The sequence below is a fragment of the Eubalaena glacialis genome, chromosome 4, assembly GCF_028564815.1.
Source record: "Eubalaena glacialis isolate mEubGla1 chromosome 4, mEubGla1.1.hap2.+ XY, whole genome shotgun sequence".
NCBI classification, from domain to species: domain Eukaryota; kingdom Metazoa; phylum Chordata; class Mammalia; order Artiodactyla; family Balaenidae; genus Eubalaena; species Eubalaena glacialis.
In genome coordinates this window covers 36,849,506-36,993,684 of record NC_083719.1, presented here as the reverse complement: position 1 = coordinate 36,993,684, position 144,179 = coordinate 36,849,506, and the positions used below count along the sequence as shown (strand labels likewise).

The following is a 144,179-nucleotide window of genomic DNA, read 5'->3' as shown; positions in this document are numbered from 1 at the left end:
TTATCTGAAATTCAAATGTAACCGACCAACCTGTGTTATATCTGGCAACTCTACATTTAGAAAAGAAAAAAGAAAAAACACTAATGGCAAGAGTATGTGAAATCAATATTTACCTATGATAAAGGAAGAAATAAACTTTTTCCAAGACTATGTTACTAGATATAAAGAAACCACAATATATATGTTTAAAAAATAAAATAAAACTTTAATCAAAAAGGGATAAAGGCAAAGCCTCTTTAAAAGCACAGTCTGGGAGGAGCTTCAAGATGGCGGAAGACGAAGACCCGGAGATTACCTTCCTCCCCACAAATACCTCAGAAATACATCTACATGTGGAACAACTCCTACAGAACACCTACTGAACGCTGGCAGAAGGCCTCAGACCTCCCAAAAGGCAAGAAACTCCCCATTACCTGGGTAGGGCAAAAGAAAAAAGAAAAAACAGACACAAAAGAATAGGGACGGGACCTGCACCAGTGGGAGGGAGCCGTGAAGGAGGAAAGGTTTCCACACACTAGGAAGCCCCTTCGCGGGCGGAGACGGGGGTGGCGGAGGGGGGAAGCTTCCGAGCCACGGAGGAGAGCGCAGGCACAGGGGTGTGGAGGGCAAAGCGGAGAGATTCCCGCACAGAGGCTCGGCGCCGACCGGCACTCACCAGCCCGAGAGGTTTGTCTGCTCACCCGCCGGGGCGGGCGGGGGAGGGGAGCTGAGGCTCGGGCTTCGGAGGTCGGATCGCAGGGAGAGGACTGGGGTTGGCGGTGTGAACACAGCCTGAAGGGGGCTAGTGCGCCACAGCTAGCCGGGAGGGAGTCCGGGAAAAAGTCTGGAGCTGCGGAAGAGGCAAGAGACTTTTTCTTGACTCTTTGTTTCCTGTTGCGGGAGGAGAGGGGATTAAGAGCACCGCTTAAAGGAGCTCCAGAGACGGGCGCGAGCCGCGGCTATCAGCGTGGACCCCAGAGACGGGCATGAGACGCAAAGGTTGCTGCTGCCGCCACCAAGAAGCCTGTGTGCGAGCACAGGTCACTCTCCACACCTCCCCTCCCAGGAGCCTGTGCAGCCCGCCACTGCCAGGGTCCCATGACCCAGGGACAACTTACTCGGGAGAATACACGGTGCGCCTCAGGCTGTTGCAACGTCACGCTGGCCTCTGCCGCCACAGGCTCGCCCCGCATCCGTACCCCTCCCTCCCCCCGGCCTGAGTGAGCCAGAGCCCCCGAATCAGCTGCTCCTTTAACCCCGTCCTGTCTGGGCGGGAACAGACGCCCTCAGGCGACCTACACGCAGAGGCGGGGCCAATCCAAAGCTGAACCCCGGGAGCTGTGCAAACAAAGAAGAGAAAGGGAAATTTCTCCCAGCAGCCTCAGGAGCAGCGGGTTAAATCTCCACAATCAACTTGATGTACCCTGCATCTGTTGAATACCTGAATAGACAACGAATCATCCCAAATTGAGGAGGTGGACTTTGGGAGCAAAGATATATATATTTTTCCCCCTTTTTCTCTTTTTGTGAGTATATATGTGTATGCTTCTGTGTGTGATTTTGTCTGTATAGCCTTGCTTTTACCATTTGTCCTAGGGTACTGTCTGTCCATTTTTTTTTTTGTTTTTTTTTTATTAAAAATTTTTTTTTCTTAGTTTTTTTTTTATTTTAATAACTTTATTTTATTTTATCTTCTTCTTTCTTTCTTTCTTTTTTTTCTCCCTTTTATTCTGAGCCGTGTGGAGGACAGGCTGTTGGTGCTCCAGCCAGGCGTCAGGGCTGTGCCACTGACGTGGGAGAGCCAAGTTCAGGACACTGGTCCCCAAGAGACCTCCCAGCTCCACGTAATATCAAATGGCAAAAATCTCCCAGAGCTCTCCATCGCAACACCAAGACCCAGCTCCACTCAATGACCAGCAAGCTACAGTGCAGGATACCCTATGCCAAACAACTAGCAAGACAGGAACACAACCCCATCCATTAGCAGAGAGGCTGCCTAAAATCATAGTAAGGCCACAGACACCCCAAAACACACCACTAGACGTGGACCTGCCCACCAGAAAGACAAGATCCAGCCTCATCCACCAGAACACAGGCACTAGTCCCCTCCACCAGGAAGCCTACACAACCCACTGAACCAACCTTAGCCACTGGGGACAGACACCAAAAACAATGGAAACTACGAACCTGCAGCCTGGGAAAAGGAGACCCCAAACACAGTAAGATAAGCAAAATGAAAAGACAGAGAAACACACAGCAGATGAAGGAGCAAGGCAAAAACCCACCAGACCTAACAAATGAAGAGGAAATAGGCAGTCTACCTGAAAAAGAATTCAGAATAATGATAGTAAAGATGATCCAAAATATTGGAAATGGAATGGAGAAAATACAAGAAACGTTTCACAAGAACCTAGAAGAACTAAAAAAGCAAACAAATAGAGATGAACAACACAAATGAAATTAAAAATACTCTAGAAGGGATCAATAGCAGAATAACTGAGGCAGAAGAACGGATAAGTGACCTGGAAGATAAAATAGTGGAAATAACTACTGCAGAGCAGAATAAAGAAAAAAGAATGAAAAGAATTGAGGACAGTCTCAGAGACCTCTGGGACAACATTAAACGCACCAACATTCGAATTATAGGGGTCCCAGAAGAAGAAGAGAAAAAGAAAGGGACTGAGAAAATATTTGAAGAGATTAGAGTTGAAAACTTCCCTAATATGGGAAAGGAAATAGTCAATCAAGTCCAGGAAGCACAGAGAGTCCCATACAGGATAAATCCAAGGAGAAACACGCCAAGACACATATTAATCAAACTATCAAAAATTAAATACAAAGAACAAATATTAAAAGCAGCAAAGGAAAAACAACAAGTAACACATAAGGGAATCCCCATAAGGTTAACAGCTGATCTTTCAGCAGAAACTCTGCAAGCCAGAAGGGAGTGGCAGGACATATTTAAAGTGATGAAAGAGAAAAACCTACAACCAAGATTACTCTGTCTAGCAAGGATCTCATGCAGATTTGATGGAGAAATTAAAAGCTTTACAGACAAGCAAAAGCTAAGAGAATTCAGCACCACCAAACCAGCTTTACAACAAATGCTAAAGGAACTTCTCTAGGCAGGAAACACAAGAGAAGGAAAAGACCTACAATAATAAACCCAAAACAATTAAGAAAATGGTAATAGGAACATACATATTGATAATTACCTTAAATGAAAATGGATTAAATGCTCCCACCAAAAGACATAGACTGGATGAATGCATACAAAAACAAGACCCATATATATGCTGTCTACAAGAGACCCACTTCAGACCTAGGGACACATAAAGACTGAAAGTGAGGGGATGGAAAAAGATATTCCATGCAAATGGAAATCAAAAGAAAGCTGGAGTAGCAATTCTCATATCAGACAAAATAGACTTTAAAACAAAGAATATTACAAGAGACAAAGAAGGACACTACATAATGACCAAGGGATCAATCCAAGAAGAAGATATAACAATTGTAAATATTTATGCACCCAACATAGGAGCACCTCAATACATAAGGCAAATACTAACAGCCATAAAACGGGAAATGGACAGTAACACAATCATAGTAGGGGACTTTAACACCCCACTTTCACCAATGGACAGATCATCCAAAATGAAAATAAATAAGGAAACACAAGCTTTAAATGATACATTAAACAAGATGGACTTAACTGATATTTACAGGACATTCCATCCAAAAACAACAGAATACACTTTCTTTTCAAGTGCTCATGGAACATTCTCCAGGATAGATCATATCTTGGGTCACAAATCAAGCCTTGGTAAATTTAAGAAAATTGAAATCGTATCAAGTATGTTTTCTGACCACAACGCTATGAGACTAGATATCAATTACAGGAAAAAATCTGTAAGAAATACAAACACATGGAGGCTAAACAACACACTACTTAATAACCAAGAGATCAGTAAAGAAATGAAAGAGGAAATCAAAAAATACCTAGAAAAAAATGACAATGAAAACACGACGACCCAAGACTTATGGGATGCAGCAAAAGCAGTTCTAAGAGAGAAGTTTATAGCTATACAAGCCTACCTTAAGAAACAAGAAACATCTCAAATAAACAACCTAACCTTAAACCTAAAGCAATTAGAGAAAGAAGAACAAAAATACCCCAATTTTAGCAGAAGGAAAGAAATCATAAAGATCAGATCAGAAATAAATGAAAAAGAAATGAAGGAAACAGTAGCAAAGATCAATAAAACTAAAAGCTGGTTCTTTGAGAAGATAAAGAAAATTGATAAACCATTAGCCAGACTTATCAAGAAAAAAAGGGAGAAGACTCAAATCAATAGAGTTAGAAATGAAAATGGAGAAGTAACAACTGACACTGAAGAAATACAACGGATCATGAGAGATTACTACAAGCAACTCTATGCCAATAAAATGGACAACCTGGAAGAAATGGACAAATTCTTAGAAATGCAAAACCTTCCAAGACTGAACCAGGAAGAAATGGAAAATATGAACAGACCAACCACAAGCACTGAAATTGAAACTGTGATTAAAAATCTTCCAACAAACAGAAGTCCAGGACCAGATGGCTTCACAGGCGAATTCTATCAAACATTTAGAGAAGAGCTAACACCTATCCTTCTAAAACTCTTCCAAAATATAGCAGAGGGAGGAACACTCCCAAACTCATTCTACGAGGCCACCATCACCCTGATACCAAAACCAGACAAAGATGTCACAAAGAAAGAAAACTGCAGGCCAATATCACTGATGAACATAGATGCAAAAATCCTCAACAAAATACTAGCAAACAGAATCCAACAGCACATTAAAAGGATCATACATTATGATCAAGTGGGGTTTATCCCAGGAATGCAAGGATTCTTCAATACGCACAAATCAATTAATGTGATACACCATATTAACAAACTGAAGGAGAAAAACCATATGATCATCTCAATAGATGCAGAGGAAGTTTTTGACAAAATTCAACACCCATTTATGATAAAAGTCCTCCAGAAATTAGGCATAGAGGGAACTTTCCTCAACATAATAAAGGCCATATATGACAAACACACAGCCAACATCATCCTCAATGGTGAAAAACTGAAACCATTTCCACTAAGATCAGGAACAAGACAAGGTTGCCCACTCTCACCACTATTATTCAACATAGTTTTGGAAGTTTTTGTCACAGCAATCAGAGAAGGAAAAGAAATAAAAGGAATCCACATTGGAAAAGAAGAAGTAAAGCTGTCACTGTTTGCAGATGACATAATACTATACATAGAGAATCCTAAAGATGCTACCAGAAAGCTACTAGAGCTAATCAATGAATTTGGTAAAGTAGCAGGATACAAAATTAATGCACAGAAATCTCTTGCATTCCTATATACTAATGATGAAAAATCTGAAAGTGAAATTAAGAAAACACTCCCATTTACCATTGCAACAATAAGAATAAACTATCTAGGAATAAAACTACCTAAGGAGACAAAAGACCTGTATGCAGAAAATTATAAGACACTGATGAAAGAAATTAAAGATGATACAAATAGATGGAGAGATATACCATGATCTTGGATTGGAAGAATCAACATTGTGAAAATGACTCTACTACCCAAAGCAATCTACAGATTCAATGCAATCCCCATCAAAGTACCACTGGCATTTTTCACAGAACTAGAACAAAAAATTTCACAATTTGTATGGAAACACAAAAGACCCCGAATAGCCAAAGCAATCTTGAGAAAGAAAAACGGAGCTGGAGGAATCAAGGTCCCTGACTTCAGACTATACTACAAAGCTACAGTAGTCAAGACAGTATGGTACTGGCACAAAAGCAGAAATATAGATCAATGGAACAGGATAGAAAGCCCAGAGATAAACCCACGCACATATGGTCACCTTATCTTTGATAAAGGAGGCAAGCATATACAGTGGAGAAAAGACAGCCTCTTCAATAAGTGGTGCTGGGAAAACTGGACAGTGACATGTAAAAGAATGAAATTAGAACACTCCCTAACACCATACACAAAAATAAACTCAAAATGTATTAAAGACATAAATGTAAGGCCAGACACCCTCAACCTCTTAGAGGAAAACACAGGCAGAACACTCTATGACATAAATCACAGCAAGATCCTTTTCGAACCACTTCCTAGAGAAATGGAAATAAAAACAAAAATAAACAAATGGAACCTAATGAAACTTAAAAGCTTTTGCACAGCAAAGGAAACCATAAGCAAGACGAAAAGACAACCCTCAGAATGGGAGAAAATATTTGCAAATGAAACAACTGACAAAGGATTAATTTCCAAAACATACAAGCAACTCATGCAGCTCAATATCAAAAAAACAAACAACCCAATCCAAAAATGGGCAGAAGACCTAAATAGACATTTCTCCAAAGAAGATATACAGATTGCCAACAAACACATGAAATAATGCTCAACATCATTAATCATTAGAGAAATGCAAATCAAAACTACAATGAGGTATCACCTCACACCAGTCAGAATGGTCATCATCAAAAAATCTACAAACAATAAATGGTGGAGAGGGTGTGGAGAAAAGGAAACCCTCTTGCACTGTTGGTGGGAATGTAAATTGATACAGCCACTATGGAGAACAGTATGGAGGTTCCTTAAAAAACTAAAAATAGAACTACCATATGACCCAGCAATCCCACTACTAAGCATATACCCTGAGAAAACCATAATTCAAAAAGAGTCATGTACCAAAATGTTCATTGCAGCTCTATTTACAATAGCCAGGACATGGAAGCAACCTAAGTGTCCATCAACAGATGAATGGATAAAGAAGATGGGGCACATATATACAATGGAATATTACTCAGCCATAAAAAGGAATGAAACTGAGTTATTTGTAGTGAGGTGGATGGACCTAGAGACTGTCCTACAGAGTGAAGTAAGTCAGAAAGAGAAAAACAAATACCGTATGTTAACACGTATATATGGAGTCTAAAAAAAAAAAAGAAAAGAAAATGGTCAGAAGAACCTAGGGGCAAGATGGGAATAAAGATGCAGACCTACTAGAGAATGGATTTGTGGATACGAGGAGGGGCAAGGGTAAGCTGGGACAAAGTGAGAGAGTGGCATGGACATATATACACTACCAAATGTAAAATAGATAGCTAGTGGGAAGCAGCCACATAGCACAGGGAGATTAGCTCGGTGCTTTGTGACCACTTAGAGGGGTGGGATAGGGAGTGTGGGAGGGAGGGAGATGCAAGAGGGAAGAGATGTGGGGACATATGTATATGTATAACTGATTCACTTTGTTATAAAGCAGAAAATGACACACTACTCTAATGCAATTATACTCTAAAGATGTTAAAAAAAAAAAAAGCACAGTTTGTTTTTTTAAAATCTTGCTAGACTCAAAGATGTTATGACTGATCCTATCATGTGTATATGTGGGTGTGTTTTGGGATAAACCCTAAAACAGATTTTAAGTGTTTTCTATACTTTGTCCTTCTCTACTTGGAGGCCATTAGGGATGAGTTGTTGCTATTGGTTGCAAGCATGGCCTTACACTTGGGTTTCATATGGAGTCTTAACAAATTATTACATTAAAAATAAATATCGGGCTTCCCTGGTGGCGCAGTGGTTGGGAATCAGCCTGCCAATGCAGGTGACACGGGTTTGAGCCCTGGTCCAGGAGGATCCCACATGCTGTGGAGCAACAAGGTCTGTGCGCCACAACTACTGAGCCTGCTCTCTAGAGTCCGCGAGCTACAACTACTGAGCCCACGCACCACAACTGCTGAAGCCCACGTGCCTGGAGCCCATGCTCCACAACAGGAGAAGCCACCGCAGTGAGAGGCCCGCGCACCGCAATGAGGAGTGACCCCCGCTCGCCGCAACTAGAGAAAGCCCGCGCACAGCAACAAAGACCCAATGCAACCAAATATAAATAATAAATAAAATTTTTTTGAAAAAAATTAAAAATAAATACATATCAATTCACAGTGTCAAAACATCAAACAGAATTCTTTAATTCACTGACACTGAGAACTATACACCTGACAATTTTCTAAATATTAAGCAAACTCCTGATCTCCTAGGCTGGCGACTCTTCCTGATCTTTTGAGGCTCAATTTAGCAATGAAAAAAGTGAACAAATATTAATTATTTGTGAAATTACATGTCTTCCTAAAAATATCATAAATTCCAGGAATTTTAGGAACCATATCTGAATCGTGTACCTCTTGCATGATTGGATTCTGGTATACATTAAGTACTCAATTATTCATTGAATGAATCAAATTTTAGGACAAAATGAAATGTAAATAGTAGTGTCACCATCTTTTCTATCTTTTTTAGTTAACTTCTCATCAGAATGTTTTTCTGTTCCCTCATACATTCTTAATATTCATTTAATGAATAAAATAATGAAATAATGCCTCCGTTTTTTTTTTCTGTAAAATGGGGATAATAATGTGCCTAATGCCATAGTGCTGTTATGAAGGTTGAATGAGTTAATATAGGTAAAGAGCTTGGAATAGTGCCTAGCACAAAGTAAATGCTATCCTCCATCATCATCATTATCATCATCATCATCATCATAATCATCATCATCATCATCATCATTAGCAGCAGCATTATTCATAGCTGGGTCTTTTTCCAGGGAGCTTTTTGTCCTTCTGGTTACTCCTCTTGTTAGAAGCCTGGTCTTGTGCTGGATAGACTACTCTGGTTTTAAAAGAAACATCATCCCTTCTGGAAGAGCCTAGCCTAAGAAGTTTCCTTGAAAAGCAATATCTCCTCTCTATGTTTGATTGTTTATTCCCCCGCCCAACCTGCTTCTTCAGAATCCTCTCCAGAATGTTGATTATAATAGTTTAACTCTGTTAACTGTACTGCCTAATCCCTCCAATTTTTCCCTTTTATTCTAAAAGACTATTGTGATATCACTGTCTCAGCTGCTTTTAATCAGACTATATCAATTGAAAATGGAGAGTGATCCATTCATTCTGGATCTATTAAACAGTCCAGATCTGTTTAACACAGAATAGCATGTTTTATACAACATTGGCTGTTTAACAGTTATATTAGAACTCCCTATCATCAACTGCTTGAATAGACCCAGAGTAACAGACCCAGATTAAATGTTTAGTATATGTTATGGCTTAAAATATCTAGTATACTAAGCTAGTAAATGTTCTTTCTATATATGCAATATTTCTCAAGTTCTCTTAGAACAGAGTTATGTTAATAAATGTAATTAGCATAAAACTCTGCTTAGCAGCATTAATCTGAGGTTGTTGTATACAGTTCTAAAATCTCTCTCCCAACATACTGCCAAAATTACCCTCCTGAATCGTCTTGTGTAATGGTTAAAGATATGACTATTTTTGTTGGGCTTTCTTGCCATAGAAACACACATTTCACATTTCTAATGAGATCATGTTCCAAATCTGCCAGAAACCAATGTTCAGTTTCCTCCTTGCTGCTTCCTGGAATCCAGGAGTGGTGAGCAACCCTCAACTGGCCACCTTGGCTTACTTCACTTACCCTTTAATTTGTTTCTCATAGTATTATCTCTTGAATATGTAAACATATGTAATCAACTTTTAAAAGTATTTTTCAGCTAATAAAATTTTCATTTTTTATGTAACTGTATCTCTTCCCTCTTTTTCATTATCCATACTCTAGATAATCTAATCCAATGGCTCTCAACCTTGGCTGTGAAAGATTTTAAAAATAGAGATGTTCTGTCGGATTCCCAGAAAAGTGAATGAAAATTCTTATGAGTTGAATACAGACAATATATTTTTTATATAAACTTTGTAAGACATTACGATCATCAGCCATGAGATTCTTCCCATTTCATCCTAATTGAGAAATAATTAAACAAATTAGTATTATTATTATAATTTACAGATGGAAATAATAGATGATAACAATAAGATAATAAAAAGTAAAGCCAAAACCTTGAAATGAGAAAGAGTCATTACCAGCTTTATTCCTTTATATCTTAGCATATCATCTTATAATTGGGAACACCTTGTTCTTGGAAACTCTTGGTTTCTGGCAAAGGATGGTGACATTGGAAAATTGCTTGTCATACCTTTTAAATATCCTCTACATGAATGATATTAGAGTTCTTTGCTCTTCAAATGCCTTTTTGTTTTTGGCATAAGTATTCTGCTTGATGAAAAAGGGCAACCAATGCACAGTCACATTATGTAAATAAAGTTCTTTGAGCTAATTATTAGTAATAATTTGCAATGTGATGAAAAGATGTATTCATTTGAATTTTAATGATCAGTTTTTATTTATATACTTTTAAAATAATTTGCAATTTAAAGGAAAATAGAATATATAACTGTACTTTAGAATCTTTTTCTTAATCCCAAACATATTGCATACATTTTAAATAATGCTAGACAGAAGATACCATATCATGATGCTTCAATTATCCATTTGAATCTTAATAAAAATTCAGAGAATTTGTTCATCAATATGCATCATGATTAAACAGATAAATTCCCAATTAGTTTTAAAGCCAAACTCAGAAGAATCTTAGTAGGGGGGAAATATCCTTTCTTGGAAAGGTTATACTTCTAAGTTTAAATAACTGTGTCTTGGTCTCTGAGTCATACTGTGTACATTAATATCTATGTACCATACTGAGACTTTAAAACAGAATGTGGTCTGTTGATTCCTAATACCTATTCAAATATGTTATGAACTCAATTATCCAGGGGCCTATTTTCCAGTTTATGAATTATTTATTTCCTTTGTTTTGAAAAGATTATTATAGCTGTCAGGGCCAAGACAATATTAAAGCTCCAGAACTTGATGATAATGCTCACGAGATATTTAAGCATGGAAGGGAGGCACTGATTACCAAAGCAAATAGCTATTAATTGAATGAACAGACTAAGCAAAATGCTTCAGAATTTCAAAGACTCATTCTATATGGATAAATGAGCAACTGCATAAAATGAATTGTCCAAGAATCCCCCACATGCTTTTAGTTTGAAATGAAATGCAACAGATAATTTTGCCAACATTAGATCTAGGAAAAGGACTGATATCACGAACTATAGCCTCGACTTTTATTTGATACCATTAGAAAATTAAACCAAAGCTCTGGCCATTGACTGGGGTCAGCTACACTGAGCCCACCAAAGTCTTAAGTTTTTCTAAACAAAGAGCATTTTATTTGGCCCTTCCCCATTAATTAAAATGCAGTATAAGTAACAGGATTTAACTCATTATACAATAGATAATTTTGAAGTTGGTGTCAAAATAGGTTTCTAAAATTTGAGAAACTCTTCTCATATCATCAAAACTAATGACCAAACCACTAACTACATCCCCTACTAACTATCATTATAATATAATTTGTTGCTTTATAGATATAAAGCAGTGCTATGGGTAAATGCTGTTAATGACAGGTACCAACCTGATTTAGGGAAATGCTATATAACTAAAACTTCTGTGAACAATGTTCAGCTAAAAGCTATCTTTTTTTCTTTCTTTCTTTCTTTTTTTTTTTTTTTTTTTGTCTGCACCGCGCAGCATGTGGGATCTTAGTTCCCTGACCTGTGATCAACCCAACACCCCCTGCACTGGAAGGCGGAGTCTTAACCGCTGGACCGCCTGGGAAGTCCAGCTAAAAGCTATCATTAATTCAGTTTTGAATTTTGTAAGGTTTTTGGATAGATTTTATTGCCAAAATGGCAAAGAATGGTCAAAAGACAAAGCTGTGAGATTTGTAACTACCCCAGATTTTACATCTTTTTTGTTAAGCCATCTTACCAATGTCACCTCTGAGTCTCTTTAAACACTAAGAAAGATTTTTAACCACACATTCCTAACAAAAATGTATTTTTTATTAGACCATAGAATTGACACATTATTACAACTCCATCAGATTTAACTTATATAATAAACAGGGAGTAAACTAATAGCCAACACAATCCTGTTTCAGAACATTCATCCCCTCCTCCTGCATCATCATCAGAAAACCAAGATCTTTATGGTATTAATGTAAGCATGCTAAACAATTACTTTAAATTATCTTGCAATCCTTTATATTTTAGTAAATTTCAACTGAGACATTTATTTGTGAATGATATAATTTTTGGTCTTGAGTTCGAGGATCGTGAACTCAAAAGCCATCAGAGACATGGAAGGTAATGTTAATTTGTAAACCGGCAGGTGTAAGGTACAGAGAGGAGCAGGACCTATGGTGAACTGCAAAATAGATACATACTGCAAAGCATTCAAATTATTATTTTTTAAAAATGCAGAGCTAGCTCAGCAAGACAGGTTAACAGGCTTGGTTAAGCCTAATGACTACCATGTCACAACTTTTAGTCTAAATCCGTGGTTCTAAAGACTGGCTGCACAGTAGAGTCACTGCATGAGTGAAAGCAAAACAGAACTACATGTGCCTAGGCCCCTCCTCCAGAAATCTGGATCAATTCGTCTGGGGTAGGGATCAGAGAAAGGTGTCTTCTAACAAGTTCCCTAGATGATGCTAATGTCTGCCAAAGTTGAGAACACTCTGGTCTCAGTGATAGATTTGAGATCTAATAAATAAATTTTATTGTATCACATGGAGAATATTTATGTTTTTCTGCTGAGATGTTAATTCTTACAGGAATGGGCTGGTAATTTACGTATTTAGGATACAGCCAATTCACTGAGCTGTTTTTCAAATGCCAGTGGGAGTTTTCCCTACACCATCTTCAGTCGTACATTAATTTGTTAGATAGTTAGCTGAGGTTAGAGATACAGACAGCCACCTCACCTGTAGCTATGTATAGTAGTAAAGTTTCTCAAGGGGAACAGAATCAATAGAGTGTGTGTGTGTGTGTATGTGTATTGCATCTATCTTTCCTCTTGAGTTAAATGCATGAACAAACTTAAATGGAGTTAATAGATACAGTCTATCATAAGGCTAAACCTTCTCTGTAAAGACAGCACAGGTGTGATGATAACATCATTGTGTTCTGCTGGGAGACACTTCAGAAAATACATGTCAAAGACAACTTGATTTTCTGTCCTACACCTGATCCATCCCCAATCATCTATCCACCCAGCTACAATGCAGGAAATTCAGAGGAATCCTAGACTTCCCCCTTTCCTTTAACCAGCATGGTAAATCCTACTGAGTCTACCTCTAACACATTCCTCAAGTTCATCCACTTCTCTGCATCTCTACTACTACCACTTCAGGTCACCATCATTTCTTGTTTTATTTTTGGCAATAGACTCCTAACTGCTTACTTTACTCTCAGATCATTTCACTGCTCTGCTAAAAACTTTCATTTTCTTTAGAATAAAACTCAATATCCTCACCATGACTTACGGTCTTTACTGATCTGGTCCCAGCAACATTTGCGATTTTATATTGACCAGCATTTATATACCATGTTCCACCCACACCAGCATTTTCCAAGTTCCTTGGACATTCCAAACTTTTTCCGGTCATAGTGGTTTTGTGCTTGCTCTTGTCTAGAACATTCTTCTCATGTCTGATACCTTCTTATTTTCACATTTCCTGATATTCTCTATTAAAGAGTCATTTTTATTTCCCTCATAATACCAATGTCAACATTTATCATCTCACTTAATAATTTTTATGCTGTCTATTTTCCCTACTAGCAAATAAGCTCCCCCCAGGCAGAGACAGAGATCTTGACTGTGCCAATCCTCCCTGTATCACCAGTGCCTAGCACCATGTCATACACAGAACAAATGTTCAATGAATATTTTTAAACACCTGAGTGAATGAATGAGTAGTTAGGTTCTGACATGTTACTACGTCTATAAATAATAGAATGATCTGAATGCCTAGGTTTTGCTAAGAGCATAGATTCTATTGCAGAGTACAGGTCTATGTAACTAGAAAACTCTCAATATATGTCTTCAGTTGTCATCAACACAGTACTCATTCATCTTTTGATTCAAGCACTTGTTGAATGCCTGCTTTGTGCCTGATTATAGGACAGCATGATACCAATCTACGACAGATCTTAGGTCACATTAATATTAGTGCTTGGATATTGCTATTTCCAACATCCCATCTGCTCATTCAGGAACTCAAATGCTTTGACCCTCCCCACTGCTATGGCAATAAGAAGGGTCTTCTATACGCTCCAACATCAGTTTGAACTGTAACTCCCCACTATTCTCTGCTACTCCAAGCTCTACATTCACCTTCACTGCTGCTTATCTCACATAAACCTCTAATCTCAGAAAGGTGCATATCCTTACCTTTTCATTTCCAACATTAATGCTCTCAACCCTAACAGTACTGCAATATGTCAACAGCCTTTGCAATGTTCCATCCCACTATATTAAGGTCAATTGGAAGAGATGGGGTTCCACAGCAGGATGGGTTGGGCATTTGTACTAGTAAGAGTAGACTCACAATTATACCAAGTAGATTCAACATTGTAAAAGGCTCAAAACAATAGAAGTGTGTTTTCTGATCATGTGACAGTACTAGGTGGGACAACAGGTTGGCAGGGCAGCCATCTCCCATATAGTCATTCAGGGACCCAGACTGATGAAGGCTCTGCCATCTTCAGCACGTGGCTTCCAAAGTTTCCTGGGAAGTCCATTATAGGTGGCAGGAAAGAAAAAAGAGCACAGAGGAGCACCATAGGGAGTTTTATGATCCAGGCCTGGACTATCACTTCCTATCATATGCAGTGGGATAGAACTCGGTCACATGCTAATACCTAAAGACACGGAGAGCTGGGAAATGTTATGCTAGACGTCACTTTCCAGTAACAACTCATGAAATTTTGAAGGATAATTGACTATGCCTGCCACAGCTCACAGTGTTTCAGAAGGTGGTGGAATAGCTCTTCCAATCCACACAAGCAGCCCTTCATGTCCTCAGGCTCTACACATGCTTCTAGGGTAGTTAGATCGGGACTGGTTTTAGGACTGAGCACCACACCAAACTGAGAACTGCCATTCCATTCTGCTCTTCAGTCCATGCTGCTGAATCTAAAAACTTTTGCAAGGGTTCAAGCTTCTCCATGTACCTGGGCTTTTGGAGCTTTCTATTGAACCATTAATTACCCCTGTGTGTTTAACATTTTGGATAAAGTACAGTTTTCCACCCCCCAAGGAAACTTCTCAACCCTCAAAAAAAAAAAAAAAAAAAATCACTTGGAGCAAATACATGTGTTCTGGTAATCGTGTTGCTAAAAAATACCTGCCAGTCCTACCTTATACCTCAACTCCAACTTTTCTGGAATCTTTGCTAGAAATTTGAGATGAACCTGAATATTAATTGGAACTTATGTAGGCATAGGGGCTGAAGAAAGAATTCTAGGTGAGAGGTAAAATTTGAACAAAGACTGAGAAGAAATCATTTATTCATCAAATATTTATAGCTCTGAGGCTCAGAAAAAGAAAATGACTTGTCACTTTATAAACCAGATATAATATTCTTTATATAGACTGCAAACTACCTTATGGTAGGTGCTAACTATTGTCTTCTCAGTAATCTTCAGAGAATTGATTACAAAGCCTTTTTCACTAAAAATTTAAAAGTACATCTTAGAACTCAAAAATAACACTTGGGGGCTTTATAGATCTTAGATATTAGATTTTCTCTTAAAATCAAGATCAGAAGTAAGATTAGAACAAATATAAATAGGTTATAGGTGTTTTCAAGATTCAGGAAACAAACAACTAAAAATAAGGCTGAAAATAAGGATAATATATCTTAGAATTATAACCATAGGCAACAGTCCAAGGTTCATGAAACTCAGTCTTCAGAACACTGGCTAAGCAATGACATTTGGGAAAGTCAATAAGCAGCAACTCTCCAATCCTCCTCTTGAAGGACAGCGTAGACAGGCCTGGCCCAGCTGACTGGAGTTTGAGGGGCCGCCTCAGAAGGTAGAAGTGCCTTTGCTTGCATCTGTGGTGCATGGCACCAGAGTCCAAATACCACTTGTGTTCCAAGAAGAGATGCCAAGGGTCAGTTTGCAGAAATGTGTCCAAATGTGCTGTCAAACCAAAAAAGCCTGATAGTCAAAGCTAAGACAGCCAAGAATCCAGGCAAGGCTACACCAAGAAACAACAGGACAGAATTAGGAACTAGGAGGTAATGACCAGGATTAATGCCTTTGGCTATCCTTGTTCTAGGTGGGGTGTAAGGTGGACAAACCAGTATATTTAAAGGACCTAGGACATAGCAGACAGCAAGCAAATTGGCTTTAAAAATTATCTAGTATAGAAATTAATTCTACCAGAGAAGATTTCTAGGAATGTGAAATAAGTGGTAACAAATGTAACTTCATTTGAAAAAAGCTGATAGACTTGGCTCTTCCTAAACATATGCTTTATTGCCTCAATTTTCAAATAGAGCTTTGAATTTTCAACACTGAAGTCACTGCTGGACAACAAGCAATTATTAAAAGCAAATTTATATAAAATCTGAGAAACTTAAAAGAACCCGAAGTCATCAAGCCCCTTTTGGAACAGTTTAATTAGTTAATTAGCTATCAAGACAGAAGACTAAAGAGTGAAGATTTGATTATGACAGGGTGAGAATTTAAAAGCATATTTTTTGAGTATATCTTTCTTAGATCAAATTTCCTTGAAATAGATACAGCTACAAGAATACATGGGCAAGTGATTTATGAAGAAAGTACTCCCAGGAAAACCAGTAAGGGAGTGGGAGAAGCAGGACAGGGAGAAGGAAAGCCAAGCAAGAACGCAGTTTCAGCAAAGACCCTGCCCCTATAGGCTATACCTCAGAGTTATCCTGTTCCAGGGCGAGAAAGCTGCCTTTCATACCCTTGCATCCCACCAGACCAAGAGAAAATATTCAGTAACATGGATAACCCAGAACGTATTAAATTATTTTTCTATGAATGATTAACATTAAAGACGTTTCTATAAATAATACTACACTAAAATATTTTGTACATGTGTCGTTATATGCCAGTGTTTTATTTCTGTAAATAGATACCTAAAAGTGGGATTTCTGGATCAAAGAGTATGTTGATTTCTTCTCTTTTTTTTTTTTTTTTTAAACAGTGTGGAGGTTTTGAGTTCTCTTAGTGTCACTGGTGGGGTTTTTTAATTATAAATTTATTTATTTTTGGCTGCGTTGGGTCTTTGTTGCTGCGTGAAGGCTTCCTCTAGTTGGGGTGAGCTGGGGCTACTCTTCGTTGCAGTGCACGGTCTTATTGCGGTGGCTTCTCTTGTTGCGGAGCATGGGCTCTAGGCACGCGGGCTTCAGTAGTTGTGGCTCGTGGGCTGTACAGCACAGGCTCAGTAGTTGTGGTGCACGGGCTTAGTTGCTCCGCGGCATGTGGGATCTTCCCGGACCAGGGCTCGAACCTGTGTCCCCTGCATTGGCAGGCAGATTCTTAACCACTGCACCACCAGCGAAGCCCATATGCTGATTTCTAATATTAAAAGTTAAAAAGAAATTCAGTTGATGACCTTTCCTCCCATTTTACTGAGAAAATAGAAGCAATCAGAGGTGAACCTTCACAAACTGTTTCAAAGAGATTTAAGATTTACAACTGGCCAGGATCTGTATCATATACCATGTCCTCCCTCCCATCATAAATGATGTATTCATTCTCCTCTCTAAATCTGATCTGTTCATGCACTGAATCTCATGTCCTACTCAAGGACATTTTTACTCTAGCATTGCTCCCCTCTTTCTCCCTCTCCTCAACTTTTCCATTTGCTCAAGACAAAAAACTTAGCGCCATCCTTGACTATTCTCTTTCTTTCATGCTACACATACAATAAATCAGCAAATCAGGTTGATTATAGTTTAATATGTATCCAGGATATAACCACTTCTCACTCACTACCTTTAATATTACAACCTTTGGTCCAAGCTATTATTTATTTTTCCAGATCATGGCCCTATCTGCCAAAATGGTCTATTTTACCTTTGTTACCTTACAGTCTGTTCTCAACACATAGCAAGAGTAATTCTTTTTAACTTAAGACAGATCAAGTGTTCAGAATGAACTCTATAACAACCCTATTTAAAATTGTTAATCACCTTTCACATCCCAATCCCTAGATTCTTTCCTGCTTTATTCTTTTATAGCATTTATCACATTTAAATAAAATGTATAATTTACATATTCCAGATCACTTTGGATATCTTATAATTGAATGAAAATCATTTTTTATGTTCAATTCTTATCATTGCATCTTTTGTCCTTACATTTTCCAAGGTTTCATTATGAAAAATTTTAACATACAACAAAGTGGCAAGAATTTTGCAGTAAACATTCAGTACTCATCACCTACGTTTGACCATTAATATTTTACTTTACTTGCTTTATCACGTGTCTCCATCTCTTTCCTCATTCCATCCAGCCAATCAGCTATCCTATTTTTGATACATTTCACAGTAAATTTGAGAAATCAGGTTTAATTTTTACCTTACTGATGCCTGACGATGTTGAACACCTTTTCATGTGCTTACTGCCCTTTTGTATATCTTGTTTGGTAAAATGTCTATTAGAATATTTTGCTGATTTTTAATTGTGTTGTTTCCTTTTTTGCTTATTGAGTTACAGATTTTCTTTGTATATCCTAGACACCACTTCTTTGTCAGACATATGTTTGTGTATATTTTCTCCCCATCTGTGGTTTGACTATTCATTTCCTTAACTGTGTATTTCGATAAGCATAATTTTTAACTTTTGATAAAGTATAACGTATCAATTTTATAGTTACTGCTTTCTTTAACTTTAGAAACTTTTTTGCCTTTTGCTTATACACACATCATGAGAAAATTCTTATATATTGTTTCTAAAAGTTTGATGATTTAAGCTTTTGCATTTAGGTCAATAACCCATCTTCAATTAATTATTGTGTGTAGGGTGAGGTAGAGATTAAGCTGCTTTTTTAAAGTAATACATTTTATTTTTTAGAGCAGTTTTAGGTTCACAGCAAAATTGAGCAGAAAGTACAGAGAGTTCCTGTTGGTCAGAGTACTCTGTACCACCAATTACCAATCACAGGGCAAGACTGCAAACACTTCTGCCCATTGCATCTTTGTATCAGAGTCACCAAGGGAAACACAATACAGCCAAGCACTGGATAGAATGATACTTTATTTAAATAGAGAAGAGACAGAGCAAGATCAGTTTCAATATTTGGTGTGGGTATCCCATAGCCAACAGGTCTCTCCTGGCAGCCAATGTAGAACAATTTGCTTACTCACATCCTTCTCTAGCCTTGGTGGAAGAAACCCTGACCCCTTCCCTGTGGAATATGAAATACTGAAAGTTGGGGGAATACCTGAGGGCAACTGACTCCTACGCTTAGGCAGAATAAAGGAACGCTCATTGCTCCTGAAAGGGAAAGATAGTTCCACACAAAGCTATAAGCCCTGCAGGGGCTGTGTGGGCCCTTTACCAGTTGGTAAGGAAGAATTCCAGGACCAAGGCCCATTTTTGGTGACTGAGTGAGGGGTCAAAAGACTGAATGCATGAGTCTGCATTTCTCAATAATTCCATTTTACAACCTATCCCCACATATGCATAACCTCCTACTATCAATATCTTGCACCAGAGTACTTTTATTACAATCCATGAATCTACATTGACACATTATTATCACCCAAACTTCATAGCTAACATTAGGGTTCCCTCTTGGTGTTGTACATTCTATGGCATCTGACAAATGTATGACATATGCCCACCATTACGGTATTGTACAGTACTACCATAAATATCCTCTGTGCTCTGCCTATTCATCTCTCCCTCCCCCTAAAGCCTGGTTACCACTAATTTTTTTACTGTCTCCATAGTTTTGCCTGTTCCAAGGTGTCATATAGTTGGAATCATACAGTATGTAGCCATTTTGGATTGGCTTCTTTCACTTAGTAATGTGCATTTAAGGTTCTTCCATGTTTTTTCATGGCTTGATTTAGATCATTTCTTTTTAGTGATGAATAATATTCCATTGTCTAGATGTACCACAGTATATTTGTCCACTTACTACTGAAGTATATCTTGGTTGCTCCAAAGTTTTGGTAGTTATGAACAAAGCTGCCATAAACATCCATGAGCAGGTTTTTGTGTGGACATGAGTTTTCAATTGATTTGAGTAAATACCAAGGAGCATGACTGCTGGATTATATGTTAAGAATATGGTCAGTTTTGTTAGAAACTGCCAAACTGTCTTCCAAAGTGGCTGCCTACCAGCAATGAATGAGAGTTCCTGTTGCTTCACATCCTCATCAGCATTTGGTGTTGTTAGCTTTCTGGATTTTGTTAGCATTCTGGATTTTAATTTGCAATTTACTAGTAACATATGATATTGAACAACTCTTTATATTTTACTTGCTCTGTGTTATATCTTCTTTGGTGAGGTGTCTGTTAAAGTCTTTTGCCCATTTTTAAAACAGATTGTTAATGTTCTTATTGTTGAGTTTTAAGAGTTCTTTGTATATTTTGTATAACAGTACTTAATCATATGTCTTTTGCAAATATTTTTGCAAAGTCTGTACTTACCTACTCATTCTCTTGGCATTGTCTTTTGCAGAGCAGAAGTTTATAATTTTCATGAAGTCCAGCTTATCTATAGTTTATTTTCATGGATCATGCCTTTGGAGTTGTTTCTAAAAAGTCATTGCGATACCCAAGGTCATCTAAGTTTTCTCCTATGTTATCGTCTAGGAGTTTTATAGTTTTGTATTTCACATTTAGGTCTATGATTCATTTTGAGTTAATTTTGGGGAAGTTGTGAGGTCTATATCTAGATTAACTTTTTTGCATGTGGCTGTCCAGCTGTTCCAGCACCATTTGTTAAAAAGACTATCTTTACTCCATTTTACTGTCTTTGCTTATTTGTCAAAGATTAGTTGACTATATTTATTTTATGTGGGTCTATTTCTGGGCTGTTCCATTGATACATTACCTGTTCTTTCACCAATACTACACTGTCTGATTACTGGTAGCTTTATAAAAAGTCTTGAAGTCAGGTAGTGTCAGTCCTCCTACTTTGTTTTATCCTTCAATATTGTGTTGGCTCTTCTGGGTCTTTTGCCTCTTTATATAAATATAAACTTTACAACTACTTGTTAGTATCCACAAAATAGCTTGCTCAGATTTTGATTGAAATTGCATGGAATCTATAGATCAAGCGGGGGAAACTGCCATCTTGACAATGTTGAGTCTTTCTATCCATGAACATGGAATATTTCTCCATTTATTAAGTTTTTCTTTGATTTCATTCACCATCATTTTGTAGATTTCCTCATATAGATGTTGTACATATTTTGTTAGACTTATAGCTAAGTATTTTATTTGGGGGATGCTTATATAAATGTGCTTTTAATTTCAAATTTCACTTGTTCATTACTGGTATATAGGAAAGCAATTGACTTTTGTATATTAATCTTTTATCCTGCAACCTTGCTATAAATGTTTATAATCTCCATGAGGTGTTTTTTTGTTGTCGTTGATTTTTTTTTCTTCAGATTTTCTACATAGACAATTGTCATCTGCAAACAAAGACAGTTTTATTTCTTCCTTCCTAATCTGTATGTATTTTATTTTATTTTATTTGTTTTATTATACTAGCTAGGACTGATAGTACAATGTTGAAAAGCAGGAGGTAATAGGGGACATTCTTCCCCTGTTCCTGATCTTAATGGGAAAACTTCAAGTTTCTCATCATTAAGAATGATGTTAGCTATAGGTTTTTGGTAATTATTCTTTATCAAAATTTGGAAGTACCCTCTGTGTGTGGAGGGGAGAAGAAGCATTCTATAGTTCTATGATTATGTCTCAGTCTTTTGGTGAACCTATCTGCTGTACTGTGAACTTCATCATTACTTCGAAATTCTACATCCCCCTGCCCTTAGGTGGGACAGAATGGTTAGAGGAAAATTGATTTGGGTATTTCCCTTCTCCTACCTGGAAGGCTAGAGCTGGCCAGAGTTGGATATTTCCTTTCTCCTGGGTAGATTAGGTTCTGAAAAAACCCAGAAGGTTAGGCTCTGATAAAATAGTTTTTCCTGAGAGAAGTCCTCATTAAGAAGACCAGAATGCTCTGGCATATTTCAAAATGGTTCCTTTTTCCTCCCCTTGCAGAAGCATAAGATTTTTCTCCAAAATTTACTCTGAGGATCTGGTAGAGCTCCTGGAAGTAAAGCTCCTTCCAGAAGTGTGGGAGCACTCCTATGACTGGGTCCCCATGGAGTTTTTAACTCTCAAAATCATACACATTGATCATCCAGCAATTTGTCAATTACAGTTTACATTTTTCTACCTTGGCACTTGTTCCTGTGGAGATTTCTGCTGATGGATTTCTGCTTCCATAAATTGTGACTCTCTATCTACCTGTCTGTCTCTTCAATATTTGGGGTAGTGGTTTGGACTGTGACCTCGGAATCTCTAACAGATCTAAGAAGAATTGTTGATTTCTCAGTTTGTTCAGCTTTTTACTTGTTGTTAGGATGGAGTGGTAACTTCTAAACAGCTTACACGCTGGTTTCCAAACCCTCAATCTCAACTAAGTTTCTTTTTATTTTTAATCTGGATACCCAGTTATTACATCATTTGTTGAAAATATTTTCCTTTACCGCTGGATTGCTTAAGTCACTTTGCTGAAAATCAAATCACCATATAAATATGGGTCTATTTCTGAGATTTCTATTCTGTTCCATTATCAGTCTTTTTGTCTGTCCCATGCTGTCTTGATATGCAGAATTATAGTAAGGCTTTAAATCATCCAATTTTGTTCTTCTTGAAGAGTGCCTTAAGTATTTTAAATTGTTTTGCATTGCTATATATATTTCAGAATCATTTGTAGATTTTACAAATAAATCTGCTAAGATTATGGTTGGGATTGCATTGAATCTATACATCAATTTTGGGAGAATTAACATCTTAAAAATACTGAGTCTTCCAATTCATGAACATGGGGTATCTCTTTATATAGGTCTTCTTAATTTCTCTCAAGAATGTTTTGTTGTTTTCACTGCAGAGATCTCATACATTTACTGTTTAATTCATCGTTAAGTATTATGTGTATTGTGACATGATTGCAATTTTTTAATATTTTATTTTCCAACTGTTTACTGCTAGTATGTAAAAGGACAATAGATCGGTTTTTTTGTTGTTGTTTGTCTTTTTTTCCCTATCAGGCTTGTATCCTGCATCACTCTCAAATTTAACTATTATATCTGGTATTTTTTGTAGATTCCTTAGGATATTCTATACAAATAATCATATCACCTGTGAATTAAAGGCAATTTTATTTCTTCCTATCTGATCTTTACATCTTAAAATTTTTATTTCTTGTCTTATTCCAATGACTAGGACTTCCAACCAATGTTGAATACAAAGCGTGACTGTGGGTATTTTTGTCTTGTTTCCAATATTTGGGAGAAAATGTTCAATATTTTGCCAATGTGTATGATATTAGCTGTATATTTTTACATGTGTCCTCTATCAGATTAAGGAAATCCCCTTTTATTCCTAGTTTGCTGGGAATGTTTATCATAAATTGGTGATGAATTTTCTCTAATGTTTTCTCTGCATTTATTGAAATAATTTTTCTTTATTTTGTTAATATAGTAATTTGTTAATATAGTTAATAAAATAGATTTTAAATGTTAAAATGGGCATTCCTAAGATAAACTGCTTAGTCAAGATTTAATGTGCTTTTTATGTTAATGTTGTGTTATGCTAATACTTCATTATTTTTGTGTCTATATTCACAAGGGATATTGTTCTTTAGTTTCTTTCTTTTTTTTCCCTTGCAGTGCCTTAATCAGACTTTCTATTAGTCTCATCATAATTTGGGAGAAATTTTTCCTCTTTTTCATGAAATGTTTAGTGTAATATTGGGTTATTTCTTCATTAATGTTTCTTAGAATTGAGCAGTGAAACCCTCTGGGCCTGCAGTTTATTCCATGATAATATTTTCTATAATAATTCAATCTACTTAAGAGATCTAGGGATATTGTTCATGTAAGTCACTGAGCTGCTGTGAATCTATAAATTTGTGTCTTTCACAATTTCAGCCACTATTTCTCCCTCCTCCTCTTCTGCCTCCTCCTTCTTCCTGCCATATTTTCTCCTTTCTCTCCTTAGGGATACCAATTACACATATATTAGAACTAATAATATTATTCTATAAGCCCCAGAGTCTCTTTTATGTTTTTAAAATCTTTTTCTCTATATTCTTTAGATAATTGCCTTCACCCAGTTGAGTCTCACTGATTATTTTCCTTGAAATATCCATTATATTATTAAGTGACATTTTTATTGAGGATGTTGTATTTTTCAGCTCCAGAATTTCTATTTGTTTTTTCTTTTGAATGTTTTTACCTCTATGATTTGATTTCTTACCTTTTTAGTCATTGTGAGCATATTTTTCTTTACCTTAATTTGCCTCATTGAGTAACTCCTTAAAGTCCTTCTATGCTAATTTCAACATTTGGGTTATCTTGGTATTGGTATCTGCTAATTGTCCTTTCTCTTGAGAAAGGGTCATATTTTCCTGATTTTTCATATGTTGAGTGATTTGGGGTTATATACTGGACATTGGAAATGATATGCTGTGGATTCTATTATATTTCTCTGGCTAATTAATTTGATTGGATTCAAAGTACAAATTCTTCAGTAGCTCAGATCTCAGCTCAGTTATTTTATCTTTAGCTAGGGTCTGGTCCACACATGCATGTTTCAGTGGTTAGCCAGATAATTATGCAGAGCTTGTAAAGAAAACTTGGGACTACCATTCTCTGACTTCACTTTCCAGAACTGCCCTTCACTTTCCAATGGTTAAGGTCATCACTCTGTATTTTGGCGTTTCAGACTAGAAAGCCTGTGGTTTTCCATCAGAGTTTCAGTCACCGCAGATGGCTGCTTACTGTAGTCTACACCTCCCTTCATAGACACAAATTGCCATTGTTCCAGAGACCTCATCTACATAAGACAATGGCTGGCATATGAAAAAAGGCATCTCTTTATTTATCAGTAAGGTTGCCAGAAGTCTTCCCTTATTCCAGAACTATGTCACATGCCCATCCTAAAACCAATCACCAACAAAAACAATAGTATATTATGTTTGATTCAGTGAGTTATATGGCCCTGAAGAGGAGGGTGGATTTACCAAATAAATTAGCAACTATGTCACAAAGAGAAAGGCTGGCAATTGTTCTTGGATCAGCAGCCAGTAGTGTCTGCTACATAAATCTCAGCATTGCGAATGCATTGCAAAATACCAGGAGACATTTTTCACATAGAATAACACAGGAATGATGGACCCCAGAATTGTGCAATGTGGTGCTGTTAAAATTAATTACTAGATAATTTTATGAAAATGGGATTGGGAAATTCATAAAGCGAAAATCAGTTTTATTTCCAGCTAACGGAAGAGCCACTTAAATGGAAGTGAGATTAGTGTTGATTAAGAATTCAATGTATGAACCCCCTAAGCATGGATATATAAGAAATAAGGAGAGCATTCTAAGGGGAAAGTATACAGAGTAGTATAGAATCATACTGAGAAAATATGTGGATAAAGAGAAATCATTAGACTAAGATTTTATAAAAAGTCTAAGTTTTCTCAAAATAAATAAAGCAAAACAAAAGCATATTAAAAACAAAAACCACAAAGTGATGATAAAAGCAAACTTCTGTGTTTAAAGAAGTATCCTAGAGGAGACAGGACCAAAATATGCAAGGTTGAAGTCCAGTTAGTGCAAGAGTGAGATAGGTACTAAAACTTAAGTCATCTTTCCACAGATGACAGGGAAGGCCAAGGATTATTTTCTTGAGGTAAATTCCTAGAAATCACCTGATGAAAGAGTTTATCATTTTTCTGCTCATTCATGTAGTTTTTGATAATTTCTTTTCAATTAATTGCTATTGGCTGAGAACGTTCAACTGCAGATTATTTCAGCATCATTGAGGACTCTAAAATATAATTACAAATAAGTAATCAAATAGAATTGTCTTATCCCATCAGGGTCACCTATGGTTACTCTTGATTTCTTATCTTTAATCAAGTACTATGGACTTGACTTCCAACCCCTTCCCATCCTAAGTAGCTAGATTTATGCCAAAGTCTTTTTTATAGTAACTTGCATAAGAATTTTAAAAAAATTTTACATTCCATTTGCTTCAAAAGATGGGTATAGAGAAAAGACTATTGGAAAGTTGGGGCACACAGCTTCTACAGGTTCTGTCACTAATTAGCTGGATAATCTCGGGCAAGTAATTTTTCCTTTCTGGACCATAGTTGCCTCCCGTGCAACTGTAGGAAAAAAAATGAAAATAGAGTATGATAGTAAATGGGCATTCAGTTCTATCATTCCATGATTCCACAAATAATTCAAGTGACAAGATCAGACTTTCAATGTTAAATGCTATTTGTTCCTACTAGTGCCATATGCAGTACTGGTAAAATACATCCTTCATTATTCTGGGTCTCACATGTTAGAGAATTTTAGAGCCAAAGGGTATCTACTCTTTTACCTAAATATTAGTCCTAGGCCTCAAAATTATTAGTGTTAGAACTAGAAATATAATCTAGATTTCCTAACTTCCAGGGCTAGTGCCCTTCCCTCTTTTCCTATTCACCTGCAAATGTAATAATTATAATGATTACACTTATAAAGATAATAATACACAAAAGCCTGACAAATATTCTGAGTTATTCTTTCCCCCCACATGAACAACTGTAGAAGATACTATTAGAAGAGATAATTAAAACACAGATTAACAAGCATTTGCCATTCTACATCTAACTTGCATCTGGACAGACTTGGGCAGTCTCCAGCAATGTGAAAGTATAGAAAGTGAAGGCTGAGAAACTGCATATTTTCCTATAAGAGACAGTTCCAGGAAATACACCTCTGTCAGAAAATAAACCCAAAATAATGTTCAACAGCACACAGCATACACAACATCTGCTGAGGCAAAGACTGATTTGAGTTTCCATATATTGCCCAGTTTCAAACACATTACTTTCTCATTCTATAAAAGATTCTCTCCCTTTTAAACAAAAGCATGTTACTATTACTAACTTTGATAATATCCATACAATAGTGCTGAAAGTAAAACATTACAAGAAAAGAGTGATGACTTATGTTAGGGTTCTTAAAGTGGTTTTGCTTTTAAAACATGTGCACCAAAGGAGCAACCACTCCCTCCCGTCATGCTCCTACCTAACCTTCCAGCCTCCTCCACTGAACCTCACACACCTTTAGAATTGAGAACAGTGCCTCGTCTACATCTCTCCACCAAAAGAGGAAAGTGCCAAGGCTCAGGCTCTTGGTCTTACAGCTGCTTTGATGAAAGGCAGGGATCTGCATCAGAACCCCCTCCATGTGCATGCCAGCAGAGTGGCTGGGCTCTCTCCATCCCCCATCACTGGGCCCTAGTAGGGAACAGCCTGTGTGACAGAATATTTCACCTTCCCTTCATCCCTTCTTAATAGTAATTTACTTCCAGATTCTGCTCTTTCCTGATGGAAGTTAGAGGGTACAGAGCTTTTTCTTTCTCCATCTACCAACGTAGTGTCAGGCACAGATTTCCAATTTTCCCTAATAGTCACTCAGCAGAATAGCTTTGGAAAATCTACTTGGTAATAAAGACAATTCAAACAGGAAAAAAAGGGTTCCTTCCAAATGACAGAAGCAAATATCTTTAAGACAAAAAATGATGTAAATGAAACTGGCTCCCAAAACTTTATACAGCAATTAATTTCTTCCTAAAACATCTATCTGCTGTCATGTGGCTATAGCCTTGTGTATTTTCAGTAGGCCTAAAAGGGTAGTGTTTATCAATAAAATGTTCTTACCTACCAAAACTAATTATACTTTATATTGCTAAATCTGAAAATTGCTTTATTTAAAAAAATATCTGAGGTTTCTCTCTTTACCAAATATGTGGCTTCCTTGCTGTCTATATTTCTTTTCCCTTGCTTATTTACCAAAAGATAAACTAGTCACTTTCTCCCACTGGCTTTGCTTAGTTATAATTTTTTTTAACATCACAGTCAATTTTACTTTGGATTTTGATAAGGGGAGATCCTGTCCTTAGGTTTTCCATGTTTGTTCTAATTTAAAGTTTTACTTAATTTAAAAGTATATTAACAAAAATTCAACCGACAAACTCAAAATACAAAAGCAAAGTTGAAAATGGCAGCAGTTTGTTACCTAAATTCTAACTCTTAAGCAATGAGTAAATAGGGATTTTTTACCCCCATGGCCCCCTTTGTTGTCTGAAAAAATGATTTGGCATCATGCCTCAGGTTTTAATGGTCACATCGGGGTCTTGTGTTAAGAATCCTCACCAAAGGAAGTTCCAGTTGCTCACTAGGAATGTCCTCAAATAGTTTGAAAATTTTTTTCTCCACTAATTATGTAGAATCTATGTGCAGCCATCAGCCTTCAATTCCTAAGCAAAATAACCAAATTATTTTTTATCTTGGCACAAAATGAGCTCAGGAGTCAGGTCTCTGCCCCCAAGGGATAAAAGGAGAAGGGCAACTTAACACATAAAGCACAGCCCCCAAGTTACGGGAAAAGGCTCTCTTTACTGTTACTGCTGCAATATCAATAATGAAGCAGAAGAAGCAGTTGTGCAGAACAAATGTCTGCATTTAGAAAAGGAATAAAGAAGCAGAGGACATGCTTTCATTTGAGCCTACATTCAGCACCCTGAACTTTCTGGAAGAAATAATAAAATGAGGTATCTAAAAAAGAAATATACAAAAAGACATCATTACAAAGTACCACTGTTGTTACCCCTTAGATCCTCCCAACAGATACCCCCAAACTTTGCTAACTGGCATTTCTGAGGTTCAAAGTACTCAATCTGCGTACCCAGTGCTTTTCTATTCACAGGATTGTGTGGGAATCCTGCCATTTGGGCAGGTTACTCCACCTCCCTGGACTTCAACGTGTACTTCTAAGGTCAATACTCCTTTCTACTTCCTCCGCTATCTTATTCATTGATGACAAAGAACTCACAGTTTGTCTACAGTTTCTATTACTGTAACATTTAACTTTGATAAACCAAATGTTCATAGTTGCCTTCCAATTACAATAGACTACTTTCTCCGTTCCACTAAGCAATTCTTTTGCTAGTTTTATTTCTGTCAATCTAGAAGTTGACCTCTAAAACAGAGAGCATCCAGTATTAATTTGTATAAATAACAAAAATCTGTTACAGGTAAATATTGAACTAGTGCAAAAGTTGTTTATGTATTTGGAGGAAGGTGGTCAAAAGGTTTACAAAATAAATAAGTAGTAGGGATGTAATGCACAACATGATGACTATAGCTAACACTGTATAATATACAGGGAAGTTGATAAGAGAGTAGATCCTAAGAGTTCTCATCCCAAGGAGAAATTTTTTTTCTTTTTCTTTTCTTTTTGTTTTATCTATATGATATGATGGATGTTAACTAAACCTGTTGTGGTAATCATTTCACAATATATGTAGACCAAATCATCATGCTGTATATCTTAAATTTATACAGAGATGCGTGTCAATTATTTCTCAATAAAACTGGAATAAAAGAGAAAATAATGAAAATGAGCCACTGTAATTTTTGGCCATCTTCCTAATTCAAGCTTTGGCGTTAAAAAAATTATTTTTCAATCAATTCTAAATGACCTGACAGGCTTTATTTTTCAATAATTCAAAACAAAACTAGATAGCTAACAAGAAGTGCTTAAAGGTGTGTGTGTGTGTGTGTGTGTGTGTGTGTGTGTGTAATGATAGGAATGAGGGAATGGGTAAGGTGATTTCCCACAATTAAGTTTCTAATTGCAGAAAATATGAGATTAAAATATTTCTCATATATATTTTCCTATTTTTTAACCATGGCAAATATAGGTAAAACAGTAAAAACAATACCAGATAAATACATAAATCCAGAAAATGTAATGCTATAAAGTAGGAAGAGCATACCCTAATCCATGCACAAATTAGTATAATTTTGGTTAAAGACAAAATAATATTTCTTTCTCACAAGTTAGCCAAAGAAATATTTCTAAGTCCTTTTTCTCTCTGCCCATAAAATTTAAATATATCAAACCAAAATATCCAAACCTCCACTGATAACTGAAATAGGAACATAAAAGCCAGAATAGCAGAGACAAGAAGAAGCCCTTATAGATTCTTGATTAATTTTAAAATGACATATTTTGAACTATTATTCCAAGAGCAATCTCTTTACCCCTTAGCTAGGATTTATGTAGATGATCTCCTAATTCAGGGGTAGCTTCATATGTTAACCACAGGGACTTGCTCTTCTAAAGGCACGCGTTGGAATAAACCCTGAGAATTCTCCAAACAGCATGCTAAATGCCCTGGAGATTCTGAAATGTTCCTTTTCTCCCTCCCTGTCCCACAGCCTCAGCAGGGGCCACTGTTGTTCTTGCAAGGAGATTACATCCATTAAGTATGTGAAAGCTGAAATTCTTGCAATTTGCTGTTTTAGTGCATACATACTGGCCCATCACTGTCATCCTGAACAGTTTGCTTCATCTTCCCAGGCCTTTTCTCTTCTTCTTCTTCTTTTTTCACCTATAAAGAACTAAGGAAGTTAAAAGTCTTTTCCAGCTATAAAGCTTTATCTTTGTTCAGGGTGATAAAGTGAGAGGATAAAAGTGAAATCCTTGATCTGAGAGCCATATATTCTAGGCTATACTGATTTCTATAAGAAATTATACTTCTGTCAAATTTGTGGAATTGTCTGAAAGGTGGTCAGCCCACAAAATTATCTGTATATGTATTTAATTTGGGGAGTTTTGGTACCATAACCAGCTTTTATGCCCAACTGTATATTTCAAGGCTGCCTACATCTCTGTTCTTAAAGATTTGTCTTTATATAAAAACAAAAATAGAAAATAATACTATTAATTCCCCTCCTTCCTTTCTTTACTAAACTATAAGCAAAGGTCAGTTAGTACAACAAATTTACTCACAAAAAATTAATGATTTTTAAAGATTAGTAAAGATTTAAATTAGGAAACAGTTAAATTTTCATACCAAACTAAAAAGAAAAAGCTAATTTTAATATAGAGCTTTTTACAGCTTTCCACAAATACATATCCTTTTTATGAACACAATTTCTACTTTACTGAATTCCTTTTCTAAATTTATTTATGTAAAAGTGTTCTATTGCACATTTGGTAGCCAAAATGTTCTACTCTTTAAATTTGTACTTCAAAATCATTCACCAAATCAAAAAACTTCCACGATAATCAATCGAAACTTAATACTAGATTCTACACTTCTTGAGGGCAAATGACATGTGTTGTTATCTTTCGTACAGCTCAAGGAATATAGCACGTCAAGCAAGCACTAGATGCTCCCCAAGGTACTTTGTATTAAATTACACTCCCCTGTGGAGTTTTGCATATATACAAAATGTATATTATTATACGCTGGTTATCAGAATATATATACCGTAGTTGGTGTCCTGACTAGGACACAAAATTTACCCTCATTGCTTCATGTGAAGAGACTTGAACAAAATTACTAGTTATAGAGGTGTATGTATGTGAAAGGAAAGAGCAAAGGATGATGCAGAGCAGCAATAGAGAGGAACTGTTACCACTCCTTGCACTTAAGGGGTGAGGGGAGGAAATATAATTGTAGGAACTCCAGTGGTAGCTGGAGCCCTGGAGGAGAGGATCTGGAGGGACACAGCCACTACTAGAAAAGTGACACTGAAACAAAGAGGAGGAGAGGAAGAAATACCCAGAAGTTCTCTAATCTTCTGAAGATCCCATGCTCCCACTGCCAAAACCAACTGCAAGTCATCCGTCCGAGGGACACTGGTGATGCACAGATGTCAGAACAGAGCTGAGCAGAAAAGGGCAGAAAATCGGTCTGGGGACGAACCCAAGAAAAACCAGCACCGTGCATATTGCATTCCTCCAAAATAATAATATTTCTGTTAATACTAATTTGTAGTATTCTATGAATACTAATTCATTGATAATAAATCTTTGTCAAAGTCTGTTTATCAGAGAAAAATTTGTCAAATAGGGAGAACGGATGTTAGGTCAAATTATATTTGATGATATGTATGTTTTAATGGGAAGCACACGGCAGCAGATAGATTAGGGAACTCTTAGCGGGAAATAATTAAAATAATGAGCTAGAAAACACAAAGTGTGCATCCAGGAGTCTGAGAACAGAAGGAAAAGAAACCGAGTTAGGTTTAGTTAGCAGAAAGGACATAGCCAAAGTCCCCAGCGTACAAGAGAAACTGTGAGGGATTGTGCCAGGGCCATAAAGCCGCCAGAGATCGAGGCTTGCTCCTTCATGAAGCTGAGAATAGAGTTCAGGGTTTCCTTCAGCTCTTCCTGTAAGGAGTAGAACAACCAGAAAGAAATTTCAGGGGCTCTTCTTTCTCTTCTCAATCTCTCCATTTGCTATCTGAGTCCTAAGATAACCCTGTTTTGTCCATCAATAATAAAGTGCCTAAAATCATTCATTTGTTCATTCATTCATGCTCTTTGCAAGGTAAATTGCTCTAATTTATTGGTAAAATCCTGCAAAATGTACAATGCCCAGTTGGCACACAATAGGTATCAATAAATATTAGTCGAATAAAAACCAATTAGTGAATGGATGGAGAAATGAAGATACCATAAATGTCTGTTGTTATAAAACATTGCAACTTTAAAGAAAACACTACGACCTGCCAATCAATTCACAAACATAAATGACTGAGGATACAGGACTAAGAAACCTAGAGAGCTTGAAGTGAAAGGAGGCACAGTTCGACAAAGGGACAGCTGAGAACACAGAAAACAAACAGAACTCTTCAGAGACTTCACAGCTTTGTCAAGGGAAGGTTCTGTTTACCATCAGCTGGAAGGAGACAAACAGCAGCTTTGTGGAAATATGTTTGTTGTGTTTGGTGCCAAGATGCAGAGTTCAGTTTCCAGGAATTTTTGGTGATTTATTATATGATTTAAACATCCTTATATAGAATATTTTTTCCTTCAAAAGGTCCTTTTCACCATCTTGGCCATTTTTCCTTCTCAATAAGAGATCATTAAGTCTGTTTGAAAGCTAGGGAATAGGAAATTTACATTAGTTTCAAACTTTGAAAAAAATTGTTTAAGACAATACCTGTGCTCTGAAGTATCATACCACTTTATGGAAACTTAATAGTAGAATACAGAAAGCAGAATCAAATTATGTCTACTTTTCTAGAAGTTGCCATAAATTTTCTGGAGGATAACTTATAAATTCAGATTATATATTTTAAAAAATCCTTGAATATTCTGGAAATACGTATATACATTGCTTTCCAATTGTGTTCATTTCACAGGCTTTGATAAAATAGCCCCCTTTGCCAAATAAATATCAATATTTATTTGGCTAGTCAACTGGTACTTAATAATTCAACACTAAACTATTTTATTACTTTTCTCTGGCTAATCTACTGTAACAAAGAAATATTGGTTTTCCGTAAGTAAAGCCTCCGAACCCTTTTTATCATTTCCCCGCTGGCATCTCAGACATTAGAGTGATGAGTGGTCAATGATAAGGAGAAGAGGAGCAGAGAGGGGAAAAGAGAAAATAGACAAGACAGGTGTTACCAAAAAATTAGGACAATAGTGCTTCCCTGGTGGTGCAGTGGTTGAGAATCTGCCTGCCAATGCAGGGGACACGGGTTCGAGCCCTGGTCTGGGAGGATCCCACATGCCGCGGAGCAACGGGGCCCGTAAGCCACAACTACTGAGCCTGCGCGTCTGGAGCCTGTGCTCCGCAACAAGAGAGGCCGCGACAGTGAGAGGCCCGCGCACCGCGATGAAGAGTGGTCCCCGCTTGCCGCAACTAGAGAAAGCCCTCGCACAGAAACGAAGACCCAACACAGCCAAAAATAAATAAATAAATTTATTTAAAAAAAAAAAAAAATTAGGACAATAGCCCATAACCTAGTACCTGAGTTCCAAACTCTGTTCTACCACTGAGTGACTTGGGCATCAGTTGTTCATTCACCTATGAAATGAATGAGTTAGATTCAATTATTGCTAAGAGTCCCACTGGCTCTGCAGTATTACACTACTCTCCATGAGGTAAGACCTCTTTTCCTTTCATTTGAAACCCCTAGTTAAAAACAAATAAGATACCACTATTTTATTTTCCCCCAGATATTATGACTATTAGCATCATCTCTAGCTGCATCCTGGTAAGATCACAAGCCCCAACAAAGCCTTAAAACTGGCATCTTCTGTATCCAAAAGAAAAAATGAGCTGGCGTACATACTCATAAAGGCTGCACTGCAAACTTCAAAAATGAGGCCTGCACATGTCTACTTTGTAGAACAGCCTGGCTGACTTTTGACCTGACTTAGTATTATTTAAAGCAGCTTACTGACACTGCCAATAACATCTCACATAATAGAACACACATCTTGTAAGTGAACCACAGATAGTGCCAGGCAACATAAAGAATCCAGGAAATACACACTTAAAACGTAAACTGCTTCAACAGAATAGCTACTGAAGGATCTGGAAGCAAATACACAAACTGCTTCTCTAAGGTCAAATAACCACATTTTAGGATTCTTCAATGGCTGCTGCCATAGTCTTGCTTTTAAAAGCCTCAATAATTTCTCAAGACATCGTGTTTAACAAAAGGCCACGTCTATTTCCCCCAGTAAAGATTTAGCCTAACACTACTGGATATGTTTCGGGCATAGAAATAAAGCATGCCTTCCAGAGGTTGGAAAAAAGAGAAAAACTGCCTTTTAGAATTAGTAGGTACCATTCTAATCTGAAGCTTGTACTGTCCTTTTCAATCGTTGCAGAGAAACAATTAATAAAGGAATCCATTAAGACCTGATTATTGCTGCTAAAAAAGGAAGGTAGAATTTCAGTCCTTTGAAGTAACTGAGAATGATTCAGGCCTCATTACAGAGATATAATCTACATTCATACATTTATGTTAGTGATTCAAATCTATTGGGAGAGATTGAATTCCGTTAAATAGTGCATCTTTCCTGTGGAACTTTTCTCAGGCTTTCTCGGGCTAACCTAAGAGGTGACCTAACAATGCAAAGCAGTGGAGTATTTAGGGATTCAACTGTGCTATAAAAGAAAGGCTGTACAGAAAAGAGAAAGAAGAATGAGATATAATCTAAAAAGCTATGTCAGCTTTTCCTTTGGGCTGTTTTGTAAATGCCCTTCCTGTCATCACGCTGTACAGAAGAGAGGCGAAAGGGCTCTAGAACTTTTAAACACTGCACCTGCTGCAACCAGATTTTAATATGGCAGTTTTAAAGATGTATTTTTCCCATTTAGGACAGAATAAAAACACAAAACCTCTAACTTAAATGTCTGAACAGCTTCTTCTACTGGAGAAGAAAGTTGGTAGATGTGTGTGTGTGTGAAAGAGAGACAGAGAGAGAGTGTGAATGTGTGAGAGACAGAGACAGAGACAGAGAGAGACAGAGAGACTACTTTCGAGGTTTGGGGTAGGGGGTTGTCTATTGTGAGTTAAAAGAATTGAAAGGATCTCAAGCTGGCACCAATACTGTTGAAGCCCAGTGCAGAGAAACCTCAAAATAATAACTTCCTGTGTTTTGTAACTTTTCATGGCAGGATTTTTATTGTACGGTTTCATCAAACATATTTTTTTTTCAAAAAAACATGTAGGTTTAATTACTTGTCAATTCAAACATTTGGATTCTGCTGAACAACTGGGCTGAAACTCTATTTCCTTAGATACACTACACTCTTTTTTAGGCATTTTTCAGCTCAGGTGTAAAACTGTGAACTAGAAAATTGAAATTAGCACTGTGAGTTTATTTTTAAATATCCATGCTTTAATGAAAGAACCAGACTTGTTTGACATATGCTCTTTATTTGCTTAACTCTCCAATTAATAGCTACAGAAATCAGAGCTAATTACGTTAAATATAAAAATCTACTGTGTTCACCACATTGTCAAAGTCTTCTGAATAAGCATTGCAATGGTTTATAAATAATGCAGTTAAAATCCTGATTCTAGTATTAAGATGTTCTGTTTCAAAGGCTCTGAATGCACAGGAAACTATAAGAGCACGTGTGTAAAGTCATTTTTCAAGTCACCAAACAACATAATTAGGCAATATTCCTAAAGCCCATTTCCAAAGCTAGATTTTTTAATTTCTTTGTCTTTTCTCCTGTTCAATGAAGATTGAGACCAAATGCACATTGCAGGGACTCTGGCTTGTAGTATATACACAAGCTCGCCTGATTAGTTCCCTCCGAATTATAGTTGCAGAGGTCAAACTCCCAAGTTCACCTTGAAGTGATTCACCCTCTTAGGATAGCTGCCTAAAAATTAGGTTGAACCATATGAAACTGCCACTTTTGAAGGTCAAAAACCATAAAATATTGGCAATTTCACATGCTTCAACATAACACAAAGGTCCAACTGCCTTACAGAACATAAATACTTTATATCAATACATCTTCAGTCACTTCTTCCAGTCAGACTGTCCCTAGTTTAGAGTAATTCTTAAAGAGATTCTCTAGGAATTCTTACTCAGGTTGGAACGGATTATCACAGTATCTCCTTCTTTGTGCCTCTTAATCCTTGACAAAGGCTGCCTAGCCAGGGACTTGATTCTGTCCGTACCTGAGACATGAGCAAGTTTATTAGCAATGAAGGAGTTTCAGGCTGGTGAATGTGAAAAAGAGAGGGAGATTGGTGGTACAGTTATATTGTAAAATAGAGCCCTTTAATCATTAAAATTTGAAGACAGAAGAAAGGGCCATCTCCCTTGATGGCAAAGTGCAAAGGAAATTGCCTAGAAAACAGCAGAATATTCGGCAAAATTGTATGGTTACATCTTCGCAATCTCAATAAAGTGAGTTCGCTTTGAAGTGCACGCGTTATTCTGTAAACGACCCTTGTTAGCAATCAGAAATCGGTCATTTCGGTCCCTGATTTCATTTGCGCCGAGAGAGGCGACTTTTAAGGGTGGTGATAAATCTCCCTGAGCTTAAAAGTCAGAGAGGGCCAAAGTGTGAACTTTTTAGTTCAGCAAAGGAAGCGAGAAATCAGTGATTCATTAAAGCAGAGACCTCCTTGGAAGCTGGCAGAAGAGGAGGAAAGGAAGCTAATTATGTCTTCCTTTTCTTTGCTCGCTCCCACCAGTTTATAATCTACTGCCTTGGAGGGTTTATCCTCAGCATCTTCTGTTTTCTCCCTCAGCCCTCCCCTGCTTCTGCGAGCGAGGGGGGAAAAAAAAAGTCAGCCAAGCCCCAGGCTCCAGGTGGCTCTCAAGTACTTCACTGCCAAAAGGAAAAATAAAAAATAAAAAAAATAAAAAATCCTATACTGGAAAACAAGTGAGAAAGGGGCTCCCCAGAGGGGATTGGTTCAGACTGGAAGACAGCAAAATTCGGAAAGCGTGAGGATACTGCTCGCTCCGGTGACCAGCGCTGCGAGAACAAGGACGCTTTCGCAGCAATTAGCCCAAGCTGGAGGCGCTGGCGGAGGCTGCAGGCTGCGGCGGCCCGGGTGGCGAGGAAGGGACCCGCAGCCCCCGAGCTCCAGGCAGAGGCATCGCGCTCCCTTCTCCTCGCTCCCCTGCTCTCCCCCCTCCCTGCCCCCTCCCCCCTCCCTCTCCTCGGCGTTCCCAGCAGCCGAGGGTTTCAGATGTCCCACCGCCGTTTGACCCCCTTTCCCCCCGCCCGCCCCCCGCTTCTCCACCCCTGCAAATGAGGTTTGGCCAGCAGAGGCAGAGCCCACCTCTGGCTTAGAATCACTGACATTTAGACTCCAGGCTTCAACCTGTTTACAAGCGGGCTTTCCAAAGGAAGGGGTGGGGGGGGGCGGGGGGAGGGAAATAGGGCCAAACAAAACACCAACCGCCATCCCCTCCAAACAAGAAGTGACTTTCTGGAGGCTTCAAATCAACAGGCACCACCAAAAAGAGAAAGCAAGAGGGGGAAGAGAACAACGGCGACCGGGCCCCTGACTCCAGTTCTGACAACCCAAAGGGACTCACTTTTAGAACTGGCCAGCAAGCTGGGGCTGTGCGGAGAGGGACCACAAGGTGCCAACCGCAGAAGGGCGCAGATACCTCCCCCAGCTTCCCACCCCAGCCCCTTTGGGTTTTGTTCACCGTGCTGTCATCTGTTTTTCAGACCTTTTTCTGCATCTAACATGGTGAAGAAAGGAGTGAAGAGGAGAACAAAGTAACTCCCGGGGGAGCGAAGATCGAGGGTTACCCACACCACGACGGCCACCACCAGCTCCTGCCACTGCGGCCACCCACGTCCACATTCACCGGGAGACCGAGGGGCGCGCGGCAGCGGATCCGAGAAAGGAGCGAGAAGAGGCAGCCGGCCCTTCCGAGGAGTTATGGATGTTGGTGCTTTCACTTCTGGCCAGATCCGAGCCCAGAGGGAGCTAACCAGCGGCCGCCACCTCCAGCTGTCTCCTTGCCTCGCACCGGGTCTTACCGTTCCAGTATGTTCCTTCTGATGAGACAATTTCCAGTGCCGAGAGTTTCAGTACAATGTGGAAATGGATACTGACACATTGTGCCTCAGCCTTTCCCCACCTGCCCGGCTGCTGCTGCTGCTTCTTGTTGCTGTTCTTAGTGTCTTCCGTCCCTGTCACCTGCCAAGCCCTTGGTCAGGGCATGGTGTCACCAGAGGCCACCAACTCCTCTTCTTCCTCGTCCTCCTCGTCTTTCTCCTCTCCTTCCAGTGCGGGGAGGCATGTGCGGAGCTACAATCACCTCCAAGGAGATGTCCGCTGGAGAAAGCTCTTCTCTTTCACCAAGTACTTTCTCAAGATTGAGAACGGGAAGGTCAGCGGTACCAAGAAGGAGAACTGCCCGTACAGTAAGTAACAAATGCGCGCTCCCCTCCTTCCAATTATCCACCCCACCCCACCCCGGTGGGGGGGGGGAATCTGTTCCAGATGTGGCCAGCTAAATATTTACGTCCCCAACTCCTGTAAAATGATTAAGTGGAATACTTTCACACTAAATCACCCCCCCTCCGCCCCGGGTGTATACATTGCGCCGCCTCACCCCCTCCCCGCAGCGCGCTCCCTCCCCACCCCCAGGCTCTTTGCCACCCTACCCGCCCCGTCTCTCTGGCTTGTCACTCGCGGGACCACGCAGGGCGCCCAAGAGTTGTTGCAGTACATAGATGCCCCTCTCTGTCTCCATCGCCCTTCCCCACCTCATCCCAAGGTCTCCTTTCCCTCCCTTCTGCAAATGGCTCAAGTAAACACGTTTTGTTCTTTTGGCTGGCAATCTTATTAAGAGTTTCAGGACAGTTTCCTCAAGCTGAAAATAATTATCCGCTGTCAATTATAGGGACTTTATGGGAACTTTATTTAAGAAAGAAAAGTCCATTTCACTCTCCCCCACCCCCATCTCTTTACCCTACCACCCCTCTAGATAGGAGCAAAAGCATTTTTCTGGTTTTGATTTTTTTTTTTTTTTTTTTTTGGTCCCTCATGTTGGTTTGAGTGATTGCAGTCCATGAAGTTAGCTTTTCAGGCACCACCGCTGCTATTTGTCTTCTGCCTGCCTTCTCTCTTGGTAACATGATGCTCATGTCTGCATTGTCAATAGCATATGCGCTGCTTTGTGGTGTCCTGTTGTACTCGTTTCTTCTGAAACCTCTCATATTGCAGAGCCATAGTACTACAGCACTGTAAACATCTGGGACTGGAGTCACACAGACCTCACACAAATTTCATTGTCATTCTTTTATTTTCAAAGTAAAAGTCATAAGTCTGTTTCCATGGTGTTGGTTTATCCCATAGGATGAGGTTTTCACCTCAGTACAAATTATGCCCCATCCTTGGATTTCTTGCCTTTTTCCTTTCTCCCTCCCTCTTTCTTTCCTTCTTTAGCTCTTTCTCTTCTTTCTTTCTTGCAGGGATGTGGGTTGGGTAGGGGGAGGGAGAACTAGAAGAGGAGGAGTGAACATTGTGTCTCTTCCTGAATCAGTCCAGCAAAGCCAGATTACTCTGTTGGCTTCCTTTCCTGCTTACTTTCAAGTGGTGAGACTTATTCATCCTCTATTGATTGCAATTTGAAAGGCTCCTGAGGCTATGTAATGGCACACTGAAGACAGTAGACAATAACATTTAAACATCTTTAATGACCATTTAGCATTATCTCAATGGTAGTTCCAAGTCACCTTTTCAAAGGATTTTTTTGTGTCAGTTGTTTGGGAATTCCAAGCATATATTTGCTAGCTAACTTAAATACATGAGTCATATACTTCATGATTCCTTAGCCCAGAAAGTATCTGGTATTAATGGGAAAGACAGTTAACCAGAACTTAGCATTATCTTTTTAAAATAAAGATTTACAAGAAATAAGACATTTTTCTTATGGGGACTCACATACCTTCAACATTAACTTCTGTTCCTCCTCAGCTGCTATTTCCATTTACTAAAATTAACAATATGTTTACAAGTAATAAAAAAGATTTGTGTAAGTGTTTTAAAGTATTCCATTTGATGTTTACTACCAGAGATGTACCTATAGTCCATTACCTATATTTTTTCCATTCTTGTTCATAAGAAGTGGCTGAAATAATGTCATTTGTTTTTTTTTTTTTTTTGCTCCAAAGTAATTTGTTACCTGAATTTATTAGATATGATGTATAGATGTTATGGTTATTAATTTAAAATGTTAATACTTTTATTCACTTCTAAAACAAAATAGTTGTGATATCATCCAGGTAGGACGATGGGGAAGAAGTGGCCCAAACACTTACTGAAGAGTGAGCTGGGAGTTAAAAAAAAAAAAATTCACAGGGACTGAAATTCTTTGTATTTTTAGTTCATGGAAATAACTCAAAGAAATATAATAAAATTTCAGAGTGTTAACCTTAAGCAAATTTTTTTTTACACTAACTTGTCTTTGCTATTGCTGTATTTTAAGTGTCTTTAAGATGTGATGTAAGGAGCAATCTATAGTAGTTTATTTATGCAACTTAAATTACTATTTTCTAAAATAATGATCACTGTGTGATTAACCATTTAGTAAATGGTTTCCAGTGTACACATTCAAATATCTTTTACAGTAAGAATTATCTGCAAAGAGAAAAGTATATGATTTTTATTGTGTAAAAACAAGTGTAGAAAATTTTCATCCTAACTGTCTAAAATATACTAATACGTCTCCCATGTGATAAATGATAACTAATAGTCCCTGTTAAAATTATAATATCTTATATAGGAATGCAATCCTAATCAATGGTTGAAAATGAAAGGGGGTGGAGCTTGCTATGTTAAATAATGTCAAACCATAAATAATTTAGGTTTTCCAAGAACATCTGTATCAAGACATAGCAAGTGAATAGTAGAGGTTGAAACAGCTTTAATTTCACATGTGGCTGGGTAATCAGAATGCTCCTACAATTTCCAGCTGGACTGATTCAGCTGAACTACATGGTATCATTAAGATATTGTCTAAATGTTGCATAATTACATGAGAACAAACTTTCGCTATGCCTACAGGGTAACCAGCCAGCCAGCCCACCAAATGGTAGCCTGTTAAATATTAGGGTATCTAACCTCTGAAGAGTGTCAGTTCCTTGTCCAAAAACCACATTTCACTAACATTTTCCTAAAAAAGTTATTAATTATTCTCAATACACAAAGCTGTTCTTTTAAGGTTTGCTTATTTGAAGCTTAATTTTCTTTGTTACTTTTGACCCTAGTATTACTGCTGCTAAAATACAGTAACAGCTTATCTAAGAGGTTACATGTTTGTGATGTCCTGGGTAATTAAACAACTGCTTTACTGGCTTTTTGCCAGCAAAATGCTAACAAAAGAGAAGTAAGGAAATCACCCATGAGCACTGAAAAACCATTTTTAACTTCTACCTCCAAAGTTGGTTCCCAGAAATTGGATGGTTCTAAAAATATTACATGTGCTAGAGAAACTCTTCTCCATTTTGAGTGATTATTATAAATTTTTAGGGGTGGGGTATTTTTTGTTTGCTCCTTTGCCATTATATGAGAGTCGAATAAAGGGAGCAGTGATGAATTATGTTTCTCCTGCTAGAAGTCTGAGAAAGCTTGAATAATTTAGAATAGCTGTGGCATATCTGTCACTAGATATGCTCGGGCTCATTTAGGTTTGTTATATCATTCTTTACATCTAGAGCTTTGCCCTTGAAACATTACCACTCGGCTCCAGTTCTGGCCTACTAGAAAGGCTGGATACAGCTGTTAGGTACCCTTGCAACTGGGACCGGTGGACTTATTTCTGTCCATGTGAGTAAAACAGCTGTGGGCTACTCCCCTGATTGTCACTTATAGAAAAGGGGAGTCTAGTGAAAAGAAAATGTATCCCTAAACTTGAGAGAGCCAAGGATAGATATTCTCAAAATGGAAAGCCACAGTGCTTATGAGTCTTTTCAGGAAAGGAGTATGTGAGACATTAGAGAAATCAGTGTGCACTGAGTATGTAGTATGTGCCCTATTTCTTTAAATATGTACCTCATTTAACACTCATAATAGTTCTGTGATTTAGATAGGACTATCCACATTTTTCAAATATGAAAACTAACCCTGAAAAAAAGTAAATTACCCAAGGTCATTCAACTAGAAATTGACAGAGCCAGATTCAAGCCCAAGTCGATTTGGTTTTATCATTACTTATTTCTTCTACCTCGCTACTACTGACAACATTGATGTCAATATATCAGAAGTAGACACCACAAAACTCTAAAAAACAAATTATCCAGATCCTTAATTGCTTTTTGCTATGCACACCAACTGTTCATCAGAAGGAAATTGGAAGAGCAGTAAAATGACAGTGGAACAGAGTGAGTATGTTAAAGTTATCATTGCAGGTGTCTACATGGTATCAGACAATGTTAGTGCATTCTCTAGGTGAAATCTCTCTTTTGATATTATATTTGAGAATGTAACTGCTCATGGACACACAATGTACACATACATCCATCTCGCAGAAGGCAGTAGGAATACATGACTAAGAAAAATCCATGAATATCGTTGTATATAGTAATTGTTTACAGCTGAGGGCCAAATGTTTAATTGTTCCCACATGTAATAAAACAATTTGATTGTAAGTACAAGTGTGAAATTGGGCTGTTGAAGAAACTTCTGATGTATGACTCTAAAAGGAGCAAATCTTAGAGACCTAAAGCTTTAAAATGACTCCGCAAATCAAAAAGGTATTTCACCACATAGAAATGACTGATTATTGTCTTGTAAATAAGGTTTACATTATTACTTTTTAATCAGGACTAGAGCTTATTTTAGGAAGTTAAATAAGAAAATAATTTTTGAGGAAAATAAGGACTTGAATATTATCTCCTAATAAATATACAACAGTTTTCTGGGAAGAAAACCCATATACAACTTATGGCTTCCACTGGTGTCTTATGTAAGTTGTGGTTGTTTCTAGAGTTTGGTTGCATAATTTATAACTGGCAGCATTTAATCATGAGGATCGAGGATTTATGAAGGTGGAAGGCACTATTTAATGTTTACATGACACTGTCCTGTTACCTTTACTGCATTCCTACCATATGGACCCTCCACTTTGATGGATTTATCATAAATCCATTAAAAATGCACAATTACAGAGAGTTTCCTCTTTATAAACCTGATTTATAACCATCTACTAGAAGAAACTCAAGAAAACAGTTGGCAGAAATCACATGCCAATACTGGAGTATGAGAATTCAGAGACACCAATCTCTAGGTCTTGAGTATTTTAGTAATCTATTACCGAAAGGCATGCACCATTCTTTAAAAGCAGGTGTTTTCAAAATGACGTTTAAGCACAGAACTTAAAAGAAGAAGAATTGTGCCTTATACAATGAAGGAAACTCCATTGCATGCATTTTTCCTCTACATTTTTACTACCCAGTTTAGAGCGAAAAGCCTTACTCCAGTTCATTTCTTCATTTTTTAATGAACTTATGGTAGAACCTGAATGAGCACTTTAAATCCCTACACAATTACCTTAATGTTCAGAGGCAAACCCCATTTATTATCCAAACGTCTGACTTTCCACAAGCCAAAATGCTGGAAAAAAGTTGACGGTTCATTTGAAATGGAGCTAATGTTCCTCACATTTATGAGCTGCCTATGAATATCTCCATCTTTCCTAAGCCTTAAATGTCTGTACACTTATCCAAAATTGCAGTACAAATGATATTTCTTTATTATGCTTCAGAAGGAAGAATAATACATGCGTATTAGTTCAAAGTGATTTTAATCTATCTTAACATTAATTCTGTGAACTTTGCAATGAAGAGTAATTCAGATGACATTTTTAGTATTACTGTTCCAACATTTGTCAGCATTAATAGTTGTTGTTTGCTTAGTGTAAGTAAAACATTAGCATTTCCCTCCCAGAAATTAAAGTTCTCCTTTAATTTTCCAGTAAAATTGGGCATAAGATTTATGTTAATTTTAATACAGTTTTATTACAATCTAGCAGAGTAATGAAACTCATTTTGTCTCAAGCTTTTTATGCAGAAGTATCTTAATTTTTCATGTATTGATATATTGCAATGTTTTAAGATCATTTACCTTTGCCATTTGACAAATGGTGTTTGTTACTTGGTTTTGCAGATTAAAAATATTTACTTTTCACAATTGGGACTTGTTTTTTCAGTGCCTATTACCTCTACCTGTGCTGGTCAGTCGGTATAACAAGCGATAACCTAGAAACGTGCCTTTAAAATTAGCGTAAGAAAATATACCTGCATCTTGGGAAGCCACCAGCGACACTCTGGTACCGAATTAATGAATAAAATGTGTCAACGTTTTACAGAATTAGTTTAAAACCAAGTATTTATTTAGTACAGATTTTGCACAAATAGAAAATTTCAAGATATCTAAAAGGGAGCTGGGTCACCCACAAAATAATGGCCTTAAAGATTTCCTTGCTTTTAAATCAGGTCAGTTGTATTCTTTCTTTGAACGCTATGTCCTAATTGGAACAATAAATCAAAGATGACACTCAGAGTAGATTCCCATGTAAGGTGGACAACTGGACAGTGACGTTTTACTGCTGCTAACACGTGCATCCAATTACCATTTGATAGATTCATGGTGCTGGCAGTAAAGTATTGCCTCATTTTATACTTCACCTAATAATTCTTCAGCCTAAACCTGTCTACCTTTACCTATATCTAATCTGTCAGTATGTGTGTTATCATTAATGAGGAAGTTTCAAATGTTTGGCATGCTTCCTACAATGAGCAATGACATTAAGATATTAATGAATCATTTAATTAACCATAATAGATGAGGTAAAATATTAAGTCAATATGTCCCCAACTTCACGTAACTGTCAACTAAATATAACCTAATAATTTCACCACAATGATAACTTAATTATGAATAGTGGGGGTTAACTGGAACTTAATTCTAAAGAGCAAAATTAAGAACTTTAAAAATATTATTAACTTCAATAATTCTAATTAATTAATCCTAACTGCAAAATTAAGAATTCTTTTAAACAGGCATTTCCCCATAATAATTATTATTTTCTACCATCATTATTATTTTCTTTCAAGGACCTTAGGTTAACATGTTTTACTGATAAACATATGTGTTAGTTCATCCTTAACCTTTTTTGAGGCACTGCCCCTGTTTGAGGATAACTTGACATATTCATAGAATCTACAATTCAAGACCCATCAACTGCTTTCTAATAGTTCTATCTTGAGGCAGTTATACATCTGAAATATCAGCCATCTGAGGCATTGTGAATCCCTGATATTTTATCACCCCTTCACCACTTCATTATTTTCTCCTCCTTTTCGTTTCTTTTTTTTTTTTTTTTTCCTTTTCCCTCATGTCTAAACCCCTTACATACCACTGAAGCAAGGGAAAGTCATCCATTATCATTCCTTAGCATCCCACGTTACGTTTAGAACCAGTAGCCTAGCTGTTTTTGGATTTATCACTTTGGCACATCAGCAACCAAAATATGTAGTTTATTTTCTATGCAAAAAAGTCTTCAGCAATGCAAATTCAACATACTCCATCAGGTGCCTCTTCTCATTTTGAATCTCCAATGAAGTCCCATTATCCCAGCACTCAGGCCAATTTCTTAAAGCTTTGCCTTTAGTGAAGTGGGCAAACCACGAATAAGCATCTTCTGAGAATGGATGCTGATTGTCTAAATCATCAATCTGCATTTTCCCATCAGGTTAAATATTCTGTTCCCAGTAACTCTCCCTACACATTCATTTCACCTTTCTTCTAAAAGTTGTTTCAGTATATGCAACACTTACTAATTACTTTGTCAATTTTCTGACCTTTTTGCATTTGTCTGGACTCCTATAAGAGAAAGAAAGTGAAGATGATTTAGGAAATCAAATAATTATTTTGCTTCTTTTTGAAGTCATCATTTACTTCAAAAAGATGAACACTAATTTGGAGGTCTTTAATATTTCCAACTTCCAGAACCTCACTTAGATTACAAAGCTTCTCTGTACACCCCTGCCAACTGTAACTCTTTAAAATGAAACAAATGTTCTCATTTTAATAATAGTTATCAAAGGGGAAAAATGTAAACCGTACATGCATGTGTATTTCAGGCTGACCAAATATAGAAATGCACATAGCTTTATTAGAAAATATTGAGACACTGACAGGAGTTAAAATTGAAATTCATAGCATATGTGTATTCACATACTTCTCTCAAGAAAGAACCTTTTGGCACTGATTGCTGAATTAGATTTACTTTTATTATATGCAGAATCTGACTATTTACGTATGTTAGATTGGTTTGTTACTGTAATAATAATTAAAAGCCAACTTCTTTTTACAGTTTGTTTCAAATTATATAGATAGATCGATACAGATATAGACAGATGGATTTCCATCTATCTATAGGGATAGCTTTGATTTATTGATAGAATTATTAAAAGAAAAATTAATATTCTGCAACATGAGGAAACATGACACTAATTTTTATACTATTTATGATCTGAAGTGAGATATATTTACAATGTTATTAATAACAGTAATTAGCAATGTAGTAAGCCAGATTTCTAGGGCATTTTTCGGAATGTCTCTGTAGAAGGATGTGATTCCACAAAGATGAAGAGAAAAAAGTGCTAGGGATATTAATCAGATTATGGTATAAAAAGTTGGCGAATGAAACTACATAAATGCTTTAAAGCTGAAGCAAGAGAGATGGTAAAGAACATATAATTAGAATGTTAGAAGCCAGAGGAAAAGCAGAAGAGGCCATAGAGCATTTAGACATAGACTGTGAAAGGAGGAGGAGATGCTTTGCTGGAGTGATGAAGACAAGGGTTTTGAACTCTCAGGAAGGAGATCAAGCTAATGAGTAGCGCTGCAAAAGGGCTGACATGACAAGAAAGGTGTGAGGGAAATATAACCCAATCCCTGGCATTCAACTGGATGTTAAATTAACTGAAATGAGAACCTGTGATCTAAAAGGAATCCCACAGAAGTAATCGCAGCCACGGTATCAGAGTAAGGAAGGCTAAATCTGAGTTCCTGCTAAAGAGGCAGAAGGGTAGAGGGGTTAAAAGTGTGGGCTTTGATTAAAAGTGATTACAATTATGGGCCTGGATCAAAAGTAAGCTTTGTAGACACAGAAGTGGGTGCATTTGAGGCTCCAAACTGCCAGACAATAGTGTATCACTTGGGCAAGTTGTCATCAGTAAAACAAGGATATTAACAATACCTATCTCTTTCCTACATGGTAGAGATTAAATGAGATCATTTATTCATTCAACAGAAATATATTAAGTGCCTGCTTTGTGTCAGATACTGTCTGACACTTAAATACATGCTGAACAAAGATGCTGGTTTTGCTCTCTCAGAGCTTCACTCTACAGACAATATCAAAAAGAACAAACAAATAAAGAGATGAAAAATTGGGGTAACTGTATGGAAAACAAGCAGGGTACTCTAACAGAAAACAATTGGGAACTATTCTAGGCTAGAGAAGCCTTCTGAAGATGGGAGGTAGGAGGAAGGGAACATCATGGGGAGAGTTTGGTGCCTCCTCCAAGAAGTACAGAAAAGGCACACTGAGCCTGGGGTTTGGTGAGAAGTTTGGAGAAGTTGAAGTTAGTGTTTGTAGTAGCTTAATGGTGCCCTCATCAAATGGGTATTATATAAAGGAAAAGTAAATGTGATGCTTCTCTTATTTCAAGGGCAAGTATCAGGAAAGCAACCAGCAGATTACTTGATGAAATGGAAACTAAAAATATTAGAAAAAAGAAGGAATGAGGAATGCACTTGGCATTTTTTAAAAACAGAAATATTAGAATATCTGAAATAATTTAAGATTTGGAATTGTAGTATCCATAATGTTCTGAAGTTTGGGGGAAGCATAGAGGTCTGGTTCATTAAGAGACTAGTAGCAGACATTTGAAAATTGAAGATGAGGAGACAGTGAAGAACTAAAAATAAAGAATAGAAGGTAACAAATGTGTTCAAGGACACAACAATAAAAAAGAACAAAAGAAAGAAAAACAACAACAACAACAACCACAAAATAAGGACAAAACAGGTAACCATGAAGATTAGAAGAAGACAGATTACTGCATTAAAGGAAAAAATAAAAGTGACTCAATTTTTAAATATTTCAAAATAAATCTTATATTTCAAGTTATAATATGGTTTTGAACCAGGATTATCACAGGTGCTCAGCTTTCAGGATATTCTGTAGTTAAACTTCTTGTTTCTCATCCCATGACTGTGAACTTTTTGGCCCATACCCTCAAAGGGTTTGCAGTCTAGAGGTAGAGACAGATCTTCCCAGGCAGCTGGAAGGTAATATAAGGCAGTTTATACTAAATTCCAAAGAAGCAGGATGGAATTTAAGTAAACAGCAACGTGTAACTGGGGAGGGATGAATGACACGGGGAGTATCACACTGAGGATAAGGGACTCCAGATAGAATTAGATAAGAAGAAAGGAGTAAGAATATTCTAAAAGAAGGCACAGAACCTTACATGAAGTTTTCAGGAAACAACAGGCAGGCTACTGGGGTGGAGCAGAATTTACAAATTGGTGGGTATCTTACGAAATACAAAGCAAAATACACTAGAATGTGCCATCATGTGAGAGGGAAGTATGTAAATATACTTAGATTTGAGGACTTAAGTTCTCTGCTAAAATATTACACTTATATAGTTTGCATTTAAAATCGGCCTTTTCTATTATATATTTGTTTTACTTTTTGAAGTAAAGAAAAGAGAGAAGGCAGAGAGATATTTGAAAAGGGTATAAATTATAGTATAATTGATATAACCTAAAAATATTAAAACCGTAGCTTGATCTGACCAAAAAACCCAGAACTACTTTCATACTAGGGACATGAAAAAGTAGTTCCTGTGATCTATACCAAATGGCATCATCTTTAGCATTCCTGATTTGCTAAATGATCACTACTTAAAATTTTAAAATAGCTCCTCCTGCAGAAGTTCTTAACTTACACATATCACTGGGAAGGGGTTTTACAATTTCACAGCAGATTCCCAAAGGGAACTACTGAGGCATCAATATTACTTGCTCCACCTGTATATTTTTTCTTGTCATTGCCATTCTAAATTGTCTCAGATTTACTTGGTTTAGGTGATTAGGGGAAAAAAAAAATCGACTACAGCTCTTTTTCTTGCGAAAGAGTATACTTAAGTCTTTCAAGGGAGCAGGCTGCTGACAGCATATATGCAACTGCACCCACTATTAAGACCATGAGCTTTGCAGACAAACTTCTTGATGTAGAATCTGGGTTCTAAAACTGCATAGTTGTGTGGCCTTGGACAAACGACTCCCAGGGACTTGATCTGTGCAACTGTTAAGTGAGGATAATAATATCACCTACCTCATCACTGTTAGAAGGATGAGTTTGTAAATTTACAAATGTAAATTTCTCAATATAGGGCCTGTCACATTTTAAGAGCTCAAAAATGTTAGCTCTTATTACTGTTTTATGCTGTGACTACTGTGTTGTTTTTAATTATCCCATTTTCTGAAAAGACCCCTAAGTCATAAGATAATAAAAAATTAAACAGAAAAGCGATATCATATACCACCTAACTTTATTTTATAGTTTATAAAGAATTCTAATGTTTTCATCAGTTGGATCTCAGAAAAATTCTGTGAAATGGGTAAAAGAGTCACTGTTACCCCCATACTATCTTTAGATGAGAATATTGAGTCTAAAAGTTATGGTGCCAGACTGAAGTTATATAGTTACCGTAAGTGAGGCAGGATTCAAATCTAGGACAGCCTTGGCTAGGGTGACCTTCTGTCCTGGTTTGCCTGGAGCAGTCTCAGATGTGTCTCTTGTTCTGGCATGTTATCAGTAGCACCCTATTCGCTCTCAAAGTACCGCATTACAAAATCACCCTAGTCTTAGCCATTCTGATTTGTGTAAGGCACAAATCTACACAAGCCCGTTCTCTATGAAGTACTTCAGTTTCTTCCCAGTACCCTCAGAATAATAACTTCATCTCTTTGCATGTCATGTAAAGCCCTCAAGATTTGCTCCTTCTAAACCCTCACCCCCACCTCCTTTCTTACTATACTCCCCATCATAGACATACTGAGTTGATTTTAGCTCCCGAACATACCTTGTTCCTTCACATGCAACCTCTGCACACACTCCTAGGTCTGGCTGGAGTGATGTTCCTGCCCCTTGTCCCCTTTCTTTCAGGTCCCAGTTAGATGTCATCTCTAGGAAACCTTCCTGACCACTCTACTGTCTCCACAGAACCCAACACTCAGTATCTAGTATTTTAACACAATCTCACACTTGATGAATTTACCCACCTAGTTTCCTCATACACAGAAAGCTTGTTGGGGGTGAGCACTGTATGCATCACACTGACCTTTGCCTGCCAGCCCTTAATATACTGTCTGGAATATAATGGGTCCTCTCTATATGTTTATTAGATAAATTTCTCTTTTTAACCGCGTGTAATGGGTCCTCTCTATATGTTTATTAGATAAATTTCTCTTTTTAACCGCGTGTCCTTGAGCCAAGACACTTAAGACTTTCTTTGGTCTCGTCACCTGGTCTGGAAAGTGTGATTAACATATTACCCACCTGAAAAATGCGGTTGAAGTAAATTATCTTTTAAAATTCCATTGAGTTCTAAGTTCTACAATTCTGAGAACTTAGAAAAATAAACCAGGCCTCATTACTTAACTAAATGCTAAATACTTGCATTCATACAAACTTCCGAATGAAAGTTTGTGTAATCCTTGAAATGGGTTGTTTCCCATATTTCTCCGATTTGCCTCAGGTTACTACTGACTGTTCAATAGAGATACATGATGAATTTACTCTCTTTTAAAATTGATGCTGACTGTGGGATAGTTCTTTATAGCTTCAGAGTTGTATTTGGGTTCTGGAGTAATTTGGTGACAATTAAGAAATGAGCAATTCTTGGTGATTCATTTAGAGAAGAACATACTGCAAAAGAGTGGGAGTAAAGAGATACGGTTCATAGTCTTGGCTGTGTCAAAACATTTGCTGTGCAATCAGGCACATCATTTACTTTATCTTGGCCTCAGAAACTTAATCTATGAAATAAGTATATTAAACCAAATACAATTATTAAAGTATTTTTGTTCAATCATTTCCAAGGTTAAGGACTAGATTCTAGGAGCATACCTATTTTAGGAGATAATAACTATAGTATGCTGAAAAACAGTCACCCAAAGATATCAGGTCCTAATCCCCAGAGTATGTGAATGTTACATTTATATGATAAAATTTTTGCAGATGTAATAAAGTTAAGGATCTTGAGATGAGGAAATTATCCTGCATTATCAAGGTCAGTCCTAAATGCTATCACTTGTTCTTATTATAAAAGAGAGACAGGGAGATTAGACACACAGGGAGATTAGATAGCAGAAGGCACTTTGATGATGGAAGCAGACAAAGAGAGACATAAAGATGCAAAGCTCTGGCTGTGAAGACAAATGAAGGAGGCAAGAGCCAAGGAATGTGGCTATAGAAGCTGGAAGAGGAGAAAAACAGATTTTCTCCCTAGAGCCCATGGAGGGAGCTTGGCCCTACTGATACCTTGAATTGGGCCCAATGAAACTAATATTAGGCTTCCAGCCTCCAGAACTGTGAAGGAATAAATTTCTATTGTTTTAAGACACCAAATTTGTGATAATTTGTTACAGCAGACACAGGAAACCAGCACAGATTTTGATACTTCAGAGTGGGGTGCTGCTGTAGCATATACCTAAAACTGTGGAAATGACTTTGGAACTAGGTAATGAGTATGGGCTGGAAGTATTTTGGAGCACATGATAGAAAAAGCCTAGATTGCCTTAAATGTACTTTTGGGAGAAATATAGATATTAAAGGCCCTTTGGTGAGGCTCAGAAGGAAGTGAAGAGCACAGTAGAGAAAGCCTGTGTCATCTTAGAGAATACCTGTATCTTCATAGAGAGAATGTTGGTAGAAATAGAAATATTAAAAATGCTGCTGGAGCTCAATAACAAAAAAACAAACAACCCAATCCAAAAATGGGCAGAAGACCTAAATAGACATTTCTCCAAAGAAGATATACAGATTGCCAACAGACACATGAAAGAATGCTCAACATCATTAATCATTAGAGAAATGCAAATCAAAACTACAATGAGGTATCATCTCACATCAGTCAGAATGGCCATCATCAAAAAATCTAGAAACAATAAATGCTGGAGAGGGTGTGGAGAAAAGGGAACACTCTTGCACTGTTGGTGGGAATGTAAATTGATACAGCCACTATGGAGAACAGTATGGAAGTTCCTTAAAAAACTAAAAATAGAACTACCATACGACCCAGCAATCCCACTACTGGGCATATACACTGAGAAAACCATAATTCAGAAAGAGTCATGTACCAAAATATTCATTGCAGCTCTGTTTACAATAACCAGGACATGGAAGCAACCTAGGTGTCCATCATCGGATGAATGGATAAAGAAGATGTGGCACATATATACAGTGGAATATTACTCAGCCATAAAAAGAAATGAAATGGAGGTATTTGTAATGAGGTGGATGGAGTTAGAGTCTGTCATACAGAGTGAAGTAAGTCAGAAAGAGAAAAAGAAATACAGTATGCTAACACATATATATGGAATCTAAGGGGAAAAAAAAGGTCATGAAGAACCTAGTGGCAAGACGGGAATAAAGACACAGACCTACTAGAGAATGGACTTGAGGATATGGGGAGGGGGAGGGGTGAGATGTGACAGGGTGAGAGAGTGTCATGGACAGATATACACTACCAGATGTACAATAGATAGCTAGTGGGAAGCAGCCGCATAGCACAGGGAGATCAGCTCGGTGCTTTGTGACCACCTAGAGGGGTGGGATAGGGAGGGTGGGAAGGAGGGAGATGCAAGAGGGAAGAGATATGGGAACATATGTATATGTATAACTGATTCACTTTGTTATAAAGGAGAAACTAACACACCACTGTAAAGCAATTATACTTCAATAAAGATGTTTAAAAAAAAAATGCTGCTGGTGAGAGATAGGGGAAATAGGGAGCACGTTATTAGAAACTGGAGGAAAGGAAATTCATTTTATACAGTGGCAGATACTTAGGTGAACTGTGTCTTATAGTTGTGTGGAAAGCAGTAAGTGGTGAACTTGGAAATTTAAATGAGGAAGTTTGTAAGGAAAGTGTTGAAGGTGCAGTCTGGTTTCTTCTTGCTGCTTACAGTAAAACGTGAGAGGAAAGAGATAAAGTGAAGAAAGAACTGTTAAGTAAAATGGAACCAACACTTGACTGGGAACTTCTCAACTTATCCAGACTGCAAAAGATGCGAAATTAAAAGATTCACTATTCGGAAAGTATGCTCTAAAGAAAAGGCCAACGGTGTGACTGAACAGCTTATGCTAGTGCATGTGACTGATGGGTTCCCTCAGCCACCTCAACAGAAGCCAGAAATAGAAATTATCAAAGATCTGGGGAGCACCATCTTGTCTACTGACGTGAATGCCTGTGATACACACAGGAGACCCACAAAGTTTTTGAGAACGTTATATCAGCAGAAACACTGCCTGCTTGGACTGAAAGAAACTGAGATAGGACAAAATGAAGGAAAACCGTCAGACTCCCCAAATTCTACAAGGAGGAAACAGGCTGACAAAACCATTCAGCTGCAAACACATACTAGCTTTCAGGAAAAGGAAGGGTCGCGGTGAGGCAGAGCCTTGGGCAGAGAAGGCAGAACCACAGATGCAGAAGCAGGACCCTCCAGCCACAAAGGACTAATCCCAAGTCTTGAAACCTAATGGAATTTGTCCTGCTGGCTTTTGAAATTAGTTGGGACTGGTGACCCTTTTCTTCCTTCATTTTTCCCTTTCCCTTTTTTGTAATGGGAATGTCTGTAACACTAGTACTATGCCTTTCCCACTGTTGTATTTTGGGAATAGATACTTTATTTTCAAGTTTTACAGATCAAGAGATATAGAGGACTTTTGCCCTAATATGGATCATACCTAGAGTTTCACCCATACTTAATTTAGGTTAGGTGATGAGACTTGGGATTTTTGAGCTCATGATATTTAAATGAGATTTTGGACTGAAATTCATGCTATGATGTGTGGAAATTTGGGGGGATATTGGGGTGGAGTGAATATACTTTATGTATGGAACGGATATAAATTTTGGCGGTCCAGAAGGTGGACTGTAGTATGCTGAATAATGACCATTCAAAGATATCAGGTCCTCTAGAGACTGTCATACTGAGTGAAGTTAAGTCAGACAGAGAAAGAGAAATATCGTATGATATCACTTATATGCAGAATCTAAAAAAAAAAAAAAAGATACAAATGAACTTATTTATAAAACAGAAACAGACTCACAGACTTAGAGAACAAACTTATGGATACCAGGAGGAAGGGTGGGGGGGGAGGGATAGTTAGGGAGTTTGGGATTGACATGTGCACACTGCTATATTTAAAATGGATAACCAAGAAGGACCTACTGTACAGCACAGGGAACTCCGCTCAGTATTGTGTAACTACCTAATTGGGAAAAGAATCTGAAAAAGAATAGATACATGAAAATGTATAACTGAATCACTTTCTTGTACACCTGAAACTAACACATTGTTAATCAACTATACTCTAATATAAAATAAAAATTTTATATAACTATAGTTTTATATAACTATATAACTTTATATAGTTTTATATAACTATAGTTTATAGTTATAAACTATACTCTAATATAAAATAAAAAACAAACAAACAAACAAAAACAAAGAGATCAGGGCCTAATCACTGAAATGTGTGAATGTTATCTTATGTAGTAAAGTTTTGCAGATATGATTAGATTAAAAATCTTGAGATGAAGAGATTGAGATTATCCTGGATTATCCAAGTGAGCCCTAAATACCATCACAAATGTCTTCAAAAGATAGAAGCAAAGGGAGATTTGACATACACACAGAAGGTAGAGGGTGATTTGATGATGGAAGCAGAGAGAGATCTGAAGATACTATACCGTTGCCTATGAAGATAGAGGAAAGGCCATGAGCCAAGAAATGTGCCTCAAGAAATGTGCCTTCCTTGAAGAGACAAGGAAGAGTTTCTCTCTGAGAGAGCCTTCAGAGGGAATATGACTCCACCAACATCTTGATTTCAGCCCGATGAAACTGATAATGGATTTCTGGCTCCCAGAACTGTGAGAGAATAACTTTCTGTTGTTTTAAGCCACCAACTTTGTGTTAATTTGTTACAGCAGCCCTAGGAAAATAATACAGTAACCTATGATAGATTTATGTGGCCCAAATTAATGGCGATTTGACAAAAACAGTATCTTATAATAGAAAGCACTAAGCTTTCTTAGTGCTTTCTTGATTTCTTAAATCAAATAGATTTAAGTTCTAACACTTTATCCACCACTTACTACTTGTGTGACTGAGATAGGTCTCAGAGCTTCTGATTCTTCATCTGACCAATGAAGATTAAAATAATTTATCTAAAAATATCTAGAAAAGTACTAGGCTCATAATGGAACCCCATATTTTAGTTGAATCTAAATTGATGACAAGTTTAAATGACTATATATCTGTAAAACATTGTTCTAAAAATATAGTTTATTTGCACCTAGTACTTTGACTGCTGGGCACTACAAGACCAAAGGAAGAGCTCTGATTGTTTGACATAGAACCTAGCTATAAAGGTGGTCTGTTTTTCCACTGGGTTGTAAATTCAATCTGGATTAAAGAATATTTGTTCTCTTCCTCTTCACTGGTCCAAGAGCCACTGTCCTGAAGATGCATGCTAAACCATGGGAACCTTTCCAACTTACAGTTAAGGATGATAAAAGATCTATTTTATAAATGGATAATTAGTATAATTAAAATGTAAGCAAGTGGTACTTTCTGAAATATGTCATGTTTAAATATGTTGAAGTTACTATACTTGTGCTCTCATTGAAACTATACCCTGCATCATCTATCCTCGTTCACTATGGATAGAATTCATGCAACATCCCATGTTTAAGCCTCTCACATCTCAAAATGTTTCCATACTAGTATAACTCTCCTAAAGTTTATTATCATGACTGTTTCTGTATCTTGAAATTTTAAGGTAAGGCCTGGAAAAGCAGGATTCTAAAACTGGCATCTCCTCTTCCAGAAAATTAATTTCTCTCACAGTAATAGAAGCTATGAAGTGGTAGACAATAGATAAATATTTTATTGTCATGTCTTAGGGTAATGGGGCTTTTTCCAAGCTGAGGCTGACAGTGGCATCTCCTAATTTAGAGTGCTATGGAGCGTACTCCTTTTTATCCTTAACACTCATTGTTAACTGAGTGCTGGGGTTACAGTAATTTTGAGAAGAGAAGTAATGGTGGTGAAATGGGAAAGGTGAGTGCAATTAGGAATAGGGCTCTGGTACATGGAAACTGGGTGTAAGATCTGATCCAGGACTTTCTCGAGCACAGTGAGCATGCTAACGGGGAGGATCAATCCTACCAGCCCTGGTGGTACTTATAGTCTCTGAAACCAGGCAAATAATATAGGTACATACAGATCTACAGCAGGCTTCTGAAACTTTCTTAGCAGTAGAATGGACAGAGAGACAGTTGCGAGTTATGGTTTGAGATCCAGCCCCTACCCATTTCTCTTTTTTTTTTCTTTAAAGATCTATCTATTTATTTATTTATTTATTTTATTTTTTGGCTGCGTCGGGTCTTAGTTGCAGCACATGGGATCATCATTGAGGCATGTGGGATCTTTCATTGCGGCACGTGGGATCTTTCGTTGTGGTGCACGGGCTTCTCTCTAGTTGTGGCGTGTGGGTTTTCTCTCTCTAGTTGTGGCGTGCAGGCTCCAGGGCGCATGGGCTCTGTAGTTTGCGGCACGCAGGCTCTCTTGTTGAGGCACTTGGGCTCCCTAGTTGTGGCGCTCGGGCTTAGTTGCCCCGCTGCATGTGGGATCTTAGTTCCCTGACCAGGGATCGAACCCACGACCCCTGCATTGTAAGGCAAATTATTTACCACTGGACCACCAGGGAAGTCCCCTACCCATTTCTCTTAATTAAAATAAGATTCCTTTTAATAAGTCATTAGAAAAGAGATTTGAAGCAAAAGGAGAGGCCAGATTTGAAACAGCTAATAATAGGTAATGCTAGGTAGTTTTCAAAGTTGGGCCTATGGACCACATGATGAGAACGAACCAGGTGCTTGCTCAAAATGCACATTAGGAGTCCTATTCCAGAAGTACTGCACAAGGGAAGAGGAGACGGATAAGAGGGGACACACAGGAATTTGAACTTTATTAAACACCCCAAGCAATTCTTAATGCCAATGAACCTCTAAGAAACAATAAAATTAAGGGTGCCACTAAGTTAAGTGTAGCAGTGAGGAATGAAAGGCCAAAGGTGTTTTGAGTTTGGGATAATCTGAAAAATTTGGCAGAATGAATTTCATGGACATATTCCATTTTTGCACATATTCTGCGAAAGAAGAAAGCGATAGTATATTCTGTAAAGAGAAAGTAATTTTTAAAGTTAAGACATATGCTAAAGTTAAATACCCCTTGGTTGGTGGAAGATTTTCTGATAAATCTGAGATTAGTCAGTTTTCAGCTCACTACAGTAAGTGTATGAGTTGTGTGTACGCTACATCTGGGGTGATGGGCAAGAAGAGACGGTACCCGTCTAAAACTGGCTGTGTTCTCACCATGTCAGAATACTCTGCCACTGCTATATATGAGGAAGAGCTGGGGGTGCTACACCAAATGACAATTGCGTAAAAAAACTTTTAGAGATTCAGGAATCCCTCTCACTTGTTTTTTTTTTTTAAGCCACAGGAATTTGTTCATAAGCGCCTCTAATCCTAAGAGTGTTGGCAGAAACCTAGCCTTCAAAGTAATTACTTGAGTTTGTAGCACAGCTTCCAAAGCTGAAAAAGTGAAAAAGGAATATTGGTGAGATTCTATAGTTTCCTCGGGAACGATCTTTCAAACTTACACAGCACCTTAATGTCTTATGCATTATTGAGAGGAATTTCTCTTTATCATGAGGAATTTTTTCTTTCAGCTGTGGAAAGTACCTTTGTTTCAGTTCCTGTGTATGACCCTCTCTTCATATGACTGAGACTGGCACTACAGTAAAAGCTGTGACTATGTCCACCTTGGATGTTCCAGAGTATGCAAACTATAGGTTTCCTCCAGGTGTCAGTGACATTTCTTTATACTTACAAAAGACACCTTGGACCAGATTTACAGTCCATATGGAATGTAAATGGAATGTCTACTGCTAAGTCACAGGGAATATGGATCTGGAAATGTTAATAAAATTGAAAACACTTAGCACACCCTTGGAGGCATCTTTTTTTTCCTCCGTGTATTTTTTTTTTCTTTTTATATATTTTTTCTTTGTATTGAAGGCTTCAAAATCATTTAATAAGATTAATCAGAATATGTTCAGCTGAGCTTAGCAGTGTATAACCACTGACACTGACACTGGCCATAATTTATTAGTCTGAGATGATTATTGTACTGAGCAACCTAAACTAGTGTGGTTGGGCTTTTCACAATCCAAAAAGACTTCCTGGGGTTTGAAATTATTTGTTATATCCTGTCGTGCTATATGAAGCAACTGGCCCAAGGCGTTTTTGCCCTAATGTTTTGTGCTCCAAAGAAGGCATCAAATTATTTCAACTATTAAAGAATCTGAAATTGAACACTGCTGATTTTATTCACCATCAATTGCCATATTATTTTCTTTTTTGGTGACAATGATTATAGAATAAAAGCTCCTTGTCCTAGACCTTCTTACCGTCCCATGTCCTTATTCAGTGACTAACACTTTAATTGAACTAACAATGTTTTCAACTAGTAACAGTGAAATTTTTTGATGGAGCAGAGCCGGATACTAGAAAGAAAAATTAGAACTTGGAATAAATTTATTATTAATTTCATTCTTATTTTACATTAAAAATAAATGAAGCATTCAGTAATATTCTAAAATCTCTTTGACTGACTACATAAAAATTTTTTGTTTTTCTATGTTGATCATGGAAAATGTTGTGAGGCAGTTCAGTTTTAATTAACATATGGGTTCTTCATGCGACATTGTTGTGCTTTTTTAAAAAAATCATTTTGGACATCAGCAGAATCCATTGAATAAACAGGTAAAGGGGTTTTTGTTTTGTTTTGTTTTGTTTTTAAGGTAACAGGGATTTTATTAGTCAGCATTGAATGATTGATGCAAACTGGGTGACTATTCTCAACTACTGATATCAAGCTCCATGGTTTTAGATATTGTTTCAGCTGTTTTTAGAATGAGATAAAATAATAATAACAGCTAATGATACTGAATACCTAGTCTTAAATACTTCACACGTGTACTCATTTAATCTTCAAGCAACCCTAGGGTGTGGATACTAGTGTCATCCCAATTTACAGATGGGAAAATCTGAAGCCACTAAGAGACTGAGTAACTTCACTGAAGTATTATACTTAATAAGTGGTGGAACTAGGATTTGAACCATAGTAGAGCGGCTATAGTGCACATATACTTAAACACCATAATACTGCACCCTTCAATAAGATACAACCTGTAACTAGTCCAATTTGAAATCCTTTAGTCAAGCAGAGGCAAACGGCATTGTGGTACAACAGCAAATTAAATTTTATAGCTGGAGGAGCCTTATATAGTATTCTATGCTTCTTGACTCAACTTTGTCTACATAAAGACCAAAGAATATCTCTTCCTGCCATCTACAAATTTGTACCTGCAGCTGAAAAAATCTGGCCCCGATCACTTTTGTCTTCACAATGACTAAAATAAGAAACAGATCAAAAAATATATGAACCTTTCCAGTAGTAACCTTTTTAAAGAATGACAAACTGGAAATGTTTCAAAAATAAATTTTATAGTATGAGTTCATTTTTCTACCAATTCTTTCAGCTTAAAATTCTTTATATCATTCATTTAATATCAAAGATGATACTTTTAATCTAATCACATATGAAAAGAAAATATTTATTCTGTTTTCTTGCAGTTTGGGAAATAGTTGTCTGGATGCCAAACTGCCCAAAGACATACTCTTTCACTAAGAAAGCAAAATATTAAGACAAGTTTACTTGGAATTGCTGATCTTTTCCCTTTTACTTAATGTCTCAATAGTTTCCAAGTTCAAGACTTGAAGTATTCTCCTTATCAAAGAAAGTCATCCATATTAAACTCCTACATCTACATGTAGCCATTTTTTAAGCTCAAAGGAGAACTTAAAAATGATCCAAATATTGAATCAAATAAAATATTTTCTCATCTTATCCTAATGAATTTCAACCAAACTAAACCTAAAATCAGCTTTTGACATACCTCATGCTAATAGCAGATTTGCTTTCTGCTTTTGAAGGTGAATTGATATTCACAAATCATATGTCACAAGCCACTAAAAGTGTCAAAATCCCACAGCAGGCCCTTGGTGGCTTGTTAATCTCTCCTGTTTAAAGGAAACAGACTAATTCACTTAAATATAACGAAAGCCATGCCTGCTCCAGCTCGGTCCCTCAAAGAGTGTCAGCCCATGCAAGTCCTGCCTTCTTTCTTCACCTCCTTCTTTCCTGGCTCTGACAATTAAACATGAAACTAAGAAGCAATGATTTCCTTAATGTTGCCATGTCTGAGTTATTTCAGATGTCACATATGTACAAAATGTAGAATCCTTTTTTTGGGGGGGGGCATTGAAAATATATACAAGGAGGTGTTTCTGCCCACTTCTCTCTATTGTTCTCAACAAAGCATAAAAGATAAACCAAGATGTTAAATGGGGGAACCAGATGTATATATAACCTTTTGCCCTCATTATCCTAATTGGCTTCCATTAGGGGGAGGGAGGAAAAAAATAAAGTAGTATAAAATAGGAAATAATTGTTACAGAGGTGTGAGAGTGAACTTTTACAGTAGATTGGCTAAAATCTGGAAATATTATGGTCGGAGTGATAGAAGAGCAGTTTTCAAAAGGATCAAATCAAAGATGATTGCTATAATAGTAATAGGAGGGAGGGAAAGACTTTATATTGATTCTGTGCATCCAGAAATTGTCCAACTGTGGGCAATTATGCCCAAGCTATATTATTTTTAACATTTCTCATTTATTTCTGTACTTTGGAGGGACAGTCAAATGTTCTCTCTTATTGCCCAGACACACACAACCCACACATTTTTGGCTAATTATGTCTGTAGTTAATTTCTCCCTTCTAACCTTGTGTATTTTTCTGCTTTAATAGCATTATCTGTTTGTGGTTCTCCATGCTGAAATTATCTGCAACGTTTAGTTAGGTTAGACCTTCCTATCAAGTACCTAGTGACAAAGGAAGGAACCTAGGAATGGGATGAAAACTTCCTAGGATGAAACAGAGTTTTACTTTTAACATATGTCTTAATCAAGGCTTAGAGTCATAAGAATAAAAATCTGGAGTTAGGACATTTAGGGGGAAAAAACAATTTTCATTGCAAGCATGCTGTACATGTTAGTCATGGCTCAGAGGAGTGGGAATTTCATGGAGCAAGAAGGGGGAGGTGCAAAAAGAAGGTTTTGAGTTTCCTTCCAAATGTATTTTTAAAATAACATTACAGAATCATGATTTATGAAGAAAGGAAGACAATAACAAGAAGAAAGCTTTTTCTTTTGGCCAATAATTTGAGAACTGGATTGACCACCAGGAAAGGAGCATGAAGAGGCGAAAAGGAGGCAATTGATTGAAGAGCTCCTTAATGTGGCAATGTCTGGAATCCTACAGGACAATCTGCTAGAGCCTGCTGACAGCTAATCTTGGGGTATAAGGTCTGAGTGAATGTTGGAGGTATGCAAGAAGCTTTCAGAGGCCATTTACATCACCTCCACTCTCCCTCCACAAAACCCACTCTATGTCGTTTTAGACATATCACGCCCATACTGGTATTTGACAATAATCATCATAATCGGAGAATCTACGACACTCATTAATAGCCAATTCTAGTGTCTGGATATAATATCTGGATGTATATTAAAATTTTATCTTAAAGTTCTGGTTCTCTAATTTTAGCTCATTATGTCTTGGTTTCTCAGTGAGCACGAGAGATAACTGAGTAACCTACTTAATATCTTTATAATGACCTACTTAAAATCTTTACATTTTCTATTTATTTTTGTCTTCAATTCTTTCATTAATGTTTTATCATTGTCAGTGTACAGGTCTATCATCTCCTTGGTTAAATTTATTCTTAAGCATTTTATTGTTTTTGATACTATTGTTAATGGGATCGTTTTATTTCTTTTTCAGATAGTTGGTTGATAGTGTATAGAAATGCAACTGATTTTTGTATGTTGGTTTTGTATCCTGCAACTTTACATTTTCAATGTAAAAACCATCCATAGGAAACCATCCACAAAGATTATTTTGCCACATTTCTATCTTGATTTCCTTGAATCAAAAGGAGTTATATTGTGGCTGAATTCATTCAGATACTTTATTTGTTTTACAGGACTCTTTCATATATATGATCTTATTTGGTTTTCACAATAGCTCTTTGAATTAGGCAGGGTAGGTGGTAATATCTTCATTATATATGTGAAAAAACTAATCATATTGCACTTAAGCTAGAATTCTCTTCCTTTGGTTACTAATTAATAATCTTTCCACTGTACTATTATATTTCTCCTGGAATAGGGTTTCCTAGCCACAGCACTTCTGACATTTTGGGTTGGATAATTCTTTGCTGTGCGAGGCTGCCCGATGAGTTGTAGGATGTTTAGCAGTACCCATGACCTCTTCCCATTGGATGCTAGTAACAGTCCTCTCCCACTTGTGACAACCAGAAATTGTCATTGCCATAGTCCATGGGCTGGGAGACTGACAATCTGATCCTATCTGGAGAATAACTGTATTCAATTACTGTTAGATATAATGAAATTCCCCAAATATAAGATGTGTATCTTTCTATTAATATTCATAGGATTGTTGCATTGTCATCTTTTGTTAATGAGTGCCTGTCCACTCACAGAGGATATAATCTAGTACCTTCCCTTAATACTTCTAAAGCTTTTAGCTTCCCATCATAATTTTCCATCTTTACTTTGGAAAGAGTCACAGTAAACTATTTTTCTTCAAAAAGTTTTTTTTTTTTTCTTAAAAGTTTAAACTACAAAAGAAGAAGATGTAACTCAGATGAGTTTGGAAGTCTCTTAGCCAAGGTCTCAGTCTATAGCCAAGATCTGAGCCCTGAAGTGTTCTTTCCTTTTTGCAGTACTCTCTGAAGCTATCAGTTTCTGACATGTATAGTGAATTCTACAACTCAATTCAAATATAAAGAAGTTGTGTTTATTACCAGTTGCTAATTTGTTGCCTCATTACTATGTGATCCAGGGCTATCTTACTTGTGTAAGTGGGGGCATATGAAAGAGCTGAAGAGGCAAACTACGAAGGAAAAATTTATCTGGGGTGACCTAGAAAATAACTAATGAAAGCAAAAAGAATAATTAAGATTTCCCATAGACCACAAGTGTATATAAATTATGAGTGATTTCAAGTGAATATGTAGTCAGTGACACTCTACCTTCTAAGTTAATAATAAATTTTCTAATTACAAAGAACGAATACCAGGTTGCCAAAAATTACTTCCTTTATATTGTAAAGAGGGTGTCATTAATCAATGAAGAAAGATATTGTCAATAACCTCATTGGAAAGATATTGTCAATAACCTCATTGGAAAGTCACAAACCCTTTATGTTCATTTTTCACTTTTCAACCAACATCTTTTTTTGGTGCTCCGTGGGTGTATAAGATCATTGGTGTGAAAGTCCAAGCTCTGTGAAACGTGCTTGGTCCAAGGTTCTCACAGAAAATTAAGAGTGGTCAAGCTTTATTTGAGATGTCTTTAAAAGCTTCCAATCTATATTTTTTAACTTGCTATTGATTTCAAGAATGCCTAACGGCTAAGTCTTGCTGGTTCACTGTAAGTAATAATTTACATCCTTATGAAAGGTTAAATACCCATTTCATTACTTCTACTTATCTAAGTGTCCTGATGACATTCACAATTAGCTATTAAATGAGAATTATGTTTAACTGAGACACACCAGTTATTTTAATGCAAGTTTTCACTTGAAGAGCCATTATCTTTTGTATTGCAAGTTAAAACTGTATTAGTAGTGCATTAAATGATGGGCATTTAGAGATCTGAGGCAAGTGAAACAAAATTACATGTTTTTTTATAACATGTAATTTTTAGGTAAATTATATTCATCTGTTGTTTTTCCCCAAAATGAAGTCCAGGAAAATTGATATTGTCATGGACAATTGGAAAAGTCACAGAGCACACTTATTCAGGAGTACATTCATTATTCAACAAACATTTATTGACTACCTATTACATTCCAAGTCCTGTGAAATATTTTGGGGACAACAAAATTAGTCACTGCTGTCTCCCACATGGAACTCACAGTCTAGAACCAGGGATAGACACATAAACACATAATCATATAATACAGTTAGTGCAAAAGAACAGTGCAGTGGAGGCACAAAAAGAGGGAATAGTTAACTTTGCCTCAGAGCGTTTTGGGCGGGAACACTCAGAAATGAGTAATGTCAATTCAAGTTTCTCCAGGGAGAATCTCTTCAGCAGAGGATAAAGCATATATAGAATATCTCCAAGATATGAGGGGCATTGTAAATAGAGGGAGAATAGCACATATAAGGGCAGATAGGATTGAAACAATTCGTCATATTTAGGAAAATTAAAAATGCCTTACTTATTATCAATATTTATTCTCTAGCACATAGCATCCATTGATGCTCTACGTAGGACAGAGGATATGACAAAAAGTTTACAGGATCAGCTACTGTGAATAATATTAGTGTTATCAAATATGAGGAAATATAAGAATAGCTGCTATGCTGTATGCTGGGTTACAGGAACTCTACATATGTCTAGGTTAATTCTATCAAAAATACATGGAACAGTTGATATTTTCCCATTTTTCAGAAGAATTAAAGGATCACTTGTGAAAGTTGATGAGGACAATGAGTAGCAGAGTCACGATGTCAAGCCGGATCTGCATGAATCCAACCACTATGGAATACTGTCCTTCTTCTATGTGCGTTATCTGTTTTAGTAAGATTTTTTAGAGATTATAGCCTTCTCAAGGGACCTAAAAGAAATGGAAGCAGAAGGTATAAAAGCATAGGATTTGTTTGGACAAAATAAATACAGATCACCTTTCTGGGAAAGGGAGCAATTGAGAGAGTGGTAGGAGGTGGCTTTGTGTGTAGGTATATTTGAGACACTTTTTGCAAATGCAGATGAAAGGGAATGAGAAATGGAATCTAGGTGCTTCGGAAATGGAAATTACAAAACTGCTGAGCAGACAAACCAAAATCAGTGAAAATTTTCAAGTAAACTTACAGAAAATATCAAATGCAGATTTATTAAGTGCTACATAATAATGAGTTTGTAAGGCACAAAGAATCTGTAGAAGCCCAACATTTCTAAGTCTTGCCAGACTATGCAAGACAGACTTCTCTCTCCTCCCTGGCTCAGCTCCTAAACAGAGCTATTATCTGGAGAGATAATTCCAGATGCTTTGACCCCTTCCAAATTCTTATTTGATGAACAGTCATCTGGAGTGGAACTCTTACTCTTCATTGGGTTTTCAGAGTGATGCACCAAGCTTTACTCTCCTAATTAACACTATGGGTCATCTCCATGCACCCAGTAGTTCTTGGAGACTGTCAGATTCTCAAATCTATGACACTGCCTCTGGGGAGGATAGGGTTGGGTGGACCCCTTGAGTGGCCTTCAAATGCCTCAGTATTAAAATAGAAGTCTCTTGTGAGTGTCTGAAAAATCTCAGCTGTTATTTCTCCAAATTAAAAAAAATTTTTGAACTCAGAAAGCAATAAACTACAAGCTAAGAAGGCCCATAGAGCTTCTGTGGGACAGCAGAAGCTGTTTTTAGCTGAACTAGCAAACTCTGATTGTCATCATTCCACTCAAGATTTCAACACTGAAGAATAATCTTGACACAGAGTTGCCTCTGCAAGGCAAGTCTTTCCATTTAAAATTTTTATTATTGCTCGTAAGTCCATAGAATACCTTTTAATATAGATATTTCAGGGCACTTGGGTTTGTGTTCTATATTGGGCCACTGAGATAACTAGGAGGACATTTATTCAGAAAAATTTGTAAGTTTAAACTAGAAAAAAAATTAGGAATTCACCTATGTTTTCATCAGCGCCAGGCCTCCTTAGAAGACCCAAATCTTGAAATATCATTAAGACAGTATATTTTCTAGAGAAAGTCACACCCTTAATATTCTTTGACAATCAGTCAATTGGTGATAGGGTTGCTAGAGGTGTCTTGCTACTTTTAATGGCAGTGATAATAATGATTGCCTGCATAACATAAACAGGCATAATATTCCAGCCCCCAAGCTTAAGTCTTCAATCTAGTTTATAAGATTGAAGTTGGTAATGTAATAAGTACCTATAAAAATTCCTAATTACTGAGTACAAAAGGAATGGTATATAAAATCAATAGAGAGGCAGGCATGAAGAAGCCATAGAGGCAGACACTTGAAAGATGCTCTTTGAAGGAAATATGCAATCTAGACAAGTGTCTGAGATGGCAAGGAACTCAAGGTGGTGGCCATGGCCTAAATGAGAAATGTGGCCAGTATGCTCAGGGATCAAGGACAGACGCTTGTAGGAGAATGAATGGTTGCCACAGGGAAGAGAGTGTGGGAGATTGGCAGGAAAAGCTAAATGGGCATATCAAGAGCCATTAGAGAAACTCAAATGTAAGGTTAAGTAGGAAAGTTCAATCAACACACTAAATGTCTTACCCTTCAAAACTTCTTGATGGAGTATTTTAAACAATTACATGGAATCTGTTTTAAAGATGATCCTTATGTGATTAAGATAATGTCATTTTATAGTGGAACAATGAATTGTAACATTTGGACTTCAAAATTCTCCAAATGTGTCTTGACAAACATCATCCCATGAAGTTTTATATGTCACTATGAGCCAAAGCATCAAATGAACACTTGTCAATGCAAAGCCTTTTTGTGGTTTTCAGGACTGTGAGGATTGGGATGATTTGAAAGGGGAAACTCTTAGGGTTCATAGAAAGGTACAGGTATTCCAAGAAGGGGATTCAGTCCAGGAAGGCGGCACTTTCTAAACAATCACAGGTTTAAACATAGATCACAAATTTTCAAGATGGAGTTAGGTTTTCCAGTCTAGTCAAATTAGACCACCATTACTTAGCCAGCACAAGCTACCTTGGGAACCAAGGGGCAAAGTAACCAACCATTAAAGAGTATCTGTCATATGCAAATGATTACATGTGCTGTTGGATAGGTCTCTACTGAAAAGTCCAATGAACAACACCCTCGCTTTGATTCAGTCTGCAGGACTGGCCCAAAAGAGGCTTATCTAATATGGAATTCCCCTCTCCCAGGTAATGTGGAAGGTTTTGTGATTTCCTTGGAAAGCTGTACAATGCCACGTAGAATAATTAAGGATTATTTTCCCTAGGAGATCCAGAATATCATATGTCATTGTCTTTGAATATGCATCTGATTTTTAATACTATCTTGCCAATGTATTTCAATATAATTTTTCCTTGCAAGATCCTTTATGTAAAAATGTGCAGGTTCAGAGCATACCTAATAGCAGGGAGAAAATCTCAAGACTCTACTAGCACATAAACTAGATATAAGCACTCTGCAAGGTACTGTGGATGGTTCAAAAGCAGTGTAAGATGGTACCACGCCCCCCCCCCCGACTTTAAAAGATTTCAAATCTTAGTAGGAGGCTCTCACTGGGGTATAATAAGACTGCATATAATCAACTGGTGAAAGGCTTGAGCCTTTGTGCACACTGAGGTTTGGACGTTTGGGGTTGTGTGTATTGCATCACATGAAAAACAAATGTATGCAAAAACAGAGTTGCTCTTGGAGAATATCATTCTGAAATTTTCTATTTTGGGGAGCTAAATCTATTAATTATATAATTTCCATTTTTCATGGCTTTAAAAATAGATACATCAATTTAAGATACAATGTACTAACTTTTAGTGTTGTCATGGGTAGAGCATGTACCATTAAAATTGATGTGTGGAGATAATATGCACCACATGGTTTCTTACTGTCTATATGTCTGGCTTTAATCACAAATTCTTCATGAAATGTTGCAATCCTGGGGTGAGTTAGCTGTGAGATTCTTCTGGGGTACAGACTGGGCTGTGGATTATAGGTGAAACTGCATTATGAGGCTACTGAGGTTAATTACATCTGAAAGTTTCCAGGACAATTCACATCAGTTGACACTCTGTGCTCACTAAATAAACAATCTGGATGGAGTCCTTTATTAGCAGAGCAAGAAAGCAGCTAGCTGTCTGTGTTCTATAATGTCCTTTTGTTTTTCAGAGCTTCTGACTCAAATAGCCTTTCTGTTTGCTTAATGTATGCTTTATTAAGCCAAATAATGAAGAGCCAAGAGGATCAAAACCTTGAATATAAATTCTCTATCTCAAGGAACAGTTGTTAATTTAAGATTATACGCCCCAGGACAGCAGTCCATTGCACCACAGGGAAAGAATTCCAGTGTTGACCCAAAACTTGAAAGTACATAGTGTAGTGCTGAGAGCCTTCCTTACCTGCAGGAGTTTTATAAAGAAGTTAGCCAACAAGCATAAGTTAAAGATCTTCTCCCTTGAGTATGTTCTGCCTTATCTATTGGAATTTCTGCCATGTAGAAGCCTCCTAATTCTCAATGAGTCACAATCCTCTTATCTGTAACACTCTTTCAGTTCTTAAACAAAGGAAGGGTAAAAAAACAAACAAACAAACAAAAAAAACCCTGGGGACCCAATAGTCTAATTTGACCTGGAAATACAATTGTCTTCCATCAAGCCTCCTGTTTTTGAAGTCACTCAGCCTCTGGGGTACACCAGTTCCACTTTTCCTTGCATGGCCTCTGTTTCATTATCTTATAATTTGGTGGGTATGATAAGTTCTGAAGGCAATAGAGGGAAATATATAATTCCTACAGGTCTTCCTAAGAACCTCCATGGCAGAAAAAAAAAATTGGGTAGCTTGTGAGGAAAAAGAGACTGTACTTAGCTCTAAACAGAAACCTATATTCACCAAGATGTTGAGAAAGCAGGAGAATTTTGCCCCAAATTGGCATCTTTGTCATTAAGCTACTTAAACACCTTATAAAGAGAGGTGAAATACCATAAGATTAAGAGCAAGGACACTGGATTTGATGTTGAGTTTGAATCCTGGCTTCACCTTAATGAGGTATGTGACCTCAGGCACGTTACTGAACCTCAGGTGCCTGTTATCTTTCAGTAAAATAGGATACTAATAGTATCTCTCTCATAGGGCTGTTAGATGGTTAAATGACTTGATCTGTATTACCCGGTACGCTTTAAACAAAATTGCAACTGGAAATTTTTAATTTCATCCACTTGTCTGATATCAAGTTCACTTTTAGAATTCACATATAGATCAATTTTTATGTCTGTAAACTAGTGAGAAAAGAAACACACACAGATGACAAGATGTAGAAGTTTTTGCCCTATCCCAGCACTGGCGAGCTGTGTGACTATGCAATTACTTGGTCTTTTGAGGTTCAGGTTTCCTCAGCTGTAAAATGAGGAGGTTGAAGTAGATTACGTCTACAGCCCCTTTCAGGTCTAACATCCAATTACTCCAACGCAAGAGATTTGTTGTTGTCCAGCCAAAATTACTCATCATGTTTCCAAATTGCATCAGAATGTTTGTTTTTTCATAAAATCTTAGGAAATTACAGATAAGTGTTAGTGATCTAAATGGCATCCCTCACCTAGACGCACATACATTTTTTTCTTTGTAACAATCCTTTTTCTAAAAGTTTTGGCAGTTGGAGCAGGAAGAAGTGAAACATTAGATTTTTGAAAGCAAAGTATATTGCAGGGAAAGGGTTATAAGGTCACCCGGTTAGTCTGAAGTGTGTAATTCTTTTCTCTCTCACCTCATTCTTGCTTCTTCAGAGTAGCAGTTGAGTAATATTGCATCAGTTTGATAAGGCTCTCTTGCCCTTCCTAACAACTAAAACCATCCTGGACACCTTTTCATGGACACTCCCTCCATTAAAGTATCAGAGAACTTTAGAACTGCTTTTAAAAATAGCAGATATATTAATGATTTTCTTGAGAAATTCTTTTCACTAGAAGAGTCTGACTGAGAAACAGTTGATAATGCCATATAAGATCCCCTTATTGAATAAAGACATGGAACATTTCTGTCTCCAGAAACATGCTCAGAAAATATCCCTGAGACGTTGATATTAGAAAAGGAACAGACACAAGCTCCACTGCATTTGGCTGCCAGTGAAGAGCTCATTTTGTTTACATTATTACTCTCCAAAGAAGACAAGATGAGATTGTCATTATCCAAATGTTGTCCAGTGTTTTCCAACTCAGTTCTTGAGCTAAAGTAAGAGATTGCCAAAAATCATGTTTACAACACTGAATGCATAGTGTAATAAAGTGTTAGGTAGATCAGCTAATAAAATTACTTTAGACTTAAATCTGAGTTGAATTTGGGTCTAATTCTCTCCCCCAAAGGGGACAAAGAGAGTTGATTTTTCAATAAACTGAAACATACTCAACTTTTTGTTGATAATAGACGGTGAGATCTCTTACCTAGATGTTGCCCATGAGAAACACTCCTTTGCAGTGGGAGAAGTTAGCCAATCTCAACTGAATTGCTGATGGTCATCTACCTAATTGATTTTGATTCTCAAATTTGTTAAAATGAAGTTGGCAAAAAATATTCTTTGTTGTCCCATTGGCTGACCTATGGACTCTGAGCCAGAAAGGAGTTGGTAAAAGTTAGGGAATGAGATGAAATTAAATCCTTAGATTCCAATCATTGATTTCCTAAGGGAGATTGTAACAGCTTCACCTCCCACCCTTTTCTGACGCTGAGAGTTGTATGATCAGCATTCCCTTGTTAAAGCATTAGTGGTTCAAGCCTCCTGGGAAAAGCAGTGATGTGCTTTGCATATTTGTCCCAAAGTACCACTTAAGATAATTTATCTCAATTTATCCTACTTATAAAATTCAGATTAGGAAAACAGAATCATGATGCTTTAAATATAAGCACACCCTAATCTCAAAGTAGCCACACGGAGTCATATATAAGAAGTTTTCTCTTCTATGCTATGTTGTACTTACTGTTATCATTTTAGTGTTGCTAAAGTATTGCAGAAAAATATGGGCCATTGGACTCTCTTTGTTTTTATGATACCTTTGTGCACTAATACCTAATAAGTCATTCTTTGTTTTGAGCTCAGGAATCTGAGATGCTTGTTAGTTCTCTCTTTCTTAGTAAATGGTACCACTTTAATTAGATTGTAAATATATACCAGAATATCCCACACTTCTGAGTCCTCAGCAAGTTTCCTGTTCTACTTGATTCTATTCATGTCAGATCCTTGTAAGTTGTTTTCTCTTTCTGTTCAATCTTTTATTATGTCTACAACAAATACATTATTATCTCACGTAGAAAGGGAATACACTTTGACTTTTCTATAAACGCCCCCATAGAAGATCATTTGTAATATTAGGTTGGGGCCACATACATGAGAGTGTTTTGGTAGGATGAGGCTTTACACATGCTGAAGAGTCCAGTAGACAATGGCTGTTCTTCTTGAATCAATTGTCTCCTTCCCTACACCATTTTTCCAACTCTAAATACAAGTGAAATAAATGTTCTTCTAAGTCCTACTTTCCTTTTCATGCCATTGAGACCATAGTTCCACACTATATGGACACATAATTTGGAGACTGGGTACATGCAAAGAAGATGAAGTCATTGCCTTTTTAAGACCTGAGTTTACATCAACACTGCCTAGCCAGATAGAAAGCCTAATGAATGGAAAAGGGAACTAGTATTACAACAGTAGTGAATCATGAAAGCTAATAAAAACAAGATCCGACCAAAGCTGCATCTGGGAGTGAGGTTTTAAGGAGCAGGCAGGAATGTGCACTAATTATCAGATTGTTAATGTGTTACATGTGTTTTGGAGAGGAGATAGTGTGACTCAGGGCAGGCAGTAGCCAAACCAGTAGCCCTGGGTTTTATCCATCACAGATTTAGTATTAAAACACCAGCTGCATATAACTTTTCTAAGGCAACAGATTCCCATACACACCCTGGTGCTATAACCAAACATACTACCACTGTTAGAGATTTTAATATTATATGAAGACCGGGGTCTACTTGGATACCTTCTGAAAGGAATGAAAAGTTTAGATACATCCATCCATTAGGTGATGTTTACAGCTCTGCAAGGACAATGAACAAAATTTGAGGGCTCTTAAGGTCTTCAGATACAATTAGACTTAAGAGCAAATTAATTATTTGACTTATAAAAGTCAATGTAATTGCCCTTTAGCGTGAGGTAGTTGGAGTCAGGGAAGATATATTAAATATAATATAGTACAGATTGTATTAAATTTATATTTAATAAGCACTTCTAATTAAAAGTGTACCTTCCTCAGCCATTCTGAGAAATGCCATTCATTACAATATTAAGGTAACATGCATGCTAGACAAAAACATGTAAGAACTGAGAACACAGACATTTAACACATCACCCATTACGAGTTTTACTTGAAAAGATTTAAATGTTACTAGAGATGCAATTTAAGAATCTTGTATGTTCTTTGTTAAGCAGTCTGTTTCTTTCTTTTTTTTTTTTTGTATTCCCCTAAGAAAAGGGAACCTTCTAACATTTAATAAGTAAGGTAGATCCAACATACTCTAATCCACCTAAACTAAGAAAAGAATCCCAGAGAGTTATAGCTTGTTATTCACCATCTTATTTTATTCTTTATTTTATTACTTAGTTGTACTGCTCTAGTATGAGAGACAAAGATAGAGGGAAAAATCCTTAAATTATTTATGGAGTAAGTGCATTTGTTACAATTTCATTTCATTTTAGAAATGGAAACATATGAGCTAGCTGGATAAACAAGAAGTACCCTTTCAAGCTTAGCTGCATTCTAGCAAGGAAAATAAGAGCCTTTTTCTTCATGATAAATTACTGAGTTTCCTCCCCCAATGATGACTTAGAAGACAGTTCACTTAATCCTAAAGCTAATAGGATGAGATTGTAGAGCCTCCACAAATTCCTTACCCCCCAGCTTCTTCTGCCAAAGAAAAAATTTCCAGATACATCCAATTTTACGAACAGAATCTTCCAATTTAGAAGGTATCTGAGAAGCTCTCATTATGATATTTGAAAAGTACCCTCAGGATTTCTTTTATTATTTCTACCTAATTACCAAAGGATTCGAGGCAATTTAAAATAAAATACAAATGCAAAACAAAACCATTAAAATAAGGAAATAAGAATATATAGGGATTATATAATAAGGGCTTAGTTGCAATAGTTTTATTAGAAACTATGTTTGGGCTTGCTATTGAGCATAACATTTAGCTCTAAACTTATTAAAATGTAAAGAAAAAAGAAAACACAGAACAAAGCACATAGTTCTCAACAAAAAGCCAAAGTAAAACGAACAGAGCAAAAACGAACAACCACTACCACAACAACAATAACAGAGAGGTCATCTGGACAATAAAAATATTTCTTGGCATTGGATTCTTTTGTGGATACTGAAGAGGGAGGATGGATTACAGATATGGAAACTAATGTTAACCGAGAAAAGACTATTGACCAGACACTGTTCTAGATACTTTATCCACATAATCTAATTTATAATCATCACAAGATCTCTGTGAGGTGAGTTAGTATTATCTCCATGAGAAAAATGAAAACACTGAGTTATGCAGTTTCATTCTACCTACACATGGCACTATGTCATATTAAGGGAAAATTTTTTTAACTCCAAAACATTTTTGCTAAGAAAGTTTCTCTTATCCATTCTTGTAACAAGCCTAAGTAAGAAGTCTGAGAATTTATTTTTAATAGTAACAACTTATGCAAGCATTTATTGAGCACATACTATACATTAACTCATTTGAACCTGAGAAAAATCCTTGTGTTAGATACTATTAATATCCCTATTTTACAGACGAGGAAAAGGAGTCACAGAGGGATCAACTGGCCTAGGTTCCCATAATTACAGAACCTAGAACTTTCCTGGGTAATGTCCAAATCATATACTCCTGGTGATCTGAATTAATGCAGGGATGGGTCTTAGAATACCTTGATAGATACTCTTGGACTTCAGACTACCGATTTCAAAAATCAGTTATCTCAATCAAAGTTCTGATAGGAGCTTGGTAGGAGTCAGGTAGAGTTCCTACAGTTGATACTTTGTTTCCAAAACCAAAGAGCCTGGCTTGTACCCTGGCCCAGGTAAGGGCCATGCCACCTCTGCATTGTTGCTGCATGGGGGCATGGAGTGTCAGGCATGAGTTTCCTCTGTGGCAGGTTTTGCATTGTATACAGGTAGTTCTTTTACTGAACCCTTGAGTTCCGACAGTAGATTCCAACACATCCTGCACTTGTGCATCAGAAACTTCAGAAAAGCTCCTAAGAGCCAAAGCCCTCACCTGCTAAGTGGGTCAGTAGCATCGTGTTCTTTTTGTTCATCAAGCCCGATGTTGTGGCCAGGGCTGAATGACAGTTACCCTCCCGCATGTCAGTGTACCCCAAATGTGCTCCTTTTACATGGACTATAAGTTCTGGCCCTCCTTAGCCTGAGATGGAATCAGTAATAATAAAATAATTGATTGATTCTACAAATATCCACTAGCTTCTAAATTTTTACCACTGAATTAATATTAAAACACAGTTTCCTAGTTGTTGGAAAATTCACACCTTAAAGTAAAAAAAAAAAAAAAAAGACATAAATCAATAAATATTTAACTCTAGATTATGTATATGTGTGAATGGTGTGTGTGTTTTAATTTGAAGAAAGGAATACACCCATTGTGCATCTTTTGGCACAGATTGTTAGGTTGAATCATGTATTATTGACTATATTCCTCCAAATCTTATGTATAAAAATGGAAATTTACACGATTCAGTCTAGTATCTGCAAAATACCAAACTATTGGTAGTAGCAAAATATCAATAGAAATGGTATAGAAATTTAGCCAGTGGTAACCTGGAAGCCATCTTTGCTCGAGAAGATGAGATTCCAACGATGAGCTGGCCTGGAAATTACATACTTCTGGTTTTCAGAAGGGAAGCACACATTGTAGCAGTATCTCTGTTTAATTAAGTGTACATGGTATTTGTGATTCTCTAATTCAAATTTTAATTATAGTTCTCAATACTTCAAAGATTTTTGTTTTTAAATACTTGGAGAACCACTTAACTTTAAAAACAAGTTAGATCATATCAAATGGAATAAATCAGAGACTATCTTTCATTGAGCATAGCCTCTAAGCATTACAAATATAAGAACAAATCCCTAACTCATTTTATCTGTTATCCATCTCTCTATCTCTCTATCTAATCTGTCTATCATTGGATGATAATTTAAGCCAGTCTTTTATGTAAGAATATTCATAGACACTGTCATGTCTTTAAAGCATGCCTTGTGCAGCTTATTAGTGTATTTGGAGTCAGTAAATAAGAAACTCATATCATGGATTATCTTCTCTCAAGATAGAGAGAATAGGAGTACTTAAAATCCAAGAGAATCCAAATTTCAACATGGGCTAAATTGAATTAGCTTATTTTTTATTAATTTAACAACCAGGGTAAGCAATCTGACCTGAGAAGATTAATTTTCAATATTAATTTCAATATTTACTTAAGTACTTTTAAAATTCTTAGGGGCAATGTAATACATATAACAGTTTTCATTTAGCATTATTTTCTAAGCTACCTAATGATGTAAATATAAACAAGTTTTCTCAACATGTAAGCTACTAAAAACATTCTCCTAAAAAATATATATATATAACTGCACTGCCATCTAAAGCATGAATCAAAACCAAGAATTACTATAGTTATTTAATAAGCTATTTGCTAAACATAGATACTGATGTTTTTTCAAGTAATGAACCACGGATAGAATAAAAATAATCTTCTTTCAAAAATTATTATTGATGATTTTAAACTGAATATATTTCTTATACATAATTTAAGAGCATATATATTATATATACTCATGTTACATATGTATGTGTTATGCATGTGTTTATATATACACATATATGATTTTCTTATTGCTATTATTATTGCATGTCCATTGTTAGAAATATATAAGATAAGGAGGTATTAAAATAATAATTCCTCATAATTTCACTACCCAGAGGTGACTGCTGTTTTATTTTGGTCAATTTCCTTTCATTCCTTTCTCTGTATCTATGATTATATAATTCTATATTATGCAGATATTCCTAGTGGATATCATACTGTACATACTATATTTTTTCCTGGTTATAACTTTGTTTCTTCTTGGACACTTTTTCATATTATTAAAAATATTCATAAATATTAGTTTTAGACTCCTATAAGATTCTGACATATCTATATCATAGTTTACCCATTTACATATAATATATATTTATTAGCTATATATTTAGGAAATATATATGTCAATAGTTAAAATATTCAAAATAATCTTATTAGTTTAATATTCTTGTTATCCCAATCTCTCAGAAAAACATGACTTAGATTTTCCATAGCTAGTAGATGACAAAACAAGGATTGTCCGTATGATTCAAAACACGATGCTCTTAGCCACTCAGCTTCACTGTCTTCAAATGATTTCGTAGAAGCCAACTTTTTAGGTCAAAGAGTATTCAAATTTTTAAGGTTATCAACACATATTCCCAAACAGCTTTTCAGTTTTTTCTCAAGATATTTAACCAGAGTAAAATTAGAATATTAAACTATTTTCAAAACCTAGTATGAGTCAAACTGGTATGACATGTACACCTAGGCCAAGTCTAATTTGATTTCAAAATAAAGAGACTACATTCCAGCAAGGGAAATAAACTGATTTTTGCCAAAGGTGCGTGTGTGTGTGTGTGTGTGTGTGTGTATGATATCTCTTAGGAAAGAACTGCTATTTGTTAAAAAATTAAGGCCATGAAGAAGTGATCTATAAAGTGATGGTGAAGAAGATAAGGTGGCGATATTGCATTGCATGTGAACTTAGAAATCGCTACTGGGCTGAGTAGCAAGACAGGAGAGAAGGTTGAAGAAATTAAAAAGGAGGTGAAACAAAATAGGAGACAAAAGACTATGGAGACAAGTGGGTAGTGAGCAATTGGTCATAGTGAAAAGTAGGAAGGGGGTAGGGAGTGTGATTAAAGTATGCTAGAAAATAAACACATCTTTTATTTAATCTTAAATTATTTAAACCGCTATGACCTGTATCCTCTCCCTAGTTTCAAATGTAAATGTTAAGTGAAGCCCACTATATACACAAAGGCCTTGAATGAGTTTAGAGGAACATTATAGAAAAGAAGCCCTGTTTCACAGTGTGAAACAGCTCACACAAGCAGTGTGAGCATAAAGAAGAGAAGATTCATGGAAAGTGTGGTTGAACTTTTAGTGGGCACATAAGATTGAGAGTTTAGTGCAAACAAGAATTTAGAGCCATAGGTAATGTGTCTTAAATATTGCATGGGATATGTTTACACTAAAAAAGTCATTCATTGTTTATCTGAAATTCAAATTTAATTAAGCATTCTGTATTTTTATTTACTAAATCTTCAACCTACTCCTAATAACCTCCAGAGATAACAGGAAGGATGACAGGTTCCGCCTTACCTGGGACAGGAGTGATAGAAATTTGTGCTGAATTTTCTTTACAATTTAGAGGATAGGGCAAAAACAAATATGCATAGTTAGTGTCAGAATTATTATGAAGTACAGATCCCACGTTAAGTGCTTGCTATGATCTGAGTGTATCTCCTCAAAATTCATATGTTGAAATCCTAAGCCCCTAAGGTGATGGTATTAGTAGGTGGGGTCTTTGGGAGGTGACTGGGTCATGAGGGCGGCACCCTCATAAATGTGATTAGTGCTCTTATAGAAGAGATCCTAAGAGACTCCCTAGCTCCTTGTGCGCTGTTAGGACATGAGAAGTTTGTGACCTGGAAAGAGGGCCCTCATCCGACCACACTAGCACCCGGATCTTAGATATCCAGCTTCCAGAACTGTGAGCAACAAATTTCTGCTGTTTATATGCCATCTGGTCTGTAGTGTTTTGTTAGCAGCCCAGCTAGAATAAAACAGTGTCCTTTTTTCTGTCTCTAGTTCTGCTCCTGTTGTGGTAGGATTATTCCATTCGTACGTTTTATTGGCTTTAGCTTTGTTTAATACTTATAGAATATTTCATCCTACTATCATCAGTGGTTTCATATAAGAAAATTACATTTTTAATAGCTCACTGCTGGCCCACCTTTAAATGCACAACTCTTTGGAATAGTTCACACATTTCCTTAAAGAAATGTTGCAAGACTAGCTATGCTTTACTAACCACCTCATCCATGGTACAGCTAGAAGGCAAGTAGAATCCTTGAGATCTTCTAACTATCCTCATAGTTGTAGAATATTTTCACTTTGACAGGTTCTATACACATTTTACACCAAAATCTGACAGTCTTAAGAAAAATGACATATTGCAGAATGGTTGTATGGAAGACTCCTATATTTACCTTCTAAATTCAATAAAAATATAATATGGCCCCAACATAAATAAAAATCATATTACTCAGACACTAAAAACAATTGTTCTATGTAGTAAAAATGGAAGAAAATAATTACTTTTCTGTAGGAAAAATAAAAGCCTTGAGCCGGACCCACTGGGTCCCATCCATCAGTACAATGGAACCCTGCTAGAAGGACATGAGCTGAATTTAATTAACAATTATCAATGGAGCACTTACTAAGTGCTACAGCTAGAATTTTGCTCTGTGCTAAGGTTATAAAAGTAAACCACAGTCCCTGATACCAAGTACAATATATTCATGTAGCCATCAAAGTATGAATAAGGTACTAAATGTACACATACACACAAAGGGGCTATTCTCAGCAAGAGAAGGAAGATTTGCCATGGGTGAATCATCATACAAAACATTTCTTTGGGTTTTTGAAGGATACGTGAGGATTTGCCAAACATGAAGAGGAAGGGTTGTTCCCACCAGCCTAAGATGTGTGAAAACTGCTAGTACCTCAGTATTGCTTGAGTGTAAGATGAGAGGTGGGGAGAGCCATCTATGCAGAAGTCACCATATCATTAAGGGATGCTCATGATAGTGACCTACACCAAAGTGTTTTAAGCAGGAGTGTGTCACTTGATCACAGAAGTAACTCAAAATCATCACTTAGTGACATGAAGGAGAGATTTGAGTGAGGCAGAAGTAGGATGAGGTCACCCGGGGAGGAAACTATTATCAATAGTCTGAACTAAAGATACTACAACACCAGCCTGACTTCAGCCAGAAACAGAGGGGATGGGTTCATCCATTCATTCATTTATCTATTTTTTCTGTAAATATTTATTGAGTACCTACTATGTGCTAGGCCCTCTTCTGGGTTCTGAGTACATAGAAGCAAACAGACAAAAATGTTCCTGTTCTATGAAGTTTATACTGTAGAGAAGAAAAATGTTTTTTCAAAAGTATATCAACAAATTTAAAAATAATACTATGATTTTAAATTATATTTTTAAAAAATAGAATGAAGTGCTGTGCTAGAACTGCACTCATCAATATGGTGGCTGCTAACCACAAGTAGCTATTTTAATTTAGATTAATTTAATTAATGAAAATTAAATTATTCAGTTTCTGATTATCACTAGCCCCATGTTAAGTGCTCAATACTTACATATTGGACAACACAGATTATCAAACATTTCTGTCACTGCAGAAATTCAGGATGGAGCTACTTTAAGATAGATTCTTTATATAAAAGTATTTATCTATGAGGAAATGATACTTGTACTGAAACCTGAATGATGGGATAGAGTCAGCCATGTCAAAATCAGGGGAAATAAAGCTCAGGCAGAGGACACAAGTGCAAGAGTCCTGAAGAATGAAATCAATATTTTCAAGAAAGAGAGAGAAAGCCAGAGGGGCTGGAGAATGGTGTGTGAAGGAGAGAATGGTGGGAGAAGTTTAAAAAGCAGATTGTGGTTCCCGAGGCCCATACTAGGGAGTCTGACAATTATTCTAACTTAATAGGAAGCCAATGAAGGAATTAATATATATGAATGACATCATGGGATTTATGTTTTTTTTTTTTTTTAATCACTTTATTTGTGGACAAGAGATAGTTGGAGGGAAAATGAAAGCATTATGCTGGTAGAAAAAAAATGTTAGTGCTTTGGATTGCACTAACAACAGAGCTGTAGAGAAGTAGTAGGGTCCAGACACAATTTGGAGGCAGAACAAACAAATCTGTGTGTTTGACAGTAAATGGGGGTGGGAGGTGAAGAGATGAGAGAAAGAGTGAATGATATTGCTTTGTACTGAGATGAAGAAATCTGCGGGGGCAAGGAACAGCTTTGGGAGGAAAAATCAGTTGTTTAATTTTGGAGATATTAAGATCACTATTAAAATTTAAGAGCAGCTGGCAAGTAGTTAGAGGTTTATGAGCTTAGGAAAGAAGTCAGGGCTGGAGATGTACGTTTGGGTATCATCATCATATGTATGGAATTTAAAGTCATGAAACTGAGAGATCCTTGTGGAGACAGCGTAGAATACCTGGCTGGGTCTGAGTCCAAAGTCAACCCAATTATCTCCATATTCAGTAGAGCAAGGGGAGAAGATAGAAGAATGACTTAGGAAGAGTACCAAAGAGATAGGAGAAAAATCCAAAGAGCGAATTCTCAGAAGGCAAGTGTGAAAATTGTTTCTAGAAGTGTGGAAGAACAGTGATTTCAAATGCCATGGGCGTTGGGGTAAGACTAGAAGAACTTAGCAGCATGGAATTTGTTGGTGCCTGATGAAAGGGTGCTAAGATGAAGCCCAGTTTCACTGAGCTGAGGAAGAGAATGAAAAGTGAAAAATGGGTATATGTAGACAACTTATGCTTTGCTGAGAAGGGGAGAAAAAAATGGAGAAAAATTGGAGAAAAGCTTGAGGTCAAAGGAATGTTTGAAGATTAGCAATACCCAGACATACTGTAGAGAATGATTCTGTACTGGGGCAGACATTGATGATGGTAATGGTCATTTGCTTGAGCTAAGATGAACAGAAGTTCAAAGATAATGCAAAATTTTTTGATAATGCAAAATTTTAATGTATTAATATTCTTATAAACAGAAGACTAAAAAAAAATGTGGTTGAAATCTGATATTCTCAGGCACTATAATCTTAGTTCAGTTTAACTTTGCTTATTTTTCCCCAAAGTATTCTCAAATTAAATTTTCTCATTCTATCATTTATTATTTTTCTATAATCAAATAATATACTGTAATTCACAACCTTTTAACATTTGCAGACTCTGTTTAAGGTTAGAATATTTTTAGACTCCCATATGAAATCTTATAACTACCTAATGATGGAAGGCTAGTAGGTATGCTTTAAAATAAATTTCATCACTACAAAATGCTTTAAAATCAATTGTATCACTACAAAATTTCCACAATTATTGAGAAATAGTGTATATTCATTAGATACGATGCTTATTCAGGTTACAGACAATGAGCGAGGGGACCATTGATCATAATAACTGAGATCCTTTAGGCACGCAGATTGGAGGGAGGTCCATATACAATAGGAAAAGAAGCCAACAAATAATTGTATATACTACTGTAGCCTGAATCCGGAAAGTTACTAGGAATATATGAGTGCTTTTATCCAAATTCAAAAAGTTATTTTTCAAATGAAATCCTTTGAAAGTCCAAACACTTCCTTTCCTCTACTGACCCCTAAAAACCACTGACCCAGCACATACCATAAAATTAGAACAATGCTGAAACTTACTTTTATTATTAGCAAATGTTTCAAAGAAATTCATCTTAAAAGAAAATTTGTAATCCCTCAATCCTAAGTATTGAAAATACAAAATATTTGTCCCAGGAAGAAATCAGTCAGGGAGTTGCTTAAAAAACAAAACTATAAAACCCTAATTTTGCTAAAAAGAAAAAAATGAACTTTTACCCAAGATATCACTCAGCTTAAATCTGTCATTTTTACGGTGTTTTAAATTTAGGAAACAAAAACCATTCATTTAATATTTTAAAAATTTTCAAATCATATATCCTTTGGTTTTATAGCAAACCTAGTGTGAAGTACAATTTTTCCAAATGCTATTCTGTTAATGGTTAGTCTTTAATTGCACATGGTGTCATTACCTACCTGAATTTATCACCATGCAGGGATGAAGTTGGGTTAAGCCTCAAAACTGGACTATGACAGTGGAATGCATTGAAGTACTTAGGCTGAGAAAGCAGCTTCCCTCAGCCTCAGAGCTGATACCTGTTCTGTGTTGTCATGCTCACCTCTCTCATTGTTCTCTTTAGATGTCCCTTTGCTCTCTGTCCAGATTTCTGACCATCCAACTTAGCTTGTCCTCTTGGTCCTATGTCTGGATTTATATCTTTCCACCTCTATGATTCCTTGGTCATAGCCTTGCCTTGATCTGTCTGCACGCAGCAGCATTTTTACTCTTGGAGAGTAAAGAGTGATGTCATTCAGTCTGCAGACATCACTGAACTCCTCTAAGGAGAAACATTCCCCAACCTAAAATTCTTGAAATATCTCAAAGTATGTAATTGATTTGTTTAAAATGTAGATGAACTTTAACATGGGCGAGGTTATAAAGAATTTCATCATATTTTCATTTCCTTTACCGTAAGGGTCCCTTGCCTCCCTCCTTCTGCCTGTGTTTTACTAGAGTGCTTGACCTAAAGCTGGCAGTCAGTAAATACTCTGAATAATGGATTCTGTTTTTCCCATAAAACCTTCCATAACCTTCCTAATCCAAAATCCTTGTTCTCTTGAACTCCTGTTGAAGTTCTTCTTTATGCAATTTACTTGGCATCATATATATTACATATGGACATCTGTATCTAATATTTATTAACTTTTCAAACATTCTTTTGCCCCTTGATAGAATGTGCCTAATACAGGGTTCAGTGAATTTGAGTGGCTTAATTAAAAGTAAGATCTAGATGCTAGAGTGTGACTTCCACTTCCTTGTATCCTGTAGTAAATAATACATATGTGGTACTTCACAAGTGGTCATTGATTTGTCTGTGATGCTTATGAATATCAAATTTAAGACTAAAATAATATAACTTTATAGAGGAGACAGTTAACTAAGGAATAACTAACAAGAGGTGGTATCCACTGAAAGTATAAGTTCACTAACTTCCAAATAGGATTAAATTCACAAATATTAAAGGTATAATGGGGTTATTAAGGAATACGTGCCTAGTTTTTAAAGCTTATGTTAGACAATGCTGCCTTCCAGCTCTGCCTTCGTCATCACCAAAGGTATTTTTGCAAAGCCTGCTGGATCAGTTAGAATATAGAAATAAGAATATCCATTACTTGTTGAACACTTTCCATGCATTAAATAATTTATTCTCTTATATAAACCCTATGAAGTAGGGTTGTTTAATATCACCCCAAATAATAATAGAAGGCAGACAGGTCTATCTGGTTTTAAATTCTGTGCTCAATCCACTGTCCCATGATTTCCCCCCAGTCACTACAGCTCATATTCACAAATGTTTCTGTTCTTACATTTGGGTCCTATAATAGCAGGACAGTCAGCTCCAACCAACTGTCAGGGCCAACTATGTGACTTGATCATCCACAGATTCCAGTATCTACAACAGTTCCTGGAACCGATCCACCATGATGCTGACTGTACTGAGCAACACTAACGGTTCCCTAGTTGATTTAGGTCTTCAAATAATGGTGTAAAATCCCTTCCAAGATGACTCCCTTATAGTGGGGGTGGTCTATAATGCGGACATTATAGAACTTTCATTGTTTCGTCCAATGTCTTGAGTTTTAAAATAACTCACTTACTTGTAAACTCTGATAAATGTTGTGCCATTGTTTTCTAATGATGAGTAGCTGAGACTATCTATCTATAATTCATATACCTACCTGCATATGTAAAATAATGGACTATGTTGTTGGTCTTTCACTTATTCAGTAAATCAGATCCATAACCTAATGAAGTAGAATTGAGTGATGTAGTTCTATTTTTTTTTAATTCTTCTTTCTAAGAATTCCTTAAAAGCTAAATCCAACCAATTTTTATCTAGCCCAGTATTTATTACATATATTAAATTTCCAAGAACACATGTTCAATGAATCTGTATAATATAAATAGGAAAAAAGTAAATTCCATTATAAAACATTATACTATAATAGTTATTATATTAACAAACATTTACTGCCATTTATTTCACCTAGAACTCATGTGCAACCTTTTACTCTGGAACCTTATAGATCAGACAGACCCCAGAGATGCTGAAAAATAAGAACAAAGGAAGAATTGATTAGAATAAATTTTTCTCGTATTAGATAGACGATATATTTCAGATCATCGTGTAAACCCATTTGGATGGTTCTCATGTTAACTTCTAGGATTTATATAGAGAAGTGCATTTTCTTCTTTCTGGGCTGATTCTACCTTTGACTTCCGTGTCTTTTTTTTTTCCCTTTTGGGTAAGGGAGAATACATAAAATCCTAATTCTATTTTCTTTTCTGTATTTCTGAATTTATTCAAGGTGGTAGATCCAAAATCCTAGAAATAGGACAGCTATTCCATTGGAGCCCAAATGAATTTCATGTTTGGTAACACTCTCCAGTCATAAAGTGAACACTACAGGCTAGCAATCTATATATTACTATTGTTGGAATAATGAAAAGAAAAACTATCTCTTTGACAAAAGATAATACCTATAGCCATCATGATAAAGAAACATTTAACTGTGTCCTGGGGTTAACACTCCTTGTCTTAATGCCTGTATATGCCATGTTCTTAAACTTTCAATATTTTATTGTTTCATAATATTTTAATATTATGTCAGTGGGGTGTGTTTTTTAAAGAGTTAAAGGGGATTACCAAAAACCTAAAAGCTGAGAACTGTATGGGTAGAGGGTAGATTTCAAAGGTTAATGACTCTCACTCAAGTTTATAACTCTCAGGCAATCCTTGAGGAAATTGGAAAAGAAGCAAATCTAAGGCATGTCACTCCTGTTCTTTGGGCCACTCTCATTTCACCTTCCAGTTCTGTGTTGGTGCATAGTTCTGCTTTTTCCCTGCACCTACTCTTTTGGTCTCAACTGCTAATGTCATTTTTAATATATCCTTCTCATCTTTATTGCCACTCCTCCTTAATTGTCCAAAGTGGTAGATGTGTGTGAAGTGGAAAATTTCATGGTCACTTTGGCAAGACCAGCAATTGGTGAGTGGGGCAAAGATATGACTGCATTCTAAAATCTCTCACTCCCAGTCTCCCATGAATTCTTATTTCTTACCATTTTCTGTCCTCTTAACCAAATAGTGGAGAAAGACCTGTAAAGTTAAGGGAAATGAGCAAGGTTGTACCTTATTTTAAAGGTGTGTAAGAGTGGAGACCTGAGTCTTCAGAGGCAAAAGGTGGGTGTTGATAGGAGAGTAAAAAGAATGGGGGCAGATGGCCTGAAGTGGTATCCTTTGTTCAAAATAATGAGGAGTCTGTAAGAGGGGGAGAATGCAGTCAAAAGTGAGAAAGTGAGGCGCTGAAGAACAAAGAGCAGAAAGCAAGATATTAAAGATAGGGGTCAAATGGCCAGAGGAGACCTTTCAGATAAGAGGACACCTTTCAAAGAATTTCAAAGTGAAAAAGGAAGAAATAAGTGGAATTTCTCAGCATGGGCCGAATAGGTTACAGTTTCACATATAGAGTGTTGATAGGAGGTTATCACTGCATTTTAGTTAATTTGCAAATACACGACATGGAAAATTCTCTTGCTAGAGCAGAGCACAAGCCATTTGTATTTAAAAAAAAAAGATAATTTCCATAATAGAATGCTTTATACTAAATTTTTATTTTGTGTTTTGTTTTTCTATTTTCCCCAACCTCACATTTCTTCAATATATTTTAAGGGCAGAATCACTTGTACATTTAAAAGTTAAACCCTACTTAAATTATGTGTAACATATTTGAGGGGTGGGTTAATCTACATTTACTTGTATTACTGAATTCTAAAATGATTTATCTATTCTGACCATCACTTTACAACATTTAGAACCTTAGATGTACAGGCTTCAAATAAAAATAATCAGATTTTTTAAATGTTCTTTGTGCTTGGATTTTAATCTCTGTTTTGAGACTTTAGATATTTTGGAAATTTTCAAAAATACCATATTTAAATCATATTCATTGTTTTCTTTGGTCACTTTTAGAAAGGAAAATAGTAAACAGAAAGGGGCTCTTTAAAATTAAATATATTTGGCCCTAAAAGAACAGGAAATTAGATTCATTGATTTGGCTTTACATGAACAGCTATCCAAATTCTAATTGACATTCTTAACATGCTTTAAATTTATTATTAAGTAGATGGTTAGACAATCTCAACCTAAATATAGCTTGCTTTTCTACATTAATTCTCTATGTTATCTTCTTGCATTCCTCACTGAAGAACAATAAAATGTCTCTATTATTTGTCTTTGATACTTGAAACAGAACATATAAATCACAAACCGCTAATGAAAATTAATAGAGTACTTTAACTCAGCTGTTGGGGCATTTCTGATATAAAGTTATAGATAAACTTTACATTGTAATTCAAAGCTAGAGAGAAGCTTCTGTTACAATTTAGCCTCTTCATAATAAATGTTTCTTTGAACTTGTGCTGTAGTGAGGGAAGGCAAAAGGAAAGCTTTGCTGATCTTTTAAACACATCAAAGCCTTAGGAAGCTAAGCATGCTGGACAGATGCTTTTGTCAATCTGAATTATCTGTGCCCCATCTTCCTATGGAGATATAGCATTTATCTCCTCTAAATGGCAGACAGGAGGTCCTGTCACTGCAGGGACTCTACAAGGTCTACATGGAACTTCATAATTTCTGTTTCTTTTAGTATCACTCAACTTTGTTAAGTCATCTTTTCCGAAAGTCAATTCGATACTTGGGAAAAAGGTTCTAAATACTGGTTGTAGAAAATACAGAAGATTATAAAGAAAAATAAAAATCACCAATAAAGCCAACACTCAGAAATAATCACTGTTATTTTAGATTATCTTCCTCCTTTCTGATATATAACTATATATGTCGAATTGTCATTTTTATGGAATTGTGATCATACAGTACCATGTTTAAAGCTTACATTATTAGCAATTGCTCAAATCATTATATAATGTTATTTCTAACATGTTTCTGGCATTTTCTATGATTGCTAGTGGAAATAAAATATGTAATCATAAGTTAGAAGAATGATTTATCTAACACTTTTAGTTGGACTTTAGATTGTTTTGTCAGTATTATGTAATAATTTCAATGTACATTTAATACATAAATCTGGTTTTGGCAATTATAACCATTTCTTTGGCATAGATTTCTAAAACTGAAATTATTTGGTTAAGGTCATAACAGTTTGAAGGCTATTCTAGCAAGTGCTTAATTGCTTTAAAAATGTTCCAGTTTACAGGCCTATCGGCAATTCACCAAACCAATACCAACACTGGCTATTATATTTTTTTCATCTTAGCTAATTTGATAAGCAAAATATTTTACCTTGTTTTAATCTGGATTTATTTTACTAACTAGAGGACTAAATATTTTATATGCTTAAAACCTGTATTTTTCTTCTTTTGAATTATATATTTATATTATTTGCTCAATTTTCTCTTGAGTTTTAGTTTACCATTTTTTTATCAATTTTTGTGAGCTCTTAAAGACTTAGGTTAGTTCCCTTGTCAAATTTGTGGTAGAGAATATTCTCTTTTTTAAAATCTTTTCTTTTTATTATGTATTTTGATGTACAGAATCATTAACTTTTTTAATATTCAAATCCATAATTTTCACTTTGACAGTTTGTCAATGTGTTTTATGTTTTTCATACCCTGAGATTAGACTACTTCCCTATATTTTTACTTCTGATCATATTATGGTATTGTTTTTCATAGGTAATGTTTTCATTAACTTGGAGTTTATTATTGACTTGAGAAAAGGATCCAATAACTCCCCTTTTTGCCCAAATAGGTAATTATCCAGCACTCTATAATGACTCTATTTCTAATTTTTATGCTCTCTTAATTGTAAACTATATTTGACATACTGTTATTATTTATCATTTATTTACACTGTGTCTAGTTCCAAATTACTTAAGAAAACGTATAAAGGATAAAATAAAGGCAAAATAAGTAAAATGAAGCAAAGAAAAAATAATAATTGAAATTGTAGATAGAGTCAAGAATGAGTTAACACAAATTTTCTGCCTTCAAATGTTATACCTATGCAAAGAATAGGCCATAAATAGTGCCCCTTAGGTTTTCAAAAAGTTAGGGAGAAAAGGCAAGTTTAGTGTGTTATGGGATTCAGAATTCACAGATATAAAAATCTAATGCTCTTAAAAATCACAAATTTTAAAAAATCACAAATTTTCTGCCCAGTGAAACCATAAAGAAGAACACTATGTACTATGGTGAAATATATTTTTTACTATATCTTTATAACAAACAGAACAACACTAAAAATTCCATTGTATTAACCTGCTATTTTCAAGCCCATGGCTTTAGCTTTCTGATGAGTTTAATTCAAGTATAGTTTTAAAAATATTCCTAAGAATGTATTGCATATCCCTCATAATTACTGTTACCCTTATACAAGCTTTTGAAAGATATTGAGTAGGCATAAATTCAAGAATATTCAACCTCAGGGGGGCCACTAACGAATGCAGCCAGCTGAGGGCAGAACAAGTATTAACAATTTGAAGAGTTAGGGTAGAACTGACATCTTCTTGAGCAAATAGAAGAGTGTCAAAAGGTCATGTCAAGTTTCTGAATGGAAGTCCACTCATCCTCTGCTTGGAGGAAATTTTTATACATAGGATAATTAGTGTCTGAGTCATTTATTCCATCCATCAATCTCACTGTACTTTTCTCACATTGATTAAATTATTGTATCTATAAAATATATTTTACTATCTGAAAGTAAAATGTTATCAAAATTATATATTTTAAAGGAAAATTTGACTATTTTTAACTATTTATTTTTCCCAATGAAGTATAAGACCACTTTGCCAAATTAAAATGTCGAAATTGTGATTGAAATTGTATTAAGCACATAATAAATGAAAAACTGAAATGTTTACAATATTTTATCTCTTTATACTCATCTTTCTTCTGTATCTCTCAAAATTTTATGTTTCTTCTTATAAGTGCTGCATATTTCTCTTATGATTATTTCTTGCTTTTTTTCTCATGATTTTACAAGGGGATTATTTTCATTTTCTTTTCTAATAGTGGTTGGCATATTTTAAAAAAGCTATTAATTTTAAATATCCTATAATTGTCCAAAGTAAGGAACTATTAAGGTTTTCAGTAGATTATTTTGCCATTTAAGGTAGCTAATCCTATCACTCAAAGGTAATAACTGTGTTGCTTACTCTTTTCAATACATATTCTTCTAATCTTTGTCTAATTTTGCTGTATTGCATTGACCTGAACTTCTTGGTTAATGTTAAATACTAGTTCTGTCAATGGGTGTAGTTCACCTAATATCAAACTATATTTGAATTGCTGGATAAATCTCACTTGATCATAATGGCATCTTCCTATACTGTGCTATTGCAATCAACTAATTAGTAGTTTATTTAGGATTCAATGGTAGCTTTCTTTGTACTATATCATATTTCAGTGTCAGAGGTATGCTTTTTGGCAAAATAAATTGGAATTATTAATACAGCATGGGTTTACCTGTTTTAGAATATTTAATAACTTTCACAAGTATAACCACTGGTTCCTAGAGCCATTTTTAGGATTGGAGAAATTGTTTTACAATAGTAGTGGTAGTAATGGTAGTATTTTATCTCATTAAAAGTAGACCTTTTTCTCAGTTTGAATCAAGTAATGAAGAATATAGGTTCTAAGGATGTTTGAGGGTCACCTTTGGTGTTGAAGTCATTATCATTATTAACATTCATTAATTATATTCTGATGCTTTTAATATTCAAGAATATGAATAGTTATATGAGTTCTTAAAATGGGTATGCATATGTAATACAGAATATTCTCTAGAGTTTGTTTACAGAATTTTTTTTTCCATTTTCACAACTTGTACTCTTCTGATATGTATAGTCAATAGGGAAGAAAACAGTAAATTAAAGCTAAACATACAAGAAAAGTCTAAGCATATAACTTAACTACTATGTGAATTTGTATAGAGGACTTGTTTTCTATGATTAGCTTGTATTACAAAATGAATTAAAATAGTGACCTAAATAGAACTTCATTGATCTCCATTAACGATGTTCAAGATGTAAATCACTGAATAAATTTAGCATGCCAAAAGTTGTATGTGGCCTGTAGCTTTGGGATCATAAAATCTAAATGTTTCTTCCCAGTAGAATTCCCAAGAAGACTTTTGTTTAAATTTTCTTTTATTTTGATAAAGTGTCCTTAATATAAAAAGAGAGTTTTTATTATATACTAAGATATGTACTAAGTAGAACACTAGATATGAACAGGATTGGAGATACAGCCAAAATGGAAGCTTTTCAATTATCAAAATTATCAACATTTCTTGATACAAAAAAGAAATCTGGAGACTTTTCCAATCAAATAGCACTTGCTTAAGGGAAAGTGGAGTAGGTCATCTCCTCTCATCATTAAGATGCATGAGTGTCTCCTGGTGAGTGACCATTGTTATGAATATCCTTGTCATGTTGTGATCTACATATTCCCACCTGTAGGCATAAGTTCTTATAGCTTATGGTTAGAAAAATACAAGGTATTTAGATTTTTAACTCATCCCCGTGCTATTATTCACCATTCTTTATGTTGAAGTTAAATTCTGAGTCTGGCACTATGTGGAAGGGATTAAATTAAACCAAATACAATATTATATTATTAAAAATCTTACAGCATTAACAGGGGGGTGTGCAAGTGAGAATGATTAGGAGAGAGAAAGAAAAGCTCTTGTTATGGGGATTTTTCTCATGGTCAGTTATGATTTACTCCCCAGCATTTATGATCAATTTCCACTGAGCTTTCCCTGGGTTTATGACCAGTATCTTTATTTTCCAACCAACTAAGCAATACCAGGCATCAGCACTCCTGTTTGCCAGGCATTACCACCTCAGATGGTAACTACCTTGCAGAGCACCTTTTTTCTAGAGCTAGTGGAAAGAACATTTGGCTGGGATTGAAAAAACTTGCATTGGAATTTCAGCTGGGCTAACCACCAGTTTTATAAAGCCAAGTAATTCATTTAGCCATTCTGTCATTCTGCCTAATCCAAATGACTGACATTCTTTAATATGACTTCTAATAACATGTGTATTGATAAGCTTCTAAAGCATTTCTGAATTCAGTTCTTCTTGTATGAAGTGGCCATATTCCCCTTCGTAGTTGGGGTGAGGCAGTGACAGGCATTTCTTTTTAGTGAATTGGGAGAAAACTTATGTTCTTTTTGGGTTTCAAGAAATTTTTGTAGAGGTGGCCTAGAAATATTCCAAACACACTTGAGGAAAGGGCCAGTGAAAGCAGTATTTTTCAAATAGATTCTCACTCTAGAATGCAGGGATAATAAGGTAAAATGGGAGAAGATGCAAAGACTATAGTGATAAGGCACTTATATCCTCATTGAGAAAAATGATTTAGGGTATCACAAAGTTACAAGTAACTGAGGTTTACTGAAAGCGGAATACTGGTAAGAAAAATTGGAAGTAACATTTACTATTATTGAACAGAAGTGTTGCCCTTCCTAGTTGTAGGAGCAAGAGAGATGAGAATCACCTTTGTACCAGGTGACCATTTGTTTCCGAAAAAAAAAAAAAAAGAGCGAGGCCCAGAAGACTTGGTGTAAGAGAAGGAAAGCTCTGATGGAGTAGGAAACCAGATCTAAAATACAGATGAGAGTGTCAGGCTCTGCCTTCCCTCCTCCTGCCAGCTCCTCCCTCTTCCTACAATAACATGCCCAACACATAGAATACAAACACAGAGATAGTGGGATCCAACACACGTCTTTTATTATTCAAACTGGCAGCCTCAGCATTATCTCCTTCCATTGCTAACAGACTAAAGAGGCAGCTGTTGAGAATATGGAAATCAAATCACACAGAGGGAGTTGGTTAGTTAACATTTTGAAAACCAATGAAATGCAACATCATTTAGTGCTTAAGAGCCTGCACATTTGATGTCATATAGGAATTTGGACCTTAACGCTGAGCTCTTTCAATTTTAGCTTCCTTATGTATATAATGGGACATACAATGCAGCCATCAATGTTAATGACCACAGTGTTCTAAGCATAGGGTCAAGTACATAGGGATACCTATAAATTGGAGCTATAAGTTTTAACTTTTATCATAGTTATACGTTCATTTTCTCTCTTCCCTTCTGTGAAATGAACTCATGACCACTGTTGTCCTCCTTGTTCAGCTCTATACCCTTAGTACCTAGGACGGTGCTTTGAACATAGATAGATAGTTTTTTGCTGCTAAACTTAAACCACTGCTTTCTGGAAAGAAATCCCACTATACAAGAGTTCAGTGCATCTGGCCGTATGTACTCATTGTTTCATCAATACAGCCTACTTATGTAATAAGTTACACAAATATGGTGAATATTTTCCATCTAGATTGGCTTTAATGTGTGTTTTTACATAATTATAGAGTTGTAAAATCCTGACAGGTTCAACTAGTTCTAATTTTTTTGCAGGCCTATCTGTTAATTAACTAAAATATAATAAAATATTAGAAGGAGACTATGTAAGTCCAAACGCATATACTGTCGTATTAAGACTTAGAAACTTCCTAGAGATGGCTAGTGATCAAGAGGAATGTGGCTTTGCCACAGGAGCCCTTTCAGTCTGGTGGATTGATTTCCTCCTCCTCCTGCTCTTTTCTTCTTATCCTCCTGCCCTTCTCTTTCCTCCTCCTTTTTCTCCTCCTCCTTTTTCTCCTCCTCCTTCCTCTTCTACTAGCTAGAAACATACTTCTTAGCCCATGCTGAATATGCTTCCTTCCTTACTTCAACCAAGTATGTGCCAAAGAACACTAATCACTTAAATTCTTGCTACTCAAAGTGTAGTCCTAGGACCGGCAGCAGTGAAATTACTTGGGAGTTGCAGAAACTGGGACCCCACCTCAGGTGATTTGAATAAAGCTTGAGTAGCTCTATCTTAGCCAGTCTTGTAGGTAATCTAGGGAAGATATGGTTTCACCCACTAGAGGGCAGTAGGACATGTGCACCACTAGACACTGCATGTATTTCCCAAGTATGATTAAAAATTCTTATAATTACCCACAGTTGCCAAAGGGATAGTATGCTTAGTTCCTTTAAAGGAAAAACAACAAAGTCAAACCAGGTTACATAGAGAAATTCAACATGTGAGATTAATGAAATAAGCAGTTCCATGGCACTAGCATAGTATAAAATCAGGTGCCAAATCCTAAATTGTAATGTTGGCTCTTGTTCATAGACTATAGAATTGTAAAGCTGGAAAAGGCTTTGATAATCACCTCTGGGGCAACCTCCTTATTTTACAGATGAGGAAGGAGACTCTGAGAGGTTAACTGCCCCTTTCAAATTCATACAGCTCACAGTTTGCCAAGCCAAAGCTGGAACTACTACCAACAGACTCCCTACCAAGAGTAAAAAGATTTTAACAAGATGCTGAACAAATCTCTGTAGTATTCATGGTAAATGGAGTTCATACTTGTGCTTTACACAGATGATGGGTTTAATATTGTTAGTTGTTTCCTGAGAGGGAGGAGATAGCAACGGAGGCATTTGTCTTTTTTTTCCTTCACTTACTTATACTCAGTTGTATTACTGTCAGAACACAGCATAGGGACATCCCGGGCAGTCCAGTGGTTAAGATTTCACCTTCCAATGCAGGGGGTGTGGGTTCGATCCCTGGTTGGGGAGCTAGGCTCCCACATGCCTTGGGGCCAAAAGGGCCAAAATGTAAAACAGAAGCAATATTGTAACAAATTCAATAAAGACTTTAAAAATGGCCCACATCAAAAAAAAAACAAAAACAAAAACCACAGCATAGATGTCTCTAGCTCCAGTCCCATAAGTGTCCACATGTAAATATCAACCAATCACTAAGTATTAAGTAATCATAATATTCATGGTACTGTTTCATATTCCTTTTAGCATGATGCTAGCATGATTTCTGCTCTTGGTGGTCTTTAGTTATGTGTGTTATAATAGCTTGGCTGGTAACTGCTTTTAATTCTCAATCCCCATACGTTTTTTGCATGCAAAATGAGATCAACATTATGTCAGACCAAAAGATACAGAAGGCAATGAAAACTGAGCTGGCAGATCCTTATTCATCTAAGAAGCTGGAAAGGCTTTACAGAAAAATGAACCCTAATTGCACATACAACACCCTCAGTACAACTTGTTCACATGTCTTCAAAATGACCTTTTAAAGAAGGCTTTAAATATCAATGCCTTTTTAGAAAACATTGAGCCAAACATGGAAATCGCATGAGAAGAATTTCTGAATCTCCAATCAAAGGCACAAAGAGCCACATTTTCAATTTCCTCTTCCTTTTCTCTTTCTCTAACTTGTCAATGCAATTATTTAATAAAAACTAAAATCACATTAAATTAGTTAGGCATAAGCATTTGAATGTTGATGGATATAATACAAGCAGTTTCTTAGACAGAGCTCCAGTTTTTGAGCAAAGGTCCAGGATAAAAAATGTGAAGCAAAGTTTTGGTGGAGTGACCCCAGCAACAAAAGTGCTCCAAAAATAAGAGCATGAATTTTTTAAGGAGTATCTACTTTTTTTTAAACATCTTTATTGGAGTATAATTGCTTCACAATGGTGTGTTAGTTTCTGCTTTATAACAAAGTGAATCAGCTATACATAAACATATATCTCCATATCTCCTCCCTCTTGCGTCTCCCTCCCACCCTCCCTATCCCACCCCTCTAGGTGGTCACAAAGCACGGAGCTCATCTCCCTGAAGGAATATCTAATCTTGCTCAATTTCTAGCTTCACAAAGAAATTTAAATCTAGCTCCCGAATAAATTTTTCAGAGTCCTGATTTACCCATCTCTCCTCTTACCTTTAGCTGCAGTGTATAAATGATGTCCTAATCAACTGTCATAATTTTACATCATAATTGTTTATAATGAGTTACCCACAAGCTCACTTTAATTATCAAGAATATAAATGCAAAACACAGCTGCTAAGATTGGAGCAGAGTCTAAAGTAAAAGGTCTAAGTAGGTTTTGATTTTCCCCTTTTAAACTAAAAAGGAAATAATCTTAGGAAAAGAATGATGATGTCTGATCAACTGAGCTAGTAATCCATAATCTATAATTTAAACAACTTAAATTGTAATTTTGATTTTCCTAAGGGATAAACCAATTATATACTATTTGTATAAGATATGTGTTTTCTCTACCATTAACAGTACAACAATAAAGAAAAACAGTAGCATTTAATAAACTATTTTTTAGCATTCATATAAAAGTGTATATGCAGTTATTTTAGGAGGTTAATATTACCATTTGGACTTAATTTACTTATTTTATCTGAGAATATTCTTTTTTTTACATTATAATAAAAGAACAGCTCTCAATTATTGCCAGTAATATTAGTGGCATACTCATGTTTATATCTCAAATATGCTTTTAATTTTCTGATGCAGAGGCAAATTGCTGGTGATATCTTAATGTTTTGAGGTAGTTAATGCCAAAAGGCTTGGACCTGATCTTAAACTGAATATTTCCCAGATGTGTGGTAGGGTGAAAGGTGGAACAAGTAACAGAAACCAACTTCCTATCCATGTTAGACTTACTTAGGTGAATTTTAAGTAAGGATTAATTAGACAATGAGACCTTATAAGCAGTCAACTTCACAGCTCCCAGAGATAAAAGCTGGGAACCTGCTCAGTTGTAACATAAGCCATATGTTGAGAAAGAGAAGTATCAACTACCAGTGTCTCCTTGCACCTTGTTTATAATGCTCTTTTAGCCAACTTTCTTTTGAAAATCCAATACTTTGGGAAATGTTGAAATGCTATTTACTAAAGGATGAAAAAACTTACAGCTTTTGAATAAGTATCAGATAAATATTGAAGTAGCAAAAAAAAATGTGAAACATTTAACTCATATGGATGAGCTCATAAATATAAAAAGACAGCTTAAGAATGACAAGAGGAAACTGCTATTAATGTGGCTTATCCTAGACCAGCTTTGTACTGACAGATACCCTGGGGACACTAATGCTCTGAAACTCTATGTCTCTGTGGGAAGCCAGGCTGCCCATTTTAGGAAGAGGAATTTGGCGCAAATTTACAGTCATTTGTCCAGATTCAGTAGAGACGAAAGATGAATTGGAACAAGATCTTGCCAATTATTCATTCTTAAGGGTTGGGTGCTTTAACTTGACAAGATTTTGCCACCTAAACCAGCTGTTTTGTGTTGGAAACTAGATGGTCTAGTTTAGACCATGCCAGAACTACTTAGAAGGTCTGAGCCATAAATGTCAAAGCAAATGTTTCTGATATTGGGTACATGCTCATTTTGTGATATTTTTCATTTGGATTATCATGTGGAATGGGTGCTGGTTTAGATCAGTGGTGTCGAAGTAGAAGACAGTGATGTCAAGCTAAAAGCCTATGATCAAAATATGTCAGCCAATTAGGAAAAGATCTGCTTCAACAAACAATGAAAACTAGACTTGGTCCAAGTCATAAGAAATCAATCTGGTGCACTTATTTGCCAACAGTAAGAACAAAATCTTCATCAATAATATCAGTTCTTCAAATAAGTCAAGTTATTCTGGGTAGAAATCTACTTGAGATAATTTTCCTTATATGGCTTTTTCCTTATATTTTTAAAATTATTTATTAACATAGTGAGATTTTCAGGTTATAGTAAGGAATAAGGGAAATGTAAAGAATCTGAAAAAGTATCTTGCAAAGCAAGTAACTTATTATATATTTTTTCTGCCTGTACTAAATTTGCTAGAAAATCTTGCCTACCAAAAAAGTTAGTGTGTTGATATTTTGCTTCAATTTAAAGGTCAAAAATATCTCTGACTTTTCATGTGATTACCTTACAAAGTAGTTAGCTAGCAAGGGCAATTAAAAAAGAAAACTATCAGATTCCAAAGAGTAGTACACTGCTCACTCTACAGAAACGTCAGTATTCTTGGAGGAGTTGAATGAAGGTGAAAGAAAAAAACATGAAAACAGTTTTCAGGTACAGCCATTTAACAGTATAGTGTGCACATCCCTTGAAGTTTGTGAGTGGGAAGACAGCTAAGAAAGTGTCTCTGAAGCTGTCTTTCTGGAAATCAAGTTTGTGTAACTGGACAAGACATGTGGCACAAGTCTGTGCAATTAAATCACATAGCCTAGTACTGCAAACATAATTATTAGCGGCTGTTTTTGTCAACTGGCATGTTAGAGAAACAATAAAAAGAGGAGCTGATGATGATGAAAGAGGAAGGGCGTGAAATGGTTGTACTCTTCTCAGTAGCTCTTAACTTTCCACATAAAGACTTTGTCAAACCTCCAGACTTAAAGTGTTGACTGAGAAGGCAAAGAGGGATGAGAAGGCTTTTTGTTGGCTAGAAGAATAAAGATAGGATCTCCCACCACGTCAGAAAGCTGTTAAGCACTCAAGATGAAAACACTCAGGGTTTTAGAGTCAGCAAGCAATTGTTTATATTTGGACATTTGCAGCAGACCTCATTACCTTAACATCCTTGACTAAGTTTCTGAGGCAAAAAAAATCCAGGTTGTGGACTGAGATACTGGACTTTGTGGTTAGGAGACTTCTTTTTTAAACCTTTTAAAACAGGTTCCCATGATTGTACACCTATGAAAGGAAAGGGAACAGAGTGGTTCTTGGCTTTTGCTGTGGTTGAAGCGAGTAGAATTTAGTAGGAAAAGACTGAGCAGAATAATTTAGGCTTGGGACTCCATTTTATTCTTTCTCTTCCTATAACACACATGTCACAGTGGTTCGTTTTATGCTCAGTAGGTGGCTTTCATACACAGAAAGCATCAAATATTTGTCAATGTGATTTTCATAGGGTCGCATTTGATAATCAGTCCCTCAAGATACCTGTGCTTTACTTCGAGTTGAATGTACATCCATAAAATAATATTTGAGGTTAGAAGACAAATTGGGACAGGATGGGGGGTGCAGAGGGTGGTATGTTCCTCTATATTCCTGCCATGGAAGGTGAAGATGAACTGGCTTTTGATTTTACCCCACTGAGTACTCTGGGTAGAGTTGGCACACTCAAATACCTGCCAATGGAGAAGAGCTTTCCTTTCCTCTTTCCAGAGGAAAATAAGTTGAAACTGGTACTTTGCACATGAGTTCCTTCAGATGAATTACTAATTTGTTCCATGATTATATGTTTGGTACCTGCTATGGGCTAGGTGCTGACAGCACAGATGTGGCCCATTTGGAGAAATAGAAGAGTCATGCTTTCAATAAACTAAGGGCAACTTGAGGCTCTTCCTACCTCCAGCCAAAGGCACTCTCCTCTTTCTTCACCATAGTTCTCATCTACATACTGAACTTCTCCTTGACATAAAAATATGCCTAGTCCTTGTATCAAAATGCATAAAGAAATAAGTTCAGCTACATGACAGCTGTAACTTATCCATAAGTAAAAATTTCTTAAGAGAGTTCTAACCCTGAGTTCCATTTCCATGTTCTGCCATAGTTTAATCAAACTTTTCAAGCTTTTTAAGAGCATGTCTATTTTTGTTTTAGTTTTTTGAAATTTAAAAAAATTGTTTTTCTCACTGGTTTGTTTATGTAAGATAGATGTACATATTTCTATTCATCTATCTATTTAATAACAGTAACTATGAAATGTATGTCATCTCATGGGTCTTGAATTTCTGAGTCTGTTTTGGTAAAATATGGAGGCATCAAATATATACCCTTCTTAAATTATGACACTATATTTGACATCTATTTGTAAAGATTCTTATATGAAAACAAATAAACAAGGTTTACTTTGAATTTTACCCAAGAATAATATACACTGAAATATTTCAACGTTTGTACTAAATCCAATTGTCTTACAATCACAATTTTTTTCTGACCTACTAGACATAGTGGGAGAAGAAACATTTACAATAGAAATTGAATGGTATGAAACTGTTGAATGTTGCTCATTCTTCTTTATAGATGTTTCCAGTAATTTATTAACCTGACTTGCTAAAAAACCAACCAACCACTTTACCTAAATGTGTTTTGCCAATCTGATGACAATTTGACAAATTATTTTCAAATTTGTATTGTCCTTTTCAGCTTCTGTTTTTCTCTACCTTATATGCATGCACTAAAATTTTACTCACCATAAATTTTATAAATTAGTTATTTTATTTCAGATGAATTTAATAATTATTTGACAAAACAAGCGAGTCAGAATTGAGCAAATCAATTCAAATACTTTCTTGCAATTGAGTATATGAATTAAATAATATTGAGAGTTTTTCTTTTAGGGGAAATGCTTTCAGATTTTGACAAATAAACGTAAGTGGAAACAGTTCTTCAAAATATAATATATGGAGTTTTATCCAGCTGAACTGAAGTATACTACAAAGAAGTTTAAGATAACTTTTCTTTGAATACTTTTTCCAAATTTTTAAAGATTTTAATAATTTTGAATAAAATTTAATTGAATACAGTGAGCCATTTGCAATTAGCATGGTTTGGATATGTATTTTAATGCAAGATATACAAAATCAAGTCGGTAGAATGATTTTAATTCTGTGGTTCTTCTCTGTTAACTTTTAGTTTTTGGTTTCCTCTCTCTGTTTTTTCCCCTGTAATCTGGATACCAGAAAGCATGTCTTATATGCATGAGAACTCAAGTACATAGTAGTTATAATCTATTTTCTACTCTCAAATGCTGAATGTTCAGCATGTTTTATTCATAACAGTTTACTAAGACTTGCATCAAGATGAGTACGAAATAACACTTGTCTGAAATACATATATATTATACACACACACGTTATATATTACTCTACTTATTTGCCCCTCGGCAGTTTTTAAAGCTCTCTTATATGGTCCTGTTGATTATTTGGAACCAGCACCTACATATAACGTTCTCTTATCCATCAGTTTTCACTTTCAAACTTGGGTCAAATAGATAGTGTTTTTTCTTAAAGGGTGTGTGTTCTTTCTCAAAAGTATACTATTTTAAACCAATTTAAGCACTGATTTTTAAATAAGATGTTATATTAAGATAATTCCTGGTCTTTGTCAACCATGGGAAAAGATAAATCATGTGTCAGGTAGAATTCATCCTGTCTAGTAATTTCTTTATAGCTTGTCAACTCAAGACAATGAAACAACAAAAATAGTCAGTGAGAGTTAGAAAACCATACATAATATTTCATTTCCCATGTATAATTACAAAGAATAATAAAGGATATACATTGGGTTCTAATATCAATCATTAGTTGCATCTCACTAAAGGAGTAATACTCTTCCGCTACCCGTAGTTAAGGCACATCTGTTCTTAAAACATCTCTTCCTAGCCCAATGTTGCTTTTCCCACGTTGTGTCTGACTTTTACACTAAGTTTTAATTTTAATTTTTATGCTGTCTCAAAATACTCTTTTTAAGTACCAGGAAAATCCCTTATATTAATTTCTATGAAAGTATTCCCTCCAGTGTACTCTGCAAAATACTGACTGTGTGCTTTATTAGTGACTAGAAATGAATGTGTGATGCTGTCTTCTATTTCCAACCTAAGAGATCTGTTTTCTTTGCCAGTTGTGTGGCAAATGGCAGGGCATTTTCATGAACTTTGGAGACAAAATCATTTCTACCTTGGTGTTTGACCAAAAAAGGACATCCTTTTGGTCAATGTCCAGAGAGCTATGACCTTCCCTGAGTATCTTGATTAAACTTCCCCTTTTCAGCAGAAGTCAGAATTCCTTATTGCAATATATAATTCTATGTATGGCAAATGAACAAATGTTTCAATTTGACAAGGATATATAAATAGGTAAATTGTCTTTTTGCATAATCAAATAAAAATACACTTACTAAATAGTTGTGTTTATATATCTTAGTATTATAATTATCCACTACCCAAGTAACTATGGGAAGAATCTTTGAAAGAGTAAAGAAACTAATTATATACCATTCCATATCGTGCTAAAAGCTTTATAAATTTACAAAATACATGTTCAAAGTGAGCCTTGAGCTTGAACTCTAAAATATGTTCTACATTAAGTATTTTAAACTACTCAGGGCTGTTCATGCTTAGCTAACATTGTGAACACTTCAATGCATCAAGTAAGACTTTTTCTTATTAGAAATCCAACATCAAGATGTGCTCTACCGTGGGATGAATTGGGAGATTGGGACTGACATATATACACTAATATGTATAAAATAGATAACTAATAAGAACCTGCTGTATAAAAAATAAATAAAATAAAATTCAGAAATTCAAAAAAAAAAAAGATGTGCTCTACTGATCCATTTTCTGCTTTTCGTTAAATTGAGGAGAAAAGATATTCTATATTACATTTAGTTGTATTAAAGAAATTCATTAAAACTTTAGTAAATGTTATAGACATTTTATAAGAATAACTTTAGAGTAAATATATTGACTTGGTGATCATTTAGCAAAATATGTCATGAAATAATTCCTCTAACCCTTTATGTTGGCTTTTAAATTTCTTCTTCCTTTATAAATAAAATATACAGTGGTCAAGCTCAACTAGAATGAATTGTTTCTGTGTAATGAGGAAGATAAATTAGCCTATAAAACATTAAGTAGATAGAAAACTTTTGCCTGGCTGCCAACAGTTTTTAAATGTTTATAGGAGGCTCATGTTGTAGTAGAAAGAACATGTACTAACTATTTATTTCAGGCTCTAAGTAATCTTTTAGAGGTGCTTGGATAAGTCCCTGGATATCCCTAGGTCCCCTGGTGTCATCTATTACAGAAGGGAAAGAGATAAACCAGACAATCTCTAGATTTCATCAAGCTCTTCTCTGACTCTACAATTTGCTAAGACCCAGCTTTTTCTTAAGCCTTAAATGACCTGAACTTTCCTCACTAAAATAAATGACATGAAGTTTTCTTATTTTGTAATTTTAGTTGATTTTGAGGCTTTAAAATCTGTGCTTTAAATTAGACTGATAAGAAGTTTTGTTTGAACCAAGAATATTTCTCAAAATAATCTATGATGACTCATTTTGGGGGGTGGGGAAGAGGAATATCACAATTGATATGCTTACCAAAGCCTCCTTATCTTGATAGATCTAATTTAGAGAGTTGGTTGGCTTTTTCTAGTACATAACACATTTCTAGTATTATTTTGCATTGTCTGTAGATTTTTCCAGCAGCAATAAGATTGCAGTGATTGTCCCTTATTTTCACATGGTTGATATTTAGACCAACCTTTCTACACAGAATAGCAGAAAGAAAGAAAGAAAGAAAATTTCCTTCCCTCCAATGCTCAGTGAGGAGACATAAACCACATAAGGATTCCCTCAGGCTTTTTCCCCAAATGTGAAATACAGGAGACATAATAAGAGTAGGGCCAAAGTGGGGTGTGGCTGGATGCCCAGGCAAGAAATCAGGAATTCTAACATTTTAGAATTTTTTGAAGAACTTGTTTACTAAAGGAAATGGGGGGAAAAAAATAGCTTTATAAAACTTCATATATAAATATATTTTCTGACACAGAAATAACTTTACCTTTCAAGAAGAAATATTTTCCGTATTTACTCTCTGCCTTATTATGGCCTTATTACCTACCATTCAAATGCATCGTGCTGGGCTTTTCTGAGTGTATCTTCAGCCTCTCTTTCTGTTTTATGATATTTTCCACCATTTATTCCATTGTAAAATGGGATCCAATGTCAATTATCTTGGGTCACAGCAAACGACTCAAACATGTAAGTATTTCCAGTGTTCTTTTTCCAGGATTACTGTTAGTTGGAAGTAGAGCGAGGGTTCCTATCTCCAGAGTCACACAAGCTTTTCTAGGTCTTTATTTCATGCAAAATTAGGCTTACAATTTTTTCTCATTTTTCAAATTAAATTTATATCAGTACTTACTATGGAAAATTCTCAAGAATTTCAAATAAATTCTTATTCTTAGAAACATGTAATTTATGTCTCATTGTGAATCTACCCTGAGAACACAGAAGTAATGTCTGAAAACACAGCACTGTTACAATATTAGTAATTGTCTATGTCCTGACACAGCACAATAAAGTTAAATGAACAACCAGAAAAACTCTGCTAGTGAGGAAAAAAACTTAGAAAATATTAAGTTTACTAAATCTATTGATCTAGTACAGTGTCATGAAGAGCCACATTAGATGGCCATCTGCAAATATTTATTGACTAATGATCATCGTGGAAGATCTCAGAGTCACATTTCATTTGTAATAAAAATACAATAATGAGACGAATCTTTAACACACTTTAAAATTTATTTATAACTAGGGAATAAAGTCTCTAGATTGTGTTGCTTCTGATACTTTTAATGTTAGGTCAATGACAATGGTTAAATTACATACAGTATTGGTCAATTAAAATATAGCCTTAAATTGAGAAATGTTTTAGAATTTGCCACCATAGTCATCAATAAGACCAAGCTAGTCACTGAGCTTATCCTATGACTTGAAGTACCAGGTGAGAATGTAAAAGGTCATTTTGTACTGTAGCAAATTGCCAAAGATATATTTCCTTATATAGGGATGGTAAAGATTTTCTGCTAATGTAGGTCCTGTTTCTGTCTGCAATTCTAAATGAATGTCAAGGATATCTGAAAGAACTGTGGCTGATAGAAAAACTAAATAGCTCTATTGCATTATGCTGAAAAGGCAGCCAGAGTCTATAATAGTACAAGGTGGACCAGATCTAGATCAATGATTAGCCCACTCTGGAATCTTCCCTTTAAAGGTAGTGAGATTATTCTAGAGGGTGGAAGATCAAGTGAATCCCTACAGATCTGTAGCAATTTCTTGGCCATCGGCATAACTTTAAGGGAGCCATACAGTCATTTAATTCTTAGAGTGTCAACACAATTAGCCCTATGAGAATGCCTATAAAATACTTCTTTAGGGGTAGCTGAAGGCACTTACATTTCCACCAGCATTTCCACACCCTTATTGAGGAGAAGAAAATAAAGATTCTGATAATAATCTTATTGCAAGTCTTCAAAAAACTGACTATAGACAAAAATGTACTATACTTGTACACGAATTCCAAATCCACATTATCTCAGTTATGCATATGTTGAATCCCACACCTATCAAAAACAAGCAAAAGAAAAACCCAGTACTTCTTTCCACATTCTTTAACAATTTTACTTTGATGTTAAGTTGCTACCATTATTTGCATCTATTCCCGTTTGTGGTTTTGCTTCTTTGCACATGTTTCTGTCAATGCTTTTTTATATCAAAGGCCTGCTCTGTCTCTGAATGTAGTGTATAGAACACTGTGTGGTCCTTGGACCAGCAGAGTCAGCACTGCCTAGGAAATTGCTAGAAATTTAAATTCTCTGGCCCTACCCCAGGTCTACCAAATCAAAAATCCAAGCAATCTGTTTAAACAAGCCTTCCAGATGATTCTGGTGCATGATCAAGTCTTAGAACCACTGGTGTAGAAGACTGGTAAACTTGACACCATTCTGACTCAGCAGACAGTAAATATCTATTCAATATCCACTGTCTGAGACTCTACGCAATCCTATGAGCTGTAGGCAGTTAGCCCCAACTTGCAAATGAGGAAACCAAGACTCTGAGTCTTGACTTACCCAAGGTCACACAGCTAGTTAAGAAGCAGAGCTATTAAGCCAAGTTCTTCTGCTTTTTAGAGCTTCCACTATTTCCCTCTCATTTACACCTAAGTGTCTCCTCTATTAATTTCATCACACGAAATGTGACTTTGCTATTTCCTTTAAAAAATGTGTGTGTGTTTGTGTGTGTGGTTATTAGCTGCCTATTGTGTTTGTGTGTGTGTGTGTGTGTAAGAGAGACAGAGACAGAGACAGAGAGAGGATAGGATGGAGAGGGAGAAGGGGGTGTATATGGAGAGAAATGAGATGGGAAAATAAGTAGCTGATACAAAATAAAAATTAATATCACAAATGTTGCTGTTGTTCCAGTTACTCTCAATATACAGCAATTACTCAGGTACATTTTGACATTCTTTCAATACAGTTAAGCTAGGGTCTCCAAGCAAATATGCAATCCCAAACAAGTGTAAAGCATGTGGACCCTTAAGCTAAGAGATACTAACATAGTTCTGTTACCTTTCAGCTAGGTGCTTTCCTCTCCCAGTTTTCAAAAAACCATACTTTTCTTCCCTTTTACACTTACCAGTTGTGAACTATTTTGCTTGCACATGCTACCCCTGACTTTGGTGACAGTTTTCTACTCCATAATCCTTGTGAGATTTTTTTTAATCTCACATAACTGTCAAACCAACCAACTAACAAACAAAAAAATCCAGCACCAGACGCTTGTTAAAGGTTACAAGACAGATTTTATTTAGACTACTGCAGTAAGGGAGAGAGACTAGAGTATTAACTGAGCTCAACTCCAACTAAGACAAAGATGACTGAAGTTTTTAAGGGAGAACAGAGAGGGAACAAAAAGGGATTATGGGGAAGTGACAAAGGGGGGACAAAAAAGAGACTAGTGGCTATGTGGAAATGGAACATTACAGAAGGGAGTGGAATGGAGAATTACTGAAAATAGTTTGGCAAGGGGGGCTGGAACAATTCAGTTTGGCAGCATTGCGTTTTCTTAAGCATGGTGGCTGGAGTCACCTTTAGGGACACAGCCTAGTGAGGTTGGAAGCCAGGGTAAAGTTTGACTGAGTCTCTTAGCATAGTGTTCAGGAAAGTCCTTTGTGCTGTGCGGGAGTTCAACAGTTCACATAATGTGTTGAGGCTTCACTTAATTTAGCTCTGTTTCACATTAAAGAGAGGTGAAAACATTATTTGAAATATTTCTAATTAATATGATGACAATTATTTAGCTATTGAAAACCTCTGTGTATTTTTTCTGGACATGATCATACAGACCTAGAATCTGTTGGACTTTCTAGATCTAAAGTAGCATTTTATGCTCAAGAACCATGAGTGGAATCAAGTTGTCAACAAATTCCAGGGTGTAAATGAACTACCAGCTGAAATAATTTCTGTATAATTTTTTCAACACTAGTGTTTATAAAGCAAAATTATGCTCCATTAAGTTATTTGTGAATTAGCTGTTATAATTTTTACTACATAAGAAAAATTACATGTGTTTCATCGTAGACATAAAAATATCTAATCTTATGTCTATAATGAAACAAATGCAGTTTGTTCTAGACTTAAAGCTATATATTTTATGTTTACCCCAGAATTTTAACATTACACTTGTGTAGATATCCACTCTCCAGAATATAACTGAGAGCCTATCAAAAAGAAATACTAAGGTTTCTACATAAAGCCTCATGTCCTGTACTCAGAAAAGAAAATCTCCAAACCTTGCTCATATTTTTCATTCAATTTTAACAAGATCACATATTAATTTAGCAGTCTAATGTAGAAGCTCATGAGAGCAATGTACTTTCACAGCAGAGAAAGCCATCAGTGCTAATGTCATCAAGAAAAACAAACTTGTGACTAGTAATCTCCATATATGAACAAGGAAATGAGTGAACTTGAAGATTTAGGAGCCAAGTTATTTTTTTTTTAATAAATAAAGTCTGAGAGCTGAAAAACTTTAGCTACCTAGAAAATTAGTCTGTATGGAAGTGAATCCCTTTGTGTGGACTAAAAGGTATACTTCTCTAAAACACTTTTGAAATCTAAAAATCAAGTGTTTGCTAGAATACTATAGTACTTTGAGAATAGAATAGTACTTTGGAGAAAAGTATTTAAATAGGTAAAACAATCCTTATCATTGCCTTTGTTATAATTTACCTAAAAGGAATAATAAGCATTTATATTTTATAATTCACCAACTTTTCATTTGAAGCACACATTTTGGCATTTCCTCTAACTTTAATTTCATTTTATTTGGATGTGGAATTGCTAATTCATCTCAAGATTTTACAAAGATGATTACCGTCAAAAGAAAAAAAAATTATTTAATGAATACCCAGTTTTTCTTTCCTCAGCCAGTCATTGGACTGACCACTTACGATTCATTTGTTCATTCAATAAAAACATATTGAGCACATATTATGAACTATGCACTGTTCTAATAATTTTCTTAAAAAGACCACTATGATTACTACAGTTCTTTGAGAAAGATACACAATTAAGGAGATAGACCCACAGTGATTCTAAACTGAATACCATATTTGGAGCCATTTAGCCCCTCACTATTGGGTATGGTCACAGAAGCTCGGAGGTATACGGTGTAAATATGACAACAAGCCAAGGCACTCCGTAGGTCTTTCTATATTAGTATATAATAGAACTATTCGGGCCACTGAACAATTCATGGGGAAGAAAGAGACTTAGATTAGAGAGGACAGGATTTGTGTATCATCTTATACTAGTCATGATATGTTTCAGCACATTGACTAAAACTATCAAACTATATATAGCATTAATATCTATTTTGAGTTAAAATGTTTAGACAAAAGATGTGACTGATTCTGAATTCATAAGGCTCTGACATTTATTGAGCTGCTTCCAAGTTTCACAATAAAGTTTTTGAAAAGTATATTCCTCAGGACTTCCCTGGTGGCACAGTGGTTAAGAATCCGCCTGCCAATGCAGGGGACACGGGTTCCAGCCCTGGTCCGGGAAGATCCCACATGCCGCGGAGCAACTAAGCCCGTGCGCCACAACTACTGAGCCTGAGCTCTAGAGCCCACGAGCCACAACTACTGAAGCCCGCGCACCTGGACCCCATGCTCCGCAACAAGAGAAGCCACCGCAATGAGAAGCCCACGCACTGCAATGAAGAGTAGCCCCTGCTCGCCACAACTAGAGAAAGCCCGTGCACAGCAACGAAGACCCAATGCAGACAAATAAATTAATTAATTAATTAAAAAAAAAAAAAAAGTACATTTCTCACCTGGGAGAGCATCACTGCTACTCAATGAAGCAGAACCCTTACTTTTACTGAGTGTTCCCCACAAAGTGCAATCGGTGGGGAGAGCCAACGGTGGCTCGGGCACATACTGAGCTCTTTCCCCTCCTCCATGCCTTTCGTTACTCTTTCACTTTTCTCTACCTAAAATGTTCCCCTCGACTTTTCAATTCCCACCTATTAAAATCCTACCCCCTGAAAGTTTCACCTCAAATACCAACCACCTTCTTCAGGACGACTTCTTTACTACTTAAAGCCATGGTAACATATTTTATTTCTAATAGAGCACTTAATATATTTTCTTTGTGCTGTAATTACTTAAATATTCCTGTCTTTATCCTACCCAGTTTTAAAACACCTTGAAGGTAAAGATGGTGTCTCGTTTGTTTTTTCATCCTCCATCGTGAGAGCTAACACAAGCCCTGCACATTGGTGCTAGGTACATGCTAGCAGAATTAATTTACTCAAATAATCTCCAGGATTTATTTATATATTCATGTTCTGCTTATCTAGGAGAGGATAATGGGATTTTGCATTTATTTTTTACATCTAACTTCCCCCCTGTATATATCCATTTTCTTAAATGACTTTTACTTTCTTTCTCCTGTTATATCCATGAAAAGGTATTTAAGGAGAAAGTTACCATCTAGGCCAATAGCTTGTTTATGATCATAGCCCAAAAAGAGTAGTCTTGGTCAAATGTAATTGCTGGAGAGAAAACAGGTCAGATGCTTCTCTTCTGGAGAAGGATGAGAGGCATAAACGGAGAAAAATGCTTTTGAATGGCTACGTCCTCAGACTGACAACTCAGTGGTTCATCAAAACATAACTCTTGCCCTAAAGTTAAAAGAAAAACTGATTTACATGTAAATTGTGATGTCTAGGTTATTTCCATTTGGAGTTCATCAGTTTGCAAAATCCTCCCCATTACTATGGTGATGCTACCTCATTAGGTAGAATTTGCCAATTAACAGGAGCTGATTTTTGTCACAATCACTTTTGTTATATTGATTATCAAACTTTATTATTTAAGATTTCAAATATAATTCAAAATAAACTTAATATATTGCTATTATTAGAGGAATTTGCTTTGAAAATTGGCTTTTTCTAATATGTTCTTTTAAAAGTTATGTATTTTTAGATAAAATATTTCATATTTGCCAAAATCCTTAGAGTCTGTAGAAGATGGTTGATAACTTGAGACTGACAACTCCCCAAACTTACTTCTGACAACTTCCTGCCTTGTTCCTCACTTTCCCCTGGCAGGCTTTGCTTCAGTTGGCATTCAGTTTTGCATCAAATTATACACCCATAGAACTATAAGTTATTAATCCAACAACTGTCAAACATACTTTCCAAAAATACTTTTATAGGCAAACTTGATCATCCTCACTGAAGAACAGAGATTAAGGGAGAGATTCTTCATGAAAAAATAGGCAAGTCCTTTAGATTTGAGTTTCTTAGAAAGTCACACATTCACAGGTATTTACAATAAAGACATGTCATTGTCCATTACCCACGAGATTATCAAATTATGACTTACTGACATATGGTGTATCCAAAAGTTCATCTTCAGGACTCAAAAGGACTTAAATCATCCAGGTCTTCCTCTTTCTATTTTGAAGCATACTGAACCTTTTCAAGCTAGCTTTAACTGATTGCGGAGTAAGAAAAATGGTTAATTGATTGATGAATTCTTTGAATATTGTGTTCCTATTTTGTGCAAGGCAGAAAGAAACCCAAGGGTTTCTGAGCATAAATATGATCTACCATGTGCAGCGCACTCTCAGAAACAATCAATCAAAGATTCGGTAATATTTATTACACCAGAACATTTTTGCTTCTGCCAACTCAGTCTGTTACTATAGCTTAATCCCACTACTTCTTGTTCACATTCAAAAATCTTTAATTCTTTGCTGAAATCCACCTTTTTCGTTCTAACAATTTCCAGTTACAAAAGCATACATAGGGAACACCTTATAATTTACTGATAGTACTTACTTGCCTTTTTGGCAGGCAAAGCAAATAGCAGCCTAAATATTTTGCCCCAGATTCTTATCACTACCTTGTTCTATATCCTCTGCTTGTGACATAAATAAAGTATATTAGATTTCCTTCTCTGAGACTCAGGCATCATCCTCTGTGGCCTGCCAGATCCTTGGGAGGAAAAGCATATTAGTTTGTTAAAGACTATTATCTCGATGAGTCATTATGTCAGTTGGTTTTCTAGCAGAATTCCTTTGTGTAAATGGGAAAGAAGCGGGAGATATGATGGAGAGGCAAAATAGTCAGAGATGGAGAGCAAAATGGTCTGAAAGTGAGAGGCTTAGGTGTTGGGTCCCTCATTACAGACCTATGTCACTTTATCACCTTGTGAGTTACAAAACCTCAGTATCATCCATTTTTTCATCTGTAATTGAGAATAATCATACCTCCTTAGATGACTGTTAGGAGAATTAAAGAAATAAAGTACAAGAAAGTACTTTTTAAAATGTGCAAATAAATGTGTGTATGTGTTTGTACCTTGAGGGCAACTACCAGTATAAGGAAAAGGGATGTTTAAAGTACAGATACTGATTCAATATCTTGTAATAACCTATAACTGAAAAGAATCTGAAAAAGAACATATACACAGACACAGACACACAGACATACATATAATTGAATCACTTTGCTGTATACCTGAAACTAACACAACATTGTAAATCAACTATACTCCAATAAAACAAAACAAAAAAAATACAGATACTGTCTCCCTCACTCTTCACAATCTTTCCTTGTTTAAGCTTGCCAAATGAGATCTGTCTCACTCTATTAATGAGGAGGTATGCTGTGTTAGGTCACAGGCTTGCTGTAGGATATAAGAACAGAATGTTCTATGGCATGTGGTTCTGGCACAAGTCTCTCCAGTGATGTCAGCTTTGCTTTGGGGGCATGAAAGCATTTCTATTGGCCATGACATGGCTTGTCAACCTGTGAAGAAAGGAAAGAAGGTGTCCATGTCTTAAGAACAAGACACTCTTTCCCTCTAGGGAGAGTATAAACATAATTTGTGGACCACATTTAGGATGGTGTTTTTTACGATAGTAAGTACAGGATAAATGATAACGTATATTGGCTTTCAGATTTTATGGGCTAAGCCAGTGGGAATTTGTATGTTCCGTTCAGGATTTACACAGTTTGTTGGAGAAGCTTCAAACTCTGTAACTGTTGGAGGAAAACTTTCCTCTCATAATAATTAAGGAGGCAGTAAGCTCTAGGCAATTTCTAATTATTTTATATGTACTATCTCATTTAATCATCACAAAACTATAAGGGAGATACTAATATGCTGCTCATTTTGCAAATGAAATTGAGACATAAGCAGTTCAGTGACTTCTGTGGTCATTCACTACTAAATGCAAAGCCAGGATTCAAATTCAGTCTGGATTCAGAGACCTTTGCTAACCACAGTGCTGCTTCTCTGCCCTGAGAAAGCTTTCCCAAGAGTTTAAAAATAAGAAGTAGGTTTAGGACCTGAGGTCTCCTTAACCTAAACTAGGTGGGCATTTTAAGTAGATAGTTTACCTACCAACTTTTCAGAGAAAATTATCTTTAGATGCACCAACCAAAACTTGTCTATTAGGGGAAAAGATCTCTTGTCTATCTGTTCCTAATTCCCTTAGTTTTTCATTCCTTCTAGGAAACAAGAAACTAAAACTTTAAAAAATACTAATGGATTTTCTCCCAACCCAGAGTAGTGATTCTGCTATTTTAAAGACAATGTATATATTGGGATTAGTCTCTCCGTATTTCAGAATGTCAACACATTTGCCAAAAATAAATTTATAAATTTAAATGTAGCCAAGAGATTTAGTTTATCTAAGAGTCCTACAAAGAAGAAACAGTTTACCACTGTTTTTACAGGTTGAAGTAAATCTGACATATTATTGACATATGCTATAGGTTTAATTTAATACCATAGTACAGATGTGTGCTCTGATAAGTTTTTGTGAAACCTAGGCTAAGATGAGCAGAGCTGTTTCAATATTTATGGGGTTGAAAATGCAGAGTTAGCAAAGGAAGCATTTTAATTAAAACAATATTTTCCCCTATATGCACAGAGTAAAATGCAAGGGAATTCATTTAAAGACTTACTATTTTTTTCCATATTGTTGCTGTGTTTTTAGGCACAGTGGAAAAGGCTGGGGGTTTTTTCCCCCAATTATTTTAATTTTTGATTTTGGAGGCATCAAAAAATAAACAATAATTTCTTCTGATTTTTCTTTCTTTCAACTAAATTTATGTGACTCTTTAAGTTTAGCCTTTTTAAATTGTATGTTTTAGGTATCTTGGAGATAACATCAGTGGAAATTGGAGTTGTTGCCGTCAAAGCCATTAACAGCAACTATTATTTAGCCATGAACAAGAAGGGGAAACTCTATGGCTCAGTAAGTATTCTGCTTTTATTTGAAAAATCCACTTCAGTAAATTATTACCACAGTTTTGCAATGTTTCCCGCAGACATTAAATAGTTTTGTTATCATTCTATTGCTAGTAAATAGAACCACAGAGGGCTGGTCACCAGCGTTTCAAGGGCCGGCAAGGCAGCTCTTCCAACTCTGTAATCTCCTCTGTTGTTCACGCATTAGTCTACCACGCAGACTGTTGCTGGCATTCATCAGTCAGTGCTCTGAATGCTAATATTCTGAATGCTCTGAGCTAACCAGTCAGACTCTCACGGAAGCACCTGGTCAGACTGTCATGGTTGCTGCAGACAACTTGGGGAAGGATCATTGAAAACAAAGATCTTGGATTGAGTAGAAAACCACATACTCTGTGTGTATGTGTTATAGCTGAAGATAAAACGAGGGCATGGGTGTTTTGTATCCCGTTAAAATCTGAAATGGGGAGACGCGTCAGGAAATTCCACATCTTCTGTGCTGTTCAATCAACTCCAGAATTTTATTTACCTAAACAATAATGATTAATTCAGTTACGGAGCTGGTACCCAGCCAGCGCTTTGAGTACATACATCCCTGTGTTCCATAGCAAGTATCAGGGAATATCACTTTAAAATGTGTAAATAAACTTATTGTGTTGATTAGTATAAGGATGATTGCAGTGCCTGCCTAGGGCAAGCAGCTTTCAAACTTAAGTAAGTGTCAGAATCACTCAGTGGATTTGTTAAAACACACTCCCAGATTTTCTGATTCAGTCAAATCTGTAAGACTTTGCATTTCTAACAAGGTCCCAGGTTTCCCTAATGCTCCTGGTATGGTACCCACAATTTGAGAGTCACTGGAAATTGATTCCATCATTGGTCTGGACATACAATAGCCTTGTATTTCATTCATATCAGATCCACTTATAATTGGGGAGTCAGGCATACCTTGGGTGAGCCTCTTTGACTAGGATAAATGCTTTTTGGGTGAAGGGGTCAGAAAATTTTTAGTTAAATTTTTCCATTATAGGTAGCTCTACTAATGAGCCTAGAAGAGTAATGGAACATTTTAAAAAGTGGTTCCATTTGGGAGTTCACAGCATAACCACTTTAGAGACATTTTTTTGTTTTTCTTTTCAATAAACATGCCGAGGTCCCTTCCCTCCCTAATTCTTATATAAGAATTACTGAGTAAGAGGTCCAGGCACATATTCTTTGAAGAGATACTGATGCATAGTCAAAACCAATGCTTTAAAGTAAAACCTAATAAAAATTTAGATTGAGAGAGAAAATGTAAAAGTTTTAATTGCAATAAAATATTGAAATAATTTTTAATTGATAAAGTATATTTCTTTAAAAAGGTGACATCAAGGGAAAATGGATAGCTCTCAAATGAACTGTCATAAAAATATTTAATACTTTTCCTTCCATTCCCCTACTTTTTTCTTCTATCCCAACATAGCTCACACACTGTGCCTATTCTTCTTCTTGAGCTCTAAGGCCTACGAATTATTTCATTCTCTATTTCTTATGTAGATGCTCAGTTGCTTTCTATCACATCATACCATTTTAATGATTTACAATGGCATTTATCAGATATTTCTCTCAATAATGTGTTGGTTGTTGACTGTCTTCTCCCAGTAGACTGTGGACTTCAAGAGGACAGGGTTTGCCTTGTCCCACATGATTTCTTCAGCACGGAATAGCGCAATGCATTAACCTAACTACCTTTCCAAGTAGCTCAGCCCATCATAGCCGATGCACTCCACTTTCAGCCTGTCTCAGAAAGAAGCTCATTCTCTAACCATAGTGTACTGTTATTGTAATTTTGCATTACCACCAGGAAGAGTAAAAAAGTATGGCTTGTTCAAAATTAAATTAAAAATCTACTCAAATTCAGTGTCCTATTTACAGCAGAATAGGACTAGGAACTTTGCATTTAAAGGGTATACCAAAAAAAAAAAAATTCATGAGTACACATCCTATATATTCTGTGTATCAGGTGACAACTCTTGTAATTCCTATTTTTTTTTTTTTCAGATAATTTCCATTGATTCCATAGCCTTCTTGAAAATAGCAATTAGGCAAAAACCCAGAGGGATTGATTAAACCAACACTATATATTCTATTCTCTTGAATATTTTCCTCGATTCCCTTTTGGGAAACTTATCTCTCTTATATTTTCATTATTCACCCTCTGAGCAATGTGTCTATTGTATACTATTGTATACTGAGTTCTGAGTTTTCTTCTGACAGATGGAATTAAGTAAATAGATTATAAAACTGAAGTATAGAGGACAAGCCCTTGTAGGGCATGGTTTAAAAACCGAAGAAATTTCCCTGGTATCCTGAGGAAATCCAAAACCTTTTTCTAAACTACCAAAACCCTACTTTTGAGATCTTGCTCTAGCCTAGATTTTTTTTTAAACTTTAATATTTATGATTCACCTAAATGCTGTAAACAATAGATTCCTAGGTCTCCTCCAGAGATTCTGATACAAAAATTTGACCAATGGTCTAAATATTCAAAACACCTGAGATGAGGAGTCTGATACAGGTGTAATTCACTTTCAGAAACATTGTTCTATAAATTAATTTTCGGGAGGAAAAATAATTTAGCATCCATTCCTACCTTTTTTATACATAGCTCCATTTCAAATATAAAATCAGCTAAAATAACCTCAATCTTTCTGTAGTCTCTAAAATACACCTTCTTTATTGAAAAAATACAATTATTCATGTAAAAAAAACCCTCTCTGCTTTGAAAACCATACAGTTTTAGACAGACTAGGATAAATCAATAGAAAAAAATAAACTCAAATTAAGGATTCAAATCTTCTCTAAGGCGTAATTTTTATTTTAAAATCATTACCTTAAATAATTTACCTTTTCTTCTTACTTTCAACCAAATAAGTCGTTACTTGAACATTACATTTAAATATTCTTTATAGAAGAGAAGCACAGAAGATAAATAAATTCCAGAAAACAAAGCTTAAACTAGTAACATTAACATAAAATATACCTGCTCATTACAGTTGTGATAATGTTCAAAATTAGGATCTAGCCTGCAGAAACCTGGATATTTAAATATACACACATTCAGGAATTGGGAATTTAGTCAAAAAGTCCAAAAGTGCTGAGGTGAGAAAAACTGAACTGCCTAGTAGAAGTTTCAGCTGAAAGATGCCTACAATGCCCTTGGTTTGCATAGAGAAGATAGACCCAGAAGAGCAAAAGCCCCAATTCCTTAGCTTTTTAACTGCTTTAGTTTGGGTATAAGGGGAAAGGGATATTTCTGAAGTCAGAGTTTTGAGATTAGTGAGGTATCTCCTCTTTGTTATTAACTCCAGAGTGAGAATCTGGATTTCTAAAATGAATGAGTTATCAATCTTTGTCACAAAAGATCCCCTTAAAAAACTTGGCCACTTGAAACAAAGCCAAAGGACTGTCTGTAAAGTGGAATTTCCCAGGATCCAAGTCTTCAGGCTTATACAATATAAGCAGTGCTAGTCACCAGATTTATAGTTTCTTTGACATGGAAATTCACAAAGCAAGGTTGTCTCATGTCCTACTGTTCAACTATTCCTAAACCTCAGAGTAAAATTGGTCAAAATTCCAAGTTACGGAAAATTGTAAATAATTTACAAAATTGAGAAATCTGGTATTTGGAAGAGAGGGACATCCCTCACTCCCAGGGCCTCTTGGTTATCTAGAGCTATTATGGTCTTGCTTTAAGATCTGCTTTCTTATCAACGTGTGTGTATTTATTGTGGATTTATAGGTAGATAACATTTGCAAACTTGATAAGCCCACTTTATTCCTGTAATTCTGTTTTTCCCATGGAACCCCAGTTATTACTCTGAAAAAAAGGATTATAACAACATTCTTTATCATTGGCTCATCACAAATATTGTTACTGGAATGCTTGTTTCTTAACAATCATTCTAGGCACTTAAACATGTCATGTTCAAAGCCCATCAGCTTTTTAAAAGGGCCCCAATATGTGGTTATGATGACAGATTAAAATAAATCACATGCCTTCTAATGTAGAATCTGTTTTGTCTTTATGAGTTTTACTCTTCTGTTGTTGATGTTTTGTATTAAGTGCACAACTTGTGTACAAATGGCAACAGTAAATAAAGCCCAGGAACTGGAGTTCTCTGGATGGTTTGTGTGAAATAGAATCAAGTATCATCACCATAGGAATAAAAGATTTTGTTTTTCCCTTGCAGAAAGAATTTAACAATGACTGTAAGCTGAAGGAGAGGATTGAGGAAAACGGATACAATACCTATGCATCCTTTAACTGGCAGCACAATGGGAGGCAAATGTATGTGGCATTGAATGGAAAAGGAGCTCCCAGGAGAGGACAGAAAACACGAAGGAAAAACACCTCAGCTCATTTTCTTCCAATGGTGGTACACTCATAGAGGAAGGCAATGTTTGTGGATGCAGTATAACCAAAGGCTCTTTTACCAGGCATAGTTGGTATTCTTCGTGAAGATAGTAGCTCAGAAGGAAAAGACACAGTGCAAGTATCTGCTTGGTTGAAAGAAAGGAAGCCTTTGGAAGGTTTCTGTACTTTCTGCTGACATATGATGTTCTCTTAATTAGTTCTGTGTCCTGCTTTGTAATTGAGATATAAGTAGATCAAATGGGATGGAAGTTATTCCTAAGTGAACAATATTGTGGCTGAGTTTTTGGGTTAAGTTTTTGTTTATGTTTTTGTTTTTAACCTCTGAGATAGAACTTAAAGGACAAGGAACCGTCTGTTGAATGATCTTCGGGAAAGTTATTTATGGAATACGAACTCATATCAAAGACTTTCATTGCTCATTCAAGCCTAATGATTCAATGAGCAGTAAGACACGCAAGCATTTACTGGAAAGCACTTGGGTCATATCATATGCACAACCAAAGGAGCTTTGGGCGTGGCATCATGGAAGAATTGGATAGGATTAAAAAATATAAACATGGTAGTGTAAAACTGTTCTAACAAAACAAATAGTATGGTATGCTTGTGCATTCTGCCTTCATCCCTTTCTATTTCTTTCTAAGTTATTTATTTAATAGGATGTTAAATATCTTTTGGGGTTTTAAAGAGTATCCTCATCAGCTGCCCTCTGATTTACCTCTTCTTTTTCTTTAGCACACCACATGCATGTTCATGACAAAGTGTTTTTAAAACTTGGCAAACACTTCAAGAGTAGGAGATAAAATCGGGGAAAAAGTGTGAGTGCCCCATGTGCTATCAGTTGACTTAATCTGCACTTCTGCCATAAGAACCATCAACAATAAATATGACAGTGCTATGGCATGGCTTGAGTGAGAGATGTTTGCCATCATTTAAAAGCATACATCACTCCTAAGGCTTCCTTTCCTAAGAAATAGACCAGAAGGCCAAATTCTTCTCTTTCAATACATCAGTGGGTCTCCAAGATATTAAAAGAAGGAAAATTAATTGTTACATACATTTTAGTAGCCTAGCCTCATTATTTACTAATGATTTTTTGGCCATATGTCACAGTGGTAAGTGATGAAGAGGCTGTCGGCATATATAAGAACACTTTATAAGTCTCACATAGTGAATCTCCCCCAAAGGAACTATCAAAGAATTTGGTATGAAGTGCAACCCTCCAAGGGGCTTAAACTGAGCAAATATATTCTGGTATATGTGTAACCATATACTGAAACCTGTTCAAGCTGTTCAAGCTGTATGATCTAGTCTTTACAAAACCCAATAAAACTTATTTTCTGTAAATTTAAAGAGCTTTGGAAGGTTCCATAATGTAACCTTATTGAAATTCATTTTGTTAGAGCAGGTATAGAAAACAGTACATAAGAGTGTACCAGTCATCATCACATAGTATTCCACTAAATAAATACATAAGCCTTATTTGCAGTGTCTGTAGTGATTTTTAAAAGTGTAGAAAAATACTATTTGCTCTAAATACTTTAAGTGATAACTATAAGATTATATTGATGCTGCAGTTTTATCTTCATATTTCTTGTTTTGAAAAGGTCTGTTTATTTTTATTGTTTGGACACAGTATTTTGGTACAAAGGAAAGACTCACTAAATGTGTCTTTTTACTAAAGTTTAACCTCTAGAAAGGCTGGTGTTTTGTGATCCTCTCTAATAACTTAATTGTGTCAATGCTTAACCAGCACTTCCAGTTAATCTGTTATTTAAGAATTAGCTTTATTAAGAAACTTTCCCATAAAGTAATCCCATAAAAGGTCATATTTTTCTCATTCCTTAAAAAGTTGGGATTTCAAAGGAAATGCATTTGAGGCAGAGTGTTTTGCCTTATGGCTAAAGTTGCATTTTATGGTACTTGGCTTCCAACTTGCTTTTTGACAAATGGGATTCTAAAAATGTTTAATTTTGTGGTTGGAATCTGTATGTTAAAATTTAATTGGTAACTGAGTCTGAGAGCTGTAACGTAATGCATTCCTATGAGAACTAGATTATCTTTAATGTTTTATTTTAAAATAATAATTGCACCTGACAGATGAACATGGACCACCCACAACCAAAATTAAATGTTTGGTGAGACAAATACAGTATTACATGACCATGGTAACAGCAAATAGGGCATAAACTGGATTCGTATTTCACATAGCCATTTAGATTACCAAGAGACTATGTGTAAACAGTCATCATTATAGTACTCAAAACAGTAAAACAGCTTCTAGCAAAATGTATCAAAGCTTGCAGAAGCCAAAAATAGAAAACATTTCCTTCACCTCTCCCCTGACTCACCCCCAAAACACACACATTGACAGAGAGAAAGACAGAAACCGTTTGGTAAGGAGTAATGAGATTCTCCACATTTAAAAATGGCATCTTTGCTTGGTATTGGGATAGAATTCTGGTCCTCTTTGCAGCTGGATTGTGCTACTGAAGGAAAAGCAGCTCCAGTCCTAAATTTCATATGTTTAAAAAGAAAATCATGATTTTGGGCGTTCTGTCTCTGTAGGAAGTGTGACCCCTGGCTACAGTGTCAAGGTGCGTCAGCCACAAATGTTTGTCCATCTGAGTGTTGATTTCGAGGAGACTCCTCATAAAGATATAGATTCCCTCCCTCCTCCTACCTCCCAAAAGGCTGAACAGTGTATAGTATGTTACATTTAAATGAATCAATAAAAATGCTGGGAAAAGAAAATGAAAATATTGGCCTTGTTTGTTTTATTAGCCTAAAACCATACCTGGTAATAAAGAGAGAAGCTCATGTGTTGTGTGCTTGGCAGGATGTGGTTAAATGCCCCACAGGCCCAAACAACAACAGAAAAAAAATCACTCAAACATTTGTAAGGTTTCTTTAATGTTTTACATGTGTGAGTCAGCTATCCGTACTCTAATAACAACCAAATGCTTTCAATTTTTCCTACGTATTCAGGTCCACCTAGTTTGCACAGTGGATAAAGAAGGATGAATTAAAAACAAGGATGGCTTGTGAAACAATGAAAGACTTTTGGAGGAAAGCCAGGAGGCTGCAAAATCTGATTTCAAGGGGATAGAGTAAGCCAATGAGTTTGATTTGAAAAGTAGAGAGAAAAAAATACATAATAATGCAAGTTGGGTCCAGGGTCCAAGCAAGGTTGTGGACACTATTTAAATAGATCATCATTAATATGCACAGTTCTAATAATTTGGATGTTTCTTAATTCAGGTTTTATGATTATTCAGCAAAAATAAAAATTACCTTTGCCTTATCAGGGAATGTTTTAGCTGATCCAAACTTTGTTTAAATAAAGATATTTGTAGGAAGCCATGAAATATTTAAGAGACGATATCTAGAGCATTAGAAGTAACACATTCACATGCAAACAACTATCCTGTTGATTAAGGATTCTTGTCTATTTCACTAGACAGGACTTTTTTAACTTAAATTAAGCTGTAAGAAAAAAAGAGGGGTATTTTGGAAAGATACTGGAAGGAAAAGGGCAATTCTGAGTTCCACCAGAACTGAGACATGAAGCAACTAAAATCCTCTTCCTCTCCGGCACTCTTACCTCTGATTGGCTTTATTTGCTTGGCTACCGCTTGCCTCCAATTCATTTCTTCCAACTCCAAAGCCCAAAACCTCATACCTCCTTTTCTCAAGATTCCAAAACGGAAACATCCAAGGTATGCCTCTTATTGGCCAAGTTTGGATAAGATACCAACTTTCAGAGGAAACAGCAGGACAAGGCATATGGGCACTATGGTTGGCCAAGCTTCAGTTACATGATCCAGAGCTACACCATGGGGATTTTGGCAGCCCACACCACTGGAACTGGTGAATAACAGTGTACCAAGGAAAGGGCAGTGCGGGGCAGGTGTAAAAACAAAAACAGTTCTTAGCTACATCTATATAAATGAGACTACTGACAATCTTGCATTTTTTGCTAATTCTAATTAGGCGTCATCTTTTTCTTCAAATCAGAGAGATCAAGATTTTTAAAGGCATTTTTTAAAAGGGAGAGATTGTATTCATTTTGTTTTGTATTAAAGCCAAGAATAGGGCCCTGAATATAGGCACGCTCACTATAATTCTGCAAACTGGTCATTGAGATGAATGCAAGTTTGCACTGAATCAAAAGGTGGTTCTCATACTAAATATCAGTCTATATCACAACATGACATTATAAGTATTTCTTTATATTTATCCCAAGAGTATGTACTAGTATTTTCAAATATATCAACGTGAAGAGAAAAATCTGAAACTCAAATGCCATTTGTTTTTTTAAAATTGTAAAATAAAAAAGAAAAAGTGAAAATGTGTTCTATGTCTCTCACTATGTCTTGTATATATTCAATATGAGAGAAAAAAAGCTTTATAACATCAATATCTCTTTTCGTCGGATGATTAGAAAATAATAAAACACAAAATGCCCTTGCAAGTGAATAATCTACTGAAAACACCTTTACAAAACACCATGTTAAAATGGAATAATCATGATCAAACTAATGAGATCAAAGGAACTGGTCTCATTCCTAAGTGACTAATAATGAACATTTCCATGTGGCTGTTCCATGATAGCAGCTAAGGGCAACAATTCCATACTCAAAGAGAAAAGCCATATGCCAACCATCTATGCATGTGGCATGTATTACCGTACATGTTTTTATTATCCTCCACAAAAGAACCTATGTTCATGTTTTAATATAGGCAATTGCATCCTCTAAAGATGAGAACAGCAGATGAAGAATCAAGACATCCCATGTTCCTCATTACAACTGTAAATTGAGCATAGGCCTTCGTACAACTTAGGCAGTGACCCCAATTGTAGAATAACCAACTATGGTAAGGCCTTAACCCTCCTAAAGTTTGGTTTTAATTACTTTATACACATCTTAAATGCCTAAATAATGTCACAATTTTTGAAATTATTTAGTGATCATTTCTGTGGTCAATTTAAGCTGCTGACAATACAAATATTCTCAGATAGGTCTTTCAAGGAGCAGTAAATTAAAATCAGTGTTTCGTGAGGTATTATAAATCAAAAAAAGACTACTCCTTATGGTTACAGGAGGCATTTGGGTTAAGGGTTATCAATTCAACATTAAAAATATTTTAACATCTGGTATTTAAACACCAGACTTTTCAATTGCCATTTTTTCCATGACACTATCAATATGTTAAACAATAATATTTAAGCCAATATCTATAAAAATGACATTAAAAATATCTGTTTATTAGGGAGTTTTCCAACTGAGAAAAATGAAAGAGAAACACTGACAAATGGTATTGCAAATAAGTAAAGATACAAACAACATCTTACTTGTTTCCTGATAAATTGAAAATTGGATGTAAAATGCATTTTACAATGCAAGCTTACCCTCATGTAGGAAACAAATGAAACTAAGTAGTATTTTTTAAAAAATACTAGTATTTTTGGGACTTCCCTGGTGACGCAGTGGTTGAGAATCTGCCTGCCAATGCAGGGGACACGGGTTCGAGCCCTGGTCCGGGAAGATCCCACGTGCCGCGGAGCAACCAGGCCCATGCACCACAACTACTGAAGCCCACGCGCCTGGAGCCCATGCTCCGCAGCAAGAGAGGCCACCGCAATGAGAGGCCCGCGCACTGAGGCGAGGAGTAGCCCTCGCTCGCCGCAACCAGAGAAAGCAACGAAGACCCAACGCAGCCAAAAATAATAAATAAACTAAATAAATTTAAAAACAAAATACTAGTATTTTAAAGTCAGTATCTGCGATCCTTCCTCCTTATCTTACCCTAGGAAAGTTCTGCATTCCATCCTCCAAGATCTCCTAAGAAATAGTCAAATCACCATATTTCAACTGCAAGAATTTATCTTTCTTTCTAATTTTTGACTCCAGGTGACATTAAATAGCTACGTCAAATCTGTTTCCTTATTGGACTCACAAGAAAAATACAGGCTTTATTTAAACTAATACCTACTTCAGCTGTATCAAATGAGTATAGACTCCACAGTAATATTAGTAGAGATTGTTGGAGACAATATTGAGTACCTGAAATTATTGTTGCACACTCCTATGGGTTTTTTTTAAGTTATATTTTCTCCATGCTTATGAATATTCCCTAGTGATAAAATTAATGGTTTCAAATCCTTTAAGTTATTCATTCCTACTACTGGGAAAAAATTAAAACAAAATTTAAACATAGGCCTTAGTAAGGTTTGACATCCCAGTATCTTAGAATGTGGCCTTATTAGGAAATAGGGTCCTTCCTTGCAGATGTGATTAGTTGAGATGAGGTCAAACTAGACTAGGGTGAACATCTAACCCAATATGACCGATGTCCTAATAAAAACAGGAAACTTGAACACAGACATGCACACAGGGAGAACACCGTATGAACATGAAAGCAGAGATTGGGGTGATGAGTCCACAAGCCAAGAAACACCAATGGTTGCCAGCAAGTCACTAGAAGCTATTCTCCCTCATAGTGCTCAGAAGGAATCAACTCTGCCATTACCTTGATTTCAGACTTCTAGCCTTCAGCACAGTGAGACAATGAAATTCTGTTGCTTAATACAACCAGATGGTGGTATTTTGTTACGGTAGCCCGAGAAAACTAATACAGAGTCTGTTACTTAAGACCCTTAGAACTCAAGCTTAGGAGGTGCTCTGGCACATCTGGAACCATAAGGTTTTCTTGTCAATACAACAGAATTGTTTGACACTAACCTTCATATCAAGCAATCTCAACAAACTCCTAAGCCATGTCACCACAAAATCCAATATACAGTTTTGCTTAATAAATCTTTACTTAATCAACCCATAGATTTTTGTAATATACCCAGAATCATGTCACACTTTTCTACAAAAATTTATTTTATAGTTTTCTCAATGACCCCAAATATGACAGAAATCAAATAACTACATCTGACTTAAGTCTCAATATGCAATTTAGATGAGTTCTATGTAGGCCAGAAAATTTAGTGATGAATAGATATTCTATTGGGAGTTCTTATAATTTTAAATGTTGACCTTCTCTGTTAACTAGAGAAACAACAAAAAACAAAATCAAACTAGTACATACAAATATAAACCTATCTATGGTAGCCTCCATTAATTCCTGGTAATTTATAACAATTTTTATGAGTTAACATCTAAATAATTATATTTATTTCAAAAATATTTGGAATTAGACTATAAAGGAGACATGACTATTAAATGGAATTGGCTAATATATCAAAATTTATATATATAAATAAATTTCTCACTTCAGAGTAGAACATTAGGAGACTATATTTTTATTAATAATATTCTTCACCTTAGAAATCAGCTGTTCTCTTACCCAGCTCCTACCTCCTTCCAAGCATGTTTTGATCCAAGTGACTTTCCGTTTCATCCCATATATAGCAGTTTACACCAGAGGTAGTTACCTGGACACACAGTAATTTATAACCCTAGCTTCCATTTTTTAAATCTTAATCTTCCCAGTAGAACTGCAGAGTCAACTTTTGAATCCAAATACATGACTGAATAGGTTCCTGTCATCCTACTGTGTGCAACTACGAGATGGGTGGGTAAAACGGGTGCCCTCTCCAAAAATTTTAGTAAATCCATCCAGAACCAATGATGTATAAAACAATGGAATGCTTGTGTTATGTACCAAAAAACTACAAGGACATTTTGTAACTATAGTCACATTTGCCAACCCTTCTTTCCTCATTTATTTCTCCTTCTCTGATCATTTATTGGCGAAGCCAATAACATCCAGGATTTCTACAGTGTTCAGTGTTTTATCCTCCTTTCTTTACCATCTGAACGTCCATCTTCTTTTGTACAATAAACAAGCAAAAAGCTAACAGGCCTTCAACAAAATAGATGTCTGCTACAGAGATAAAATCACTCTGGGATAACCCAATGCTAAACCAATGTTTCATGTAACCACAGGAGTACCTGACATTCAAAATATCACAGATTGGTTCTGGGACACAACATAGTTCTGATTTGTTCAGATTTGTCTCCAGTATGAAATGCAGTAAATTAGTTGAAATTCTACTTTTACATCCTACTTTTACACCCTAATTTTGTAAGTGATAAAGTTGAAGTTCATTTTCTTTCCCAGAGCTCACTGCCAGGAAATGAATGCAGATCTCCTGATTCCAAAATTACTCTTCTCTCTATTATATGGGCACTCTACCAAAATAAAAAATAAAAATTAATTTTAAAAATCAGATCCACACCATTTACAACCCAATTTTTTTTCAATTCTTTTCAGAAATGTAATTCTAAGGATAATGAAGGTGTTTTATTTTAAATGACACGTTTCTCTTTATAGATACTCTTTTGGGAGGAATGGCATGTACTTTACAATCAGAGAGACTATTTTTCAATCCTGGCTCTGCCACTTTCTAGCAGTGTAAACATAGAAAAGTTACCTCTTTTAAGATAAAAATGAATGAACAAAAAGCTTGGATAATAATTCATAACACTTGGGACAGTAGTAAGGATTGAATGTTACTATACTAGTTAACTGTCTTGTATAATGACCAGCAAGCAGTAAGTACTCAGTACATGTTGATTTTCTGCCCTCTCGCTGGTCGATGGTAAATATTTATAAAAAATTTCCTAATGTGTTAAAATGTCTGAGTCACCTTCAAAATCTCCACATTCACCCAAGAGATTACTTCATTACACAGATTTCAGGCTCAGTTTGTGTATTATTTCTTTCTTCCCAGGAAACATTTTTCTGACCATTGACTACACCATCAATGTATGTTAAAATCATGCTTCTCTCAGCACTGTGGATTACTGGGTCCTAGGCAAGCTCATGAGGAGGTACTTTGGTTTTGAACCTCAATTTTCTCCCCTGGAAAGATGGGCTTTCTGAGGCATCAGAACGAAGGAGGCCAAGATAACTTACAAATGGACATAGCTTTCTTACTTCAGTTATGGAGATGACACTGTCTGTGGGAAGTTTGGTTTAAGAACCAAGAGGGACTGATGTTTTAAAATATTCACTTGAAACTAAGGGTACACACTATAAGCATGATAGTTTCTAGAAAAGTTATACATGTCTTAATATAGCAATGGTTTAGCAATATTTCAGCTTTTTTCCCCCCAACAAAGCCTCATTTTCATAGAAAGTGAAAGTGATAGCTGTTAAACACACAGGGAACAGGGAGCGCACACACACACACACAAAACAGATAAAAATATCTTGCGTATTCTGCACTGTGCAGCCACCTACCTCCTGCTAAATTCTTAATATGTTTGTAAATAAATTGGGAAATGAGGGGAAATATGCCTATCATCTTTGTTTCCAAGACAACAATTCAGCTTTTAGAATCCTGCCTAGTTATCAGGTGGTGCACTGCCCAGATACCCTTCTCAGGACCTGGGCACTCATTCCCCAGATGCTGATTGTAAGTTGCATGCCCCTCCTCTATGGCAGCCACATCCAATGACAGCTCACTGTCACGTATAAAACCCTTGTCCTCTTGCTCAATTACCAATAATTCAATGGGGGTCAGCCCTGTGGGACCAGCTGAAACATCTGTTGAGACTTCATCCCAGATCAGCTTTTTTTCCTCTGCCTAACCCTGCCTCCTTCACCCCTCAAACATGTCCCAAGAGCACTCTCCAATAAACTTCCTACATGCAAATCTCCATCACAGAGTCTGTTTCCTCTGGAACTAGATCTAAAACATCCTATAAGTGCAGTTTGTTTGTTTTTAAGGTGGAGACTATTCAACAAAACTGTAACAAACCAGCTACCCCTTCTTCTGAATGATGGTTGCATCAGTTTTAACTAAAATAACATGTAAGTTTAATAAGTCCAATGGAGAAACCTAAGGACACACAACACTTCCTAGGGACAAATTGATGAGGGAAGCAGCAGTTGTTAGGACTAGCTTGAGCCAACAGCATAGGAAAGTAAAAATGGGTTTCCCATTTAGTCCAGGATATGAACTAGAGGCACATGGGCACTAAGCTAATGGCCAAAATCAAGCAGAGGCAAAATGGAAATTTGTCTAAAATCTTTCCTTTTTATTTTATGAAAGAACCAGCAGAGAGAATGCATGATAGACACAATTCTGTTGTGGAAAACCTAAGTTAGAAAAGTATACTCAAACATTTCAAATTGAATATTCCTAAATGTTTCCTTACAGGAATAAAAAATGTCCATGTAAAGGGTAAATGAGAGATACGTGGGTAAATGAGAGATATGTATGTATATGAACTTCACCGTAAGAGAGTTTGTTTCTATTTATCATGAGTCTAAAAAGCAAAGGATAATATTCTCAAGACTAAGAAAAGTTCCAGAGTAGCCTCTCCAAACAGCTTCTGGGACCTGTCTAAGTATTTGTATTTTTGTAAAGAAAATCACAGATAACAATTTACTATTATTTTTTCCAATGTGCCGTGTTGAAATTCCATTACTGGGAACCTCAAACATCATTAACCAGGACAATTCCCTATCATTATGTTGGAAATGAAACTTAATTTTAGGTTTCCAGTTCCAAGTCCCAAGTGGGAACTAAATGTCACAGAACAAAATGTCATGCAATGAGATCGGATACTAAAATATGTGACAGTAACCAGACGTTTCCCTGACAATTACCACACAGCAAAAGCCAGTCAAAGAAATGAGGTACAGCGCTTCTCACAAGTCAAAGGGCACTCCACACTGTTATTTAGCATGTTGGTATTTGTCAGTTTATATTCTGATGAGCACACCCTGAATGCCTCTGAAGAAATACAGAATAAAATGCAAAGTATGGTATCTCTATGAAAGACATGTTTAAATAAATTATTCAAATAGGTCTCAAATAGGACAACTCATAGTATCAGCAATATAACCCAATTCTCATTGAAATATGAAGTAGAAGGGAATAGGTCCTTAATTATTCTACTAAAAACTTCATTGCCATCATCCCTGCCCCAACGCCCTCCCATTAAGTACTCTATCATCTGTGAGGCATGAAAAGAGGCAAAAGGAGGAATAAGGGGACATATGAGACAGATATTCTGCTCGGAGATGATGAAGCAAAATTAGAGCTGACAAAGAACAAGACCACCATTCCCCTTCACCTTAGATACTATTTACGACCCAGACCTTGGAGTTCCTTGGATTGGTTCCTCAACATCAAATTGCCAATTTCAGGAAGCAAATGATTTGCTTCAGGACAGAAATTCCTTTAGCCAGTTTTAACACAGAGGTAAAGTTACAGTGGCCAATAGTGAAACCAAAGATGAAAAATAGAAACACTCCTCAAGCCCAGTGGAAATACCCAACCCTCCATGAGACAAGGGTAAATATTATTTTAATGGATATATTCATTTAATGGATTAGAGGAAATATTTCAATAACCAAAGGTCAGAAATAGATACAGGGATTACAAGACTTTTGATGTAAAAATAAACTTAGATTAAAGCAAGTCTTACACGTAGTCACGGGGTACAACTAACAGTTTGATCCAAGAAAACTTAGTACATATTTAAATCACCTTATATGTGCAATGTTTCTTTTATGGAGGCTCTAAAATATTATATGAACTACGATATTTTTATATTACTTAATGAGTTTAACATAGGATAGGCTAAAAATTTTGGAAGTGTTTTAAGTTCTAATATGCACCCTTGAATTTTTTTGAAGATCTTGTTCTTTGTTATATCTAAGATATAACTGAGTGGCTAAAGTACAACATGCTATACAGAGGTTTTTTTTTTTTTTAATTCTGAGTTTGCTAATAAATCTTAAAATATAAAAGTATAAAATGTCCCTCTTTTCTCACTTTCACAAAAATAATCTTTGATGAGATGTGCACATTTGTCTTCAGCAACCTTGGGATGCAGATGTAGAAAACAAGTGAACGAGTCAATTAGGAGAGGAAAGGCAAAGATACTCCTCCTATACAATTTTGTGCAAATTTTTACTTGGTACATTTCTTTTAATTGCTACATGGCATTCCATTTTATGAAAATACCACAATTTATTGATCCATCCTCAAACTGTTGCACATACAGGTTGTTTCTAAATTTTTATGACCACTGACGCAGTAAATGTCTCATACACGTCCCTTGGTGTACAAGGTCAAAAGGTCTCTTCATTGTGTATCTAGAGATGGGTTTGAGCATCTTTGAATTTCTGCACACATTGTCAAGTTGCTCTCCAAAGTTTCTCCAAAAGATAATTTTTTTTTATTTTAATGTGGTTTGTGATTTCATGTCATTTTAAAGGAATTCTTCCCCATCTTAATGTTGTAAAGCTTTTCTCTTATAATTATTTCTAAAAGTTATGAAGATTTCTTTCATATTTGTATTTTCAATTCATATGGAATGTATTTTTGTTAGTGTTGAATAGGGATAAAATTTTATTCTCTTCAATATGGATAGCCAATGATATCTCTATTTACTTCTAGGTCCACCTCTCTCATATATATAGGATGACTGTATATATTTTTCATCTAAACCAAAAGGTGTTTGAAACTGAAAAGTGCATTATTAATAATTATGCTTGGACAACAGGCATAAGTCCCAGGGATAGTCCCATGCAAACTGGGACATACAGCCATTTTAATCATAAATCAAATTCAAAGTGTGGGTATATTTCTTGATTAGTTTTCTCTGTTAAAATTTTTGTCTATTCCTACAGCTACAACACACAGTTGTAATAATTAAAGGTTTATAATGCCAGATAGTTTCAGGCAAGTTTTAACAAAATTTTAAACAAGATAAAATCTATAGTATAGAAACTATTTCACATAATCTCAAGTTTTCAGATTGAGAAACATGTGCAGCACATAATATTCAGAAGGATTAGTACGCAGAATATATCAAGAACTCCTAAAAATTTCTAAGAAAATAAAACAAAAAGAGACCACTTCACACCCATCAAATTAGGAAAAATTCGAAATTCTGATAGCACTAAGTATTGAAGAAGAGTTGGTGAAATGGAAAATCTCATGTTCTGCTGGTCTCTTGGCAAACAGGGGGGAAAAGAGAGATCTATTTAACTTCTTCTTCATCAAAAATGTTCCAAGGTACCTTGAGGCCCTTTTCTATATGAATTTTCAGATTATCTTGCTCCTCTGAAAACTATTTTGGCTCTTCTGGGTGGTTTTCCTACTCTCAACTGGGTACATCACAGCTTGCTTGCCTAAGAGATTACCAGTGAATTTAAATTATGGATAATGTTGCTTTACTGCACCAAGGGATAAACATGCTGTAGAAGATTTGGTGTCAGAACAGCCTTAACAGAAAGATGCTAGGGGAAGAGTGTCGGTTGTCCTCCAGCATCACGATGCTCATTATTTTAAATTTGTAAACTTTTATTTTCAGATACTTGTAGATTCACATGCTGTTGTAAAAAAATAACACACACAGATCCTGTGTCCCTTTACCTAATTTTCCCAAATAGTAGTATCTTGTAAAACTATAGGACAAATATCACAACCAGGATACTGGAATTAAAAGAGTCAATATGAGAGAACATTTTTATTGCCATATACATCCCTCATCTTGCCCTTTTATAGCCACGCCCACTTTTTCTCATCTACACCCCTTCCTTAACAACTGGCAACCACTGATCTGTTCTCTATTTCTATAATTCTGTCATTTCAAGAATGCTATATAATGTAATCATACAGCATGTAACTTTTTGGAAGGGGAGGAAATAGAAAGCGAGGAGGGGCAAGGGAGGGAGGTTAGGGAAGGGAAGGGAAGAGAAGAAAAAGAGGAATTGGAAGCATCATTTTGGGATTTTGATTCAATTGTTGAAAATTCATAGCTCAATTAGGGGGGAATTAATTTTTTCCAATTGTCTCCTCCTCTTGTTCAAACAAGCTTTCTACTTCTTCTTGTGTATTTAGGTTTCCTCCTTTTAAATTACATTCCTGCCAATTGTCCTGACAAATTTGGTGAAGGGAAGACTGAAATTCTAAACTCAAGTAGCAGAGCGCTTTCAATTGTGCTCCTAAATCACAGGAGAACAGCAACAATTTCAGTGACTGTGCTGGTTACTGCTTCTTTTCTATATAAGCAGGTACTCTAGACTCAAAATTGAGTATCTCTTTCCTGCTCATACCCTGAACATGTCATTTACCATTCTCCTCCATGTTCACTCCTCCCCAGCACATTGTTCTCACAGCTTCTCAAACCCATAAGCACATAGGACTTTCAGACTTTCTAGTCCTACTTTGTGGGACGCTTCCCCTAGGGTATCTACATGGCTCACTCACTCATTTCCATCAGGTCTCTGCTTAAAGGTCACTTTTCAGAAAGGCCTTTCCCAACCACTCTATATAAAATATTTTTGTACATAGATTCATTTTTCTGCATGGCACTTAACACAATCTAACATATATTTATTTGTTTAATCCCCACTGGAATTTAAGGTACATAGGTCAGATTCTTTTTTTTCCACTGTTATATACCCAGAACTTAGACTAGCTCCTGGCATGTAGATGGCAAGCAAATATTTGCTGAGTGAATGAAAAAAAAGTATTTGCACACCCTTAGAAGGCTTGTATATCCCTAATGATTGGGCATGAAGAGATCTTACTGCTGCATATATTTAAGGTAGGGAAATTTAGAGGAAAAGTTTGAAAACAATAACTGAATTAATGGTAAAACAAAGGGGAGAGCCCAAGCTTCAAGATCTAAAGCTTAAACTCCACCCCTCACCCCCATGAAGTGTCTGACAATTCCTTACTTTTGCATTATTATCTAAATTTTGTTTTATTATCTGCAATTTTTGCATTTGTTCAACCCACTGGAAATTTCAGTTTTTTAACATAAAATTTATAGCAAGAGTTGACTTCCTCAAGTTAGGTCTAAATTACCCTAAGAACAAGCCTTCCCCATAGAATTTTGGCATTTCCCCTCCTGGCTCCAGTCAGATCCCAGAAGCCAAAAGGTGTTTCAAAGTGAAAAGTAACAGGAAGGAAAAATTAACCAAACTTCTGAAGCCTCCAAAACAATTCGTTTCAAGTTACATTTGCATTTTGGTGTGGATTAGTCATGAGAGGTGAAGGGGAAGGGTTATTATTTTATTCAGTCTAAGCATTCAGGTTTGAGATATTTCTCAGTTAAGCTTTCCTTGGAATTTCTTTGTTTAAATCTCTCCTGTTTCTTGCTGACAATTCATTTTTAACAAGGTTCTTCTTCATGTATGTTTACAGAATTTTCTTAACAGGAGCTAGAACACATTTAACATAACCAAGATGGACCTAATTAAATAGGGGACAGATGTCGATCTTTCCATAATACATGGAAATCTTGTAAGATTTCTCTTTAAATGAGCATGAAATATGCAACAGACTTGTTGCCACCTATGTGGAATTACATTCAAGAATAAATATATGTGATAGTGTACACACACATACACAATAGTTTACAAAGATACAGGAAAATAAAAAACACCTGTAGAAAATATTTTTCATGTTACTTGTTATGCAGGTCAGCCTAAAACCAAACTTAGTGGCCAAGTTTGAGAAAGAATGATCTTCCATTCCTTTCAGTAATATAGGAGTATACTGTACAATGATGAAAATCATTATCATTTTTTGCCTCTTCTCATTATTGCCCCCCCCCACAACACACACACCCAAGATAAAGTAAGAGAATACATAGTTTTTCATAATCTATTTCACAGGTCTATTAAAGAACTAGCCTCAACAATCTCAATGTAGTAGAGAGAATACAAACATTAGAGTCTGCCATATGTACATTCAAATCCCAGCTCAGTCATTTATTAGCTGAATTCAGTGTCAGCTATGAATTATGATAAAAGAGGGATTGTAATTTTTTTCTTGAATATTGCTATAAAGATTGGAAACAATACATGTAAAGCTCCTAGCACAGCTTCTGGATTATGGAAAATGCTCAATAAATACAAAATCATTTGAACTCTGAGAAGAACACCTAAAAGGTTTTTTTTTTACCAGTATTTGTTTCAAGTGAAAAATTAGTTTGCCCCCTAAATTTTTCAGACACATACAACTTACATAATGTTAACATTGAAATACCTTAGAGACCAACTAGTTCAACACATTTGTTTTAGAGATAGTGAAACAGAGGCCCTGAGAAATTAAGTGATGGAGGGGATCAGACCTTGGCAGCCTGGCTTTAAAGTAATAACAAAAAGTTCATAAAAAATGAAATTCATAATTCTATGACCTAGTACTTTCATTTTTCTGGTATTATTTCTCCCAACTCTTTTCATATGGATATTTCTTCTCACATATTGGAATTATAGCCTACACATAATTTTACAAGGTTTTTTTTGAAAGCCTGTAATTTAAGAAGTGGGAGAAGAAAAAAACAGAATTGAAGAAACACAAAAAAAGAATACTCTTCTGGGGGAATTACTGTTGTTTATAACCTTCAGTTCTGGACAGCCAGTTGTCTTTACATTTATGGAACTTTCTTTTTCTTTATATATGGGTAAAAGGCCATTAGAATCTAGTATCACGATCCTCACCAGGGGTAGTGGAGAAGTAGTATGTACATGTTGATTGTGAATAAGTTTCTTCGGTGATTCTTCATCTCCCTACCCTCCATTGACAATCACTAGATTAATTCATAGGCTCTAGAAAGTGGGCATACAAGACACAAAATGATCTGTGTGTTGCATATTATATCTTTTAAATGAAAAAGTAAAACGGAAACAAAGCTTTCCTAATACCTAACATACACAGACACTGTTGACCTCCCATAGGCCCTTTGTCCAATGGTCACGAGCACTTACAAGGTGAGGTGCCCTCAGAGAAAGAAGGTGGACAGTGGTGTATTTGCTTTTAAAATATTAGCATACTGTGGAATTTACATGTGGCCAATTAATTAGATTTACAGGTTATATTATCTAGTGTTAATTAAACTAACTCTAACAAGATGGACAAATGGTTTTAAAAGATTTCTATAAAAATTTCAGAATAAAGATAACATTACTGGGCTTCCCTGGTGGCGCAGTGGTTGAGAATCTGCCTGCCAATGCAGGGGACACGGGTTCGAGCCCTGGTCTGGGAAGATCCCACATGCCGCGGAGCAACTGGGCCCGTGAGCCACAACTACTGAGCCTGCGCGTCTGGAGCCTGTGCTCCGCAACGAGAGGCCGCGATAGAGAGAGGCCCGCGCACCGCGATGAAGCGGGGCCCCCGCTCACCGCAACTAGAGAAAGCCCTCGCACAGAAACGAAGACCCAACACAGCCAAAAATTAATTAATTAATTTAAAAAAAAAAAGATAACATTACTAATAGAATCACAAACAACTAGAAAATAGAACTTGCACTTCTACTCTTGAACAAGCTTTAGCTTCCTCAAAAGGTTAAAAACAATGACAGTGCAATCCAATCTGACATGGTAAACTAGCATGTAGTTTCTGAAAAAATTTTTTTAAACAATCTCTTCAAAGTAAAGTTTTATCAATGAGCTTGAAAAGTAAAGCTTTTTAAGTAAATATATTTCTTATGTGGTAAGAATCATTTGAAAATAGAGCCTTGGAGATATTTCTATTGTCACATGATTTTATGTAGAAACATATATATTTATTACTTATAAAACTTCAAATTTCTGTGCTTAACTCTAACAAGTTGTGCCCGTGTGCATAGACACACACGCACTGTGAATCCTTTTCCTAAATGCCATTTTCACTATTTTAATTTTCATACCTTTGCCTCTAAAACAATCCTCCTCTTTATATTTTAAAATTTGAAGATACACATCAAAGAGTTCTTTCTTCCTATAACTTCATTATGAGGCTTTCTTTAAGGGTTTTATAATAAAGTGACTTTTAGTCAACATATAATTCAATAAAAAATGTGAGAATTTGTATTTATTCTCAATTCTTTGCTAAAGGCTGTGAGGCTGTAAAAATTAAGGCCTTATGATCTTTGTCTTTGAGATGGTAGCAATATAAAGAAATCATAGACAAGGAGATAAACTTATAAAAGGTATCATATGACAAATACTTTAATAAAGACATATTACAGAAAAGACTGGGTAAATTCTGGAAGAGGATCGTGGTGAAAGAATATTACAAATAGGTAAGATTTGAACAGATGAATATTAGAGGAGAAGAAAGAGGAGAGGCAAAAAAAATAAACAGTGCCATCAAAGGAAGGAGGAGCAAGATACTAAGGGAAGGGAATGTTGGGATAATCAAGGCCTCATTTTTCACAATAGTTTTACCACATATGGATGTATGCCCAAGCAACTTATTGTTTAGCTAAGCTTACTTTTGAACTCTCTATGAAAGGAACCAAACTGTATGTACTTTGTTACTTTTTTTCCCAAATTGGGGTTTGAAACTCATCCATGTTGATAAATTGGCTGCAGTTAATTCATATCCATTGTTGCATAGTTTTATGAAGGTATCACTATTTATTTATTCCAGTAGTAAAGATATGGCTTTGTTTGTTTGCTTGTTTCTGTCTTTTGCTCCTGTAAACGCATCTTCTAGTATACACACACCTAAGAGCAGAATTGCTGGGGTATGAACATTTACTATTTAAATGGTTTTTCACAGTATGGTAATAGTTATACTCCCACAGTGTTCCCATCACAACACATCCTCACCAACACTTTGAACTTTGAGAACTTTAAAAAATATTTTTAGCAACCTGGTCCTGTGACATGGTATCTCATTGTTACCATTTATTAATAATCATGGAAAATAATTTCCATGATTATTAATAAAGATGAAAACTTTATATGTCTATAGGTCATACTTGGCATAAAGTCTGTCCTCAACAACTATTTCTTAAATTAGTGAATAAATGAAGAATCAAACAGCATTATGTGAATTCTATCAAATCGTGAATAGTGTTATAGCAAGATCTATTTTTCCTAGGGAGCCAAGAATTTTGAAAACCAAACTAATGTTTGGAAAATGTTGCTATGTATCTTTTAGGGTTGTAGCTGATTCAGTAGGAACAAAGTAGAACGGTATGTTTCTTATTTAACTCTGATTTTTCCATATCATTTATACTGGATCTATAAGAATATTTGCTTCTAACTATAGAAATGCCCAGATAACACTACCTTGCCCTTAAATTTCTTAAACTTTGATAGGCAATGTAAGATTAGATTTACTAATTATTTAAGAAATATGTAGTTACAGATCACATGTTTATAAATCATGAATATAAATCAGTCATAATATCCTGCTCTATATCCACGTGGAATCGCCCCTGATGTTCTGTTAAATCAAACATAGGTTCTAGCCATAGTGAACTTATTTCAGGTTTCTGAAGGTGCCATGAACTTTGTCGCCTCCAGGTCTTTAAATATGCAGTACTTTCTGTTATTAATTCCTCCACCCCAACCCATCTTTCAGGTTCTGGGTCCATTTAGACTCTACATAACAAAAAATTATTTTTTAAATATTGACATTAAACCACTGTGGTCGATCCTTGCAATCACTTCCTCCTTCCCTTTTTCATGCAATCATATTCTAGTTTATCACCTTTCCTCACTACTCTTTGATCACATAAAAATTATGTAGGATGCTGTTATTTTGAATTTATATTTTTAAAAACAATCTTCAGATGTTTTAACATCCACAGTGTCCAAGAAGCCAATAGATATTTTTATTATTAAAGACATATTTTAAAATAAAATTAATGGTGTAGTCATCAGAATCTTTTGTTTGTTCTTCACAACTTTAACATTTGGGAACAGTTATATTCTTACCACTACAAATTTTATATATATAGTCTAGAAGACTGTTTTCATAAATATATATTCACTATTTGAATAAATCCCATTTGTGTATTTTTCCACCATATTTAATATACATGGTTTAAATAAAGAAGAAAATGTGTTTAATTCACCATTTCAATGAAAGTAGTGAAAATAAATAGCAATTTCCAGAAAAAAAAAATAAAAGAATTGAGTCAGTAGAAATGCTAGCACCAGTTTAAATATTTTTACTTATCCAGATATGACCATATCATTCCTTACATACAAATAAGGCTGCCCTTATGAAACCAAAGCAATTTACTTGGTGAGCCATTTGTTTTGGTTTTCATTTGCTTCCCCCTCAAAATACAGTTAGGCATTATTACACATCTGCATCTATAGAATTTAATGTTAGAAATATGCAATTTGAAAGTGTTGTTTGTATATACCATTTCAACTTTATTCTCTAAACATTTTTCTAGACATAAAGGAAGCATCATCTCTGTACACCGGAGGCAGAAATCTGTTTCACTTCCATCCTCCTATTCCCCAAATTCAAATTCTTCCCCTAGACCATGAGGTGGGCTGGGAAACCTCTTGGTACTTCATCACCTGCCTACTCTTGGAGAGGACGTTTCCTGTAACTTCAAGTAATTATTGGGGTTGCCTTGCAGACACTAGCCATTCTATGCAAAGGGTCAAAACTAGGGTTTCAATCCTGTTCCAGGAACACCAAGGTTCACCCTTAACCTCTAGAGTTTCTTCCATGGTGAATAACTTATTTTGGAAACAGTGTATTATCCCATGAGTAAAGGGGCATTGAAAGGAAACAGAGACAAAAGATACAGCTCTCTCTTGCCCTGAGTACTTAATATGAGGTGCTGATGTGTTTCTTCAAACTGACCATCCTTATATCCTCTTTTCAAAATACTAACCCATTTGATATCTTCATTATATTTAATCTAGCGAAGCAATCATTTTAGTCCGATTCTAGCATCCTATAAGAAATGTCTTTTTTTCAAAATTTTGAATATTTTGTATTTCAACCGAAATTATTGAACATTACCAGTTAAAGCTAGATATGGAATTAATTATTGATTTTATTTCATATCTGAAAATAGGGATACAGATATTGAAGAAGGAACAATATTCTTTGTACTTTTACATATTATGTCAATACATCTTGTTATAGAAAGTGTTTCATTACTTCATTTGATATTCCTTGTATGTGTAAATTATAGCAATTTACACACACATACACACATAAGGAAGCAAATCTTATTGGTTGAGCAAAACCTAATCTTCTGTGTGTTATATAATATTATAATTTCCATTGAAGTAATTTAATTACTTTTAAATATTTCTTGGATTTTTAAGATTTTTTAAATTATGCTTCCGTGTTTTAATTCTGTCAAGAATTTCATGAATTTTATTATTTCAAGTTACCAAGTAACTTTGGTGATTAGCAAATAATTTTGTGTTTTTGGTTTTGTTTTTGTATTGGATAACATTCTTACCATAGATGAGTAGCCTGTGAAATGAATTTGAAAATCTCTCAGCTGTGAGTCATTCCATCATAACTTGGACCTATGGATCCCAGGGAAAAAAGAATTTAGCTATATAGCTAAATTCAATAGCTTGTAGCTTGTAGAATAATTAGGACACTTTAGGTTTTGGAATTTCACTGGATCAATTCCATTCACTAGTTAGAATTTTAAAATACCATCTTTCTTGTAACCTCTCTCACATTGTGATATGAGGTGAATATAGTCCACCTATGACCAATAATTAAGACAACCCAGTATTTTGGGAGAGGTATCAATTGAACACCTACTGTGGACTTGACACTAAATAATTTTGTCTGATTTTTAACCATTTCTCTATTAAGAGTTTCTCCAACCACTCCTATTTAAGAATATGCCTAAATAACCCATTTCTATTTCCTGAACTTGATCTATCCAGATGACACAAAGATAGAGTGATAAAGTGGGACTGAGAACAGCAAATTTAGAATCTACTGTGTTATCCCAGCTACTAGTTTTTGTTTTTGTTCTGCTTTTACACATGTTCCTAGCAAGTGTTACTGCTATGGAAGAAGTATATGACAATTTTCTATTTTCATAGAACTATTAGTCTTGTTGGGTAGAGAAAGAATGGAAACAAGATTTATACATGTGAAACAGAGAACAAAATGTGAATCAGGTCTCAGCCTAATGTTAGGACCCCAACTAGAATGTAAGTGACAAGGCAACAGGGACCTTGGCTGTCTTATTCAGCTCTCTGCTCAGGGCCTAGGACTATGCCTGGTACAACACAAACTCTGTATTCTGGACAGTCATTGATCATGACCTTGCTTGTGAATGTGGCAGCATGTGAAAGAGGGAAAGTTAGTTTGACATAGAGTGCTTAGAAAGGCTTTTGGAGCAAGGGTCCAAGCAGTCAAGCACATCTTTGATTCTTACCAAGCTCTTAACTGAGAACTAATGAACATTTTTAGTGATTAATAAACAACTGTCCTCAACCATACTCCACTGGCTTGCAAATCCTTAACCGCATTTGAAAACCATTTCTGATTCTTTTCCTACCAACACTACTACTACTGTAATCCCACCAATAATGTTTAGATAACCTTTAATGCTTATGGTTGAAATATTTCCCTTCATGATCTTCCTGTACACAATTCTGTAATTTTTTCATTTAATATTTTTGAACTTCATTATTGCCAGGGGTATGATAAGGTACTGAGAGTATAAATATGAAGGAGACACTCTTCATTTCTCAACGACCTCAGTATGCTTAAAACATAATTGCCACACTGAATAATAAATGCTATTGCAGGAAGAGGAAAAGCCAGATATTATGTGGGACCTACTGTGTTCCAAGCTTAGAATCAAACAATATGCTACTGCTTTCCATGATCTTGCAAGCTAGGTTCTACAATATTTAATTTTACATCTGAGGATTCTGTATTCAGAGGCAGAATATCTTCCCAAAGCAAGAACTTGTATTCCTGGGATCCACACGTCATGGTGCTGACTACATTATTCTACAACTTGCATTTCTGGAACCCAAATACCATCATTCTGATTACTCCATATTGTGCTGCCTCTTCCATCGTCTCTTTGCTATCCCTCCTCCTCTTATCCCCTGGCATATCCTCTGGTATGAGGTAAAAGAAATAATTACCTAAGCTTAGATACTCTTTGATGTTCTTAACGTCCTAAAATTTCTTCTCATGATCAATGAATCCTTATAATTTGATATAGTAACCTCATATTCTGTGTTTTAAGGAATGAAGAATTATTATTGTGTTATGGGAGATCTAAGGCACAACTCAAGCTGATTCAAATTGTGTTTTACTGAAGGTGAAATTAACAATAGGAATATGTTCCCATAGCTATTACAAGACTTCGGGAAATTTAAATACATCCCCTTTGGCCACACAAGAGCCTTCAGTCTGAAGAAATAATATCAAAGCGATGTTTTTTTCCTTCAAATCTGCTAAGATGGTTCAAATGCTTAAATTCAACAGTAAAATCCTGTTAGAATTTACATATATTTTTATTGGTTTTATCTGAATCAAGATCACCAGATTGTAACTTATTAATAATGCAGTCTGCTAACTAGACCCCCAAACTTAAATTGTCAGTTCAAAACAACCTTGTAAAAACTAATAGATGCTATTTATGTGCACTAAGTCTTGCCTCTGATTTTATAAAATTCTTCTTCCAGTGGCATCATTCATATAAAAGAAATACATTTTTTAACTTTTTTCTTCTTCTCCTTTCCACATTTGCGGTAACTGTTCACTTTTAGTTATTAATATTATAATACAGAGAGTGTACTTCTCTGAACAATGGTGTGGCTACTGTGGTGGAAAAACATGAGAATTTGCTTACAAAGAATTAGCCACCAAAGCAAATAAACTGGTTTTGAACTATAAAAGCTGCCCACAAAATGTTTCTGGGCTTTTTGACCTTGTTTTTCCTTTGGGTAAACAGAATTCAAGGACATGAATACCAACAATTGCTGACATCAAGTTCTTAGACTTTACTTTATGGATCCTTTCTTTCTGTTTCTGAGCTGATGCTACCACTCCAGAGGGTAACAACAATCTGATACAAACCTTCAAGGTCAGTCTCACCTTCTTCCAGCTCAAGTACATTTTTAAATTATTTTGCCAGAGCAGCAGGAGGCTACATATTCTTTTATCTTTCTGGCAAAATTTTATATTTTAAGTGGTTTATATATTTAACTTGTCATTCTTCTCTGAAACAAAGAATTGGGGAGTAAAACTGGCCATGGAATTCAAAGTCATAGAATAGTGATGGTCTTAGACCATGTGACAACTGCCTTCTATTGTTGAAAATAATAGTTCTTGCCAACCTGTGTTACATATAACAACTGTTGAGTTGTCACTGTGTCATCAGAGATTTGAAATAAGACTGAGGGTATGTTGAAACATGAGAAGTCCAACCCAGTGAATAAGTGATTTTCTTTGAGGGGCTATGTAAATTCATGCCAAATCCTAACCAAGCTTCTTAATGACATCGTGTACAAGGAAAAACAAGTTAACTTTACTAAATTAATGAGTGGCCAGTCATTAGGTAAACTCTTCTAGGTTTCCAGTTCAATTTCAAATTGTTCATTATTAGTATGTACAAATACAATTGATTTTTGTATTCTGACTTTGTATCCGGTGACTTGTTAAACTCACATTTTAGTTCTAATACCTTATTGTTGATTCTTTGTAGATTCCTCATAGACAATAATGTCGTCTATGAATAGAGTTTTATTCCTTTCTCTCCATTCTGTACAATATTTATTTATTATTTACTTTACTTCCTTCTTTATTTGCCTTATTGCACAATTAGGACCTCCAGTATGATGTTAAATAAGAGTGATGGTGAGAGTAAGCATACTTTCCTCTTTCCCAATCTTAGAGGGAAAGAATTCAGTCTTTCACAATTAAGTATTATGTTAGCTCTATATTCTTGGTTGATTCTCTATTGGGTTGAAAACAATAAATTATTCCTATTTTATCAAGGGTTTTAACACAAATGGCTGTTGAATTTTGTCAAATACTTCTTCTGTATAAACACAATTATATGGATTTTCTTCTTTAGTATATTGATAACAATGATTTTCAATGTTGAACTAACCTTGCATTCCCAGGATAAACCTCGCTCAATCTTGGTGTCATAACATTTTTTTAAGTTGTTGAATTTAATTTGATATGTTGTTGAGGATTTTTGCATCTATGTTCATGAGAAATATCAGTCTATGGTTTTCTTTTCTTATAGGGTCTTTGGTTTTGTTAAAAAGGTAATTCTGACGTCATAAAATGAATCAAGAAGTGTTCACACTCCTCTTCTGTGTTCTGGAAGAGCTTGTGTAGAATTGACATTATTTCTTCCTTGAATGTTTGGTATAGGTTTGTTTTTTTTTTAATTAATTAATTTATTTTATTTTTGGCTGTGTTGGGTCTTTGTTTCTGTGCAAGGGCTTTCTCTAGTTGCGGCAAGCGGGGGCCACTCTTCATCGCGGTGCGTGGGCCTCTCACTATCGCGGCCTCTCTTGTTGCGGAGCACAGGCTCCAGTCGCGCAGGCTCAGTAGTTGTGGCTCACGGGCCCAGTTGCTCCACGGCATGTGGGATCCTCCTAGACCAGGGCTCGAACCCGTGTCCCCTGCATTGGCAGGCAGATTCTCAACCACTGCGCCACCAGGGAAGCCCATTGGTATAGGTTTTTAATATCTAAATTGATTCCACTCCACTAAACATAATTTGAAGTCAACAATTTCATGTAAACCAACACCATCTGTATCAGAAATGCTATGTGACAACCAGCTTTTGGGGTAAGAATCCTCAATGTTTTAAAGATGTCACCTCTTAAACTGACTTTTGGAGTTATTTGTCTAAATTGTAATAGGACTTTACAAAGAATTTGACAAGTTGATTCTAAGTTTATGTACACAAAAAAGGAATAATCAAAGCATTGCTAAAGAAGGATAAAAATATGATATGTTGTGCCCCATGAAATATCAATGTTTATTGCAAAACTGTAATAATTAAGTTAGTGTGGTATTGGCATAGGATAGACAAATTGACTAGCGTAAATAGAGAGGAGAGAAACAAACTCCTACATATAAGGATATGGGAATATGAGACAAATGACAGAAATGGATTATAACTCCCTGAGGAAATGTTGAGCCCTTAAAAAAAATAAGTTCTAGGACCACTGATGATAAGACCATATGGGAAAACCAAAATTTATTTCTTACTTGTGCTATTTATAAAAATTAATTTCTAATGGGTTAAAAACTAATATGAAAGGAAGACTTTAAAATTTAAAGAAACCATAGTAGAATACCCATGACCTTGAGTAGGAAAGAATGCATTAAATTAGATACAATGAAAAAAATTCTAACAAAGAAAGTAGGTCAATTAATAAGATTACATTAAAATTAAGAATTTCTGTTAGTCAAAAGACATAAAGTAAAAAAAAGATACAGGTAAAATTGAAACATGTTACTTGCAGCACAAAACTAACAAAGAAACAGTACAGCCATAATATATAAAAGACTATAAAATGATAAGATAAAATGGCCAATAAGAGGCAAAGAATATACAAATCAATTTTCACTGCAAAGTAAAGGAGCTGTTACAGTGGAGGATTACTGGACTGAATGTCAATATTATGACATAGTATGAGTGTGTTTCATGTTTGGTCATTGCAATCATTGTTGCTTTTGCTGTGGTCATCCATGTACAATGCTTGGTGTCAGTCTATTTATCTCTTGTAAAAATAAATTACAGTGTGTGTGTGTGTGGAAAAAAAAAAAAAAAGGAAAAAAAAAAAATGTAAGACATTGATCCCAAGTCCCTGGCCCACTCCCCTTCCTCCCTGCTTAGAAGTGACCACAAACATGAATTGGACA

General features: G+C 35.9%; 1 protein-coding gene across 1 annotated transcript; it reads left to right on the top strand.

Moving 5' to 3' along the window:
* Positions 1-37,868: 37,868 nt before the first annotated feature.
* Positions 37,869-117,688, top strand: FGF10 (fibroblast growth factor 10). The gene is made up of 4 exons (XM_061187766.1): positions 37,869-38,049; positions 38,141-38,845; positions 113,034-113,137; positions 117,363-117,688. Exons 2-4 carry the CDS (start codon positions 38,515-38,517, stop codon positions 117,558-117,560), a joined length of 633 nt encoding a protein of 210 aa, XP_061043749.1. The 5' UTR covers positions 37,869-38,049; positions 38,141-38,514; the 3' UTR covers positions 117,561-117,688.
* The last annotated feature ends 26,491 nt before the right edge of the window (positions 117,689-144,179 follow it).

Coding starts and splice junctions, on each gene's coding strand:
- FGF10 (XM_061187766.1), top strand. CDS start 38,515: ATGTGGAAATGGATACTGACACATTGTGCCTCAGCCTTTCCCCACCTG. Junction 38,846..113,033: donor GAAGGAGAACTGCCCGTACA/GTAAGTAACAAA, acceptor TGTATGTTTTAG/GTATCTTGGAGATAACATCA. Junction 113,138..117,362: donor AGGGGAAACTCTATGGCTCA/GTAAGTATTCTG, acceptor TTTCCCTTGCAG/AAAGAATTTAACAATGACTG.